General features: G+C 41.8%; 2 protein-coding genes, 1 long non-coding RNA gene and 5 pseudogenes across 3 annotated transcripts; 5 read left to right on the top strand and 3 right to left on the bottom strand.

Moving 5' to 3' along the window:
- Positions 1-5,420: 5,420 nt before the first annotated feature.
- Positions 5,421-6,296, top strand: LOC144365924 (vomeronasal type-1 receptor 4-like). The gene has a single exon (XM_078018629.1). It carries the CDS (start codon positions 5,421-5,423, stop codon positions 6,294-6,296), a length of 876 nt encoding a protein of 291 aa, XP_077874755.1.
- A 4,643-nt stretch (positions 6,297-10,939) lies between these two features.
- Positions 10,940-17,139, top strand: LOC144366401 (uncharacterized). Its single transcript, XR_013425507.1, has 2 exons — positions 10,940-11,350; positions 14,348-17,139. It is a non-coding gene; the product is annotated as an uncharacterized LOC144366401 (long non-coding RNA).
- Positions 17,140-29,532: 12,393 nt separating this feature from the next.
- Positions 29,533-30,429, bottom strand: LOC101965482 (vomeronasal type-1 receptor 4-like). Its single transcript, XM_078018567.1, has one exon. The coding sequence runs from the start codon at positions 30,427-30,429 to the stop codon at positions 29,533-29,535; it is 897 nt and encodes a 298-aa protein (XP_077874693.1).
- A 23,284-nt stretch (positions 30,430-53,713) lies between these two features.
- Positions 53,714-54,624, bottom strand: LOC144365829 (putative vomeronasal receptor-like protein 4; annotated as a pseudogene).
- Positions 54,625-74,129: 19,505 nt separating this feature from the next.
- Positions 74,130-75,086, bottom strand: LOC101964898 (putative vomeronasal receptor-like protein 4; annotated as a pseudogene).
- A 4,957-nt stretch (positions 75,087-80,043) lies between these two features.
- On the top strand, positions 80,044-84,426 carry LOC144365828 (putative vomeronasal receptor-like protein 4; annotated as a pseudogene).
- Positions 84,427-99,715: 15,289 nt separating this feature from the next.
- LOC101968980 (prostaglandin G/H synthase 2-like) lies at positions 99,716-113,574 on the top strand (annotated as a pseudogene).
- A 122-nt stretch (positions 113,575-113,696) lies between these two features.
- On the top strand, positions 113,697-114,285 carry LOC144365826 (vomeronasal type-1 receptor 3-like; annotated as a pseudogene).
- Positions 114,286-137,385: the final 23,100 nt, after the last annotated feature.

The raw sequence follows: 137,385 nt of genomic DNA, 5'->3' as shown, positions 1-137,385 counted from the left end.
TTAGAGTATCCCTTCGTTGCTGAGGCTGGCCTTGAACTTGTAACCTTCTGCCTCAGCCCCTGAGCCACTGGGATTAGAGGCTGCACCATCATGCCTGGCCGAGACTGGCACTTTGATCCCTGACCCTCAAGAGGCCAATGTCTGTTTCTACAGTGAGGACATCAGAGGAGGGAGCCAGACTAAGTAGCCGTTAGCCAGGGTTGATTGTTTTCAGAAGGAAATATGATGAGAATCCAACAGTAGGTGTGTTAATCTGTGAGAAATCTGGTGATAACTGCTGTGGTGAAGGCTGGGCTGCTCTAGGACATTTCCTTTATAACTTATCTATGAAGAATTCTGTGCTTAGACCTGGCAGAACAGAGTCTTCAATGTAGTTCATAGATGACCAGTTGAGCTCCACGTCATGTACAACTGCAAAAACAGGGTCCTAATTAGAATAAGTCAGACTCCACGAATGTATAATATGTCAAAATACACTCGACTGCCATGTACCCCTAAAAGAATAATTTTTAAAGACTGCCATAGAATGGAATACGACCTGTGTATTTGCTTGCAGTAATAATGACCTCTATAAAGAGAAGAATCCTTTTTAAGAACCAAGTATTGACCATGAAAGGATGCTGTATTTTGTTCAATGCTTTCTCTGCATCAATTGCCTTAATCATGATTCCTATCTTTAATTCTATTGATGTGATGAATCATGTTTATTGGATAGAGAAATGGTGGTATATATACACAATGGAATATTACTGAGCATTAAAAGAGAATAAAATCATGGCATTTTTCTGAGTTGGAGACTCTGATGCTAAGTGAAGTAAGCCAATCCCCAAAAACCAAAGGCCAAATGTTCTCTCTGATCAGTGGATGCTGATCCGTAACAGGGGGGAGGGAGACGGGAAAATGGAGGAAAAGGAGGGGAATGTGGGGGGGGTGCTGGGGGCAGAGAAGATGGTGGACTGAGATGGACATCACTATCCTAGGTACATGTGTGACTGCACGTATAGAGTGACCCTGCGTCGTGTACAACCACTGAAATGAAATGCTGTGCTGCAATTGTGTACGATGACAAAAATGCATTCTGCTGTCATGTATAGCTAACTAAAATAAAATAATTAATTGTAAATATCCAAATATTGAAATAAATGTCTATTAAAAATGTTTCCTTCTAAGAAAGCAGATATTTAGGTCTTTTACTTAAAAAAATAAAACCAACTCAGACAAACGTGTCTGTGAAAGAGTGTGTAGAGCATCGATTGACACATCACCAGTGAACCACAGAGGATGGAATTTTAAGACACGTCTCTTTAGACAAAACAAGTGCTTAAAACCCGAGGATGGCTGAAGCTTGCTGCTTGTGTTCACTGCGTGACCTGCAGGTCTACATGGAAGTCCTGAGCATGGTCACACAGCTGACTGATGGGAGCAAGGATGGAGACTGGGCACCTCTAGCTCATGCTGCAAATCACAACATCTCAAAACATAGGACACCTGCTCAGAAATAGTGTCACGTGGACATCCACAACAATTCTACCCTGTGTGTCTGTGTGAAAGTGTAAACAAGGAAGAAATGTTTAAAAAGCAAAGCTTACTCAAGTAAGTTTACCTACTTTCTGCCAATATTGCCTTTTTCATGACATAAATGATGAGAATATCGATTCTGTAATATTTCTGAACAGAGTTCTAATGAAATCGTGAGGAGTTTCTATTAAAATTGGGAGAGCAGCCATCACGTGCCCCGGGGAAAGCTGATGAGAGAGCTCAACACTCGCTGAGGAATTCTGTATGGAAACAGCCCCGAATTGTGAAGAGCTTCCGAGTTGTTAGTTAACAGAGATGAGCGTCGTCCTTACATGAACCAACACGAGAAGAGCTGTCAGGTGTCAAGATGAGCAGCACAGTCACAGGAAGACGCTGCAGAGCCAGGAGGTGGTCCAGACCTGCCCAGTCCAGGCTCCCACCTGAGCTGCCGTGGCCAGTTGTGCCCAGTCCTGGTGCCTTGGGTTTCTCATGTCTAAAGCCCAGTCCATGAGCCCCTGGCACACAGGGGACTTGGCTTCTCACAGTGGGGCCTCTCTCTCCACCCTGGGATGTCAGGAAGCACAGCAGATCAGGACCCAGAGTCACCTCTCCCTGACTCTGCCCCATCGCCCCCACCTACCCCCTGGGTTTCTCTCTGAGATGTGCAGACCTCTAAGTTTAGTTTCTCAAGAAAGACAGCAGCCCTTCCTCAAGACAGAGAACTTGACTCCACCATTTGTAACGTAGCTCATTCTAGATTCCCTGTGATCATGGGCATTCCTTTGGTTCAGTCACCACATCTGCTGACAGAGACGAATCCTAACCTGAATCAAGGCCATAGCACAGTTGAAGTCCCTCCTGCTGCACAAACTTGCAGACTGGCCCAGATCCTCATGGTCACACATCTAGGGGACACAGTTCTGCTCTTACAACTGGGAGAGAAGGAGACAGCTTTCACAACGACTTTCACAAAGTACATCTCCAGCTTGTGAAAGTATGATTTGTGTTTCTAAACACAATAAAGAAAGAAAAAAAAAGAAAAAAAAAGAAACACAATAAAGAAGTGATGATCAAGAATTCTGCTAACTGCACCAAGGAAAGGTGATTGTTCTTATGTTTCACTTTGTGTTAACCTTAAATGCATCACAAGAACCTGAAGGCCTGAAGCCCCGTATGCCTGGGTTTCCACTCAACCAGAGGAGGTGACTCAGAGGTTCCTTCCATTTGTGGCCTAAGGACTTTGGCCACTATCACGTGCCAGGGGTGCCTCTAGTTAATGAGGACACAGGCCCACAGGGCCCTGAGGAAGCCCAGTGACCAGGAGCATGCCTCCCTGGCCAGCCTCATGCTGTTCCTGCTTCTGAAGAGAAAATGCTGCCTACGTCTCACCCCAGCCCTGGGCCCAGGCTTATGGTCATTCCTTTGCACCAGGTCCAGAGCAACCTCCTGGAGAGGAGAAGGCATGTTGGTGATGAGGACTACCTTGGGCTCAGATAGACTTTACAGGAGGCCTTGAAGATTCATGAGGCAGGATGGGATTTGATCGGGGTAAGTGAGGTATTGTAGGTGCACATCTTGAGCAAGGTGACTGTACTGTTCATGTCCATGATTGGGACTCTCAGGAAGCAGAGTTCCAGTGCTGGTCATCGTTTACTCTATTCCTGAGAGTAAAGAAGGACTGAGGAAAAAGGGGAGTGACACATTTCGTTCCTCAGAATCTGGTCCCTCCTGGTTCACAGCATGGAACTTTGGGGAAAAGAGGAGAAGGTCAGGATGGAAACACCAGGTGTGAATGTGGGCTAGTTGTTCAATGTCCCACTGCACATCATTCTGTTAAAGTAATTAAGCCTTAATTAAGACAGAGTTAACTTCTGAGCAGTAATTGTGGTGGGTGAAGGAAAGTTGTGCTTCAGGGACTGAGGTTCTACAGAGATTTGCTTCTCCCTGACAGGTGTCACTGTGACAGCTGGAGTCCTGGAGGTGGTTCATGTGGTAAGAGCTCCACAGACCCAGAAGGGACAAATAGGACCTGGGAAGCTGCCCCTTGTCAGAAGGAACAATGCAGAGCTTGTCTGCAGCACAGCCACCAAGGTGAGTGCACCTGAGGGTCTGATTTGCTCACAGGCACCTGCGACATTTTTAGCAGCACAGTTCTTATTCTCTGTGATTGAGCAAGGGGTTGCTGAGAGGGTTGTGAGCCTTAGGGCCTTCATGCTTCTTGTAATATCTAAAAGGATGTACCTGGCCCAGGAGGATGAAGGGTCATGTGCAGCAGATGTCCCTAGAGATATGCTGCAGCCCCTTGGACCTGTGTCAGGATCTGGATTCATTGGAGAGCTCTGTGGTGGGTCCTGTACTTAGAAAGGTAGAAGGCTCTCCACACCCAGGGAACTAGACGGCCTCAGCTCCACGGTGCCCTGCTTCATGGCTCGTCAGCATCCCTCGTTTTCATAAGATTTGGACACTAAACTTTCTCCGAGACTCTCTATTAGCTTTCGCATTTCATTGCAGTGACCCAAAATGCACTGCATTTACTGCTTGAAAGTGCTCGTCCTGCTGTCATAACCAAAGTGTGTGGCAGGTCATGTTTATTACACGCCTAGTATGTGTTTGTTGAATAATAACTTATTTGAAACCAGTTTTGCTTGTGAGAATTGCTGCTATGTTTTTCTGTCATATAGTTTGACGTATCATACTTTGAACTTAGTCCAGTATTATGCAGCAGGGAGCAAGATACTGATGTTTTTCTTGAAAGAATTAGGCATGGGATGGATGTGGTCACTGGTCTGTACCATTGAATGTGGGACTGGAGGGAGCATTGCATGTGTATCCGACCTCTGACAAAGAACCTCCAAAAGGAGCATTTCTTGGTTCTTCTAGGGACCCTTTGCTGCATCCCCTGGTTATCTGATTTTCTCAGAGAAAACACTGTTTCCTTCATGACTTTGGCTGATTCAGCTCTAACTGTTGATATCATATCTTTCGGGGTTGTACAGTTTCATTTTCTACGAAGACTGCAGAAAACAACTGAGCATTTTTTTTTTAATTTTTTATTTTTTTATTGGTTGTTCACAACATTACAAAGCTCTTGACATATCATATTTCATACATTAGATTGAAGTGGGTTATGAACTCCCAATTTTACCCCAAATGCAGATTGCAGAATCACGTCGGTTACACATCCACAATTTTACATAATGCCCAAACAACTGAGCATTTTTAAGAAGTGAAATCACAAAGCCATTTTGGTATAAAGAATTTCAAAATTAAAGGTCTTATTATCAAAGATATAAAACTTGGAAACGTAAAATCAAAACTGAAGATTCTTAGATTCACAAAAAAAGAGAGAAAGGAATATGAACCAAAAAAACATGATGTAAATTTTCTACCTAGCTGAGTTTACAAGAAGTTGAAGACATTGGAGCAACATAATTTTTAAGATTCCTATGTACAGGGAGAGGGGAAGGCAGTCAGGTTAACATCCGATCCTGGCTCTTGAATTAAATGAATGAAAACAAATTAGAATAAAAAGAAAAGAGACATAAATTCTTGTTTGGAGAGCTGAGGATTTTGTGCATCTGTACACAGTTTGGACACAGGAAGGAAATTATGAATCTAACAAATAATATGGAGTTTTTTGAAAAACTCTGGGTTGAAAGTTTATAATTTTTAATATTAGTCTTCAAAACGGCATCTGAGACTGCATAGAATGACCTACAAAAAGTGCCACAAGGAAAGTGATATCTCATGAGTCATAGATATAAACCATTACATGTATCCTGACTATTCTTAAACTCTAGAAATGTGCTGGTGTGGAATACTTTTGTGGATGTGTATCACCATTACTATTGCTTTCTCCAGGTGTTTCCTGCATCCACGTTTTTCTGCCAATGAAGTAAGCAATGGTTTTCCATCTTGCCCAGGGAACAGTCTTCATGTTTCTGGCAGGACTTGGCATTGTGGGGAACATCTTTGTTCTTGTGAAATATATCTGCATACTTAGAAGCACTATGAAATCTATTCACCTCATTCTCATCCATTTGGCTTTTACAAATATGATGGCACTTCTTACAAAAGGAATAATGAGGACAATATCCAGACTTGTGTTAATAAACCTCCTAGGTGACGTAGGCTGCAAGATTGTGATTTACCTCAATAGGGTGGCCCGGGGCCTGTCCATCTGCACCACCAGTCTCCTCACAGTGGTCCAGGCCATCACCATCAGTCCCAGAGCCTCCAGGTGGAGGAGGCTGCAGCCCAGGTCTGCATGGCACCTGCTTCCCTTGTTGCTATTCTGTTGGATTCTCAATTCCTTTATAGGCATGAGCTTACCATTTTATATAAAAAATATCAGCAGTATGAACACATCAAAAATCAGTAAAAACAATGACTACTGTTATTTTGAATCAGAAAACAGGATAATCAGATGGATTTTTATTGTTCTCATGGTCCTTCGAGATGCTGGGTTCCAGGGTGTCATGGGCGGGGCCAGTGGCTACATGGTCTTCCTCCTCCACAAGCACCACCAGCACGTGCTCCACCTTCAGACCTCCAAGCTGCTCTACAGAACCCCCCCTGAGGTGAAGGCTGCGAAGAGTGTTCTCCTTCTGATGCTCTGCTTTCTCCTCTTCTATTGGGCAGACTGTGTTGCTTCTTTATATATAACCTTCTCATTAGGGAAAGATTCCATTGCACTAAGTCTTCATGAATTTCTCTCTGTTGGTTATGAAATTCTCAGCCCATTGGTGCTGATTCACAGAGACGGACATTTTTGCTGAATGTTGGCTTGCTTAGTGGGAGAGAGAGACATGCAGAAAACATCTATTTCATTGATCCTTTCTATAATTTTGAAATAACTCTTAGTTCTGTTATATCATTTTAAACCTAATTAAGGCAAAATAGCCTTGATATGCAAGGATTTATTTTCAGTAAGAGTTCCAGTGACTTGTAGCCCAGAGCGGACCCAGAAGTCACAGAGAGCTGTACTGAGTCCAAAATCTCTGCTGTAATGTGAGCCCTCGGATGGTGGCTGCGATCCTAGAGTTTGTGAGACTGGCCTTTCACTAGCACTGTCCCAGCAATACGGAGCAGGATAACCAGTAGGTGAGGTTTTTCTGAATTAATTGTGCTGGCTCTTTGGTCCAAGAATGCTATTTCTAAGACCCAATTCTACAGTATACTTGCTTTTTTCAGAATTACAGCAGAAAAAAAACATTATACATTACATTGTTGATAACTTCAGAAACACAACTTACATACTAGCCAAAGGAATTCTATTTTTGTTACTTGGAAATCTACATAAGTGTCTGTTCACAGAAAGGGATTATGGAATTTATGAAAGAATAGTCAGCTAAGAAAATGAGGTCTAATCCTGTCTCCATGGCATCTAAGATTTTTTTCTGTAAACTTATATAATAAGTAAAACCCTTCTACTATTTTCCAAAGTGGTCTCATCAGAAATGTGATTGCTATAGCCCATATATTCTATTCAATGCCTGTGTTGGTTGGTTCTGATCTCAGAATTTAAGAACCCCTGTCTACTTGAGTTCTGCAGAATCCAGACACCATGATCCAGTCATTATTGCCAGACATGCCTGTGAGTCAGGCTGTTCTGAGGACCAGGCATCAGCACAACACACCCACCTTCTCCACGGTGAGTCCCACGTTTGTCCCTGGCCTCTGGGGACAATGGTCCCACTGTGCTGAGGGATTCCATTCAATTTCATTGGGGGAGATGGGCCACAGCACCCCTCTTGAGGTTGGGCTCTCCTTGTGCAGTGTCACAGCTGTGCTGAAAGGCCTGTCCTGTGGACCCACTAATTGAAGGGACAAGAATTTACATGGTAAGTCATCTACCCATTCCAGTCCCCGAGGTCTGGGTAGCTCCCTCTAGGATCCACTAAAGGGCTCTGACATTCCAACTGCACTTATTATAGTGTGCTTCAGTGGGAAGCAGAAGAGGCACAGGAATGGCCTTTCTCCAAGGGAAAGTCTGCAGGTCCTGGGGGAGTCCTGGGGGCAGCCATCATCACTGGGCTCTGGGCTCAGAGAGGATCTCTGTGGGCCCCTCTTCCAGGGAATTCACTGTGGGCTCCAGGGACTCTTTCCTCCTCTCCCTCTTCAATAAATAGTCTTGGGGAAACTGGATTTTCCCAGCAGTTTCAGTTGGCCCACCTAGCAAACCCTGGATCAGTCCTGCCCTCTCAGGATAAAGTATGGATTCATGATCTCTGCTTGATGTGGCTCTGTCAGTCGGTTTGGTCTGGCCCACCTTCCCAGCCCAGCAGCTGAACTCTACACCTCTGAAGATCCACTCTGCACACACCTCTCCAGCTGGAACAGCAAGCCTTCTGTGAGCTCTGGGAATTATCTTCTGCAGCATACACAGCTTTGCTCTGAATTCTATCTTGCTGTGAAATCTATCCCAAGATTCTCATGTCTCCCTACAGCACCCTGACCTGCCGCAGTCCTGTTGATGATAATTTGATGACCCATTTCATGAAGCCTTAATGTCCTTTACATCTGTACCTGGCTGAAGGCAGAGCACACACTGAAACCGATAACTCTAGTGAAATTACAGGAAATACGATGAATAAGAGCAGGTTTAACACCCTCACAGAAATGGCTAACATTTAAATGTAGAAGGTTCAATTGTAGAAGTGTCCGATTTCTTAAGAATTTCAATGGCATGAGATATTTAAAAGGGGAATGAGAGTTTCATAGATAACAAGACACCTAAGAAATACAGTATTGTATCTTGTTGGGGTGTCATTTCAAGTAAATTATAAGCAATCAATTATGAGATAATCAGAAAATTTGAACAAGTAATGGAGACCTGCTGGGTACTAGATGTTAGTAGAGAACTGGTATCACTGTGGGTGTGGTATAGGCCTAGTGGTTGTTTTGTAGTATTATTTATTGGCAATGCATCTTGAAGTATTTACTAGTGGAATAAAATGATGAACCAAAGTGTTTAAAGTGTTCCATGTGGTGGGAGAGGAGAGGGGACAGATGAAGGGGCCGTCCACATGTCCCGGCTGAGGCTGAGGGCTGGATTCTGGTCCTCGTCGTGCACTAGGCTGCTGGCTCTGAATGCATGCTTCACATTTTCCATCATGAGCACCAAAAGGCTCAGAGCCACGTTCTGACCCTGGGAAATGAAGGGGATCGCAGCTCACTTGGGCCTGCTGGGACCTGGCAGAAGAGCTTGGAGCTAAACAGAAGCTCCCAGAGAGTGAGTGGTCAGAGGAGCCTGAGGACCAAAGTGATAGGAAGCCACCACACCACCACCTCCACCCTCTGAGTACACCCGCAACAGTCACCGATACTCGGGATTCCCTAATTTATAGTGTATTTTAAATTTTTTGATCAACACAAAACGTTTGTACACATTTATGAGTTGTGACTAATGTACACATTAAGTATTGATACAGAGTAATTAGCATTTGTGTCACATGAAGTTTTGGGGGTTTTTGTTTTTTGTTTTGGGGTTTTTTGTTTGTTTGTTTGTTTACTGTTCTTGTTTGTTGTGGTCCCAGAAATGCAACTCAGGGCCTCTCAGAGCCAGACCAGCAGGTCCAACACAGGACCTTCCCCAGCTCTAACTTACCATTTCTTCATGGTGAGTACACTGTTTGTGACATGGATGGTGTAAGGTCAGACAATGGCAGCATCCAAAACGGAGGCAGATTTAAAAGGTCACTGAACTAGGCTCTATTGAGCCTCCACTCCCAGGCGGAACTCTGCCAGACCCACAGAGCAGATAAGAAGAGGGTCTGAGTAGAAACCATGTGGGGGCTGCACCAGGCTGGAATTTTGTGGGGCTTAGGGCAGGAAGGGAGGACTTGCAGCAGGAAAAGGGGTTTTTAGAGTCCCTTGTCCCACTGGAGTTGGTCGGGAGAACTGGCTGAGACCCAGGATTGGCCAGGAGACCCTGCTGATTGACAGGGGGTTTCCTTGGTGCCTGATTGATGTTTCTTTCAGCTGCATGTGCGCTTGGTGCTTTGGTCCTAAGTTACCGCCATGGACCTGACAGATGGACCTGGAGGACATCATGTGAAGTAAAATTAGTCAGACACAGAACCACAAGCACTGCAGGATCTCACTCGCAAGGGAATCTGAAAAAACAAAACAAAACAAAAAAACAGAGGATTTAAAACAGGAAAACAGAGCCTGTGGGTCTAGGGAGCTGTTTCAACTTCCTCTGTGTGGGAGGGGTGGTTCCTGTCTCCCCCACAGAGTCAGGAAATGACTGGCCCAGAGAGCTCTCCAGGCTTCTCCTTCAAATTCCCCTCCCTCCTGTGCACAGAGCACACCTTGCCTCACACTCATCCAGGCTCTTTCTGAAGCCTCCCAGGCTCCAGGTGCAGACAGGCTGCTGGACCGGGTCCCAGCTGGGAGTCGCGCGGGTGAGAGGTACACTGTGGGCAGGCAGCTCCCCAGAGCACTGGCCAGCCCTGCAGAGCCCCTTGTGCTCCTTGGATGCCCTGTGGTCCACAGCAGGCCTGAGCAGCAGCTCACACAGCAGGAGGACCAGCAGGAGCACATGCAGGTTGAAGGAGCTGAGGGTTGATGGGACATAGGACCTGGATTTCAGGTCAGTGGGAAGCAGAGGAAGCACAGGAAATGGTCTTTCTCCAAGGGAAAGTCTGCAGGTCCTGGGGGAGTCCTGGGAGCAGCCATCATCACTGGGCTCTGGGCTCAGAGAGGATCTCTGTGGGCACCATTTTCAGGGAATTCACTGTGGGCCCCAGGGAATCTTACCTCCTCTCCCTCCCTCTTCAGTAAACAGAGTTGGGACAACTAGATTGCCACATGGCAAAGGACAGTTGAATGTTACCCAACACCACCATAAAGACAACGCTGAATGGATTGAAGTGTCAAATGTGAGGCATTCAGCTCTCTTAACAAACAAGGGGAAGCTCTTTGGCAATGATTGTAAAGCAATGACTCTAAAAGCACAGGCCACAAAATCCAAATGAATGTTAGGAGACCACATCACATGAAAAAGTTCCTTCTGTCAAAGAGAACAACCAAGATTCTGAAAAGACGCCACAGAGTGGGATAAAGTGTGTGCAGACCGTATAGTGGGCTAACACCAAAGCCGGGAAAGGAGCTGCACTCAACTGCACAGAAAGCAGATAACACCATTTAAAAATGGGCAAAGTTCCTGGTAGATAGCTTTTCAAAGAAGACATGCAGATGACCAAAATAATGTGGAAATGTTCGTTCTTTAAGAGACAGTTTGGAAAATATTTTAGCAAATAATCTTCATAGCATTATGATGGAAGATGATATAAATGAAAAAAGCATTTAAATTTTTGAGAAATGAAAAGAATCCAATTACCCCCTTAACTGTACAGAGGTTTCGATACCAGCACCTATGTGACCTGTACTCTACCGTCATATGTGTGGTGAGCCGTTCCTGCGGACTGTGGTCGCCATTACATGATGGCGCTGGCTCCGCTGTGGTCTGTGAAGGACAACTCCATATCAAAGAGAGTTGGCGTGTTCCCAGCTCCTTATCAGAGAAAGTTGGCGTGTCATTTTCTAGCACCCTGTGAGAAGGGTACACGTGGCAGCTTTGCATTGGGGTTCGAGGTGCTTTATTAAGGCTGGGAGGGGCATCCAATTATTATTCCGGGTAGTAAAAGAATCATTAGAAGAATATCAAGGGCCTGAATAAACTGCTGAAAGAAGATTCCTGAGTCGCGTCTTCCTTGCGGGCAAGGGGGTCGTGACAAGTGGTGCCGAGACCCGGGAGAAAAGAAACAAAGAAACACCCAGGAACCAGAACTTTCAGCAGTCAGGGAGGCGCGCCGGTAAGTCCCAGGTAAGGTGGGACCCGCTGTTAAAAAGCGGAGGCTCCTCTATACATAAAGAGGGAGCATTAAAAGGTACCTGCTCCTCTGTAAAAAGAGAGGGCGTTACATCTCATAGCAATTGCACTCTGTATTTTTGTTTTGTTTTCTGTGTATGTTCGTTTTGTTTTGTGTACTTTCACTTTCGATTTCTGTGTTTTCTTGTGTTGCGTTATGGGTGCTGTGACTTCAAGTCCACTCCTTCTAGCCCTCGATGGCCTTTTACGTTCCAAGGGACTGGAGGTGAAACGCAGTACCTTAGAGAAATTTTTACAGAGGGTAGATACAGCTGCACCGTGGTTTGCATTTTCAGGCAGCCTCACTACACCCAGCTGGGATAAATTAGGCAAAGACCTTGACTTTGCTCGTGAGCAGGGCATGCTAGAGGGCGGGGTGATACCCCTCTGGAAGATGGTCCGTAGTTGTCTTACGGATGGCCGATGCCAAGAAGCGCTTGTTAAAGGGCAAGAGGTTTTAGAACAATTACATGAGGAAAAATCAGAAACAACAGAGAGCGAAGTGTCTCAGGAAGAGGGGAGTGTGCGGGGCGCGGAGAACGGGAGGAGACTGTATCCAGATCTCAGTGTGCTGCGCACGCCCCCATGCGAAAGTGGGTCAGAGGCAGAAGACGCTGAGGAGGAGGAGATAAAAACGCTGTCCCGGCAGTTAGGGAGTTTAGGTAGAGGGAACAGAGATAAGCAAGGGCTCAAGAACGGGCGGCCTCCCGATCCGCCTCCGTATGGTGGGGGTGTTTCAGGCTGCCGCTGCTTTCCTCTGTTCCTCAGGGCTGGCATATCATTGCTATTGACATTAAAGACTGTTTCTTTTCTATTCCTTTGCATCCTAAAGACTCACAGCGTTTTGCCTTCACCCTTCCCTCGTGTAATCACGAGGAACCAGATCAAAGGTTTGAGTGGGTTGTTTTACCACAGGGAATGTCTAACAGTCCTACGATTTGCCAGATGTATGTAGGGAAGGCACTCGCACCTCTTAGACAACAATATCCTTCCATTAAGATTATTCATTATATGGATGATGTATTATTGGCAGCCAAATTAGAACAGTCAGTTTATGAGGCCTATAAAGACTTGGTGAAGTTGTTAGCTCAGTATGGATTACATATTGCACCTGAGAAGGTTCAAACAGGGGATTCTATTCAGTATTTGGGAGCGATGATTGGATATGACATATTAAAACCACAAAAGGTTACTATAAGAACTCAAGATCTCCAAACTTTAAATGATTTTCAAAAACTGTTGGGAGATATTAATTGGATAAGAGGTTATTTACATATTCCTAATATCGTGCTCCAGCCTTTGTATGCTATTCTTAAGGGTGATCCAGATCTTACTTCCCCTCGTACCCTCACTAAAGAGGCCAGAGCGGCCCTTATAAAAGTAGAAGAAGCTATACAACATGCTACTCTATGCAGGCTCCAGAGTGATAAACCTTTCCAGTTATGTGTGCTTGCCACTATGCGGCAGCCTACTGGAGTACTGTGGCAAGATGGGCCTTTACTATGGATCCACCCACATGTATCCCCAGGAAAATCTTTAGAATACTATCCTGATGCTGTTGCAGCGTTAGCACTTAGAGGGATTCAACAGAGCATTCAATTTTTTGGACAAGCACCTTCTTCTCTTATCATACCCTATTCTAAAGTTCAGATTAATGTTTTGTGTGCTACTCTAGACAACTGGGCCATTCTATGTTGCTCGTTTCAAGGGGATATTGATAATCATTACCCTTCTCATCCATTAGTCCATTTTGTTAAAGAGCATCCTATCATTTTCCCTAAAGTAACTTCACCCACTCCAATTCCGGGGGCTGTTAACATTTTTACTGATGGCTCTAAGTCTGGAATGGGAGCTTATGTGATTAATGACTCTCCCCCTGTCCAGCATCAATTTACTCCTGGGAATCCACAATGGGTAGAACTACAAATTGTCATTGAAGTTTTTAAACAGTGTTCTTTTACTTTCAATCTCATTTCGGACTCCATCTATGTGGTGCAGGCGCTCAAAATTCTGGAGGCTGTAGGAGCTATTAGTGACACCCATGCTGTGTCTGCTTACTTTAATCAGCTTCAACAGCTTATCCGTAGCCGTACTGCCCCCTTCTATCCAATGCACATTCGGGCTCACACCTCTCTTCCTGGCCCGTTATCACAGGGTAATGCCTGTGCTGACTCGGCAACTAGAAGCCAGTTGGTATGCTTGGCCTCCTCCTTAGAAGAAGCTAAATTGTTTCACCACAACTTTCATGTCAATGCTATGACACTGCGCAGACGTTTTTCCATCTCAAGAGCAGATGCTCGTCAGATAGTATTACAATGTCCCCATTGTGTCACATTTCTTCATCCTCCTACTTATGGTGTAAACCCACGAGGATTGAAGCCATTGGTCGTCTGACAAATGGACGTAACTCACGTGCCTGACTTTGGTAACCTCAAATATGTACATGTTTCTATTGACACATACTCTGGAATTATTCATGCTTCTGCTTTATCGGGAGAAAAGGCACGTAATGTTATTACTCATTGCTTAGAGGCATGGGCAACATGGGGTGCACCTACATCCCTTACGACTGATAATGGACCTGCTTATACTGACAGACAGTTTACATCTTTTTGTTCTACTATGGGAGTACAACTTGCTCATGGGTTGCCTTACAATCCTCAAGGGCAAGACATTGTTGAACGTGCCCACCGCACCTTAAAAGAAACCTTAGAAAAACAAAAAGGGGGAATAGGAGTTGACCACACTCCTAAAGAACGCCTGTCCTTAGCTCTTTTTACCATTAATTTTTTGAATTTGGATATTCATGGCCGCTCTGCGGCCGATAGACATGTGTCCCCTCAGCCCTCTGTGACTGGCTATGTTAAGTGGAAGGATGTTCTTACGGGCCAATGGAACGGCCCTGACCCCGTGCTGACATGGGCACGAGGATCTGTATGTGTTTTTCCCCAGGATCGCACGGAGCCGCTGTGGATCCCTGAACGCCTGACAAGAAGAGTCTCGAGATCTACTAACCAGCAGCAGGAGGTGCCACAACAGCCCCATGATGAGGAGCTTCATTCTGATGAGTGCTCTGGCTCTGATGCTGGTGCCAACGGTACAGATGGCACCAATGCAGTGGTGGGCAGTGGCACGGGCATGGCCAATGCCAATGCCAGTTCATAGTAATTCTAGTGTCCTCCCCACTCTTTTTTCTACCTCATGTGAGATGTCTGCTCCTTGTACCTCTCCTAGAGGGGACATGGAAAATATTTTTAATCAGTCTCAAGTTAATCTCACAGGAGTTTTTTGTTTCAGCCTTGGGAACACTAATTGTATTAGCCTTAAGACCAAAAATTTGACTAAATGGGAGGACCCATTGCGGTCCAGTCGAGTCTCAGGGAGTATTCTCAGTGCTGTATTGAGCCAAGTAGTTTCAGGGAAGCAATCAGGCTCAGGGACCCCCGCAACTAGCTCTGTTTTAAACATAACTACTTTAGCTATTATCTCCGAGGTATTGATCCCAATGCCTCCTTCTTCTAATAGTACTTGCTATGCCACTCATTTCAAGGCCTCTCCTTACTGTACCCCTAATTTTGGTTTTCCCCCAACATTTACACCTTGTCAGGATCATTCTTGGGAGAAACATCAAGTTGCTAAAGGTTTCTCCTTTTCCCCCCCTCTGAAGAGATATGTTTATAACTTTAACAACAATGCCAACTCCTCTGCAGGAACAGGTTGGTCCTGGTTTCAATGGCTCATTTCCAATGAGAAGGGGGCTTCAGCCGATATTTCCGCATTGGCTCAATTACTAGGAGCCAAAAGTTGGCTGGCTAATGTTTCTGGCACTACTAAGGAGAGTGAACGAGGTAATAGGCTTACATCTGTTTCGTTCAACTCTCTGTTACATTATGCCACATTGCCTCCTGCAATGGTCTGTATCCAATCCCCGTTCTTGTTCCTTTTAGCTAATCACACCTCGTCGGGGATGCTGGATTGTTCTAATACTACCTGTTTCTTATCTGAGTGTTGGAATGGTTCTTGGACTGTAGCAGTAATTATGAAAATTCCAACTTTTGTCCCAATACCAGTCACTGCGGATCCAGATAAATTTCCTATTGTAGAGCTACTTAGAGTCCGCAGAGATTTTGGAATCACGACAGCTATAGTGACAGCCGTGGCGGCATCTGCTGCTGCAGCAGTTACGGCCGGAGTAGCCATGGCCAGTCAAGTACAAACTGCTGCCACTATTAATCAAGTTGTTCAACAAACGTCCACTATACTTGAATCACAAAATGCGATTAATCAACATATTTTGTCAGGGATTTTAGCTACCAACCAGAGAATAGATTTTCTTCAAGCTCAGGTAGAAGAATTGGCTGACCTAGTACTTTTAGGCTGCATTGACCAACGTGCACATTTATGTATAACCTCTGTCAGATTTAATGATTCCAGAAATGCTTCCCACATCATTGGTGGATATCTGGCCGAAAATTGGTCCATGGAAGCGAAAGACATGATCCAGTCTCAACTAACCCAGATAGCTGTCTTGAATAGTACCCGTGTCGATCCCGTGACTCTGGGTCAATTCACCAATTGGATATCTTCTGCTTTTTCCTTTTTTAAGGAGTGGGTGGGAGTAGGCATTTTTGGTGCACTGTGTTGTTTTGGTATGTTCCTCTGTTTGTGGTTTCTCTGTCGCCTTAAGGCTCGTAGTGCTCAAGATAAGGCTATGATCATACAAGCTCTTGCTACTTTAGAAACTGGCAACTCGCCACAGGTCTGGCTTGCGCATCTTAAGCACTAAACTTTTGACATGGTCATTGCACCCCAAGTTATTATAACATTGCACTGGGATTGACATGTCTTTCCTCGTTATTCTCTTAGTGTCAGAAAGCCCTTGCACTCTGCCGGTCTTGCTACCATTGCACGCAGATGGGTTTCTACACTAGTGCCTTTGACATGGTCGTTGCACCCCAAGTTATTATAACATTGCACTGGGTACGACATGTCCTTCTTTTGTCTTTCTCTTAGTGCTGGAAAGCCTTTGCACTCTGCGGGTCTTGTTGCCATTGCACGCAGAAGGGTTTCCACACTGGTCTTTCTCTATCACTTTAAAGTCCGTGCCTTTCTTTCAGGGTGCTGCCAACTTGTTTGTAGTTGTACCTCTGCATGGCCACAGTTCAACCTCAGCTATTCCCTCTTACTCACCATCGTCACGATACAGGATGCGAGGCAAGGCACTGCACTTGAGTGATCCATTGAGAAGAGGGACCTCAAGGGGAGCATGTCCTATTGCATGCGGGTTTGACGTGTCTCCGCCCCGCCCCACGAAAAAAGGCGTCGGCTGATATGGTGTCAGATCTGGGGAAGGCGCCCCCTAGGGCTGGACCATACTATGCAGCCACTTCTGCACAGTGGGATAGGACCTCTACTCTCGCCTGTATTGTCTTAGTGAAACAAAAAGGGGGAGCTGTGGTGAGCCGTTCCTGCGGACTGTGGTCGCCATTACATGATGGCACTGGCTCCGCTGTGGTCTGTGAAGGACAACTCCATATCAAAGAGAGTTGGCGTGTTCCCAGCTCCTTATCAGAGAAAGTTGGCGTGTCATTTTCTAGCACCCTGTGAGAAGGGTACACGTGGCAGCTTTGCATTGGGGTTCGAGGTGCTTTATTAAGGCTGGGAGGGGCATCCAATTATTATTCCGGGTAGTAAAAGAATCATTAGAAGAATATCAAGGGCCTGAATAAACTGCTGAAAGAAGATTCCTGAGTCGCGTCTTCCTTGCGGGCAAGGGGGTCGTGACAATATGAATATGAAATACCCAACCAATTGGAAAACCAGGTGGTCCATGGGCACCAGAGAGTCTGCACCCCTCAAGAATTACTGATGGCTTCCTCCCTCTCCCCCTGCCCTCCTGCTCTCCTCCCCGCCCCTCCTCTTCCCCTTCTGCTCTGTGTATTTCCACCTCCCTCTCTTTGCATATTTACAACCTTATTAGATCCATGTTCTAAGTGATGACTTCCACTTAAATGCTAAGACCTGGCTGAAACCAGGAGCCTCCTAAGGAGTCTGTTAAATAGAAGGAGAAACGTAACTAGATGGGGTACAACGAGGAGTATCTGGGAAATTTGTGACATTTGAAAAAATCAACACTATAAATGCAAAAAAAAAAAAAAAACCTCACAGGAAAAAAGAGAAGCCCAACAAGCAAGGTCAATAAAGGCCCAGTGAGTGAGGGAAGAGGTCAGAGGTGGTGAGGGGCACTGAGGGACGTGGGACCCAGCGATCAGGAGAACCCCAGGGGGGACTTCTGGACTCCCCAGCTAGAGAGTGAGGAGGGTGGATTCTCACCAGGTGCTGCTGCCACGGCTTACCTGTGTCACAGGGTACTACACCTGCAGGCTTGAGTGGCTCAGGGGGGTCCTGGTAGGTTGCAGACCAGTCTCTGCAGGGATGAGGAAAGCCCAGCAGAAGGCTGTGCCCGGGTGCTCAGGCAGCCACCTGTGCAAGGGGCACTGCCAGGGTGTCCTGTGTGCCACAGGGGAGTCCTGCCAGGCCTCAGGCCTCCGAGCACCAGAGCCTCTGGTGAGTCCCGCAGCTGCCAGGGTCCCCCTAGGTGTCTGGGAGTCCAGGTCAGGAAGACCCTGGGGTCTGAGCAGAGCAGAGCTCAAGGTCCACCGGGTGCTGCTGGGTCCAGGATGCCCAGGTGGAACGTCAAAGGGAAAAACCCTGCCCCCTGCTCCCACCCTACACAGGCTGAGCGGCTGGATTCTGATTTCTCCCCAAACGCCTTGCTACCACCTCAAGAAACAGCTCCCTATCAAGAGGATGATGCAGGAGGAGGGAGGCAGAGAGCTTTCAGCTCCATTTGTTTCACCAGCAGAAGGACAGTGTGCAGAGGGAGGACTGTGCATGGGCCTGACTTGAGGATGAGAGGGAATCCTGCAGCCTGCGGAAAGAAGTGCTATTGATGCTGAAGAAGAGATGGGAAAGGAGGGGGTCCTAGGCGGAGCAAGGGCTGAGCAGGGGGGGGGGAGGCCAGCATCCTTGGAGGAGTAGCAAGGAGTCCAAGTGTCCATGCTGGCACGTAGTGTCCATGTATTGTCCATGTAGTGTCCGCTAAGTGGCTTAGGGATGGTTTTATTGATAAACATTGTCTAGAGTTTTCAAAACAAAGCAGCTGAAAGAACATTATAACACCAAGGACATGTTGTTAACATTTCACTGCACTTTATCATTTGATATATCTTGATTTATATATTTGTAAATATAAATATAAATAGGTGCATATATATATGTGCATATCTTTATCTCTATATGTGTGAATAATATTTATCGCTCTCATCCTTCCTGTCTTGCTTTCTCTGGAGCTTTGAAGATCCACTGCTAGCAGCTTATCCTAAATCTAATTGTCTTGGTGCTCAAATGTCTCAGGTCTTGTCATTGGCAGCACCTGCAAGCTGGATCTGTGTGTCCCAGAGACGTGTCCTGTTGCATCTGTGGTGTTTGCTTATGTTTTGTTTAGCACTTCCTTACCCTGCGGAAGGTACCTAGTGCTTTTCTTCCTCACTGTGGAATCAGCCCGTTTTCCTGAGGAGTGCGGGCCTCATGCTGAGGTCTGTTTTCAGACTGATCTGGGTGTTAGGTACACTCATTGTGCCCAGGCGCCTTTACTACCTGACCATTTAGGCAAACCAATCTCATAGATATGCCTTCTTTGTACATGTGTACTCAGATCCCTGTGTGCATACACATAGGTGCTCACCTTCACCTACTCTAGACCTTGGCCTCACCTCCCTGCCTCTGCTTACAACCTGCCCTGCGGTGTCCTCTCTTCTCTCCTCCATTGCATGTGTCTCATTTTTCCTTTCCTACTCAGTACCCCGGCTCCTCAAAGTTGAACTGCTTTATACATACCATTATTAAAAAAACTATTTACTGAATAAATTGTAGGTGATTCTCCCATCACTTGCCTTATTTTGACAATATACACCAAAAACTCCTGTTGATAAATTATTTTCTTTCTTATGGATCTTTAAACTTTTCTCTTTGAAAAAAAGTTATCAAGAATAAAAGTAATAATAAGTGTTGGTAATTATATGGTTAAAGGTGACCTCCTACATTGCTGGTGGGACTGCAAATTAATGCAACCACTCTGGAAAGCAGTGGGGAGATCCCTCAAAGAACTAGGAATGAGCCACCATATGTCCCATCTATCTCACTCCTGGGTATTTTGCAAAGAATCTAAAATCATCCTACTCTACCATACAGGCACAGCAATGTTTACAGCAGGCAGTTCACAGGAGCCAGGCTACAGGACAGGTTCGGAAACCTGCCCACAGACCAAGGGTGCACAGGCCCAATGGAGATTTACTCAGCCACGAAGAAGAGTGAGATCATGGCCCTGTTGACAAATGGACGGAACTAGAGAACGTCAGGCAGGCCAAGTGAGATAAGCCAGACCCAGAAAGTCAAGAGCCAAAGGTTTCCTTTCCTATATGGAAGCTAGAGCAGAATTAGGGGAAATAATGGGGGTAGGAAATCCCAGCAAAATAGGAAAGATCAGTGGAGCAGAGCAAGGGGCTGAGGGGGAGAGAGGACAGACAGGGAAGAAACAGAGGAGGAATCTGACCGGCCATTTTATGCACATGTGTGAATACACCACAGTAATCCTTGCCTTGATGACCATCTATAGTGACCAATCCAAGCCAGATCTATGAATAAACAGCAGAGTCCAGAAGAAGGGGAAATAGGGAGGGAGGAGAGAAGGAAAGGGGAACACGGGGGACAGAAGTGGAGAAAACATAGTCCACACTCCCCTGATTCTGGCAGAAGGACCCCAAGGTCCTATGCCACCCCAGCAGCCACAGCCCTCTGTAGCATTTCTCAGGGTTGTAACCAAAGGCCGCTGACTTCTCTGTACTAGTTTTTCGGTGCTGAGTTTGCAGATTTAAGGATTTGCATAGCAGTTGGGTCATTGTAATGGTCCAAACTTATGCTAATTAGAGTTTGAAAGAAGAACTAATGCTATTGGCTCAAGCATATGCTAATCAGGGTGGAAACATAGGAAGGCCATTGGTCTGCTCTCAAGTTCTGAATTCCACTCAGTCTGGCTCACTTCCATCTTCTCTCTGCAGGTCAGGTGCTGGGGGTTGAGAAGGGTGGATTTGGTTACAGTTTGTGCCACAACCTTCTACAGGAGGTTTTCACAATGGGCCCAGGCCTGGCCGAGAGGGGTGACATGTCCCTGCACCTTGGCTCCTAGAACCTCAGGCCCTCCACGATTGGTTGGCAGGATCCATACAGCACTGTTTGGCGTTGTGTGATCCTGGCCACCAGCAATACAAACCGCTCTGCTGCCAGAGCTCCACCTGCAGGTCCGTCCTTCCTCCACCTGCAGGTCCCTCCTTCCTCCACCTGCAGGTCCCTCCTTCCTCCACCTGCAGGTCTGTATTTCCTCCATCTGCAGGTCCATCCTTCCTCCACCTGCAGGTAGCTCCTTCCTCCACCTGAGAGCTGTCCTAACTCCTCCTGCAGGTCCATACTAGCTCCATGTACATGCCTGTCCTTTCTCTACCTGCAGGTCAAGCTTCCTCCACCTGCAGGTCTGTCCTTTCTCCACCTGAGGTCTATCCTCCCTCCAACTGCAGGTCCGTACTCCCTCCACTTGTGGGTCCTTTCTCCCTCTACCTGCTGTTCGTCCTTCCTCCATCTGCGGGTCTGTCCTCCCTCCACTTGCGGGTCCGTCCTCCCTCCACCTACAGGTCCGCGCTTCCTCCACCTGCAGGTCCGTCCTTCCTCCACCTGAGGTCCATCCTTCCTCCACCTGCAGGTCCGTCCTTCCTCCACCTGAGGTCCGACCTCCCTCCACCTGCAGGTCTGTCCTTCCTCAAGCTTCAGGTCTGTCCTTCCTCCACCTGAAAGTCTGTCCTTCTTCCACCTGCAGGTGTGGCCTCCCTCCACCTGCGGGTCCGTCCTCTCTCCACCTGCGGGTCCATCCTTCCTCCACTTGCAGGTTGGTCCTTCCTCCACCTGCAGGTCATTCCTCCCTCCACTTGTGGGCTCATCCTCCCTCCACCTAAGGGTCCGTCCTCCCTTCAACTGCGGTTCCATCCATCCTCCACCTGCAGGTCCATCCATCCTCAACCTGCAGGTCTGTCTTTCCTCCACCTGCAGGTCTGTCCTTCCTCCAACTGAGGTCTGTCCTTCCTCCACCTGCACGTGTGTCTTTCCTCCACCTACAGGTCTGTCCTTCCTCCATCTGAGGTCTGTCCTTTCTCTACCTGAAATTCCGTCCTTCCTCCATCTGCAGGTGTGTCCTTCCTCCACCTTCAGGTCTGTCCTTCCTCCACCTGCAGGTCTTTCTTTCCTCCACCTGCAGGTCTGTCCTTCCTCCAACAGAGGTCTGTCCTTTCTCTACCTGAAATTCCGTCCTTCCTCCACCTGCAGGTGTGTCCTTCCTCCACCTTCAGGTCTGTCTTTCCTCCACCTGAACGTTTGTCCTTCTGCCACCTGCAGGTCTGACCATCCCCCACCTGCAGGTTCATCCTCCCTGCACCTTCGGGTCCACCCTCCCTCCACTTACGGGTCTGTCCTTCCTCCACCTGCAAGTTTGTCCTTCCTTCACCTGCAGGTCTGCCCTCCCTCCACCTGCAGGTTCTTCCTCCCTCCACCTGGGGGTCCATCCTCCCTCCACCTGCAGGTCCTTCCTCTCTCCACCTGCAAGTTCATCCATCCTCCACCGGCAGGTCCATTCTTCCTCCATCTGCAGGTCTGTCCTTCCTCCAACTGAGGTCTCTCCTTTCTCCACCTGAAACTTCGTCCTTCCTCCACCTGCAGGTGTGTCCTTCTTCCACCTGCAGGTCTGTCTCTCCTCCACCTGAACGTTTGTCCTTCCACCACCTGCAGGTCCTACCTTCCTCCACCTGCAGGTCCTTCCTCCCTGCACCTGCAGGTCTGTCCTTCTTCCACCTGCGGGTCCATACTTCCTCCACCTGCAAGTCTGTCATTCCTCCACCTGCAGGTCCATGCTTCCTCCACCTGCAGGTCTGTCCTTCCTCCACCTGCGGGTCCATACTTCCTCCACCTGCAAGTCTGTCATTCTTCCACCTGCAGGTCCATGCTTCCTCCACCTGCAGGTCTGTGTTCCTCCACCTGCAGGTCTGTGTTCCTCCACCTGCAGGTCCCTCCTCCCTCCAACTGCAGGTCTGTCCTCCCTCCACCTGCAGGTCGATCCTCTCTCCACCTGCAAGTCCGTCATCCCTCCACCTGTGGGTCTGTCCTACCTCCACCTGCAGGTCTGTTTTTCCTTCACCTGAAAGTCTGTCCTCCCTCCACCTTCAGATCCATCCTTCCTCCACCTGCAGGTCCATCCTTCCTCCTCCCGCAGGTTCATCCATCCTCCTCCTGCAAGTCTGTCCTTCCTCCACCTGAAGGTCTGTCCTTACTCCACCTGCAGCTCTGTTTTTCCTCCAGGGATCTGGAGAGCCTGTCACCACACTTAACAGCTTTCAGTTCATTGATGATGGCATTAAACTCTGCAGTCCCTCCATGGCTGTTGTGTTGGTTTTTGTGCATGACTTTCCTAGATACAGGCAGTTTTTGTGTGATAATTTCAGCCATAGTCACAATGGGACAAAAGGGGAAGATATGCAATTATGGAAAATCATGTAGGTTTTTTGATCCATAGTTGCTGACATTCATAAGTTAATATTTATGTGGAGTCCTGTTATGTGCCTAATTGTGAAACTGTTTCCAAAACAGAGGAAATGAATATAGATAGGGAGACATATATAATCACCCAATAATTAAAAAAGGGATTTTTTGACAATTCTCTTAAATATCTGTAGTCAACATACTTTGCCCGGTATTTACTAAAAGTGATTCAGAAATTCCATGCAATCTCTATTAACTGGGAATAACCTTTTTCACTGGGGAAAAAACAAACAGGTCTGAGGTTGTGGCTCAGTGGTAGAGTGCTGAGGGCCATTGCCAAGTAGGAATGACGCATTGAAATTTCCTTGCCAGCGTACCCCATGTTGCTTAGAGGAAGGACTCGTGGAAATGGACTTTCCTTGGACATTCGCTGTGACGTTGCGTGTATGTTTGAGAAAGGTGACCCTGCTCAAGGACCAGGGTGGATCCGGATTTAGGGAGGATCCTACTGGATTTGGGCAGATCCAAGTTTAGGGTGTATCCTGCAGGTTTTAGGGAGTGTCCCGCTCCTTGGGTTTAGGGCGTTCCTGGTTTAGGACAATCTGGGTTTAGGGCGGTTCCAAATGACCCCGTCCAGAGAGTGGAGAGTCCATGGAACATGGAGATGAAGAATTTTCTGAATGAGATCCTGCACTGGACAAGTTGTGCACTTAGCCTCATCATCACTGGGATTATTGCCCTGGTGACCGCCATCACCAGAACAACCACTGCTGCTTCTTCACTTACTCAGGGCGTCCAGATGGCTCAGACTGTAAATGATTTGTCCACTGCCATGGCAGAAGACTTTGCCATCCAAAATGACTTAAATAATCTGTCCTGAGCTGATATTTTACTCATTTAGCAGGACCTAGACCTCCACCAGGAACAACTCGATATTCCGTATATGTTGCAGAGGCTCACTTTTGACCCTGAATTCCATAGTATTTGTGTCACCCAATATGCTGTATCTGAAAATGTAACCCTTCACTTCTCCAGTTTTTCTCAGTATATTAAGGGCACGTGGGATGCTAACTATGTTAAGACTGTGCATGACCTCACCAAGGCAATTGTCAAGATCAGTGAGATGAAGGTGTCGACCTTGACAACCTCTTCTTTCTTCCAGGGATTGACTGAACATTGGAAAACCTCATAGCCAAATTAACCAATCCTTATAATGCTATTACCCGACTCATATTGTTTATAATGGTGATAATATTTTCTAGTGTTGTGAGATGCTTATGTAACCATGTAAAGGCCACCAAACAAATACTGCAATGCTGGGTGAAGTCCTTGCAGCACAGTCGGAGGGGGGAGATGTGGGGACAGGTGCATGGAGTACTGCACACATGGCATACATGGCCACTCCCCTTGTGCTAGGCTAGGCGTGTGAGCACCTGTAGGCACACCCTGGGCATGAGGCCACTGTTGCAGTCCCTGTACTTGTTCCATGGCCCACTCCTCCATCTGTCACTGCAAGGATAATTAGCAGAAATTGCACTGGTGGGTGCCTGTAATCTTCTTAGCTATTGCCTGAGTATAAATACGTGGCAACTGCATGTAAAATCAGACCTGCTTCCTGCTTGGTTTCTGGAGGTCTTGATGAGTGACTCCGCAGCCACCCGTACCTCTACCTGTTCCATGGACATCCTCACTGGACCAGAAAAAGCCCCCGCAGACGTGCATCAAGTTGAGTGTATTCTCATGGCAGCCATTATACACTTTGAAAGCTTTTGATGGTTTCTCCCATTAATGAGCTTATTTTCCGTCCTTCTCCTATCAGTTGGATATGTGACCAGTGCTTTTGTGCTCTCTCTGTAGACCCACGGTTCCATCTGTGGAGAAGATCAAAGTAATCTTTGGTTATCTTCAACTTTCATCAGTTTCAGAGAAGATTGAGTGGGTTCAGGGGGTTGGCCATGGACCTTTTAAGCTGCTTTAAATAAGGAAGTACACCCTAGCATCTAATAATATAAGAGGTGGTGTAACTAGTGATATGAGTCACATTGATTAATTCTGACAGCTTTCTTTCACAGAGGTCTTTGTTAATTTGACACTAATTTACATATATTTATAGGAACCTTGAGATGTTCTGTGCATATAAACATTTAATAATATTCAAATCAGGAACACACACACACACACCTCAAATGTATATCGTTTTTATGCTGAAAACATGGAAACTTTCTTCCTCCAGATTGCTGAAATATACATTGCCTTGCCATTTTCTATGCTCATGCTGCTGAAGCATAGTCCACCAGACGAGCTTGCTCCTGTCCACCTCTAATCTAATATCATTTTTCCACATTCCCATTCTTTCCTTTCTCTATTCCTCAAATTCTATGAGATCCACAGTTTCTAGTCTCCACTCTACTCTCAAATTCTATGAGATCCACAGTTTCTAGTCTCCACTCTACTCTCAAATTCTATGAGATCCACAGTTTCTAGTCTCCACTCTACTCTCAAATTCTATGAGATGCACAGTTTTCTCGTCCACCTATGAGTGAGATCTTGTGGTACTTGTCTCTGTGCCTGAATTACTTCACTTAATGTGATACCTCCAGCTCAATCCATGGTCCCCCAGTGTCAGGATTTCATCTTACTCTATGGATGGCGCTTTTCCATCATGTATGTGTCACCATGTGTTTTTTATCCATACTTCATTTGGTAGTAACTAAAATTGGCTGTAGCTTTGGCTATTTTTGTTGCAATGTGCAAAGGATTGTGGGTGTCTCTTGGACATGCTGATTTAATGTCCTTTAGATTTAAACTCAAGGTGGGATTATGAGATCATGTGGTAGTTTTATTGTTAATATTTTAAAATCCCCCACAGTTTTCACAATGTCTGTATTTATTTACCTTCCCCACTACAGTGTGTGAGGGTTTCTTTCTCCCCACATCCCTACACTAACCTTTCACTTTTGACTTTTCAACAGTGGCTATTCTAGTGGCATTGATGCTTGGGTTTGCATTACCTTTATATTTACTGAGGTTGAACATTTGTAATTTGTCCTCTGGGAAACGTGTCCATAGGCTGATTTCCCCTATATAATCAGGGTGTCTTGTTGTTGTTGTTGACTTTGTTTGTGTGCTTTGTTATTGATTTTTCTTTTGCATGTTGACTGCATTTTGTGGTATGCAACCCAAGGCATTGTCTGTACTGACAAAGGTCTATCACTAAGCTACACCAACAGATCTTGCTATTGCGTGTTTAAGTTTCTTTGATATATTCTGAATATAAACTCCCTGTGAGACATAGACTTTCCAAATGCATCAACTACCAGGTAGTTAGTCTCTTCCCTCTGGTTTATTCTTTTCTTTTTTGGTGCAGAACTATTTTTAGTTCAACAGAATCTCATTTGATGCTTTTTCTTGTGTTTCCTGTCCTTTTGGTGACTTGTCCCAAAATTCTTTTTTATTATAACACCCTAAGGTTTTCCTCTTATTTTCTTCTACTTTTTTGTTGATTCAGGTCTTACATTTAAGTCTTTAATCCATTTTAATGTATTCTGTAGCTTGGACATCCTTCTTCACATGGATATGCAGTTTTTCCAAGACCACTTCATTGAGAAGACTGTTAGAACAAACAGTTAGAGAACACTCATGCACCTTCAGAGCACCTTTGTTGAAAATCAATTTGCTGTAGATGCATGAGCTACTTCTATGCTCTTGAGTCTTTACCATTGGTGCAAATGTATGTTTTTATGCCAATACCATTCTGTTGGGAGCAGTAATTTAATTAGGGCCCTTGAGCTGTCCTTCAACAGAGGCAATACCTTTACTGGGGACTTTCACTGTGAAGGTGAGGATTACAGATGCCCATGGCTATGATGTCACCCTGTTCAATAGGAGGTTCTGTGGCAGCCTCAGAGCTATTTAGTTCTTGACTTTGAGGTTTAGACACCAGCTGCCCAGGGGTAGAAAGTTATCGGTGCACGGTGAAAATCACACTTGGACTGCTCATACCTATGGCCTTGGTTCTGCTTGTTTTGAAGAATTTTCTCACAATAACCCTTTTGATGATTATCCTTATAATGCACAAATGCTGAACTTGTTCTGTGTCGCTATCTGCCTACCAGGGACTTCAGTGAACCATGAACACCAGCTTTCTCTCTATTTGTGGGTTTGTCTTTTCTCCATACCCTCCTCACCAGGTGCAGTTACCTTAAATAATGGCTCTGCGGGTCCCAACACCAGGCTTCTTTATTCCTGCAGCCTTGTAGTACATTTTGCGTTTTGAAGTAGTGTAATGCCTGCGATTTCATTCTTTTTGCTTAAGATTGATTGGGGAGGGCTTTTAATTCTCTGAGCAATATCCATATACTTCCCACAATTTAAAAGGAACAATGATCTCAACCATAGTACACACTGGTCTCCACGTCACTTTATTATAAGCAAAATTGTTTTTAGCCAGGTCCTTGCTAACACTTGTTATGTCTTCTCACCTAGCTAGGACCCAATCTTAATGGATGTAAAGTTGTGTCTTCTGAATTTGATTCACCGTTTCCTGATGGTTAGTAATGTTGAGCACCTGCTCATACACTTTGTGGACATTTGTGTATCTTCTTTGCAAACGTATTTTTCAAGTCCCTTGCCAATGATAACATGCCTAGTCTTGCGTTTTTGACTATCCACCAATATTAGAAGGAATTTACGTGGTTTCTGATCAATATAGTTTTCTAGGGGACCAAACTCCCTTGTGTGAAATCCACTATTGATTAGGAATCGATAATGACTCTTACTTGAGATATTCTTATGGTTGCTTTCAACAATTTTTTTGCTTTAGTTTACCAACTGCAGGTCTGCATGTAAACATTGCTGTGTAAATTCCAGATACCATGCTCTTCTGAGTTTCTGAAAATGGAGATTTGTTCACAAAATTCAGGGGTATATTTAGTCATCTCTATTATGTAAACTTTGTAAGGCACAACTGTTGTAGAGTTCATATCACTATTTATATTTTACTGCTTTAACACACCCACAGATATTTAGAAATAAAAGAAACTCGATGTGCTACCAGTCATGTCAGAGTGTTCCCGGGCTAGTGTTTCCCATTTCTCTCTCCTCCCTCCCACTCCACATGTTTGGGACAATGTCAGTCATGGGCTTCATTCTTTTCAGTTTTTTTTTCTAATTATGATTTCTGATTGATTTTGCTTTCTCAACTCAATTTCCACATTCTAGAGTGAAACAGAATCACACTTAATTAGGTAAAATAAAATCCAGGCAAACCTTGACAGATTGTTCCCGACAGTCATGAGCCATCTCCTTGTTCATCTAGATATTTGGATGTTGTTAGTGTCAGTCGTCTCTTCCTCATGGTCCCACTTTGACATGTCACTCATTCCTGACTGCACTTCCGGGATCTGAACTCCTGCCCTTTAGTCCTAGGGCAAGGACGTGTTCAGGGTGACTCACTCTGTCTTATTTCTCTATTTGAGGTTTTAGAAAACAGCTGTCACAGGAGAACTGAGGCACTAAGACACTTAGTACATGTTATGACTTCAGGGACACCTTCATTATGTCAAGCACATAAACACCTAATTTTGGAGTATGACATAATAACATTAATAAATTACTTTACATCTGTGTTAATATGATATGAACAAACCACAAACAGGGTCATAAGGAAGATACAGAGGACAACTTGGCTGTGTAGGAAGGGCCTCTAACTCAACACTGATGTCTTGGGGGAAATATGATCAATACATCAATAGCATCATTAATATTTCAAAGTGGTTTAATAAAATATCTATGGCAAGATCTGTGCATTCTATATGAATATATGTTTTGTTTCCAGTTTACAAACAAGGAAATTAAGTTCATTTCACTACAAATCAGAATACGATGTGTATTTCTGAAGACAGGGACAATATCACGCAGTATACAGGCTCTAACTAGTACGCTCTTGAAACAAGCCATGATTGTTACCCACACAACTTCTCATTTATTGGAGAAAAATACATTCAAATTGTAAGTTTGAAAATCAGAAAACATGAAAGGAAAAAAGTAAGTTATTTTTATTATGCCTCCACTTTTCTTCATAATAAATGACACAACTACGCTTTAAGTCTCTTTATTCTTGCAGATTTATTAATGCAGATGACATCCAATAAAGTGTATTATTCTATTCTATGTTTAAATGCTATTACTCTGGAAATATTTTATATTAATTGTAAATAAATATACCTTAGATATCAATAAAGTTTTTGAGGTTCACAAGGAAAAAAACCATCAAAATATATAGGGCCATTGACAGAGACAGAAGGAGCACCCTTAGCCACATTCCTATGAAGTTGGTCATAGGATTGTCTCCAGCTTTGTGGTATAGAAATGTCCCTCTATATGACTCAGCTACACTTACGTGACTTTCACGACTCATACAGAAACACAAGACTAAGGAGAGTTTTAAACTTACTTACTAGAAGATAAATGTTACACACATGGTCTCAATGTTTGTCTCTCTAGTGACCAGGCCAACACTCAGCCAGGTGTCCATCCCTGTGCATCAGCACAAATGGGCTGAGGATTGCATAGCCAAGGTTCACAAGTTGTAGAGCACTTACTTCTATGAAACGCTTCTCTAAGGAGAAAGTTACATATAAAGCCATGAAACAATCTGCCCAATAGAAGAAGAGAAAGCAGAGCATCAGAACGAGGACACTCTTTGCAGCCTTCACTTCAGGGGGGGTTCTGTGGAGGAGCTTGGAGGTCTGAAGGTGGAGCACGTGCTGGTGGTGCTTGTGGAGGAGGAAGACCATGTAGCCACTGGCCCCACCCATGACACCCTGGAACACAGCATCTCGAAGGACCATGAGAACAATAAAAATCCATCTGATTGTTGAGTTTTGCTGTAGAAAATAACAGCAGTTCTCATTTATTCTAATTTCTGAACTGTTCATGCTGCTGGCTTTTTTAATGTAAAGTGGTAAGTTCATGCTTATCAAGGAATTGAGTATCCACAGGAAGACTAACAAGGGAAGCAGGTGCCATGCAGACCTGGGCTGCAGCCTCCCCCACCTGGAGGCTCTGGGACTGATGGTGATGGCCTGGACCACTGTGAGGAGACTGGTGGTGCAGATGGACAGGCCCCGGGCCACCCTCTCCAGATAAATCGCAGTCTTACAGCCTATGTCACCTAGGAGGTCTCTGAACCCCAAACTGGATATTGTTCTTGGCATTCCTCCTGTAATAAGTGTTATGCTATTTGTAAAAGCCAAATGGATGAGAAGGAGGTGACTAGATTTCCTCTTGACTCCTCTAAACAAGCACATATAGTTCACAAACACATAGATATTCCCCATAATCCCAAGTCCTATTAGAAACATGAACGTTATTCCCTTGAAAAGAGGCAAAACCATTTCTTACTTCATAGGCAGAAAATCTCAGATATAGCAGACACTTTTTGAAGAAGGCAATTGTATGATGATATATATCTGCAAAGAAGTATTTCACAACAGCCTTTCCTGGGGTGTAGGAACAATCAGGATACATGTAACGATGCAGATTTTGTCCAAAGGACTATTTTTCTTAGGGGGTTAAGGATCATTCTACATGCTTTTAAAAGTCATCCTGATGCCATTATTCAAAAATCTAAGTTTTTAACCCTGATTTTTTTCTAAGCTCTATGCAATCAATACCAAGTTTCTTGATCAAATCCCTGATATCTCACCTATATTCAACCTCACCTTGGATACATTAAAGCTACACTCCCCCAGTCAGACTCTTCCCTGTCTTTTTGGTTTCATTCTCTATGTTTTTATCATTGGGATGTAAAAGTCGAGGATCACACTTGGCCTTTCTTCTTTCCAATACCCCATGCACAAGCATCTATAAAATCCAGTTCCCTGAATGTCTTTAACAAATATAAACTCAGCCATAGTTCAGTTTCTCAACATCTTTTGCTGCACCACGTTTGAGGCTGGATTTTGCTTTAGAGTTTTCCTCCTTTGACGACAACAGCTTCCCTTTTGTGTTCTCTGCACACCAGTAGGACTCGGTGGTTTCACGGCTTACTAACACCAGAGTCTCTGTAGTGCTCAGAGTGACATCCAGCTCCAACCTGCACAGAGGGGATCCAACAACTCAGTCAGAGGTATGCAGGAATGAGTTTCTAGCCTGAGAGAATGGGGTTACAGACAGCGTGGAGCCAGCGAGGCTGCCCTAGAAGAGCCAGGAAATGCTGCTGCAGGGTCATCAGCAGAGGGCTGACTTCCCACTGATGCCCTCAGGGGCTCTAAGGAGGCCTGGGCCAGTTCTGCATGTGGTGGTGTTTGTCAGAGTGTTAGGATGAGAGGAAAGACCCTGCTAGGAGCTGTCAGGAGACGAAGGCAGTGTGTGAACCAGGAATCCCCAACAAAACCTGCTTGTAGAAGAGTAGGCTGGGAGACATTTGGCATGAACCAATTCACCTGAGTGGGGCCTTGCAGACATTTTACACCTTACAGTGCCCTGGTGGGACAGTCACCTAGTCAGCTCTGCAGCCTGCTCTGTCTTTTCCCCACCTAGTCAGCAATTGGGCTGCTATGAGGTTTAAACTGCACGGCTCACTGCCACGCAGGCTTGAACAGGAGTTTACATTTTCCTGCTAGAATTCCAATTTCATGTCTCACCTGAGAACTTATGTAAAATATGGTCAATTTCTCCAGAAAAAATAAACCAGATTGTTAAAAAAATACTTATAATTTGAGTGAATCCTATATACATAGAATACAATTTTGCAATTCTTCCCCTCAGCTCCTGCTATTCATTAAAAATTGCTTGAGATTCCTCTGCTAAACATCCCCGGCATAATAAAATACAGAAAAACAGTTTGTACCCATCTTTGGCACCATGTAACCCTTGAAAACAGGAAGATTTATATTTCAATGCTGTTTCTTCCACTAACAAATGGGGAGAATAATAACTGCACCAAAGCCTTAAACAGCACAAAATCCTACATATCTACTGTGAAATGCCTAAGATACAAGATCTAATGACCCAGCACAGCAGTTTCCACTAGTAAGTCACGTGTGAGAAGGAGCACACTCAATGGACATCATGGCCCAGGGGACTTATCAAATGTTTGTTCATTTCTTCTTCATTTTCTAGTTTTTCTCTTATTTTCAGCCCACTCCCATCTTCCCAAATGACACAGCTCTGAATCAAATTTGGGAGGCACTTCTGAGACACATAATGCACTTCCCCTTCGCTCTGACAGAATAGAGTGCAGACATCATCACAGGTTGATTTTACAACTACAGTCTAAACAGTTCTGAAGGCCCTGCATTCACAGAAAGATATCACCCCCACCTGGAATTAACCCCAACAGCTGGGCAGGAACACGCATCGCTCCTGGGGAAAACATTCCAAGATAAATATGAGAGCATGCTCCTTGCTTCATGGAACTGAACTAAAGGCAAAGATATTTTTTGAAATTGTAATATCAAGTAAACAATTGAAAACATACTGGAATTCAACAAGAGACACTAGGATTTTAAACGGTCATTGTTTCAGTAGGCACTCTGACAGACATATAAAAGCGAATTTGACTCATATGTGGGGTCTAATGCTATGTGTCAGGACAAGCAACTTCAGGGTGGATGCAGAATGAATGCCTTCACATTAAACACAGTGCACTTAGGGACATAGAAACATAATGCAGGGGGGAAAAGTATCTTAGAAACCAAGTAATACAAAAAACTCTAGGTTCAAAAACCTAGTGTAAGCTACGATGCTGACAGAAGCACTGCAGGACAATGTGGAGGCTGAAGAAACTGAGCTTTTCTAAAGGCAGACAAAGCTTCTAGCCTTCTCTCCCAGGACCCTCCACAGAGCTCTTGGATGAATCCTGATCCTGAACACAGGTCAAGGTGGCTCTGCTGTAGCTGAGGGGCACCTGCTGTAAAGGCCCTCATCTTCCTGGCCCAGGTGCACACCTGCAGATCCCAGCAGAAGGGTGAAGGTCCTGAGGCTGAGACACACTCAGCAGCCCCCTTGCTCAGTCACAGACCGTAAGACTGTGACCGCTGAGGGATGTCCCCTGAGCCCGTGAGCAAATCTGATCCTAGGGCCCACTCACCTTGGTGCAGACTGCAGTCAGCCTCCCTGTTGGTCCTTTGAACAAGACACAGCTCTCCAGGTTGTATTTGTACCTTCTGGGTTTGTGGGGCTCTTGTCATTAACTACCACTGGGCTCCATGTCAGTGTTGTCACCTGTCAAAGAGAAGCGCCCTCTGCAGGAGCTCAGTCCCTGAGGTGTGCCTCTCCCTCTCCCTCTACAATTACTGCATTTGTTTCCTTCAGACCTTAGCTCAGTCTTAATTGGGCCTAATTGTTTGAAAAGAAGTTTGGAGATGAGCAAGTGATCAACCAGCCACATTCATGTGACTGTTTCCCATTTATTGGCTTCCCTTCAACCTCACAAAGTTCCACAGCTGAATCATAATGGGGCCACGTTGTGTCACACAGAGGGCCACTTCCCCTCATGTTCAAGGCCTTACCCATGCACAGGGATGTAGCACCTGAGGACCAGCACTGGGGACTCTGCTTTCAGAGCAGGCCCCAGCCAGGCTCCTGGGAAGGACAGGAGTCACCTTTCTCCACCTGTGCACTTGGGCAGTTCAAGGTCATAGCAACAAAAACATGGTGTTTCTAGAACCCCATGGCTAGATGCACCCACGTTCTCCTCTCAAAAGCCCAAATCTGCGATCAAGAAAATGCAAATCAAAATTACAGTGAGATGGCACCTCAGTTAGAATGGCATTCATCAAGAATAAAAATAGGAGTAGATTCTCTCAAAACTCTGAAAAAACAGGTAAATTCATGCATTTTTGTAGACTAGAAATTAGTACAACCATGTTGGTAATCAATACAGACATTCCTTAAAAATCTACAAATGAACTATCATATGATACAGCTATAACACTCTGTGATTTTTTTTCCAAAAACTACCCCTATAACTAGCATAGTATAGTGACCCAACTGCATCAATATCTATAGCAGCACAATTCGCAACTTCCAAGTTAGGAAACCAGCCCCGGTGATCACCAACAGATGAATGGATTAAGAAAAAGTGTTGTGACAGGCCAGAGCCTAGCCTCTGGTGCAGGACCACCCCTTCTGACTAATGGACTACCATGGAGCCAAGATCCAGCCCAGGGGCTCACACCAGCCCACACAGGATGGGGGATCTCAGTAGGCCTGGTTCACCCCTCCCCCAGCAGGGCAGACACTGCCAGAGCCTAGCCTCTGGTGCAGGACCTCCCCTTCCTACCAGCAGACTACTGTGGGAGGTCAAGACCAGTGGCCCTGATCCACCCACCCCAACTTACGCAGAACAGAGACCCAGGATGCAGTAGAATCCACTGAGGGACACCAGCAGGGTCTGGAGGCCCAACATCGAGGTGAGGTACAGACAATCTGCACAGGTCCTACAAGACTAGAGGGAGGAAACTGTACTATCCCAGATCCACACTGCAAGGAAGGAAGACACAGAGACAACATGAAAATACAAGGGAGGAGTGTGCCCCAAACACACCAGGAACCTATATAACAGAACCCATGGACAGAGAAGTTGATGAAATGTCAGAGGAGGAGGTCAGAAGGTTCATAATTAAGTGATCTGTGAATTAAAGAAAGACCTAAATGAGCAAATACAGGCAAAAATTGATCACTCCAACAATGAGATAAGAGAGTAAACCCAGGTAGAAAAAGATTACTTCAAGAGACAGAGACCCTGAAATAAAACAAGTCAGAAATCCTTGAAACAAAGGATACAATAAATAAAATAAAAAACTAAATAAAAAGAACAACCAACAGAGTAGATCACTTGGAAGAAAGAACGTCAGACACTGAAGACAAAGTACAACCTGGAAAATAAAGTTGATCACACAGTGAAGAAAGTCAGAAACCCTGAACAGAACATCCAAGAGCATCACTACCCTCTACTCTATGTGGACACAGTAAAACTCTTCCATGATTCAGGTCTCAGCATGAAGGTGTTGTTACTCCTGAGACCCCACCCTCACCACCTACCTTTGCCTCCAGAACTATAACTAGATGCAAATCTAAGCAGTCCCTAGAGGTGAGGTACTGAGTGTGACCCACAAGGAGGTACTCTACATTTAGAAGGAAGTTCTTGAGTTTTCTCATTTATACAAGCAGAAGCCTGGGAAACAGGTGGGAATGGATTTTAAGGGTGTGGGATAAGAGTGGAAGGAACATAAACTTATATCATGCAGGATTTATTGATACTGGCCCATAAGAAGAGATTCTAGATTTAATGTAATAGCTCACTGTGTTAAAAAAGTTTTAGCTGAAGTATGAGCCCAAAGATGGCCCACTATAAATGAGCTGAAATGCTGGACAACCCTTGATTTATTGTTGATGAGGCAATTCAGAGGCTCAGGAAAATTGGAATGCAGGAGTGGATCTGTCAGGTGTGACCTTCTCCTCCATACTGTGGGGGTCCAGAAGATGTGCACTTCACCAGAACTAGAGGAAACAAATTGTGAGAGGAGCACCAGCATCCTTGAAGAGCTCTGTGGTTGCTCTCTCTGCATGCCAGACCTTACTGTGGGAGCTGCCATCAATCAACTGGAAGACTTCACTGCAATGGGCATGATTGGATCTCAGGGAGGAAGAGGTCATGTGGCAGCCCTCAATCACCATAGACAGGGAGGTCATAGTTACAGTAATGGACAGCAAAGGGGAGGAAGTGGACACAGTGTTCTGACTCGTGTAGATCTCTGGCATTGGCTAATTAATCATGGTGTTTCTAGAAGCCAAATAGAGGGAAACCCACAAAACTCTTACGTGACTTATACAAAGTACAAAAATCTCAGGGCAAATGCACAAAAGTCTGCCTCAGATCATAACAGCAGAGAATCACAGCCCCTCAGCCACTTCCTGGATGTGAGTCAATTACAGATCCAGAATCCCTGAATCAAGGGGAGGCCAGGTCTCCTTGAGGAAGGACCTGGTACAGCACCAATATCTTTACTGTTAATCTTTCTCCCATCCTCCTCCAAAGGGAGCCAAGGCCATTTACAAGATAACTGTGCATTGGGGAAAAGGCAATAATCAATCTTTGGGGGACTGCTAGACACAGACTCTGAATTGACATTGATTCTGGAGACCCCAAACGTCATTGTGGCCCTCCAGTAAAAGTGGGAGCTTATGGAATCAGGTAATCAATGGAGCTTGGACTAAAGTCCAACTCAGTGCATCCAGTGGGTTCCCAAACTCATCCTGTGGTTGTTTCCCCAGCCTGGAATGTGTAACTGGGATAGATATACTTAGCACTTGGCAAAACTCCCACATTGGTTCTCTAACCTGTGGAACGAGGGCTGTTATGGGTGGGAAGTGTACATGAAAGCCTCTGGCATTGCCTGGACCTGGGAAAATGGTGAATCAAAGGCAATTCCACATCCCTGGAGGGATTGCAGTGATTAATGCCACCATCAAGAACACGAAGGATGCAGGGAGGGTGAATCCCACAGCACCACACCTGGATCTCCTATTTGTCCTGTGCTGAAGACAGCTGGAGAATGACAGTTGATTACCATAAGCTTAATCAGGTGGTGACTCCAATTGCACCTGCTGGACCAGGTGTGGTTTCTTCCCTTGAGCAGATCAATACATCTCCTGGTACCTAGTATGTGGCTATTGATTGGGAAAATGCTTCTGTTTCCATCCCAGTGAAAAAGAACCACCAGAAACAATTTGTCTTCAGCTGGCAAAGCCAGAAATGTACCTTCAGTGTCCTCCTCAGGGAATGTCAACTCTCCAGCACTGTGACACAGCTTAGTTCACAGGGACCTTGATCAACTTTCTCTCCCACATGATGTCACACTGGCCCTTTATATCAATGACATTATGTGGATTGGGCCAGCTGAGCAGGAATAGCAACCACTTTGAACTTGCTGTTGGAGCATTTGTGTATCATAGGGTGTGAAATATATCTCACTAAAATCCAAGGGCCTTCAACTTCAGTAAAGTTTCTGGGAGTCCAGTGGTGAGGGGCTGTGAGATAGCCATTCCTTGTAACCTGAAGGATAAGTTGTTTCATATGGCCCCTCCTACAGGTAGGAAAGAAGCACAGCACTGTGGGCCTATGTGGATTTGGAGAGAGCACATTTCTCACGTGGGTGTGTTCCTCCAGCCCACCGACCTAATGACTAGAAAAGCTTCCTGTTTTAGTGGTTTCCAGAACAGAAGAAGGCAATGCAGCAGGTCCAGGCTGCTGGGCAGGTAGCACTGTCATTCGGGCCATATGACCTGGCAGACCCATGGTCTTTGAAGTGTTAGTGTAGATGGGGACACTGTCCAGAGTCATGGGCAGGCCCCATAGGTAAATCACAGTGGAGGGCATTGGGATTTTGGAGCAAGGCCCTGCCAGCATCCGCACACAACTACTGTTTCTTTGAGAAGTAGCTCTTGCCTGCTACTGGGCCTTAGTGGGAACTGAATGCTTGACCATGGGCCACCAGGTTCCTATATGACCTGAGCTGCCCATCATGAATTGGGCATTATAAGACCCCCCCCATGCCATAAGTTTGGATATGTGCATTAGCACTGTGTCATTAAGTGGAAGTGGTGGTAACATGATCGGGCATGTGAGGGACACAAAGGCACAAGTTGGCTGCATGAAGAAGTGGCCATATTGCCCATCACTCATGGTCCTGCTGCAGTACCTTCTGTCCCTCAGTATGAACCTATGACTTCATGGGGTGGACCTTATGATCAATTGACAGAGGAAGAGAAGACTGATGCTGGTTCAAGGATGGCTCTGCACCATGGTACCACCCAGAAATGGAAAGCTGTGGACCTGTTCCCCCTTTCTGGAACACAGCTGAAGGTCAGTGGTGAAGGGCAATATTCACAATGGACAGAACTCTGGGCAGTGCATCTGATTGTGCATTTTGCCTGGAAGGAAATTGGCAGATGTGTGACTATTCAATCCATGCACCACAGCTAATGGGTTGGCTGGCTGGTGAGGGAACTTGAAAGAACATAATTGGAGAATTGGCAACAAGGACATTTGGGGAAAAGTTGTATAAAAAAATCTCTCTTAATGGGCAAAGAATATGAAGATATTTCTGTCTCATGTAAATGCCCACCAAAAGGTGACCTCAGCAGGAGAGGATTTAATAATCATATGGATAGGATGACCCAATCTATGGATAGCAGTTAACCTCTTTCCCCTGCCAAGCCTGTCACTGCCCAATGGGCTCATGGACAGAGTGGTCATGGTGGCAGAGATGGTGTTTATGCATGGACTCAGCAGCATGGACATCCACTCACCAAGGCTGGTTTAGCTACAGCCACTGCTGAGTGTCCAGTTTGCCCACAGCAGTGACCAACACTAAGCCCCTTATGGCATCATTCCCAAGGAGATCAGGCACAGCCTGGTGGAGGTTGATTACATTGGACCTCTTCCATCATGGAAGGGGCAGCAATTTGTCCCTAGTGGAATAAACACTTATTCTGGGTATGGATTTGCCTTCCCTGTCTGTAGTGCTTCAGCGAAAACCACCATCTGTGGACTTAGAGAATGCCGTTTCCATCATCATGGTATTCCACACTGCATTGCTTCAGACCACAATACTCACTTCATGGCCAAAGAAGTGAGGCACTGGGCTTGTGCTCATGGATTCATTGGTCCTACCTGTTCCCCACCACCCTGAAGCAGCTGGCTTGATGGAACAATGGAACAGCTCTTGAAGATGCAGCTGCAGCACCAGCTAGGGGCAGTACATTGCAGGGCTGGACAAGGTTCTTCAGAAGGTGTCTGTACTCTCTGAGTCAGCAGCCAATATAGGGCACTGTGCTTCCTATTTCTGGAATTCATGGTCCAGGAGTCGAGGTGGAGGAAGGAATGCTACCACTCACCATCACCCTAGTAACCCAGTAGGAAGGTTTTGCTTCCTGTCTCTGCAACCTTCTGCTCTGCAGGCCTGGAGTCTTAGTTCCAGGAGAAGGAATGCTTCTATTTGGAGATGCAACAATGATTTCATTCAAATGCAAGTGAAGACTTCCCCCTGGTTACTTTAGGCTCCTCATGCCTCTGAGTCAACAGGCTAGGAAGGGAGCTATGGTGCTGTCCTGTGATTGGTCCATATTACCAAGGGGACACTGACTCTTATTCCACATGGAGGTAAGGAGTCATACTCCTGGAGTGCAGGAGATCCCTTAGTATCACCCTGTCCCATTATTAAAGTCAACAGAATACTACAACAACCCAATCCTGGCAAAATGACAAATGTCCCAGACCCTTCGGGAATGAAGGTGTAGGTCGCACGTTCAGGTAAGGAGCCCAATCTGCTGAGGGCTTCCTGAAGGTAGAGGGAATCCAGAATGGTAATGGAAGAAGGTAGTCATAAATGCTAACTAGTCTCCTCGTTTCTGTGACCAGTTGCAGAAACGAGGAAACTGTAATTGTCATTGATAATTCTTCCCTATTCCATTCAGAATATCTTTGGGCACCTTACCCATGCTTGAAGAGGAAATGATTGTTACTCTCATGTTACTCATCATGTAACGAAATACTGATTGACTTAACATCAGTGATGTTTTTTGTTTTCTTTCTATTCTGGGGAACAAACTAGTGCATTCAATTGTAGGAATCATACTTCTGTTAGGGAGAGTTATGACCTTGTTATTGTGTTTATTTGGAATTTGATTATGATGTAAAGGGTCATATTTGGATATCAAGTGGACAAGGGTGGACTTGTAATGGTTACTTTGAATTGTCAGGCTAATTGGATCTAGAGATGCCATGGATTCAATGTATGATATGTAAAGATCATTGTAATGTTTTGAGCAATTAATAAATTTTTTTTTAAAAAAAGAAGATCATGGGTGTGTCAGTGAAGGTGTGCCTAGGAATGACTGACATGGAGACCCTCTCTAGCACCAAGCCATAGGGCAATGGCTTGGATGGAATAAAAATTGGAAGAACAAAGAAGCAGCAGCACATGCAAGCTCAGGTCTTGACAGAATCGTGATGGCTGCCACCTTCATCTGAGGATATTGGACTCTACACTCCTCCAGAGTGAACCCTGGCAGGGATTCTCGAGAACCCTTTGGTCTTGGACTAGGGTGGCAACATTGATCCCTCCTGTTCGGTGGCCTCAGCCTCTTGGACCACACAGCTACTGATTCTTCCAGCTGTCCAGCCTGCAGATGGCCACAGTGGAGTACCCAGCTTCCGGTCACATAAGCCAACCTCACAAGTCCTCCTTGTACAATTAAACTTTCTCCTGATTCTGTTCCTCTAGAGAACCATGACTAATTCACATGGTAGAAATCAAGCAAGTTACATGCATCCTACAGACAAAGGCATGAAGCGAATGTTTCCATTCCAAACGGGAAGAATTGAGGCAAGGAAAGAAGGGCCCGCCCAAACAAAAGACCAAAACTCAGAAGGACAAACACCAAATCCTGTAGCCCCAAGTCAGACATCCAGAGCACCTGGTGGTGAGAACAGTTATGCTGTCCAACAAGCAAAAGTGGCACAAAGTAAATGTGGGTCAGAAGGAACTTTCTCTCTTCACTGATCAAAGCAGAGCACAGTGCTTTGGCGTCATCAAGATGAGTGAATTTGTATGACAGAAATTATACACTTTGAGACCTGATGATGGTTTTCATATTAAGGTGCTGATTTTCCATCCCTCTTCCTCTCAGTAATATATGTGAGCACTGCTCATGAATCTATCTATAGACCCACACGTGACTCAGTGGACCAGATAAAGGGAACCTCTAGTCATCTTCAGCTTTAATCCTTTTCAGATGAGATTGGGCATGTGAAGGATGCTCTGGCCACAGACCTTTTAATTTGTTTGAAATAAGGAAGTACATACCAGCATCTCATAATACAACAGTTGGTATAACTAGTGATATGACTTACATCTATCAGTTCTGACTTCTTTCTTTCACAGGGGTCTTTGCTTATTTAATTGACACTAATTTACTCATATTTGTTGGGTACCATTAGATGTTTCTGTACATATATTCACTTAATAATATTCAAATCAGGGCAAACATACACACACATACAACCTGTAATGTATAATTTTTTTTGATGCTGAAAACAAGGAAACTGATTTTACTTCTTGCACTTTAGAAGTCTTGTTAAGGAAGTCAGATCCTAGGCCAACATGGTGAAGAACTGGGCCTATTTTTTCTTCTATTAGACACAGAGTCTCTGTTCTAGTGCCTAAGTATTGATCCACTTTGAGTTGATTTTTGTGCATGGTTAGAGATAGAGGTTTGATTTTATTTTACTACATATGAATTTCCAGTTTTTCCAGCACCACTTGTTGAATAGGCTATTTTTGTCTCCAGTGAATATTTTTGGCACCCTTGACTAGTATGAGATAATGGTATTTGTGTGGGTTTGTCTCTGTGTCCTCTATTCTGTGCCATAGGTCTACATGTCTCTTTTGGTGCCAATGTCATGACATTTTTGTTACTCTAGCTCTGTTGTATTGAAAGCTTTTTCTCAGCAAAGGAAACAATTAATAACATGAGGAGAGAGTCTACAGATTGGGAGAAAATCTTTACCACATGCATCTCCAATAAAGCATTTATCTTTAGGATATACAAAGAATTCAATAAACTTCAAACCAAAAACGACAATCAATAAATGGTCTAAGGAACTGAACAGATGCTTCACAGAAGAAGAAATACAATTGATCAACAAATATATGAAAAAGTGTTCAACATCTCTAGCAATTAGAGAAATAGAAATCAACACTACTCTCAGATTTCTTTTTTTATTGGTTGTTCAAACCATTGCAAAGCTCTTGCCATATCATATTTCATACATTTGATTCAAGTGGGTTATAACTCCCATTTTTATCCCATATACAGATTGCAGAATCACATCAGTTACACATCCACGTTTTTACATATTGCCATACTAGTGATTGTTGTATTCTGCTATCTTTCCTATCTGCTACTATCCCCCCTCCCCTTCCCTCCCCTCCCATCTTCTCTCTCTACCCCATCTACTATAATTTATTTCTCCCCCTTGATTTTTTCCCTTTCCCCTCACATCCTCTTATATGTAATTTTGTATAACAATGAGGGTCTCCTTCCATTTCCATGCAATTTCCCTTCTCTCTCCCTTTCCCTCCCACCTCTCGTCCCTGTTTAATGTTAATCTATTTCTCATGCTCTTCCTCCCTGCTCTGTTCTTAGTTTTTCTCCTTATATCAGGGAAGACATTTGGCATTTGTTTTTTAGGAATTGGCTAGATTCACTTAGCATAATATGCTCTAATTTCATCCAATTCCCTGCAAATTCCATGATTTTGTCATTTTTAGTGCTGAGCAATACTCCGTTGTGTACAAATGCCACTTTTTTAAATCCATTCATCTATTGGAGGGCATCTAAGTTGGTTCCACAGTCTAGCTATTGTGAATTGTGCTGCTATGAACATCGATGTACCAGTATCCCTATAGTACGCTCTTTTAAGGTCTTCAGGGAATAGTCCGAGAAGGGCAATAGCTGGGTCAAATGGTGGTTTCATTACTAGATTTCCCAGGAATCTCCATACTGCTTTCGAAATTGTCTGCACCAATTTTCAGTCCCACCAGCAATGTACAAGTGTACTCTTTTCCCCACATCCTCACCAGCACTTGTTGTTGTTTGACTTCATAATGGCTGCCAATCTTACTGGAGTGAGATGGTATCTTAGGGTGGTTTTGATTTGCATTTCTCTGACTGCTAGAGATGGTGAGCATTTTTTCGTGTACTTGTTGATTGATTGTATGTCCTCCTCTGAGAAGTGTCTGTTCAGGTCCTTGGCCCATTTGTTAATTGGGTTATTTGTTTTCTTATTGCTTAATTTTTTGAGTTCTTTGTATACTCTGGTTATTAGGGCTCTATCTGAAGTGTGAGGAGTAAAGATTTGTTCCCAGGATGTAGGCTCCCTATTTACCTCTCTTATTGTTTCTCTTGCTGAGAAAAAACTTTTTAGTTTGAGTAAGTCCCATTTGTTGATTCTTGTTTTTAACTCTTGTGCTATGGGTGTCCTATTAAGGAATTTGGAGCTCAACCCCACAATATGTAGATTGGAGCCAACTTTTTCTTCTATCAGACACAGAGTCTCTGTTTTGATATCAAGCTCCTTGATCCATTTTGAGATAACCTTTGTGCATGGTGAGAGGAAGGGATTCAGTTTCATTTTATTGCATATGGATTTCCAGTTTTCCCAGTACCATTTATTGAAGATGCTATTCTTCCTCCATTGCATGCTTTTAGGCCCTTTATCGAATATAAGATAGTTGTAATTTTGTGGATTGGTTTCTGTGTCCTCTATTCTGTACCATTGGTCCACCCGCTGTTTTTGTTACCATTGCTCTGTAATACAGTTTGAAATCTGGTATCGCTGTACCTCCTAATTCACACTTTTTGCTTAGAATTGCTTTTGCTATTCTGGGTCTTTTATTTTTCCATATGAATTTCATTATTGCTTTATCTATTTCTACAAGAAATGCCATTAGTATTTTGATTGGCATTGCATTGAACCTATAAAGAACTTTTGGTAAATATCACCATTTTGATGATGTTAGTTCTTCCTATCCATAAACAGGGTATCTTCTTCTATTTCTCCCTTTAGGGTTCTGTAGTTTTCATTGTATAAATCTTTCACCTCTTTTGTTAGGTTGATTCTCAAGTATTTTATTTTCTTTGAGGATATTGTGAATGGGGTGGTTTTCTCATTTCCAGTTTAGAAGATTTGTCGCTAATATACAAGAATGCCTTTGATTTATGCATGTTAATTTTATATGCTGCCACTTTGGTGAATTCATTTATTAGTTCTAGTAGTTTTTTGTAGACCCTTTTGGGTCTTCTAGGTATAGGAACATATCACATGCAAATAGTGATAATTTAAGTTCTTCTTTTCCTATCTTAATGCCTTTAATTTCTTTAGTCTGTCTATTATTTGCTCTGGCCAGTATTTCAAGAACTATATTGAATAGAAGTGGTGAGAGAGGGCATCCCTGTCTTGTTCCAGATTTTAGCGGGAATGCCTTCAGTTTTTCTCCATTTAGAATGATGCTAGCCTGAGGCTTATCGTAAATAGCTTTTACAATGTCGAGGTAAGTTCCTGTTATCCCTAGTGTTTCTAATGTTTTGAACATAAAGGAATTCTGTACTTTGTCAAATGGTTTTTCTGCGTCCATCGAGATGATCATATGGTTCTTATCTTTAAGTCTATTGATGTGGTGAATAACGTTTATTAATTTCCATATATTGAACCAGCCTTGCATCCAATGGATGAATTCTACTTGATCATGGTGCATGATCTTTTTGATGTGTTTTTGTATCTGATTTGCCAGAATTTTATTGAGGATTCTTGCATCTAAATTCATTAAGGATATTGGTCTGTAGTTTTCTTTCTTTGAGGTGTCTTTATCTGGTTTGGGAATCAGGGTGATATTGGCCTCATAGAATGAATTTGGAAGTTCTACCTCTTTTTCTGTCTCCTGAAATAGATTGTAGAGTATTGGTAATAGCTCTTCTTTAAAGTTCTTGTATAACTCTGCTGTATATCCATCCGGTCCTGGGCTTTTCTTGGTTGGTAGTCTTTTGATGGCTTCTTCTATTTCCTCACTTGATATTGGTCTATTTATGTTGTTTATATCCTCCTGACTCAATCTGGGTAGTTCATATGTCTTAAGGAATTTATTGATGCCTTCACTATCTTCTCTTTTATTAGAGTATAGGGTTTCAAAATAATTTCTAATTACCTTCTGTATTTCTGAATTATCTGTTGTGATGTTGCCTTTTTCATCCAGTAAGCTAGTAATTTGGGTTCTCTCTCTCTTCTTCTCTTTGTTAGCATGGCTAGTGGTCTATCAATCTTATTTATTTTTCAAAGAACCAACTTTTAGTTTTGTCAATTTCTTTATTGTTTCTTTTGTTTCGATTTCATTGATTTCAGCTCTAATTTTAATTATGTCTTGCCTTCTACTGTATTTGCTGCTGATTTGTTCTTCTTTTTCTAAGGTTTCAAGATGTAGTGTGAGGTCATTTATTTGTTGGCTTTTCCTTCTTTTAAGGAATGAACTCCATGAAATGAATTTTCCTCTTAGTACTGCTTTCATACTGTCCCAGAGATTTCGATATGTTGTGTCTGAGTTTTCATTTACCTCTAAGAATTTTTTAATTTCCTATTTGATGTCTTCTGTAACCCTTTGTTCATTCAGTAGCATATTTTTTAATCTCCATGTGATGTAGGATTTTTCCTTTCTCATTTAATTATTGATTTCCAATTTCATTCCATTATGATCAGATAAAAGGCATGGTAGTATCTCTTCTCCTTTGTAATTGCTAAGATTTGCCCTTTGACATAATATATATGATCTATTTTTGAGAAGGTTCCATGTGCTGCTGAGAAAAAAGTGTATCTGCTTGATGTTGGGTGGTATATTCTGTATATATCAATTATGTCTAAATTATTAATTATATTATTGAGCTCTATGGTTTCTTTATTCAACTTTGTTTGGAAGATCTGTCCAGTGGTGAGAGAGGTGTGTTAAAATCTCCCATGATTATTGTGTTGTGGTCTGTTTGACTCTTGAACTTGAGAAGTGTTTGTTTGATGAACGTAGCTGCACCATTGTTAGGGGCATATATATTAATGATCCTCAAGTCTTGTTGGTGTATGGTTCCCTTGAGCAGCATGTAGTATCCTTGTTTATCCCTTTTGATTAACTTTGGCTTGAAGTCTATTTTATTTGATACAAGTATGGACATCCCTGCTTGCTTCCGGGGTCCATATGAGTGATATGATTTTTCCCAACCTTTCATCTTCAGTCTGTGTATGTCTTTTTCTATCAGATGAGTCTCCTGTAGGCAGCATATTGTTGGATCTTTTTTTTAATACATTCTACCAGCCTATGTCTTTTGATTGGTGCATTTAAGCCATTAACATTTAGGGTTACTATTGAGATATGTATTTCCAGCCATATTTGGTTATATTTGTTACTAAACATGATTTGTTTTTCCTCTATGATTAGTTTTTCCTTTAATGCACTACCTCCCGCTGTTGGTTTTCATTGTTATTTTTTATTTCCTCTTCCTGTAATGTTTTGCCAAGGATGTTTTGAAGAGCTGGTTTTCTAGCTGCAAATTCTTTTAACTTTTGTTTATCATGGAAGATTTTTATTTCATCTTTAATCCCGAAGCTTAATTTCACTGGATACATGATTCTTGGTTGGAACCCTTTTTCTTTCAGCATTTGAAATATGTTGTTCCAGGATCTTCTAGCTTTCAGAGTCTGTTTTGAAAGATCAGCAGTTATCCTGATTGGTTTACCCCTAAATGTAAACTGCTTCCTCTCTCTTGTGGCTTTTAAGATTCTCTCCTTATTCTGTATGTTGGGCATCTTCATTATTATGTGTCTTGGTGTGGATCTCTTATGATTTTGTACATTCAGTGTCCTGTAGGCTTCTAGTATTTGGATTTATTTTTCATTCGTTACGTCTGGGAAGTTTTCTAGTATTATTTCATTGAATAGATTGCTCATTCCCTTGGTTTGGACCTCTACACCCTCTTGTATCCCAATAACTCTTAGGTTTGGTTTCTTTATGTTATCCCATAATTCTTGGATGTTCTGCTCATGATTTCTTAACATTCTCACTGAGCTGCCTAAGTCCTTTTCAAGTTGAAAAACTTTGTCTTCATTGTCTGAAGTTCTATCTTCTAAGTGTTCTCCTCTGCTGGTAATACTCTCATTTGAGTTTTTAATTTGGTTTATTGTTTCCTGCATTTCCAGGATTTCTGTTTGTTTGTTTTTTATATCCCCTATCTCCCTATAGCTACTTTCAGATTTCATCTCACTCCTGTCATAATGACAATCATCAAGAATACAGGCAACAATACATATAAGTGGGGATGTGGGGAAATGGTACACTCATACATTGCTAGTGGGACTGAAAATTGGTGCAACTGCTATGGAAAGCAGTGTGGAGGTTCCTTAGAAAATCAGGAATGGAACAACCATTTGACCCAGCTAGCACATTCCTTGGTTTATACCCAAAGGACTTAAAATCTGCATACTACAGTGATGCATCCACATCAATGTTTATAGCAGCTCAATTCGCAATTGCTAGACTATGGAACCAACCTAGGTGTCCCTCAATAGATGAATGGCAAAAGAACATGTGGTATATATACTCAATGGAATATTACTCACCTTTAAAGAAGAATAAATTTATGGCATTTTCCAGTAAATGGATGGAGTTGGAGAATATCATACTAAGCAAACTAAGCCAATGCCACAAAACCAAAGTCTAAATGTTTTCTCAAATATGTGGATGCTAATTCACAATAAGGTGGGGGCACTAGGGAAGAATAACATAACCTTAGATTAGGTAGAGGGAAGTGATGGGAGGAGAAGGGTGGAGGGGATGTGGGGATAGGAAGGACAGTAGAATGAAACAACATTATTACTGTATGTATATATGTGACTGCATGACCATTAGGATTCTGCAACATGCAACTCAGAAAATGAGAAATTATATCTCATCTATGTATGATATATCAAAGTCCACAAATGCATTCCACTGTCGTGTATAACTAAGTAAAACAAAAATAAAATAAAATAAAATAAAAAAACAAGGAAACTGTCTCCTCCAGCTTTCTGAAATATACACTGTTACCATTATAAGCTAATGCAGCTGAATCATAGCTCACCAGAACTCCTTGCTCCTATCAACCTGGAAACTTTGTTTATCCACTTTGGCTCCCCTGCCATGCACAGGTGCCTCTGCATGGGTGTCCTGCTGGCGTACAGCACAGCAGGTACCTTGACCACACTGACCCCACCTCCCTGATTCCCCACAACATCTGGTGGGTCTGCTGCTCATCTGTGGATCCTGGCCTGGTCCACCACTTGGCAAACCTATCAAACACCTGCCTAAGCCAGTGTGGCAGCAGCAGTGCTCTGAGACGAGGTGGCCGAGTGGTTAAGGCATGGACTGCTAATCCATTGTGCTCTGGACTGTGGGTTTGAGTCCCACCCTCTTCGTAAGAGACTCTTATTAACAAGGTGGAATTCAAACCAGTTCTACCCAAAGTTCAGCTGACTCCCTTAAGTTCTCCTGGACCCCCTCCTCCTGGTCAAAGAGGGGGGTTTTCACCTCACCACCGTGGCCACTGGAGCTGGAGAGAAGCCCATTCCAGGCTAATTTTAGAAATTCCTAATATGAGCAGTAAAATTCACCAGAAAGACACAGTCAGCAGACACCAAGGCAGAAATCCAATAAGATTCTCCAGACAAATTGGCATGAAAAAAGTGTGGCACAGAAGAGATGGCCAGGGTCTTCATGGACTGTGCATAAATTCAAAAAGTTTATCCTCACAGATGCTCAAGGGCCTTGGTAAAAACTGTGCAGAGATAAAAATTCACCTGATTTAGGGACTGACTTTCTTTTAATTTTAATAGTTGCATTGTAGCCAAAGGAACTGATGTGCTTTAATCAAGTTTACCACACTCCAGGTTTTTTTTCCTTTTAACAATACTTATTTAATTATGGTATTAAAATGTAATCTGATTTTTAAAATTATTTTATTTGTTTTAATTAGTTATTTATGACAACATAAATCATTTTGATTCATTGCATACAATTGCAGCACAACTTTACAATTCTATGTTTGCACACAATGTAGCATCACGCCATAGACCTACATGTACCCATGGTAATGATGTCCATCTCATTCCACCATCTCTCCTGCCCCCATGCACCTTCTCAACCCTTCCTCCCCTTTACCCAATCGAAGTTCCTCCATTTCCCCCATGCCTCCCCAATCCCTGTTATGGATCAGCATCCACTTATCAGAGAAAACATTTGGCCTTTGGTTTGGGGGATTGGCTTACTTCACTTAGCATGGTATTCTCCAACTCCATCCATTTACCTGAAAATGCCATGATTTTGTTCTCTTTTAATGCTGAGTAATAATCCACTGTATATACCACAGTTTCTGTATCTTATTGATGGGCGTTTTGGTTACTTCCACAGCTCATCTATTAAGAATTGAGCTGTTATAAACATTGATGTGGCTGCATCACTATATTATGCTCATTTTAAGTTCTTTGGGTAAAGACCAGGGCATAGGATTGCTGGGTCAAATGGTGGTTCCATTCCAAGCTTTTAAGAAATCTCCATATTCCTTTCCAGAATGGTTGCACCAATTTACAGTGCCACCAGCAATGTATGAGTGTACATATTCCCCACATCCTCAACAGCACATATTATTGCTCATATTCTTGATAATTGCCATTCTGACTGGAGTGTAGTTTTGATTTGCAATTCTCTAATTGCTAGAGAAGTTGAACATTTTTTCATGCATTTGTTGATCAATGGTATATCTTGTTCTGAGAAGTGTCTGTTCTATTCCTTAGCCTATTTATTGATTGAGATTTTTGTTTTGGTTTGGTTTTGGCATTAAGTTTTTTAAATTCTTTATAAATAATCAAATAAAAAATTCAGTAGAAAGCATCATTCACAGATAGATCACTTGGAAGACAGAACCTTACACAATGAAGAAAAATATACAATCTTGAAGATAATGTTGATCACACAGTGAAAATGGTAAGAACCATGAACAGAACCTCCAAGGATTAGGGATAACATCAATAGACTAAAGCTAAGATTTATCAGAATAGAGGATGGCACAGAGATTCAAACTAAAAGAATATTATTGCCTTTTTAAAATCAGAGCCTTTTGTTGTGGTGGTTATTGAATTTGTTCATGTGTTTGTTATCAATATTTTTTTGCCTGTACCAACAGTCTCCCTCTGAGCTACACCAACAGCCCTTACTATGAAGTATTTAAGTTTCTTTTATATTTCCTGAATGTAAATTCCCTGTGAGACAAATGTTTTCCAAATATGTTCACCTATTAGGAAGTTAGTTCCTTTTCTCCTGTTCATTCTGTTTTGTTTTTCCTCTGCAAAGCATTTTAAGATCATCTGTCAGTTTGTCTTAGGTTTGCTCTCATTTTGTTGACTTGTCTAAGTATCTTTGCCTACTGCAATGTCCTACATCTTTCCCCGTGTTTTTTCCTACTACTTTTGTTGATTCAGCTCTTACATTTAAGTCTGTGATTTATTTTTAATAGATTTTCTAGGTTGTAAGAGACAAGAGTCCAGTGACATTCTTCCCATGTGGACATGCAATTTTTCCAAGACCACTTCATTGAGAATCTGTTCTTTCTCTAATGAACCTTCAGAGCAGCTTTGTGGACACTCAATCAACTGTAGATATATGAGCTACTTCTAGGCTCCCAGATATTTTCATTAGTGAAAGTGTCTCTCTTTATGCCAACACAATGCTTTCTATACTCCTACAGATTGGTAGTGTATTTTGAGTTCTGAAGTAGTGTAATGCCTCCTACTTCATCCTTTTTGCTTAAGATGGAAAAGGCTGTGCTATTAATTCTCTGAAGATATCCAGTTTTTTCTCATAATAGAAAAGGAAAATAATTCTCAACAACAGTGCACACTTAATATCCAGAATCACATTGGCATACGCAAAATTGTTTTCTCTCCACGTCCTGGCTAACTTATTATTTCTTCTCTCATAGATAAAAAACAATCTACCAGGTGTGAGGTATGTTTTCTGAATTTGACTTGCAGTTTTCTGAGAGTTACTGATGTGGAGTGTCTCCTCACATGCTTTTAGGACATTTGCATGTCTTCTTCTGAAAAGTATTTTCTAGTCCCTTGTCCATGTATAACATGCCTAGTCTTGGGTTTCTGGCTATTGCACATATATGAGAGACTCACATAATTTGGACGGTAAAGTTTTACTAGTCATATAGTTTTCAAATGTGGGTCTCCTCCCATTGCTGACTTTTCAATGTGTTGAGTGTCTGCTTTATGTGCACAATGTATTTAGTGTGATATAATCCCACATGGTAATTTCTTCTATTTTTTTTCTGTTTTGAAAGTCATATCTAAAAACTCACTGAGGAGACAAAGTTGAGGAGTGCTTTTCTAGTTTGTATTTAAGGAGTTCTAAAATTTCACTTATATATTTAAATCTTTGCTCAACTTTGATTAGAGTTTTGTGTATGTTTTAACATTAAGGCCCAATATCATACTTTGCATGTGGGCATCTAGTTTTAGCAACGCCATTTGCTGAAGAAATTCATGAGAATAGCTCAGCATCTTAGATGGATTCTGTTGGTTGTTTGCCATGAATCTAACATCAAAATGGAATGTACTAGAATTGAACTAGAAGAGTTAAACACAAAGGGGACCATCAGTTCCCAAGATCACACATGCCATATGATGGCATTGAATCACTAAGGGACAATAGTCATGTTTATCACCATGGAAACAATCAGAATTGGGAGACCTAGAGATCTTTGGCATTGATCAACTGATCATGGGGTCTGTAGGAAGGAAACATGGGAGTTCTGCCCAGTTCCTTCTGGGTCTATAGAAGGAGTGAAACCCCAACTTCTGTGAGTGGACACCTGACTCAAATCTCTAGAACAGGTCTTGGCTCCTCCATTAACTCCCATCCTGGAGCCAGTCTGCAGACACAGGGCTCCTGTGTGGAGGGGGAGGGAGCTGCCCATGAGGGACCGTGCTGCACTGCCAGAGCACACTGACCCCTTCCTCCTACTCTTCCCCAGTGAGACGGACGTTCACCTAATAGAATGACGGTCATGGGAACAAGGGAATCCCCAGACATTTCAGTGATTAACTGACACTAGGTATGAACTGACGATAATCACTAAAGGCTCAAAATGTTCATGCATCCACCAATAAGAGGAGGATTTTGAAGTTTGTCATCAATGCAGTTTTCTGGGGCCCAAGATCCTGTGTATGAAATCCACTATCAATTAGGAATCTTTGATGGCATTTACCTGATGTTTTCATTGTTGCTTTCAAGATATTTCTTTGTTTTTATTTTTAGCAACTTCAGGTCTATGTATAAACATCGATGTTTCAATTCCATATAACAAGATCTTCAGGGTTTCTAAATGTGAAGGTCTGACTCACAAAATTGGGGCAACATTCTGTCATCTCTACTATAAACATCATTAAGGTTTCTAAGGCACAACTGATGCAGAGTTCATCTCACTGTTTGTATTTTACTGCTTTAAAAACCTACAGACATTTGAGAAATGAAAGAGATTGCTGTCCTGCCAGTCACGTCAGAGGGCTCCAGGCCAGTGTTTCCCATCCTCTCTCCTCTCTCCACTCCACATGTTGAAACACTCTTAATCACATGCACCATTCTTTTCAATTATTTACCAATTATGATTTCAGATGTACTTTTATTTTCTCAACTCAATCCCCACATTTTAGAGTAAAAAATAAGCATACTTATGTGGGGAAACTAAAATCCAGGCAACCCTTGACAACTTGTTTCCCACTGTCATGGGCCATCTTCCAGGTGTCTGTCTGTTGCAATGCTCAGCCGTCTAACCCCCTGACTCCACTTTACCTGTCACTCATTCCTAGCTGCACTTATGGGATTTGCACTCCTTGCCCTTGAGCCCATAAGTGACCACATGTTCAGGGGTGGCTCACTTTGTCTCGTTCTCTTGCTAGACGTCAGGACACAGCTGTCACAGGAGAAACATGTGGGCTAAGACACTATTACACACTTTAACTGCAAGGACACCACCACTTTATCAAGCAGATAAACTCCTAATTTTTGAGTATGACATGATAACAGTAAAAAAATTACTTTAAATATGTTAACATATTATCAATGGAAAGGCCTTCACCATTTCTTCCTAGAGAATTAAAACATACAAAAAAAAAACAGGGTCATAAGAAAAACGTAGAGGACATCTTGAAATGAAGGGAAGGACCTCTATGTCAAACCTGATGTCTTTAAGATATAATCAATAAGTTGACAGTATCAATAATATTTCAAAATGTTTAATCAAACACATTCATGCCAGATCTGTGCTTTCTACACAAATATATGTTTTGTCCATTTAAGAAAAAGGAAAACTAAGTTCATTTCACTATGAATCAGAATATGATGTGTATTTCTAAAAATAGGGAGAGAACATCAAGCAGTGTAAAGACTTTATCAAACACTCTAGAAAAAAGTCATGATTTGTGATCAAAACCAACTTATCATTTATTGGAGATAAAATGCATTCAAATAGGGATTTACCAATCAGAAAACATGAAAAGAAAAAATAAGTTATTTTCATTGTGCCTCCATTGACATTTCTATTAAACAAGACAACTACACTTTCAATCTCTTTAGTCTTGCAGATTTTATATTATACATGACATCCAATGAAGTATGTTATTCTAATTTATATGTAAATATTATAATTCTAAAGATATATTCTATTAATTATATATGCACCTTACATATCAATATATATATCAACAGAGTCTGAGATTTATAAAAGAAGTAAAACAAGCAAACATACAGGGTCCTAGGAGAGATAGAGGATCATCCATAACCAGATTCAGATGACATCTCTCACAGGACTCCACAGAGAGATAGAAGAAACACACTGCGTCACCTGCCTATGACAGATGTCATGGACTGTCACCAGATCTGGGTACGGAAATGAGCCTCTCTGTGGTTCAGCTACCCTTACTTGATTTTCCCATTACATACAGCAACACAAAACTAAGAATGGTTTCAAACTTACTTATTGAAAAATCATTGAAACAGACATGTGCTGACATTCAGCCAAGTGTCCATCCCTGTGCTTCAGCACAAGTGGACTGAGGACTGCATACCCCAGGTCCACAAGTTCTACAGCACTTCCTTCTATGAAATTACTCTCTACGGAGAAAGTGACATATAAAGACATAAAGCAATCTGCCCAATAGAAGAAGAGAAAGCAGAGCATCAGAAGGAGCACCCTCTTTGCAGCCTTCACCTCAGGGGGGGTCTGTGGAGGAGCTTGGAGGTCTGAAGGTGGAGCACGTGCTGGTGGTGCTTGTGGAGGAGGAAGACCATGTAGCCCCTGGCCCAGCCCATGACACCCTGGAACATGGCATCTCGAAGGACCATGAGAACAATAAAAATCCATCCAACTGTCCAGTTTTGTGATTGAAAATAACAGAAATTATCACTTCTAGTAACTTCTGATGTGTTCATGATCCTGATATGTTTGATATAAAACGGTAAGTTCATGCTTATCACGGAATTGAGAAACCAAAAGAAGAGCAACAAGGGAAGCAGGTGCCAGGCTGACCTAGGCTGCAGCCTCCCCCTCCTGGAGGCTCTGGGACTGATGGTGGTGGCCTGGACCACTGTGAGGAGACTGGTGGTGCAGATGGACAGGCCCCGGGCCACCCTGCTGAGGTAAACCACCACCTTACAGGCTACGTCACCTAGGAGGCTTCTCAACCCCAAACTGGACACTGTCCATGGCCTGCCTCTAGTAAGAAGTGTTACCATGTTTGTAAAAGCCAAGTGGATGAGAATGAGGTGGATAGATTTCATGGTGCTTCTAAACAAGCCCATATAGTTCACAAGAACAAGGACGTTCCCCACAACTCCAAGTCCTACTAGAAACACAAAGATGGTCCCCTTGACAACATTTAACACCATTTCTTAATTACAGGCAGATATGCTTGGACGTAGGAACACCTTTTGAAGAAAGAAACATTAATGATAATACGTATCTGCAAAGAAATATTTCACAGCTGAAATTCCCAGAGTGTAAAAACAATCAGTTTCAATGTCATGGTGCAGATTTTGTTCAAAATAATATTTTATTTTCTGTGATAGTTTGAGGAACATTCTTCATCATTTAAAACACCATCGTGAGGTCTATTATTCAAAACAATAAATTGTTAACCCTGAAGTTTTATAAGCTCCATATCATCAATAACAAGCTGCTTGGTCCAATCCTTGGATTCCCATCTATGTTCAACCTCAGCATGGATACATTAAACCTGTACTCTCCCAATCAGAGTACTCCCTGTTCTGTATTAATTTCATTCTATATATTCTTATATTGCAATGCAAAAGTTGTAGTTCATGCTTGGTCTTTCATCCCCCCAATATCCCATGCACAAGAATTTGTAAAATCCAGTTACTTCAACTTTAATGTCTTTAACAAATGTAAACATGGCCACATTTCAATTTCTGCACTGTCTGCTGCTTTGTTCAACATCCCCTTCTGTCTCTCATTTGGGTCAGCACCACAACTCTAGGATTGCTTTTGTATCACGGTTTTCCATCTTTGATGAGGAGAGCTTCCCTCTGTGCTCTCCTACACACAACAGGACTCTGTGGTTTCCCTGCTTACTCATACTCAGAGAATCTCTGTAGTTCTCTGTTGGAACCAAACTCCAAAACCTTTACAGAAGGAATCAACAGCTAAAGTCGAACCTGTCAAAGACATGAAGGAATGAAATCAGATTATGGACGGCATGCAGCTAGCAAGGGAGCTCAGCTGAGCCGTGGATTACTGCCCTGCCAGGCTCTGCAGCCAAGGGCTGAGTTCCTCTGATGACCTCAAGGACCTCTAAGACAGCCTGGGTCTGTTCTGCATGTGATGGTGTTTATCAGAGGGTCAGCTGTGGGACCACCTGCTGCACGCTGCCAGGAGATGAGTCAGTGTCTGAGTCAGGAATCCCCAGGAAAGCCTCCTGGTGGAGACACTGGGCACACATCACTAAAGCAGTGTCCTAAGGGCATTTTCCAGCCTCTGCAGAACCTTGCTGGGAGCAAGACTTCAGTCAGTTCTGCAGCCTGCTCTACCTGGGCTAGGTTTTGGTCTTGGTTTTGGTTTGGTTTGTTTTGTTTCTGTTTATTGGTTTTTTCCCACCTAGTCAACAATTGGGCTGCTGGATTTCCGAGTAATCCTGGACAGGATGTTACATTTTCCTGTTAGATTTCCAATCTCAAGTCTCACGTGAGAACTTATGTTAAATATGGTCAATTTCTCCATAAATAAAGAACCCAAGAAACTAAAAGATACCTAGAATCTGCATGTGTTGTGTGTGCATGGAATGCAGTTCTAAATCCTTTCCCCAGCTCCTGCTGTTCATTAAGATTGCTTTAGATTCCTCTGCTGATCCTCCCTGGCAGCTTGAAGGGCAGGAATACTGGTTATGCCCTTGAATTAGGAGAGATTCAAGATTCCCTTTCCAACTCTGTTTCCTCCACTAACAAATGGGGAGAATAAAGCCTGCACCAATGCCTTAGTGTAAACAGCACAGAATCCTGAATATGTGCTGTGCAACGCCTTATGACACAAGCTTTAATGATCCAGGAAAAGCAGCTTCAAGTAGTAAGCCAAGGATGAAAATAAGTGTGCTCAGTGCACATCATGGCCCAGAGGACATATTAAATGTTTTCATATTGCTTGTACATTTCTAATTTTTCTCATATTTACAGCCCACTACTATGTTTCCAAACCACACAGCCCTGCATCAAACTTGGGAGGCACTTTTGAGACATACAACTCCCTTCTCTTTCACTGTGACAAAATGAAATGAAAAATGTCAGAGGAGAGATTTGCATTATTCCAGATTGACTGCACAGGTGCAGACTAAATGATTCTAAAAGATAGGTCATGCATTCAGAGAAATATATCATCCCCACCTGGCAGTAACACCTGGTGAGCTAGGTAGGTACATCCATCCTCCCTAGGGGTAACTTGCCAAGATAAATATGTGATTGGTGGTTTTTGGTGCATGATATGAACTAAACTTGAAGAAATAGTTCTGGAATTTTAATATCAAGCAAACTAATGAAACACACTGAAATTCAATAAGAGACACTGTGATTTTAAGTACTAATTGTGTTTAGTAGACACTCTAACAGACATCTGAAGCATAAATATGACTCACATGTATGATCTAATGTTATGTTTGAGGACAGTTTCAGGTTGGATGCCCCCAAAATGCCTTCACATTAAACACAATGCACTTACAGACACAGAAACATGATACAAGAGAAACAACTGAATAATACGCTGTAATCTAGTTGCAGTAATCCCGTGTAAGTTAAGAATGTTTTCAGAATCTTCACAGGTCGACATCAAGGCTAAAGACACAGCTTTTCTAAAGGCAGACAGAGAGTCTAACTTCTGTCTTCAGGACCCACCACGGGGCTCTCTGATGAATCCAGATCTCCAACACAGGTCCAAGCTACTCCCGTGTAGCGGAGGGACATCTGATATAAAGGCCCTTGGTGTTTCTGCCCAGGTGTGGACCTTCAGATACCAGATGAAGAGGGAAGGCCCTAGGATCACGGGCTCTCAGCACCCCCTTGCTCAGTCTCAGAGAGTAAGGTCTGTGCTGCTGAGGAGACGTCACAGGTGCCTGGGAGCAAGTCAGACCCTGGGCCCACTCACCTTGGTGGCTGTGCTGCTGACCACTCTGTGTGGGCCCTTCTGACAGGGTGCAGCTTCCCAGGCTGTACTTGTGCCTCCGGGATCTGTGGGGCTCTTACATACCACAAGCCACCACCAGAACCCCAGCTGTCACAGTCGACAGCTCTCAGGGAGAGGCAAACCCTCTGCAGAACCTCAGTCCCCGAAGGACGGCTTTCCCTCCCCTCCACAATTACTCTGTATGTTGGGCTCAGAAGTTGTCTCAGTCTTAATTGGGGCTTAATTACCTTAATGAAAGTTTCTGCAGTTTGAAAGTCAACCACCAGCCAAATTTCCACCTCTGAAGTCCCATTTATCCTTCCCTTCCCCTTCCCAAAAGTCCATAGATGCATCCAATGGGTCCATCTCTCAGACCCAGAGGATCAAGGCTCCTCATTCTCAAGGCCTTGTCCATGCACAGGGAGGTGGTACCTGATGTCAGGTTTTAGGGACTCTGAAAACACAAGGTGAACCCAGTGGTTAGACACACCCACAGTCTCCCTCTCAAAAAAACAAACCTGCCATCACAGAAATGCAAATCAAAATCAGAGGGAGATTTCACCCCACCTCAGTTAAAATGGCATTTTTCAAGAATACAAATCATAGTATATTCTTTCAAATATGTGAAAAAACAGGCAAATTAATGTTTTTCATAGGAATAAAAATTAGTATGAGCATGCTGGTAAGCAGTATGAAGATTGTTTAAATATATAAAAATGAACCACCATATGATCCAGCTACAATGCTCATTGGTACTTATTCAAAAAACTAAAATTGAAATAGTATAGTTATACAAGTGCATCAATATTCACAGCAGCATGGTGCACATGACCATGTTAAGGAAACACCCTGTGATCACCAGCAGATAAATGCACCAAGACCATGAGGTGTGCAGACACAATGGAGTACTACTCAGCCATGAAGAGCAGTGAAACCAGGCATAGTCTAGGAGATGGACAGAACTACAGAATGCCAGGCTACGTGACATAAGCCAGACTCAGAAAGACAGGGGGTGAACACTGCACTTATATGTGGAAACTGGAGCAAAATCAGGGGGATGGGCTGGGCAGACCCATGAAAATAGAAAACATGTCCGTGGAGCAGAGGACGGGACTGGGGGAAGAGGGATGCGTGGGGAACTGCAGGTGCCAAGGGATGAGCTGGCGTGACCATGCCGTGTGCTCCTGTGGATGTGCAGAGAGTTTCATGTTGTGAGTCTCTGTGGGGTACAAGGTGGTAGGACATGAATAAGAAGGAGGAAGTGAGCAGAGGACAGAGAGGGAAAGAGGGGATGGGAGGAGGGAGCAGGAGGCCACGTGGGGAAAGGCACCCAGGCAGGTGGCTGGGTCAGGGGCCCTGTGATGGTGACCATGACGAACTAATAAAATGCTTTCAAACTCCACGTCTACACTGGTCCTGGGGGCATTTGTGTGATCCATCTACACCAGGAAGCTTCCCCATGTCACTGAGGCTCCTACTGCCTGGGGATTTTTCAGTCCCTGTAGCAAGGAATAATAATAAATTGGCCAAGGGCTGATGGGAGGTGAGAGCAGCTTTCTTTCTGCAGAGGAGAGAGCAGCCGGGGCTGGCCGGGGCGGCAGGCTCCTGGTCACTGGGCCTCCTCTGTGCCCTGAGGGACTCATGACCTGGGGATGCGCCCTGCACACATTAGGGATAGAAACCTGGGCCACACGTGGAAGCCACCTGAGTTACGGTCCCTAGTGTGGAAGGAAGCCCCAGGCCTGCGTGGTGGAGTGGCCACTCAGGGCACTTAGGATCTCAGTTCAGCCACAGAGTGAAACAGATCCATGAGCAGTGTTCCCTGGTACAATAGCAACACTGAACCCTGTGACATTTGATAGGGGATTTTGTGTGTGAACTTGCAATTTTGGCCTGATTTTAAGATGTACATAAATTATTGTAAAAGCCATGACGTGATCTCAGTAGTTTGGAATCCAGCCCTATTTCTATAAAGGTGGGTGTCAGAGGAACATTCACAGCACTGTGATCAACCTCAAAAAAAAATACAGAAAAATACCAAATAAATTAACATTACATTTCACACCAAAATCACTAGAAAATAGAAAATAATTAATATCAGAGCCAAAAATAGTGAGATTGGGAATAACAAACAATGCAACAGGGCCTGGGGCTGGGGCTTTGTCGTGGAGCACTTGCCTGGCATGTGTGAGACACTGGGTTGAATTCCCAGCACCACATATAAACAAATAAATAAATAAAGTTCCTTCAATAACTAACAAAAACATTTAAAGAAAAAAAATGCAACTGATAAATTAAACAGAGTAGGATTTCTGAAATTATAAATAAGATTGATAAAATCTTCAGCTAACTAACCAAAAAAGGGGGACTCAAATTAACAAAACCCAAGATGTAAAAGAAAATATCACCAAAGATAGTACTGAAATCCAGAGGATCATCAGAAACTATCTTGGAAATTTATACTCCAAAAAAGAAAATCTTGGGATATTGACAAATTTCTAGAAACGTCTGACCACCCCAAGCTGAACAATGAGGATACCAAACAATCAAACAGACCAACACCAAGTAAGGAAACTGAAGCAGCTATCAAAAGCCTCCAACAAAGGAAACCCCAGGACTGGATGGACTCTCAGCCAAATTGTGCCAGACCTTTAGTGAAGAACTAACCCCAACCCTCCTCAAATTATTCCATGAAACAGAAACAAAAGAAACATTGCTCAACTCATTCTGTGAAGCCCACATCACGATACCAAAACCAGACAAAGACACATCAATGAAACAAAAGTTCAGCCCATCACCCTTGATGAACTTAAATTCAACTATTCTTAATAAAATACTGGCAAATAACATACAAAAACACATTAAACAGCAGCAAACTATTATCAAGTGGGTTTCATCACACAGATGCAAGGCTGCTTCAACATATGCAAGTCTAGAGTGTAATGCAGCACAAACATGGACTTCCAGACAAGACTCACAGGATTATCTCAATGGATGCAGAAAAAGCCCTTGACAAAGTACAGCACCCATTCATGTTTAAAACACTATGGAAACTAGGGATGGAAACAACTTCCCTCACCATTGTCAAGGCTGTGTATAAAAAACCCAAGGCCAACCTTATACTGAATGAGAAAAACTGAAAATATTTCCTCTAAAAACAGGACAAGACAAGGATGGGCACTTTCCCCACTCCTGTGAAATTTAGACCTTGAAACTCAAGCAATCAATCAAGAGAAAGAAATTAAAGAGATACAATAGAAAAAGAAGAACTCAATTTATCTATTTTCTGATGACATGATCCTTCATTTGGAAGACCCAGGAAAACTGCCGCAGAAACTTCAGAACTCATGAACAAATTTCATAAATAGCAGGAGACAAGGTCAACAAACATAGATTAACAACTTTTCTAAACTCCAATATGAAATCTGCTGCCTCAGTCTGGCTGGGCACAAATCATGAGCCACTGAAGCAGGAAAAAACTTTATTTTTGAAACTGCAAGAAAAAACCTCACGCACGCTCCTGGGGAATTCTCCAGAATGCCACACAGCTCATCCAGGAACCCACAGCCAGAAATATCTCTCCTGGAAATCCCTCCTCCTGCACTTCCCCAATCAATGGGAACTCTTGGGGAATTCCCGGAAATCCCCACGAGAACTCCAAAATAGTGCGAGAACTCAAAAGTAGCGGCAGAGGCAGATAGTAATGCCTTGCTTGTCAATCAATACTGTTGGCAAAAGGCCAGGGGGCCATACAGACTTGGCCGTGGCTCTCAGCATCTCCCCCCTTCTGTTTAATTAAACAAAAAGCAATGTGGCTTAGGGACTGTGCCTGTTAGGTAGTCCAATTCAACATATGGTCCTTACCCGTCATCGAATGAACTGACCTCTAGGCATCAGCCTCCTGTCTTAGGTTGGTACCACTGCAATTGAATCATACTCATCACTGACTACCGGTCCAGCATACAGCCATACTTGTGGATAGGCCTTTGCACCAGTGTGTGGGGGGGGGTGAGGTTTTTTGAATCACCTCTGTTGGCCACCAAAATTGGCCTTGGAGCCAGTGGGGGGGTGAGGTTCTTTGCCTCACCTCTGTTGGCCCCCAAATTTCAGACCATCACTAGTAGAAGGGAGGAGGATGCAAAATGCCATGACACTAAGCCAATTGAGGGCTTCTCTGAAAAATTGTACCACCAGTGACACCATCAGCAAAAATACTCCAGCACTACCACAATTCACTGCACCAACAGATAGTTCACAATGCATACAAGTGATACATAGTCCAGGCAAGTTCTGCAAGCAGTTCAAAGCAGAGGAATCTGTCAATATGTCCATTTCCTCCCAAAGTAAATTGACTCCTTGATTGAGAATTACTTGTTGAGTTATTATTCATTGATGCATCAGTTTATACAGTTTGTTGTGATAACTATCGAAGAAGCTGTAGTTTGGTTTTATCTTTGTCTTCAATGGCACTGGAATGAATTCTGGCAATGATGCTAAGAAAAAAATATGTAACATTCCAACAGGCACTAGGAAAAAAATTTTTGAACAATTTACATTATCCTGAACAGAATTATTAAATATAATGAGAAGGAAAGGTGAAAGTAAACAAACAGAAATGTTAACCTCCTTATTTGTTCACATATTAAAACAATTTTCAACAGCTGTTTACCCAATCTAAATTAAACCATTAAAATCACGTGAATAAAAAAAATTTCGATCCATTTATACATGAGAGCTCCTCATATGATATATGGACATACACACATACAGACATACAACACAAAACAGAAGTGTGCACACATAACATACAACACATAAGACAATAGTAAAGGCCTTGTAGCTTTACCTAGGTGAAATCTCCATTGCCATGTTTAAAAGCTCCACAGTCAAAAAATAAAACTGATCATAAAAACATTAACCTAGGTTTGTATGAGCTCAAAAATAAAATAGAACTTTATGATGTGGAATAAGGCAATAATAAAATAAATATTGAAAAAAGCATCCTGGTTAATCACTATCACAGATGTAAGAATAGACAAACTGGAGCTCTGGATATCAGCTGTTATGGATTTGAGTCAAATCACCTTTTTTTTTTTTTTTTTTTTTGGTCTATAGAATTCGCTATGGTTAGTTTCTCTGGAATCCAGATTGGCTGTTGTTCTCCCTGTGGAAACACACAAACAGAACCCCAACTCCAGACAATCACTGGGTCAGGACCTTTGTTAATCTCTCTGAAATCCAAATAGGCTGCTGTTCTCCCTGTGGAAATACACAAATAGACCCCTAACTCCAGACAATAACTGGGTCAGGACCTTAGTTAATCTCTCTGGAATCCAAATCTGCTGCTGTTCTCCCTGTGGAAATACACAAACAGACCCCTGATTCCAGACAATCACTGGGTCAGAACCTTTCCATAGTCCTGTTAGAATATCCTTCCAAAGTACCTTAGGCTTATGTACATTTTTTGGACACATATGCCTTTCCGCAGCACTAAGCCCTGATGAATCCAAATTTTAAAAGTTTAGAGTAAAAATGGTTATTTTAAGTTTATATTTGGAGGATATACACCCCTTTCCAATTCCCTCCTTTTGCTTTAATAAGTACATTTTAATAGTTTGATGAGCTCTTTCAACTATGCCTTGTCCCTGAGGATTGTATGGGATTCCTGTTATATGAGTAATGCCAAATAATGAGCAAAATTGTTTAAAAGAGGTAGAAGTATAACCAGGACCATTATCTGCTTTTAACTGTTTTGGAATGCCCACAGTGGCAATATTTTGTAAGCAATGAGCTATAACATCTTTATTTTTTTCTCCAGCATGAAGGGAGCCCATCAAAAATCCATAAGAAGTATCAACTGTAACATATAAATATCTTAATTTTCCAAATTCTGGCAAGTGTGTGATGTTCATCTGCCAAACATGGTTAGGTATCAGTCCTGTAGGATTGACTCCAAGATTAACTTGTGGTAAAAAGGTCACACAATTTTGACATTGTTTTATTATTTGTCTAGCTTGTTCCTTAGTTATTTTAAAACGATTTTGTAAAGTATTAGCATTGACATGGAACATTTTATGAAAATGTGTAGCTTCTTCTAGTGTAGAGAAAATATGTATGTCATGTGTAGTTTTATCTGCTAAATCGTTGCCCAAACTAAGGGCTCCAGGCAATCCTGTATGTGCTCTGATATGTCCTATAAAGAATGGATCTTTTCTGTCCCAGATTAGACTTTGTATAGCAGAAAACACAGAGAAAAGAGTAGAGGAAGGGGAAATCCTACCAGCATCTTCAAGGAATTTTATAGCATTAACTTTATACTGACTATCAGAATATAAATTAAACACAGAATCGTTAAACATCACAAAAGCTTTCAATACTGCATTAAGCTCTACCTTTTGAGCTGATTGTTTGGGTACTGAAAATGCAAAAGTTTGATCAGGGGTAACTACTGCTGCTGTACCATTATTTGACCCATCAGTTAATGTATTTGGAGCATTCATGATAGGGGTTTTTCTTGTCATTTTTGGAAAAACTACAGGATATGAAGACCAAAAAGACTACAAAGAATTAGATGGTAAGTGATTATCAAATGAAACATTAGATTTACACATGATTATTGCCCAAGTATTTAACTCATTAGCTAACTCATCAATTTGATCCATAGTATATGGAGTAATAATTCTATTGGGAGAAATTCCAAATACTCCCTTTGCTGCTTTTATTCCTTTAAGTATTAATTGTCCTACAGCCTCAGGATACCTAGTAAGAATAGTGATAGGAGAATAAGATAAATGTATCCACAATAATGGACCTTCTTGCCAAAATACTCCTGTAGGAATATTTTTGTTGGTATTACAATAAATAATAAAGGTAAAGTTATATCAATTCTATCCAAATGCATATTTTCCATATATGTTTCAATAATTTTTAATGCTTTTCTTGCTTCAGGTGTTAACATGCGGGGTGAATTTGGATCTAATGGGCCTTTTAGGATATCAAATAAAGGTCTCAACTCTCCTGTTGGTATGCCTAGATAAGGCCTTATCCAATTGATGTCTCCTAATAACTTTTGTAAGTTGTTAAGTGATTTGAGTTGACCTACTCGTATTTGAATTTTTGGTGGACGGGCCATGGTTGAGGATAATAGAATTCCTAAATAATTAATTGGAAAATTTAATTCTACTTTATCTATTGCTATCTCTAGATTATAATTTTTTAATAAATTTGTAAGTGTGACATAACATTCTAGCAATGTGTTTTTATCTTTGTGTGCTAACAATACATTATCCATATAGTGAAATATTTGTAGCTCAGGATATTGATTTCTAAGTGGCTGGATTGCTTTGTTAACATAAATTTGACACATAGTTGGGCTGTTAGCCATCCCTTGAGGGAGTACTTTCCATTCATATCTCTGATCAGGACCTTCATGATTCAGTGCAGGGATAGTAAATGCAAAACGTGGACTATCCTGAGGATGAATTGGAATTGAAAAAATAATCTTTAATATCTATAGCTAAAACAGACCACACTTTTGGCAAAGCAGACAATTGAGGAATCTCCGATTGAGCAGGTCCCATGATAACCATCTCATTATTAATGGCTCTTAAATCTTGCAATAATCTCATTTACCTGATTTCTTTTTAATGAAAAAATGGGAGTATTATAGGGAGATATGTAAGGTTGTATTGTTCCTCCGCTAATTGTTTGACCAGGTCATGGGCTGCTTGTATCTTTTCTTTAGTCAGGGGCCACTGAGGAACCCATACTGGTCTATCTAATTTCCAAGTAATTTTTATTGCCTCATTGACCCCTTCTGAAAACCCAGTCCATGTCTATTTATTCCTTGATCTATTCGAATTGGTGCTGCTATACCTTGTTCTTCTAATCTTTTTTCTTTCCTGAAACCTTGTCTAGCCCTAATAGTGGGCGCATTTGGATTGATGTTATGTGTTAATATCAAACCTAATTGATGTAGGACATCTCGTCCTCATAAATTTATAGGAAGATGATCCAATACATATAGCTGTATAGTTCCTTCACATCCTTCAGAATCCTTCCAATCTAATACCATTGCACTTCTCTGGGGATTAGTTGCCACCCCTAGGCCTCGAAGCGTTTCAGTGGCTTGTTGTAATGACCAATGTTTTGGCCATTCTTGACGAGATATGATGCTAAGGTCTGCACCTGTCCAGGAGCCCATTAAATTTATGTCTTGAATATTTAGTTTTAGCATTGGGAGAGAATCTAAATTCAAAGACAGCATAGCCAAATCTACACCTGTGGAGCCTAATCACCTAGAACCTCTTTCCATAGTACTACTGGATAATTTATCATGTAGGCTGGGTATTACTAAAAACTATGCTATTATATCTCCTGGTGAAATTACTGATATACTTTGGAGAACTAGATTTAACTTTTATTTCACCTTCATAATCGGGATCAATTTCCCCAGACTTATCATAAGTCCTTTTAGTGTAGAAGAACTGTGTCCTAACAATAAGCCTACTGTTCCTTGGGTAAGAGATCCTTGTACTCCTTTGGGAATTATTTGAACTCCCATCTCTGGAGTTAATACTGCTCTGGCGGAGACGCATATGTCCAACCCTGCTCTCCCTCTGGTTCATGTGAAGAGAGATCTGATGGATAATGTGTCCTGGGCACTACCCTGATGGTGTTGCTGGGTTCCTCCATGGTGTTTCTCGGTTCCTCCAGTGCCCTGTACATTTGTGGTCGTGGGCCCTGGAGCATTGGGCCCCCCTTTCCGTTTTTTGGCAATGGAGCCCGATGCCTTTCTCTATGATATCATGAGTAAACACCTGGTCCTTGTCCATTTTTTGATAATGGAGTACCCTCTATGGTGGATTGAGAATGGCATTCATTAGCCCAATGTCTCCCTCTACGGCATCGTGGGCAAATACCCTACTATTCCTTTGATACTTAGCTTTGTTAAACCCTCCTCCTATGGGGCAAGTCCTTTTAAAATGTCCTGTTTGTTTACAATTGTAGCATGTTTTTGACCTGGCATCTAAAGCCTGTTGTACTTCTGCCAAGACTAGTCCTTGTTCATTAATGTCTCTACATAATTTAATATATGTGTTTAAATCTTCATGTCTCCATGGTCTAATGACCTCTCTGCAGCAACGATTTGCTTGGTCATAAGCCAGTTGTTTTATAAATGGCATTGCTTGTTCTGTATCCTCAAAAATTCTGGAAGCTGCTTGAATAAGCCTATCTACAAATTCAGTGTAAGGTTCATTAGTTCCTTGTATTGCCTTAAATAATTGACCTTGTAAATCTCCATGCCCCTGTAAAGTTTTCCATGCCCTAACTGCATCTACAGCAATTTGTGTGTATACTCCACGATCATATTCAATTTGTTGCTGTTGACCCTCATAAGGTACTTTTCCTTACAGGATATCTAGATTTCTTTGAGGGTAACCGGTTGCTGCATTTCACCTAGCTGTCTTCCTGCAAAATTCCTCATTGGCAACCTTCCATAACAAATATTGTCCTCCATTTAGCACAGATTTACACATACTAGCCCAATCTGCTGGAGTCATGTCCAAGTTGATAATGGATTTGACCATGCTTACAGTGAAGGGTGCTTGAGGACCATAGGTTGTTACAACCTCCTTTAACTGCTTCACTGTTTTGAAATCTAAAGCACGGTGAATTTGCTGCCCTCCTGCCTGCTCAAGTACAAGGCATGCTAATCTTTGAGGTCCTGTCTCAGGATCCTATCTATCCACTACGGGGCTTGAGGGCCACTCAGCTATCTCCATAGGTGGAGCTGTTGGTTGAATTACGTTCTCTGGAGACAGAATGGTGTTTGTAGCAGCCTCCTGTTGTAGCTTTTCCCCTAATAGCTGTTTCTCCTCTAAGTTTTCTTCCTTTAAATTTTCTTCCTCTGTCTTACTAGCTTGAGAGACCTTCTCTTTTGCTTGATCTAAAATGTCTTTCTCCATGGTGTGAACCTCTAACAATTTACTTAACACTTTTTCAGTTTGTTTTTTACTAATTTCTAATCTGTTATAAAGATAACGCAACCCAAAAAGATAACACAAAACAAAACCGAAACAGTATGAAACAAAAGCGGAACAAAAATTTGTTGTATCAATTTTCCTATTTTCTTCACATGTGCATTTGTGGTCTATTTCTATCTCTTCCTCAGGGGCGAAAAACTTCAAACCTTGAGCCAACCATTTTTCCCAGTCTGCCTGAGAAAATTCTAGAAATAGGCAGCTTGAAACAAACACAAAACAAATCAAAACAAGAACATATTGTTTTTAAAATGGTCACCCATTCTTTCACCTTCCCTTAGGGGCAAGCAATTTCACTTACCCCGAAGCTTCAGACGTTCCCTGCACGGGCCACCAATTGCCGCAGTCTGGCTGGGCAAAAATCACGAGCCACTGAAGCAGGAACAAACTTTATTTTTGAACTTCAAGAAAAAACCTCACACGCTCCTGGGGAATTCTGCCGAATGCCACGCGGCTCGTCCAGGAACCCCCAGCCGGAAATATCTCTCCCGGAAATCCCTCCTTCTGCATTTCCCCAACCAATGGGAACTCTCCAGGAATCCCTGGAAATCCCCACAAGAACTCCAAAATAATGGGAGAACTCGAACGTAGGGGCAGAGGTGGATAGTAATGCCTTGCCTGTCAATCAATACTGTTGGCACAATGCCAGGGGCCATACAGACTCGGCGGTGGCTCTCGGCAATCTGACAAGTAAGAAATGAGGAGATATACTCCATTCACAATATGTCCAAAAAATATTTGGGAATCAATCTAACGAAGGTTGTGAAGGACATCTACAATGGGGATTACAGAACAGTGAAAAAGCTGAGGAAGAACTCAGAAGATGGAGAGACCTCGTGTTGGACAGGCAGAGTTGATATCATCAGAATGGCCATGAGTCAACAGCATTACAGAGACTCGTGCATCTTCATAAAATACCAATGCCCTTCTGCACAGGATGAGGAAAAACACTTCTGAAGTTCATTTGGAAGAATGGGAGACCCAGAAGAGAGAAAGCAACTCTGAGCAACAGGAGCAACCTTGCAGGCCTCACAGTCCTGACCTCCACTTGTACCTGAGAGCCCCAGGGAGGCATCCTGGTGCCAGCCCAGAATCTGTCATGAAGACCAAAGGGTTAGAATGGAAGACACAGGGATAAGCCCTCATAGATACAGTTATCTGATCCTAGACAAAGGGGACAAACACATGAGCTGGAGATAAGTCAGCCTTCCTGACAGTGGTGCTGGGAAACCTAAGCCACAGGCAAAGAATGGACTCTTGACCCCTGGACCTCACCTTGACCCCTGGACCTCACCACACTGAAGCTCACCACCATATAAACCCTGAAGACACAAACTCTTGTTATTATCTTTCTTTTTATTATACTGCTATACAGAATAACTTTGACCCACATCTTTCTTTATTTTTGTAGTATGACAATGCTCACTAGAGGGATAATAATGCCATGTTCATAGTCAACTCAACATGATTTTATCAATTTTGTTCTCCCTTCCTTTCCTATTCTTTCTCTTTCTCCTCCTGCTAATCTGCTGGCTCTACCCTTTTGATCTCCCTTCTATTTTTATTATTTCAAAATCATAAATATATGCACATTGACATATGTATTCCCGTGATTTACTGTGGGATTCTCATAAGGGACATAGCCCAATTTGGTAGATCTTTGATCTCTTCTTCTCTCAAGCACATTCCTCTGTTCTATGTGTTACTCTCCTAGTTTCATGAGATCACTTTTATATTCCTTCTCATCTTCTCTCTCCACCCCCCACCCCACCCCTACATATGAGATAAAATGTTTGAACCTTGACTTTCTGAGTTGGGTTTATTTCACTTAGCCTGATATTTTTAATTCCATCCTTTTACTGCCAAATAACAAAATTATAGCAGAGTAATGCTCCATTGTGTATATAGACCAGTTTTTCTTGATGCATTCATCTATTGGTGGCCACCTAGGCTCATTCAATTATTTGGCTACTATGGATTGCAGTTCTAAAGATGTTAATTTGCCTGTATGCCTATATTAAGTTGATTTTAGTTCTTTCAATAATACTAATGAGTAGAGTAGTTACATCATGTGGTTATTTCATCCCTAGACTTTGAGGAATCTCCAAACTTCTTTCCAAAGTGGTTGTATTAATTTGCAGTCCCATCAACAATATATAAGTGTACTTTGTCCACATCTTTACCAACAATTAGTATGATCTGTGTCCCTAATGTTGTGTGCTCTTTAGTGAGATAAAAGTACAGTGTAGTTGATTATCATTTCCTCAATGGTTAAGAATGTTGAATTTTTTACATACATTTGTTAGATATTTGTATTTCTACTTTTGATAAATGCTTCTTCAAATATTTTGCCTATTTATTGACTGGGTTATTTTGTTTTGTGTTTGTTGAGGCTTTCAATTTGTTTGATTGTAGTTGTTTTGGGGGGATTTGGATTTTTTGTCCAGTTCTATACATTATGGCTATTAATTCTCCATAGCAAGTGTAGATGGCAAAGGTTTTCTCCCATACCACAAGCTCTCTTTCAAATCTCTTGTTTCCTGTGCTATGCAGAAATTTCTCATTTGATACCACAACACTTATTGGTTCTTGGTTTTCTTACTTTATTTAATTTATTTATTTATTTGTGATACCAGGAATTGCCCCAGGGGAACTCAACCACTGAGCCACATTGCCAGTCCTTTTCATTTTATATTTTGAGACACAATCTCACTAAGTTGCTTATGGCCTCACCAAATGGCTGATGTTGGCTTTGAACTTGAGATCCTCCTGCCTCATCCTCCCAGACCGCTGGGATTGCAGGTCTGGGCCACCATGCCTGGCTTGCTTTTTTATTGTTGTTGTTTTATTTTGGGCTTTTTTCTTGAGCTTTAGGAGACTTATTAAGGAGGTTGGTGCCTGGGTCAGTATGTTGAGTGTTTCTGCTGTATCTTTGACAGTGGCTGCAGTATTCAGGTGTATTCCTAGGTCTCTGATATCTTTTGAGTTGATGTTCATGGTGAGAAACAGGCACCTGGCTTCTTTCTTTTACATATGGATATCCAGTGTGCCCAGTATCCTTTATTAAAAAGCTGTCTTCCTCCAACATATATTTTTGACACCTTTATCCAAGGTCAGATGTCTGTTTACTCTCATTCTCTTTAGTGACTTCTTCCCTTCCCTTCTAATGCCTTTTCCTCCCAAGCATCACGATGCTGTTTATGTGTAATTTACTAAATATGTATAGGTCAAAGTTCTGAGGTGTTATATAGTGTTACCAAGTCCCTAGCTACCCCCCAAATACTCCAGACCATTCTCCTGTTAATATCCCTCATCAGTAGAGCAACCTTCCAAGGTTGCCAAGAGATACCAACCTCAATACCATCACATCATTGGACCTAAATATAAATCCCAAGACCAAACTGCAGACTGCTATATGCCATCAGAATCTATACACAGTTTAGGAAATGAATTGTTCTGCATTAAAGTGCAACAAAACTCATCATCTCTAGTCATAGTCTCCCATCACAAAAGAGAGACCCCAGACACACACAAAACCAAATAAATTTATAGGAGTAAACAGTAACTCAGCAGTCAAACAGAACAAGAAGTAATATGAGCAGCATGAAAAAGCCAGGAAGAAAAGGAGAACAAATAATGCAGGACAGCCTAAATATTCAGGAGGACCTAGAGGCATCAGAAAAGTGGTCAAATAAAGACCTCAAGGAATATGTTAGACAGATGGAATGGAATCTTAAAGAGGATATGAAACAGCAAATTCAAACAATGAAAGAACACATTGAAAATGAATTACATAAAAAGATAAAAAATCAAATAAGCATCTTTATCAGGAGATAGACATTATTAAAAAAATCAAACAATATTTATAGAATTACGTACAGGCATGCTAATCTTTGACGTCCTGTCTCAGGATCTCATGTATCAACTACGGGGGTAGGGGGCCCCCTAGCATATGTTGTTTCTATAGGTGGAGCTGTTGGTTTGACATTTATGCCCTCTGGTGATAGAAAGGTGTTAGTAGCAGCCTCCTGTTGTAACGTTTCCCCTGATAGTTCTTCCTCCTGTAAATTTTCTTCCTCTGTCTGACTACCTCAAGAGACCTTCTCTTTTACTTGATCTTCTACTATAGTCTGAACTGAAGGCTTTGAACTCGGCAAACAAAATCCTACCAACATCCATAACGGTAATGTGCCAACTGGCACATTTCCTTTTCCCTTAAATCTTCACCATGATGGTCCCATTGTAATATATTCAAAAACTACTCCTTAAAAAGCTATGGGCTACATTTTTGTATTGTATCAATGTATGGCCTGACTGTTTTGGGGTTTACTGGGGTGTCTCCTTCCTCGAACAATTTACCTAACATTCTTTCAGTTTGATTTTTGCTAATTTCTGACTCCATATTTCTGTTACAAGGATAACACAACTCAACAAGATAACTCAAAACAAAACCAAAGCAAAATGGAACAAAAAATCATTGTGTCAATTTTCCTATTTTCTTGAAATTTATATATTCGAGGTCTATCTCTATCTCTTCCTCAGGGCCGAACAACTTCAAACCTAGAGCCAACCATTTTTTCCACTTTGCATGAAAAGTTCTAAGGATAGACAGTTTGAAAGAAAAACAAAACAAATCAAAACAAGAACACATTGCTTTTTGAAATGGTCACCCATTCTCTCACCTTCCCTCAGGGGCGAGCAATTTCACTTACCTCCCAGCTTCAGGCGTTCCTTGTATGGGCCACCAAATGCCGCAGTCTGGCTGGGCACAAATCATGAGCCACTCAAACAGGAACAAACTTTATTTCCGAACTCCCATACCACTCTATGTACACTCCCTGGGAACTCTCCCAAATGTTACCCACGCAGCTCATCCAGGAACAACCACACACCAACCAGAATTCCTTCCACTGGGCTGCAAGTGAATTCACTCTTCTAACCCCTCGAGAACTCAAATGGAACACCAAAGTAATGGGCGTCCAAGGCAGCAAGAGCCATCCTATTACTGGTGTAAAGGACTAATATACAATTAAATCAATCCAGCATCATCTTTATGGCTTGCCTCTCAACCATTACTTCTGGCAAAATGCCAGGGACCATTCCAACTCAGCTGTGGCTCTCAACAATCCATATGATTTTTTTACTATTTTCGCTATTCTAGGTCTTGTCCTCATCCATATGAATTTTGGACTATTCTCCCTGGTACTGTGAAAAATGTCATTGTCATTTGATAGTAATGGTATTGAACCTATAGATGACTTTGGGTCCTATTGACCAAAGCACCTTCGTTATATGAGTTTAGGTGTATTGTCAAACTTATCATTTCATAAATATTGGTTGACTCTGTACCTCTCACATCTGTATTTCCCTCCTACCTTTGTGGAAAACAGACTCGCAACTAATCACAAGAGAGGGCTCCACATAAATATTAGCATGTGAATGTGGCTGCTCTGGAATGGGAAGTCTGCCTGACTCATTGTGGTGTTCTCACAAATGTCGATGGGAAGTGAGGTCACATTCACCCACTGTCTTTCCCTGTCCCATATCTCCCTCTACTTTCCTTCCCCTTTGTCTACTCCACTGATCAGCAGGGCCACCAAGAGACACAAAAGGCCTCCATCACCAGGAGCGCTTCTGTGTCTCCTCCCTCTGATCCTACTTCAGTGAACATGTGGAGTGAGCACAATGCATCCCAGGTAGTGCAGAGGGGCTTGGCAAGACCCTCATTGTCAGAAGTGTGCATTCCAAACTCATGGGCTCTGGGTTCCAATTTAAGACAAGGGCAAAGCAATTTTTCTCCTAAATAAAACCAGAACAGTTTGTATGTCATTAAAACTAGGGAAGATCAAAAGCAGGAGCAATGGAAAGGCCATCTCCATTTCTAAAGCAATGTCTTTAAAGAAGCCTCAGATTATTTTCAATTTTATTTATTAATTGGTTTAAAAATGCATTTAAAGGCTTAGAAAAATAGGAAAAGAGAAAAATGATTTCTTGGTGCACCTCCATAAGGCTTCTTTCTCCCAAATGAGGAACTACTCTTTCGGGTTCTTTTGTGTTTTGCAGCTGTTCATATGCAGACACAATCCAGTTAAATGCTTTGTATTCCTTTCTAAAGTACTATTAGTCTCCACTGCTTTTTAATTGTAATATTCCCTACATCCTAGTAGTTTGAACCCACTCTTGTTCTTAACAAGTTCAATAAAATTCCACTTTGTAGGATGAAAATTTATAAATACTTTAAATAACAACAATGGCCCAGTTATTGAATACTCAAGTTTGTTTATCAATTAAAACTGCAATATAAAATATTTTTACTCTGTGTATCTTATGTACAGAAGCACATCTGGAAGACCAGGCCCTAGAACTGGACTTCTTGGGTCTGGAGATGAATACATAAATAATGTTGTTGTGATTATCTAAATTGTTCTTCAGCTTCTCACTAGCAGAAGTGGTGGTATGAAAGAGCCACCTAACATGCAGGAGAACATCAGATTCTTCCTGAAGGGTGGCAGGAAGAACAAAGAGGAGATAGCTGGGTCCCTCCAGTTCCAGTGACCTCTGTGCATTCAAGACTGTCACTGACATTGAACTGTGAGAATGCAACTCTGTGTGACTTCCCTCCTCTTAATGTCTTGCATCACATACAGCAACACAAAGTTAACAGGATTTCAAACATACTAAAAGAATCACTGAAATGGATAATTTCTCAAAATTTTTCTTTCTTAGTGAGCATGACAACTTTCAACCAGATATCCATCTCTGTGAATCAGCAGAAATGGGCAAACAATCGCATAACCAACAGTCAGAAATTCATGAGCACTTACAGACACACAATTCTTCAGTAAGGAGAAAAATGAACATAACGAAACAAAACAATCTGCCCAATAGAAGAAGAGAAAGCAGAGCATCAGAAGGAAAACACTCTTTGCAGCCTTCACCTCGGCGGGGGTTCTGTGGAGGAGCTTGGAGGTCTGAAGGTAGAGCACGTGCTGGTGGTGCTTGTGGAGGAGGAAGACCATGTGGCCACTGGCCAAGCCCATGACACCCTGGAACACAGCATCTCGAAGAACCATGAGAGCAATAAAAATCCATCTGATTATCCAGTTTTCTGGTAGAAAATAGCAGTACCTGTCACTTTCACTAAATTCTGATGTGTTCAAGCTGTTAGTATTTTTGATGTAAAATGGTAAGTTCATGCTTAATGAGGAATTGAGAATCCAACAGAAGAGCAACAAGGGAAGGACGTGCCATGCAGATCTGGGCTGCAGCCTCCCCCACCTGGAGGCTCTGGGACTAATGATGATGGCCTGGACCACTGTGAGGAGACTGGTGGTGCAGATGGACAGGCCCCGGGCCACCCTCTCCAGATAAACCACAATCTTACAGCCTATGTCACCTAGGAGGTTTCTCAAACCAAAGCTGGCTATTGTCCTTGGTGTACCTTTGGTAAAAAGCATTAGGATATTTGTTAAAGCCAACTGGATGAGAATGAGGTGGATAGGTTTCTTCTCACTGCCTCTGAAAACGTAAATGAAGCTCACAAGAACAAAGGTGTTCCCAGCAATGCCCATTCCTGTTAGGAACATGAAGGTTGTTCCCTTCGCAAGGTCCAGAGCCATTTCTTACTTCTTAGGCAGAAGCATTTGGATGCTGCAGACATGTTTTAGGGAAAAATATCATAAATTATTATATTTATCTTTAGAAAGCCTTTCATACATCAGTTCTCTAAAGTGTAATCACAGTCAGTACACATATCACAGTGCTAATTTTATCAAAAGAACTATTCTACTCATTTTTTGTTCCTATTTTCCTAAGCTGTAACCAAAAGACTTCACAAGAACAATTTTAGAGGAGGAAAGCCTCATTTGTGGGCTCATGATTTTAGGGACCGAAGCCCACAGGAGGCCAACTCCATCCTCAAGGGCCAGAGGTGTGAGAGAGCATCATGGCAGATGAATGTGGTGCAGAAAAATAGCTGAGAACACTGCACTAACAAGCAAGAGAGAGACCCCCCCACACAAGGACAAAATGCCCACCCAAGGGCCACCCCCAGTTGCCCACTGCCTACAGTCACCCCTGGTTAACCCCAGCAGGGACTAAGGCACTGACTAGGCCAAGGCTCTAATGACCCAACACTTCCTCTCTGACTCCCTACATTACTCTACTCATGAGCTTTGTGTGACCCTCATTTCTAAACCACAAGGGCATTCTTTGTGTGTCTCTTTAATAAAAATCTGGGGGAAAATACTATCCTGGGGGCTAGTACTCAAAATTCTAAGTTTTAAATCCAGCTTTTGTTTAAGGTCTACACAAGCAAAACCAGTTCTGCTTCCAAATCCCTAATCCCACACTGTGCTCAAACTCAGCGAGGCTGCCTTCAACCCACCGTTGGCCAAACGTGAATTTCTGCCATGTTTCTGTTATCATTCTGTCTGTCCTCATCATCAGTTCTAAAATCCTGGGCTCAGAAGTGTCTTTCCAGCCTTCCCCACCCCCCACATACACACCTTTGAAAACCCCATTGCTCAGCTCTTTCCCTTCTCTGACCCATTGCACCACCCACACTGCCTCTCCTTCTGCCAAGTATTCCTTTCTGGGTCACATTTTTGGGAGTATAATGGTTTCTGGGTTTGCCTTTTGCTTACAAATGTCTCATTTTTGAGAACTGAATTTAGTGATTCTAAACTGTAAGCCCCAACCGACTCTGGGAACTCCTGCTTACAAGTCTGCAGTGGTCCTGGTGATCATCAAGGTCAAGTCAGTCTGCACGACCTTTCCAGACAGGATTCTGATGTTAACTGAATCAGACAAAGACATCAGCATCGAGTGTCCTGTCTGACAAGATCAGATCCTCAGCATGTGCAGCCATGGCTGGTGCCCAGAGGAGCCAGGGTGACCCTCTAGGAGGGTCTTGGCAGAGGTCTGAGCTCCCCCTGAGTGACCTCAAGGACCACTGGGGGAGCCAGCATCCCTTCTGGATGTGTGGATGCTTATGGAGCTGGGTGAGGAGGAGGGGTTCATTAGGGTTGGTGCAGTGGTGAGGTGAGGCAGTTCATGGACTAGGCTCCATTAAGGGCCACACTTGGCACAGCAGGCGGGGATCATTACATTAGGAAGAACTCACTCACACAGGGTCACGGTGGCACAGTGCAGCTGCTGCAGATCGGCAGGGGAATGGTTTCTGTGAGATTTGCAGCCTGCTCTGTGTGGCTCCCTGCAAGCCTGGTTAACAACGGGCTGCTTTGCTCTTCACCAGGCCAAGCCGATTTTCAGACTCAGGCATGGATAAAAGGTTGCTCCTTACACCTCTGTTCTCAATCCCTTTTCTCACCAAGGGATTTCTTTCAAACCGTGGGCAGCTTTTGTAGAATGAAGGAAACAAGGATGTTTGGTCCAATGCATGGGAATTGCATGTTGTTTATACTGAGGAAAACTTTCTGCAAGCCTTCTTCGTCTTCTCCCTACAAAATGCTAGAGGGTTGCTTTAGATCCCTTTTCCTAATGGTCTCTGAGGCCACAAAGTGCATGAACAAGCCAGGCCTGATGGTGCATGCCTGTAACCCAAGTGGTTTGGGAGACAGAAGAATCACAACTTGAAGGCCAGCCTCAGCATCTAAGCAAGGCCCTAAGCAACTGGTGAGACCTTGTCTCAAAATTTAAAAAAATTGAAAGGGATGGAGATGAGGCTCAGTGGTTAAGTGCTCCTGGATTCAGTATCTGGCACCAAAAAAAGAATCATAAACATAGGCTTGTGCCCTAGTGTGTACCAGGGAGCCTCTTGATGGGTGAAAAATTACTACTGTGGTCGGTATGTCCCAATGTCCTCACAGATTTATCAGAACTTCTCCTGTGTATTTTTCATTTGTTTGTCTAGGAGTTCACATGTTTTCTAGCTCTCTGCCTTTTCCCAATTTCAAAGCTCTGACTCATGTTTGGGGGCAGATTCAGAGACTTATAATATATGACTTCTCTTTCTTACTGTCCAAAGTGAAGATATCAGACACCTGCCTTCTCTCCCAGGTTGCCTTGGGGAGTGGTGAACTATTTTACAAGGCAGGCCTCACATTCAGACTGACATAAGCCCCACCAGGACCAACAGTCAACCGTTCATGCAGATGAGTGCATGCATCAGACAGGGTTTTCAAAATGAATAAAAAAAATGACTGATTATTGCTGGAAAATAACAGGATAAAAGTAAAGTGAGATATTTCATGTTATAATAACCCCCGGCCTGGCAGAGTTGTAGTGGGTACTCTTTAAAAAGCAAGCATAGTGTTTAATATTAATAGTTTTTGTTTTTGTTTTAAATAATTATTTTTTAGTTATAGTTGAACACAATACCTTTGTTTCATTTATTTATTTTATGTGGTGCTGAGGATAGAACCCAGGACGACACACATGTAGGCAAGTGCTCTACCACTGGGCCATAACCCAGCACATAATCTTAATAGTTTCTAATAATTTGTCCATCAAACGTGTGTAAGTAGTGGAATTGACTTCCAAGTATGTCATGATATATATTGTAATAGGGATGATTCAAGGATGAACACAGAAACAACTCTTCAAAATTACTCAGAAACTTGCTTAAAGAATTGTTAACATAAAGAAAAAGACCACAGGGCTCCATCCTGGAAAAAGAGAAATGCATCTAAAAGGAAATTTCAAATTTTAAGAAGGCTAATGCAGTCACAATTCAGGTGAAATTGCAGGCTGAAGGTACAAAACTTTTCGTAGATGCTTGAAAAGATCTGTACCATTCTGATTTCTTAAATAAAGAAAGAGGGTAACCTTCTGAAAATATGCACCCAGAGCTCTCTCGTGGTACCAGATCCTGAACATAAGAACAGAGATGCCTAAGAGTCTCTGCGGGGACATCTGTGTCCTCTGTCATCAGGTCCTTCCTACAAACAGGCAGAGTGAGGCCCTAAGGCTCATGACCCACTCAGCAACCCCCTTGCTCAGCCACAGAGAGTCAGCTCCGTGCTGCTGCGGAAAGGTCACTTGTGCCTGTGAGGAAGCCAGAACCCTCAGGCCACTCACCTGGTGGCTGTGCTGCAGAGAAGCTCTGCTTTGGTCCTTCTGACAAGGGGCACCTTCCCAGGTCCTGTTGTACCTCTGGGTCTGTGGGGCTCTTGCTACATAAACCACCTCCAGGACTTCAGTTGTCACAGGTGACACCTGTCAGAGAGCATCAACCACTCTGAGACCTCAGTCCCTGGAGTATGGCTTTCTCTCCCTCCACAATTACTGCTTTTGTTTGGCTCAGAAGTAATCGCAGGATTAATTGGGACATAATTATTTTATTAAAAGTTTGTGCAGTGAGAAAGTGAACAACCAGCCAAGTTTCTATGTCTGAGGTTCCATTTCTTGGCCTTCCCTTCCACTTCCCAAAGGACCATGACTGAATCAGAATGGGGCCAGGGTCTGAGACACAGAGCGTCAGCTCCACTCATATTTAAGGCCTTCTTCACCCACAGGGATGTGGCACCTGATGACCAGCACTGGGGACTCTGCTCTCAGAGAAAGCCCCAACCAGGACCTGGGCAGGACCAAAGTCACTGTCCTACATCTGTGTACGGAGCTCACACTGCTGCCCTGACGGGCTGCTTTATTCCTCATACGTGAAACAGGAAGTGAGCCTGGACACTCAGAAGGATCCTCCCATCCCTCCTTTAGAAATCAGTCCTGGTGCGAAGCTCAAGGACACCTCCACGGTCATCTACAGACAAGAACGACCCTTGCACATGTTCACTCTGCTGCCATCCTGGTCCCTGGTGAAAAGGACACCAACATGTTAATCTCAGGGCAAAGCTGAGGTGAGAAGAGCGTGGCTTCTTGAACAGGGAGCCCGGCACAGGGCTAGGTGGGAGCCAGGGCTCTGGTCACTGTCCCCTCACTCCTGTGTGATCCTGTTCCCATATCCAGGGTGAACTTGGCACAGAGCAGACCCCAAACACTTGTGCATTTTGTGGAAGATTAGCCCTTTGAGGAGAGCACTATTTGCATTCATTTGGATGAGAAGATGTCTCGGGTATGAAAGCAGGAAAATAAATGGTTTACTCCATTCACCTCTGTCCAGGTTTGGGTTCTGAATACCATTTTCTGATACAAAGGAAACAGAGCGTTTAACACAGAGGTTGTTTCAGGGCTAATTCAGAGAAAGGTAAGATGAGACTGAGCTTCTATTATGTCACAAGGTAAAGAAGGGATCCAAGAGGGACAGGCATGTCAACTAGGAGGCCACCTTGCAAGGCTCTGCTGGCCAAAGTGAGAAAATCTGAGTCAAACTGAGTAATGACATAAGATGATATCACCTTCCCATGAACCAAGATCACAAAGGTGCACAATAAACGTAAGTAAACCAGGGAGAAGGGAAAGCTTTAACTTGCATGGAAAACACAAATGATAAATGCAAAAGGAGAGCAGTGAAATTAGAAAATCGCCCTTTGCAACATCCTAACAACAATTTCTCCGGGAAGAGACCATCAGTGCATGCTCAGACCAGTGGGTGAGAGTTTAAGTGTCATGGGAATCAACATGGCCTATGGCCTGGAAGTGTCTCCCCCATGAATTACTCATGCAAAAGAATGAAAGAATCACATGGTGCTGGACACCAGACAGACACCTGTGGACACAGAGGATAGCAGTGTAGTGCAGAGAGGACCCTCAAGCAGCATGCAGCCCAAAAACTTTCGGTCAGCACTCAGCGCATTTCTCTACTGCACCTTCCCAGGGCTCTCCCTAGTCTAAGCTCCAGGAAAAGTGGAAGAAGTCCATTGAAAGGAGACTCTAAAAATGTCATCTCTGTGCATTTTCAAGATGTTCTTCAAACACAGGACACGATCCCTGATGGCCAGCACTGGGGCCTCTGCCTTCAGAGCACTTTCTGAACATAGAAAGAAAGAAAGGTGGGCAGTAAAATGAAGGAAAGGAGGGAGGGAAGACAGCAATCCACATGGACTGATGTAGAGCAGCCCTTTTGTTCAGAAGCTGAAGACAACAGACCTGGGTGACTTGGCACTAGGCTAGCTGAGGACAGGGTTATGCACAAGCTCAAATGCCACCACTGCCCTGTGGGAGTGAAGACATGACCCCTCCCTGGGGCCCCAGCCTCTTGCTATCCCAGACTTAACTGGGGATTCCTACTCCAAGAGCCACTCTCACCTGCACAGTGCACAACTCAAGTGGCCCCCCTTTCTCCACAGAAAAGTCTTAACTGGGCTCCTCCAGAAATCTTCACCATGGCTCCTTTTAGGACTGTCAGCAAAAGAGTCTCTGCAAAAGAGTTCAATGAGGTTAAACTTTCTATTTTCATGTCGCCCTCTTTATTTGGCCACTGGCCGGGAAGATTCCAGCACTCCAGATGCTGAAAACCCCCTTACTAGTTTTTCACAATCATATCCACTATCGTAGTTGGTAGAAATGTACAAACTGTGGTGAGCCGTTTCTGTGAACTGTGGCCGCCATTACAAGATGGCGCTGATAAGCGCCGTGGCCTGTGATAAACAACTCCTTGTTTTGGGAGAGTTGGCAAGTAGCTGTAAAACACCCTATGAGAAAGATCCACGTGGCAGTTGTGCATTGGGGCTTGATGTGCTTTATCAAGGCTGGGGCGCTCAGGTGAAGGAGTAGTGGTAGAAGTAGAAGTAGCAGTAGTAGTAGTAATAAAAGAAGCTTCCAGAGACACATAATTAAAGGCCTGAATAAACTGCTGAGAGAAGAATCCTGTGTCGTGTCCTCCTTGCTGGCGAGGGGTCGCGGCAACAAACAATGCCTCTGATCTTGAGCTGGGCTTCACAGACATGTCTACATTTTTAAGATGAGTTACAAACTGGGTTCCATGGTAACAGCTGGAAGGGGGAGGAAAGAAAGGGGAGAAGAAGCTCTCCCCTTCTCAGGAGTTTTCCTTGAAGAGTTAACTTGCCTAGAACAGTGAAATAAAAAGCTGCTTTTATGTGACCTTCTGCAGACTGTGAGCTTCTGAGCCCCTTCCTTTAAATGCTGAGTATAAAACTCTAAAACTCCCTGAACTTGGGTTTCAGGGATTGATTAATTACAGCAAGAGCTGTGCCCTCTGAGCCTGGCTGCTGTCTTTGGTGCCTCTTCTGTCCCTAGAACACAGCACCACATACCTAGTGAGTGCTCCTCCCTGAGCCCTCTTGATAAGCCAGACCGGGCCCAGGCTTTACTGAAAGGTCCCTGTGTTCACTCATTGGGGACTCAGACCTGTCCTGGGGTCACTCCTAGGTAGCCTCCCCTGGTTCCTGGTCACCTGGAGTCTGTCCATATTCTAATTCTTCCTGGAGGTGTTTTCTGATGGACCTTTGACAGCTGAGGTGCTATAGCAATCATTTTGCACTTTGATTTGATGTTCAGTTCTGGTTAAATCCACTAAAAATTCATAAGGAGTGAAATCTCACAGTAAGTCTGGGTTTTAAAGACAATCCTGAGACATAAAGTTACATCAATTAAAGTTGAAAACTGGACATCAGACATGAACCAGGAGTGGTTTTATTAATCAGAATGAAGGATATGTAGTGAACAAAAGGAGAGGTATTGCAGAAGAAACTTATAGCCAAATGTGAGAGGTGTTAAGGTAGCACAAGATCTTGAGCTTATGTTAAATCTGCAGAGGAAGAGAAGTTAAGGATAAGAGACTTTTGGAATGAATTTACGGGATTAGGTAGAATTGAGCAGAAAACACAGGGAGCCATTAGTTGAATTCGGCACATGATGGGATGTATGCTGTTGGCGATATTTCAGGGTGTGAACCAGCTGTTCAGTTCCTGGGTTAGACTTGAGATCAGAGAACTTACATGTGAAAAGGTAGCATCCTGTCCATTTTTTCATGAGATCAGTGGGAATAGATAAAGATTCTTTAGCCCTAAAAGGTTGGGAACAGAGGCACAGATAGCGCAGGCTACAGAGTTGAGTGAAGTCACTTCCCCCAGGATTCCCTGCATGTATAAAATGCCCTCAGGTCACCTACTTGAGTGAATTCTTTTCATACCAAACGTCTCCCAACCTACTTTGTTTTGAGTAGGTTGTACAAGGGGTTCCTTATCCATAAGTGCACTCCTGTCAAGACAGCACATAATCCATAGTTAATCCTCCTGGCTAATCTCATTGTCATCAGCACACCCAGAGTTGAACTAGGCTTCCATTAGAGCCCCTGAGGTCATAGGTGGGAATGGACATCTCCTGAGACTGTCACAGGCAGCCTCCATGGTCCTCTAGGGCACCCTCCCTGGCTGCAGGATGTGGATTATGGGACCTTCTCAGGCTGGAGCCTGGTCCCTGGAGGCCTTTGCTGATCAGCTTTGACCATTGGATCCTACATAAAAGGGTCATGCAGTCTGCCTACTTGAGGACTCTAAAAAGTGCTGAAAATCTATAGGCACTAAGATCACAAAGTCATTTTGGTGTGTAGAACTACAGAAATATTAAGGAACTGTCATCAAAGACAAAAAACTTTAAATCTTAAAAGTTGAACTGGAATTTTTTACATTCACAAAAGTGAGAGACAGAAAGGGGAATTCAACAAAATAAAAGATATTACGGATTTTGAAACAGGTTGAATTTAAAATATGTTAAAGAATTTTGTAAGTTCCTGGTGGGTTATGGTGTGGGGAAGATAGTCAGGTCAAAATTTAGTCCCTGGGTTTGGAGAGAGAATAATTGAGAATATGCTAGATTAAGATTTAAAAAATGGGGATATTCTGGCTGATGACATTTGGGTTTAGTTCAACCTATGGGTTGAACATAGGAGAAATATTAAGGATTTGAAAGAGTAGATTAATTTTGCCAATGTGGGCTTATAAAAAAAACTGAATTGATGGTTTAGAATTTTAGATATTCATTGTCAAAATGGCATCTGACACCGTATAGAATGACCCTTGAAGAATGATACAAAAAGTAAACACTTGTGGGACTAGGATTTGCAACAGTTTTCAATGCCCCAACAGCCTTTTCACTTTAAAAATTGTTGACTTGATTGCTTTTACAGATAACATTGAAATATTGCTGTTGCTTTCTTTGAACAGGTGTTTGCAGCATCCATGTTATTGTGCCTATGAGGATGACATGGTTGTGAACCTCGTCAAGGACATAATCATTGTCTTCCCAACAGGGCTTGGCCTTTGGGGAACATCTTTGTTCTTGTGCATTACATATTCATTTTTCAAGGCAGCGAGAAGAAACCTATACACCTTATTCTCATCCATTTGGCCTTCACCAGTATTATAACCCTTTTCTACAGGGGAATGCCAAGGACAGTAGCAGCTTTTGCTTTGATGAATTTTTTGTATGATGTCGGCTGTAAGATACTGGGTTACCTGGAAAGAGTGGATTGGGACCTGTCCATCAGCACCACTAGTCTTCTCACAGTGGTCCAGGACATCACCATCAGTCCCAGAGCCCCCAGGGAGGAGACTAAAACCCAGGTCTGCATGGTACATCCTTCCCTTGCTCCTCTTCTTTTGGATGCTCAATTCCTTTATAAGCATGAAGTTACTATTTCACATTAAAATAATCAACAACTTGAACACATCACAAATTATTAGAAATGACAACTACTGTTACTTTCAACCACACAACTAAATAATCAGATAGATTTTTATTGTTTTCATGATCCTTCAAGATGCTGTGTTCCAGGGTGTCATGGGTGGGGCCAGTGGCCACATGGTCTTCCTCCTCCGCAAGCACCACCAGCATGTGCTCCACATTTAGATCACAAGCTCTTCCACAGAACCCCCCCCCCCGCTTTAAGTGAAAGCCTCTCAACATGTTCTTCTCTTAATGCTCTGCTTTCTCTTCTTTTATTGGACAGATTGCTTTATGACTTTACATCTAAATTTCTCCTTACACAACATTTCCATAACAGAAATTACTCAAGAAACTCTGATTCTTGGTTATGCAATTGTCAGTCCATTTTTGCTAATTTACCGAGATGGACATCTGGTTGAATGCAGGCGTCCTTCCTAAGGAAGACTTTGAGAAAATGTCAAATTTATAAATCCTTTCAAGTAAGTCTGCTTGAATTATACTCAGTCTTGTTTTTGCTATATGTGATGCAAAATCAAGCAAAGGCACCTAGGTCATACAGTGGTGAATTCTCATGCCACAAAGCTGGTGACAGTCTCCATCAGTCACAGATATCACTGGAAGCTGGAGGACCCATCTGTCTTTTCATTCTCCTTGTGCCATCCTTTAGGTCACGGCTGATGTGAGATAGCTCTGTTACTACCACCACTTCTTCTTGTAAGATGAAAGCAAATTTGGAAACTTATATGAAAGTAACAAATATTACTTACATATTCACCTTTTTCCCAAGAATTTCACTTCTAGGATGCAGTCTTACAGCTATACTTGCTCACATAAAACATAAACCATGGAAATATTGTATTGCACTGTATTATTTTTAAAACCAGTGGCATATTCAGTAAAACAGTCATATCTGTATTACTAAAAGGGATTTTTCAAAAGTGATTAAAAAGACATTTTATACTGTTCAAGGGAACAGTGCGCTTGCCTGGCAATGCGTGCAGCCTGGGTTTGATCCTCAGCACCACGTACAACACAAAGATGTTGTGTCCACCGATAACTAAAAATAAATATTAAAAAAAATTCTCTCTCTCTCTCTCTCTCTCTCTCTCTCTCTCTCTCTTTCCCTCTCTCACTCTCTCTTTAGAAAAAACCTTAAATAAGAGTATCACTAACAGAGTGGAGCAAGTAGAAGCCAGAACATCAGACAATGAAGACAAAATATATCATTTTGAAAAGAATCTAGCCAACTCAGAAAGGCTGGTAAGAAACCACAAGCAAAACATCCAAGAGATATGGGATAACATAAAAAAAAAACTTAGAAGTCATTGGGATAGAGGAAGGTATACAGGTCCAAAACAAGGTAATGAGCAATCTATTGAATGAAATAATTTTAGAAAACTTCCAGATATAAAAAAAGAAATGGATGTACAAATTTTAGATGTATACAGGACACCAAGCATACAAAATCACAGTAGACCAATTCCAAGACACATTGTTATGAAGATATCCAATATACAGAAGAAAGAAAAAAATGTTAAAAGCTACAAGAGAAAGAAGGTAGATTACATTCAGGGGTAAAACAAAAAGGTTAATGTAAGATTTTTTAACACAGACGCTGAAAGCGAGAAGATCCTGGAACAACATATTTAAAACATTGAAAGACAATGGATGTCAACCAAGAATTTTGTATCCAGCAAAATTAAGCTTCAGGTATAACAATGAAATAAAAATCTTTCATGGTAAACAAAAGTTAAAATAATTTGCAGCCAGAAAACCAGCATTGCAAAGCATCTTCAGCAAAACATTACATGAGAAAGAAATGAAAAACAATAACCAAAACCAACAGTGGGAAGAACCTCATTAAACCTAGGTGGGGGACGGAAGCTAATAATGCAGAAACAAACCAAATTTTTTAAAAAGATAAATAATCAAACATAGCTGGAAGTACAAACCATATATCAATAGAAACCCTAAACATTAATGGCTTAAACTCACCAATAAAGCAACATAGGCTGGTAACATGGATTAAAAAAACAAATCCAACAATATGCTGCCTCCAGGAGACACATCTGATTGAAAAAGACATACACAGGCTAAATGTGAAAGGTTGGGAAAAATCATACCATGCACATGGTCCTCAGAAGCAAGCAGGGGTGGCCATCTTCATATCAAATAAAATCGACTTCAAGACTAAGTTAATCAAAAGGGATAAGGAAGGACATTATATACTGTTAAAAGAAACCATTCAGCAACAAGACATAACAATTATCAATATTTATGCATCAAATAATGGTGCTGCAACGTTCATAAAACAAACTCTCCTCAAATTCAAGAATCAAATAGATCACAACGCAATAATTATGGGTGACTTCAACACACCTCTCTCACCATTGGACAGATCTTCCAAACAAAAGTTGAATATAGAAACTAAAAAACTCAATAACACAATCAATAACCTAGACTTGACTGATATAAATAGCATATATCAACCATCATCAAATAGATACACTTTTTTCTCAGAAGCACATGGATCCTTCTCAAAAATAGACCATATATTATGCCATAGGGCAACCCTCAATAAATATTAAGGGGTGGAGATTATACCATGCATTTTATCTTATAATAATGGATTGAAACTATCGGAATCTTTGGGACATACTGAAAGCAGTTTTAAGAGGGAAATTCATTGCCTGGAGGTCAATCATCAAAAAAAGAAAAACCCAACAAATAAATGAGCTCACACTTCATCTCAAAGCCCTAGAAAAGGAAGAGCAAAACAACAACAAATGAAGCAGAAGGCAAGAAATAATTAAAATCAGAGCGGAAATCAATGAATTGAAAGAAAAGAAACTAATGAAAAAATTGACAAAAGTAAAAATTGTTTTTTTGAAATAATAAATAAAATTGACAGACCCTTAGCCATGCTAACGAAGAGAAGAAGAGAGAGAACTCAAATCACTAACATATGGGATGAAAAAGGCAATATCACAACAGATGCTACAGAAATCCAGAAGATAATTAGAAATTATTTTGAAACCCTATATTCCAATAAAATAGAAGATAGTGAAGACATCCATAAATTTCTTAAGTCATATGATTTGCCTAGATTGAGTCAGGAGGATACACACAATTTGAACAGACCAATATCAATGGATGAAATAGAAGAATAAATCAAAAGACTACCAACCAAGAAAAGCCCAGGACCAGATGGGTATAGAGCGGAGTTTTATAAAAACTTAAAAAAAGAATTAATACCAATACTTTTCAAGTTATTCCAGGAAATAGAAAAAGAGGAAGCTCTGCCAAATTCATTCTATGAGGCCAACATCACCCTGATTCCAAAACCAGACAAAGACACATCAAAGAAAGAAAACTATAGACCAATATCTCTAGTGAACCTAGATAAAAAAATCCTCAATAAAATTCTGGCAAATCGGATACAAAAACATATCCAAAAAATTGTGCACCATGATCAAGTAGGATTCATCCCTAGGATGCAAGGCTGGTTCAATATACAGAAATCAATAAATGTTATCCACCACATTAATAGACTTAAAGATAAGAACCATATGATCATCTCTATAGATGCAGAAAAAGCATTCGACAAAGTACAGCATCCCTTTATGTTCAAAACAATAGAAAAACTAGGGATAACAGGAACTTACCTCAACATTGTAAAAGCTATCTATGTTAAGCCTTAGGCTAGCATCACTCTGAATGGAGAAAAATTGAAGACATCCCCTCTAAAATCTGGAACAAGACAGGGATGCCCTCTCTCACCACTTCTATCTAATATAATTCTCGAAATACTGGCCAGAGCAGTTAGACAAAAGAAATTAAAGGCATAAAGATAGGAAAAGAAGAACTTAAATTATCACTATTTGCAGTTGACATGACCTTATACCTAGCAGACCCAAAAGTGTCTACAAAGAAACTACTAGAGCTAATAAATGAATTCAGCAAAGTGTCAGGATATAAAATCAACACGCATAAATCAAAGGCATTCCTGTATATCGGTGACAAATCTTCTTAAATGGAAATGAGGAAAACCACCCCATTCACAATATCCTCAAAAAATAAAATAAAATACTTGAGAATCAACCTAACAGAAGAGGTGAAATATTTATACAATGAAAACTACAGAACCCTAAAGAGAGAAATAGAAGATCTTAGAAGATGGAAAAATATACCCTGTTCATGGATAGGCAGAACTAATATCATCAAAATGGCGATTTTACCAAAATTTCTCTATAGTTTAATGCAATACCAATAAAAATTCCAATGGTATTTCTTGTAGAAATAGATAAAGCAATCATGAAATTCATATGGAAAAATAAAAGAAACAGAATATCAAAAGCAATTCTAAGCAGGAGGAGTGAATCAGGTGGTATATCGATATCAGGCTTCAAAGTATACTATAGAGCAATAGTAACAAAAGAGGCATGGTACTGGTACCAAAACAGGGAGGTGGACCAATGGTACAGAATAGAGGACACAGAGACCAAGCCACAAAATTACAATTATCTTATATTTGACAAAGGTGCTAAAAGCATGCAATGGAGAAAGGATAGCATCTTCAACAAATGGTTCTGGGAAAACTGAAAATCCATATGCAACAAAATGAATCTGAATCATAGATGAGTACATGACCCGTTGAGCTCCACATCATGTAGAACTGCAAGAACTGGGTCCTAATTAGAATATGTCAGACTCCGTGTCTGTACAAATAAAAGAATAATTTTTAAAGACTGTCATAGAATGGAATAAGACTGTGTATTTGCTTGCAGTAATAATGACCTGTATAAAGAGAAGAATCCTTTTTAAGAACCAAGAACTGAACATGAAAGGATGCTGTATTTTGTCCAATGCTTTCTCTGCATCAATTGCCTTAATCATGATTCCTATCTTTAATTCTATTGATGTGATGAATCATGTTTATTGGATAAAAAAATGGTGGTATATATACACAATGGAATATTACTGAGCATTAAAAGAGAATAAAATCATGGCATTTTTCTGAGTTGGAGACTCTGATGCTAAGTGAAGTAAGCCAATCCTCCAAAACCAAAGGCCAAATGTTCTCTCTGATCAGTGGATGCTGATCCGTAACAGGGGGGAGGGAGACGGGAAAATGGAGGAAAAGGAGGGAAATGTGGGGGGGGTGCTGGGGGCAGAGAAGATGGTGGACTGAGATGGACATCACTATCCTAGGCACATGTGGGACTGCACGTATAGAGTGACCCTGCATCATGTACAACCACTGAAATGAAATGTTGTGCTGCAATGGTGTACGATGACAAAAATGCATTCAGCTGTCATGTATACCTAACTAAAATAAAATAATTAATTTTAAATATCCAAATATTGAAATAAATGTCTATGAGAAATGTTTTCTTATAAGAAAGCAGATATTTAGGTTTTTTACTTAAAAAAAATACCAACTCAGACAAACGTGTCTGTGAAAGAATGTGTAGAGCATCGATTCACACATCACCAGTGAACCACAGAGGATGGAATTTTAAGACACGTCTCTTTAGACAAAACAAATGGTTAAAACACGAGGATGGCTGAAGCTGCTGCTTGTGTTCACTGCGTGACCTGCGGGTCTACATGGAAGTCCTGAGCATGGTCACGCAGCTGACTGATGGGAGCAAGGATGGAGAGTTGGCAACTTTAGCTCATACTACAAATCACAACATCTCAAAACATAGGACACCTGCTCAGAAATAGTGTCACGTGGACATCCACAACAATTCTACACTGTTTAGTGTTTCTGTGTGAAAGTGTAAACAAGGAAGAAATGTTTTTCAAGCAAAGTTTACTCAAGTAAGTTTACCTACTTTCTGCCAATATTGCCTTTTTCATGACATAAATGATGAGAATATCGATTCTGTAATATTTCTGAACAGTGTTCTAATGAAATCGTGAGGAGTTTCTTTTAAAATTGGGAGAGCAGCCATCACGTGCCCCGGGGAAAGCAGATGAGAGTGCTCAACACTCGCTGAGGAATTCTGTATGGAAACAGCCCCGAATTGTGAAGAGCCTCCGAGTTGTTAGTTAACAGAGATGAGCGTCGTCCTTACATGAACCAACACGAGAAGAGCTGGCAGGTGTCAAGATGTGCAGCACAGTCACAAGAAGACGCTGCAGAGCCAGGAGGTGGTCCAGACCTGCCCAGTCCAGGCTCCCACCTGAGCTGCCGTGGCCAGTTGTGCCCAGTCTTTGTGCCTTAGGTTTCTCATGTCTAAAGCCCAGTCCATGAGCCCCTGGCACACAGGGGACTTGGATTCTCACAGTGGGGCATCTCTCTCCACCCTGGGATGTCAGGAAGCACAGCAGATCAGGACCCAGAGTCACCTCTCCCTGACTCTGCTCCATCGTTCCTGACTACTGGCTGGGTTTCTCTCTGAGATGTGCAGACCTCTAAGTTTAGTTTCTCAAGACAAAAAGCAGCCCTTCCTCAAGACAGAGGATTTGACTCCACCATTTGTAACGTAGCTCATTCTAGATTCCCTGTGATCATGGGCATTCCTTTGGTTCAGTCACCACATCTGCTGACAGAGACGAATCCTAACCTGAATCAAGGCCACAGCACAGTTGAAGTCCCTCCTGCTGCACAAACTTGCAGGCTGGCCCAGATCCTCATGGTCACACATCTAGGGGACACAGTTCTGGTCTTACAACTGGGAGAGCAGGAGACAGCTTTCACAACGACTTTCACAAAGTACATCTCCAGCTTGTGAAAGTACGATTTGTGTTTCTAAACAGAATAAAGAAGTGATGAACAAGAATTCTGCTAACTACACCAAGGAAAGGTGATTGTTCTTATGTTTCACTTTGTGTTTAACCTTAAATGCATCACAAGAACCTGAAGGCCTGAGGCCCCGTATGCCTGGGTTTCCACTCAACCAGAGAAGGTGACTCAGGGGGTCCTTCCATTTGTGGCCTAAGGACTTTGACCACTATCACGTGTCAGGGGTGCTTCTAGTTAATGGGGACACAGGCCCATAGGACTCTGAGGAAGCCCAGTGACCAGGAGCCTGCCTTCTTGGCCAGCCTCATGCTGTTCCTGCTTCTGGAGAGAAAATGCTGCCTACATCTCACCCCAGCCCTGAGCCCAGGCTTATGGTCATTCCTTTGCTCCAGGTCCAGAGCAACCTCCTGGAGAGGAGAAGGCATGTTGGTGATGAGGACTGTCCTTGGGCTCAGATGGACTTTACAGGAGGCCTTGAAGATTCATGAGGCAGGATGGGATTTGTTCAGGGTAAGTGAGCCTTTGTAGGTGCACATCTTGAGCAAGGTGACTGTCCTGTTCATGTCCATGATTGGGACTCTCAGGAAGCAGAGTACCAGTGCTGGTCATTGTTTACTCTATTTCTGAGAGTAAAGAAGGACTGAGGAAGAAGGGGTGTGATTCATTTTATTTTTAGTTTTTTTTTTATTGGTTGTACAAAACCTTACAAAGCTCTTGACATATCATATTTCAAACATTAGTTTCAAGTGAGTTATGAACTCCCATTTTTACCCCAAATACAGATTGCAGAATCACATCGGTTATACATTCACATTTTTACATAATGCCATACTAATGACTGTTGTATTCTGCTACCTTTCCTATCCTCTACTATCCCCTCCCCCATCTTCTCTTTCTATCCCATCCACTGTAATTCATTTCTCTCCTTATTTTTTCTTCCAATTTCCCTCACAACCTCTTTTATGTAGTTTTTTATAACAATGAGGGTCTCTTTCCATTTCCATGCAGTTCCCCTTTTCTCTCTCTTTCCCTCCCATCTTGTGCCTCTGTTTAATGTCAATCTTTTCTTCCTGCTCTTCCTCCCTGCTCTATTCTTAGTTGCTCTCATTATATCAAAGAAGACATTTGGTATTTGTTTTTTAGGGATTGGCTAGCTTCACTAAGCATAATCTGCTCTAATGCCATCCATTTCCCTGCAAATTCCATGATTTTGTTATTTTTTAGTGCTGTGTAATACTCCATAGTGTATAAATGCCACATTTTTTAATCCATTCACCCATTGAAGGGCATCTGGGTTGGTTCCACAGTCTAGCTATTGTGAATTGTGCTGCTGTGAACATCGATGTGGCAGTATCCCTGTAGTACGCTCTTTTAAGGTCTTCAGGGAATAGACCAAGAAGGGCAATAACTGGGTCAAATGGTGGTTCCATTCCTAGCTTTCCCAGGAATCTCCATTCTGCTTTCCAAATTGGCTGCACCAATTTATAGTCCCACCAGCAATGTACAAGTGTACCCTTTTCCCCACATCCTCTCCAGCACTTGTTATTGTTTGACTTCATAATGGCTGCCAATCTTACTGGAGTGGGATGGTATCTTAGGGTAGTTTTGATTTGCATTTCCTGACTGCTAGAGATGGTGAGCATTTTTTCATGTATTTGTTGATTGATTGTATGTCCTCCTCTGAGAAGTGTCTGTTCAGGTCCTTGGCCCATTTGTTGATTGGGTTATTTGTTGTCTTATTGTCTAATTTTTTGAGTTCTTTGTAAACTCTGGATATTAAGGCTCTATCTGAAGTGTGAGGGGTAAAAATTTGTTCCCATGATGTAGGCTCCCGATTTACTTCTCTTATTGTTTCTCTTGCTGAGAAAAAACTTTTTAGTTTAAGTAAGCCCCATTTGTTGATTCTTGCTATTAACTCTTGTGCTATGATTGTCCTCTTAAGGAATTTGGAGCCTGATCCCAAAATATGTAGATCATAGCCAACTTTTTCTTCTATCATACGCAGAGTCTCTGATTTGATATCAAGGTCCTTGATCCATTTTGAGCTAATTTTTGTGCATGGTGAGAGGAGGGGATTCAGTTTCATTTTGTTGCATATGGATTTCCAGTTTTCCCAACACCATTTGTTGAAGATGCTATCCTTCCTCCATTGCATGCTTTTAGCCCCTTTATCGAATATAAGATAGTTGTAACTTTGTGGATTAGTCTCTGTATCCTCTATTCTGTACCATTGGTCCACCCGCCTGTTTTGGTACCAGTACCATGCTGTTTTTGTTACTATTGCTCTGTAGTATAGTTTGAAATCTGGTATTGCTATACCACCTGATTCACACTTCCTGCTTAGAATTGCTTTTGCTATTCTGGGTCTTTTATTTTTCCAATGAATTTCATGATTGCTTTATCTATTTCTACAAACAATGCCATTGGAATTTTGATTGGCATTGCATTAAACCTATAGAGGACTTTTGATAATATCGCCATTTTGATGATGTTAGTTCTGCCTATCCATGAACAGGGTATATCTTTCCATCTTCTAAGATCTTCTTCTACTTCTCTTTTTAGGGATCTGTAGTTTTCATTGTATAAATCTTTCACCTCTTTTGTTAGGTTGATTCCCAAGTATTTTATTTTTTTTTTGAGGATATTGTGAATGGAGTGGTTTCCCTTATTTCCATTTCAGAGGTTTTGTTGCTGATATACAGAAATGCCTTTGATTTGTGCGTGTTGATTTTATATCCTGCCACTTTGCTGAATTCATTTATTAGTTCTAGTAGTTTTTTTGTAGACCCTTTTGGGTCTTGTAGGTATAGAATCATGTCATCTGCAAATAGTGATAATTTAAGTTCTTCCTTTCCAATTTTTATGCTTTTAATTTCTTTTGTTTGTCTAATTGCTCCGGCCAGTGTTTCGAGAACTATATTGAATAGAAGTGGTGATAGAGGGCATCCCTGTCTTGTTCCTGATTTTAAGGGGAATGCCTTCAATTTTTCTCCATTCAGAATGATGTTAGCCTGGGGCTTAGCGTAGATAGCTTTTACAATATCAAGGTAAGTTCCTGTTATCCCTAGTTTTTCTAATGTTTTGAACATAAAGGGATGCTGTACTTTGTCGAATGCTTTTTCTGCGTCTATTGAGATGATCATATGGTTCTTATCTTTAAGTCTATTGATATGGTGAATAACATTTATTGATTTCCGTATATTGAACCATCCCTGCATCCCAGGGATGAATCCTACTTGATCATGGTGCACAATTTTTTTGATGTGTCTTTGTATCCGATTCGCCAGAATTTTATTGAGGATTTTTGTATCTAGGTTCATCAGAGATATTGGTCTGTAGTTTTTTTTCTTTGAGGTGTCTTTGTCTGGTTTCGGAATCAATGTGATGTTGGCCTCATAGAATGAATTTGGAAGGACTCCTTCTTTTTCTATTTCCTGGAATAAGTTGAAAAGTATTGGTATTAATTCTTCTTTAAAGGTTTTGTAAAACTCCGCTGTATACCCATCTGGTCCTGGGCTTTTCTTGGTTGGTAGTCTTTTGATTACCTCTTCAATTTCATCCATTGATATTGGTCTGTTCAAACTGTGTGTGTCCATCTGACTCAGTCTGGGCAAATCATATGACTTAAGAAATTTATTGATGTCTTTACTATCTTCTATTTTATTGGAATATAGGTTTTCAAAATAATTTCTAATTGTCTTCTGTATTTCTGTGGCGTCTGTTGTGATATTGCCTTTTTCATCCCTCATGTTAGTAGTTTGAGTTCTCTCTCTTCTTCTCTTCATTAGCATGGCTAAAGGTTTGTCAATCTTGTTTATTTTTTCAAAGAACCAACTTTTAGTTTTGTTAATTTTTTCAATAGTTTCTTTTGTTTCAATTTCATTGATTTCCGCTGTGATTTTAATTATTTCTTGCTTTCTGCTGCATTTGCTATTGTTTTGCTCTTCCTTTTCTAGGGCTTTGAAATGAAGTGTGAGCTCATTTGTTTGTTGGTTTTTTCTTTTTTTGAGGAATGACCTCCAGGTGATGAATTTCCCTCTTAAAACTGCTTTCATTGTGTCCCTTAGATTCCGATAGGTTGTGTCTGCATTTTCATTTATCTCTAAGAATTTTTTGATTTCCTCCTTTATGTCTTCTGTAACCCTTTGATCATTCAGTAACATATTGTTAATCCATGTTACCAGCCTTATGTCACTTTAATGGAGTGTTTAAACCATTAATGTTTAGAGTTACTATTGATATATGGTTTGTACTTCCAGCCATGTTTGATTATTTATCTCATTTTTTTTTAATTGCGTTTGTTTCACCATGATTAGTTTTCCCCCCTCCGTCTGTCTTTACTGAGGTACTTCCCACTGTTGGCTTTGGTTATTGTTTTCCATTTCTTCCTCGTGAAGTGTTTTGCTCAAGATGCTTTGCAACGTTGGTTTTCTGGCTGCAAATTCTTTTAGTTTTTGTTTATCATGAAAGATTTTTATTTCGTTGTCATATCTGAAGCTTAATTTTGCTGGGTACAGAATTCTTGGTTGGCATCCATTGTCTTTCAGTGTTTGAAATACGTTGTTCCAGGATCTTCTCGCTTTCAGCGTCTGAGTTAAGAAGTCCGTTGTTAACCTTATTGGTTTACCCCTGAATGTAATCTTTCTCTTTTCTCTTGTAGCTTTTAATATTTTCTCTTTGTTCTGTATATTGGATATCTTCATAACAATGTGTCTTGGCACTGGTCTACTGTGATTTTGTATGCTCGGTGTCCTGTATGCATCTACAATTTGTATATCTGTTTCCTTTTTTATTTCTGGAAAGTTTTCTGTAATTATTTCATCTAGTAGATTACTCATTCCCCTTGTTTGAATCTCTATCCCTTCCTCTATCCCAATGACTCTTAAATTTGTTTTTTTTATATTATCACATATCTCTTGTATGTTTCTCTCATGATTTTTAACCAGCCTATCTGAATTGGCTAGACTCTTTTCCAGATGATATATTTTGTCTTCATTATCTGACGTTCTGGCTTCTACTTGCTCCACTCTATTAATGATACTCTCATTTGAGTTTTTAATTTGGTTTATAATTTCCTTCATTTCTAAGATTATGGTTTGATTCTTTTACATAATCTGTATCTCCTGATAAAGGTGCTTAACTTCTTTTATCTGTTTGTGTAATTCATTCTCAATGTGTTCTTTCGCTGCTTGTATTTGCTGTCTTGTATCCTCTTTAAGGTTCCGTTCCATCTGTCTCAGGTGTTCCATGAGTTCTTTATATGACCATTTTTCTGGTGACTCTATATCCTCCTGAATATTTAGGCTGCCCTGCATTGTTTGCACTCCTTTTCTTCCTTGCCTTTTCATGCTGTTCATATTTTTTCTTGTTCTGTTTGACTGCTGAGTTACTGTTTACTCCTATAAATATATTTGATGCTTGGGAGGAAAGGTATTAGAAAGTATGGGAAGAAGTCACTAAAGAGAATGAGAGTAAGCAGGTAGAATTCAAGGAAGGGGAAATAAAAAAATTGAAAAGAAATGTAAAGACAGGAGAAAAGAAGGATAGAAAAAAATAGAAGATTAAAAGGAATTTAAAGAAAAATAATAATAGTAGAAATGGAAAATGAAATTAAAAATAGAATAAAATAAAATAAAATGGATTTAAAAAACATTTAAAAAGACAGCAAAAAAAAAATTTATAAATGCAGTCCTAGAATTTGATTAACTGCTCTTCCAGTAGATGGAGCTATGCCCACCGGGCCAAGTTTCTCCTCTCAGTAGGCGGGAGTCAATCACTGTGCAGCGGTTCTTCCTCCCGGATTGGGCAGGTCTCCTTTCCTGCTGTTCGCCGTGTGGGCGGGGCCTTTTGCAGAGCTGGTCAGGGGTCGTTTGCAGCACTGGGTTGGCAGATGGAGGGTGGTCATCTGCAGCTCCAAACCGCCAGAGGAGGTTCACAGACTCGGGCCAGCGGGGCCGGGCAGGCAGCGCCTGCTCCCCCACTCACTGCAAGGGTGTAGGCAGCGGCCGCTTGGCGGTAGCCAGCGGCGGTTCACAGAGCCGGGCTGTGGGGGCCCAGGCCGGCAGCGCCGGCTCCCAAGTTCACTGCACTGTGTGAGCGGTGGCCGGCTGCGGTTCACATAGCCAGCCCGGCGGGGGGGCCCAGGCAAGCAGCAACCACTCCCAAGTTCGATGCTACGTGTGGGCGGTAGCCAGTGGCGGTTCACAGAGCCGGGCTGCGAGGGCCCAGGCAGACAGCGCCTGCTCCTTAGCTCGCTGCAAAGTGTGGGCAGTGGCTGGTGGCGGATCACGGAGCTGGGCGGTGTGGGCCCAGGCAGGCAGCACCCGCTCCTAAACTCGCTGCAACGAGTGGGCGGTAGCCAGAGGCGGTTCACAGAGCCGGGCAGTGTGGGCCCAGGGGTGTGATTCATTTTGTTCCTAATAATCTGGTCCCTCCTGGTCCACAGCATGGAACTTTGGGGAAAAGAGGAGAAGGTCATGATGGAAACACCAGGTGTGAATGTGGGCTAGTTGTTCACTGTCCCACTGCACACCATTGTGTTAAAGTAATTAAGCCTTAATTAAGACAGAGTTAACTTCTGAGCAGTAATTGTCTTGGGTGAAGAAATGTTGCGCTTCAGGGACTGAGGTTCTACAGAGAGTTTGCTTCTCCCTGACAGGTGTCACTGTGACAGCTGGAGTTCTGGAGGTGGTTTATGTGGTAAGAGCTCCACAGACCCAGGAGGGACAAATAGGACCAGGGAATCTGCCCCTTGTCAGAAGGAACAATGCAGAGCTTGTGTGCAGCATAGCCACTAAGGTGAGTGAACCTGAGGGTCTGGTTTGCTCACAGGCACGTGTGACATTTCTAGCAGCACAGTTCTTACTCTCTGTGATTGAGCAAGAGGGTTGCTGAGAGGGTTGTAACCTTTTGGGCCTTCATGCTTCTTGTAATATCTAAAAGAATGTACCTGGGCCAGGAGGATGAGTGGACATGTGCAGCAGATGTCCCTAGAGATATGCTGCAGCCCTTTGGACCTGTGTCAGGATCTGGATTCATCGGAGAGCTCTAGGGTGGGTCCTGTACTTAGAAAGGTAGAAGGCTCTCCACACCCAGGGAACCAGACGGCCTCAACTCCATGGTGTCCTGCTTCATGGCTCGTCAGTATCCCTAGTTTTCATAAGATTTCTTCATGTAAGTTTTGGACACTAAACTTTCTCCAAGACACCATGTTAGCTTTTACATTACATTGGAGTGACCCAAAATGCACTGCATGAAAGTGCTCGTTCTTCTGTCATAACTAAACTGTTTGCAAGTCAGGTTTATTACATGCCTAGTATATATGTTCAATGAATAATAACTTATTTGAAACCAGTTTTGCTTTTGAGAATTGCTGCTATGTTTCTGTCATATAGTTTGATGTATCACACTTTAAACTTAGTCCAGTATTATGCAGCAGGGAGAAAGAAACTGATGTTTTTCTTGAAGAATTGGGCATGGGATGGATGTGGTCACTCGTCTATACATTGAATGTGGGACCAGAGGGAGCATTGCATGTCTATCCAACCTCTGTCAAAGAACCCCCAAGAGGAGCATTTCTTGGTTCTTTTAGGGACTCTTTGCTGCATCCCCTGGTTATCTGATTTTCTCAGAGAAAACACTGTTTCCTTCATGATTTTGGCTGATTCAGCTCTAACTGTTGATATCATATCTTTTGGGGTTGTAAAGTTTGATTTTCTATGAAGACTGCATAAAACAACTGAGCATTTGTTAAGCAGTGAAATCACAGAGCCATTTTGGTATAAAGAAGCTCAAAATGTAAAGGTCTTATCATCAAAGAATAAAATTTGGAAATGTAAAATCAAAACTGGAGATTCTTAGATTCACAAAAAAGAGAGAAAGGAATGTGAACCAAAAAAACATAATGTATATTTTGTACCTAGCTGAGTTTAAAAGAAGTTGAAGACATTGGAGCAACATGATTTTTAAGATTCCTATGTACAGGGAGGGGGAAGGCACTCAGGTTAACATCCACTCTTGGCTCTTGAATTAAATAATTGACAACATATTCGAATAAAAAGAAAAAAGACAGAAATTCTTGTTTGGGGAGCTGGGGATTTTGTGCATCTGCACACAGATTGAACACAGGAAGGATATTATGAATCTAACAAATAATATGGAGTTTTTTTAAAAAACTCTGGGTTGAAAGTTTATATTTTTTAATATTAGTCTTCAAGATAGCATCTGAGATTACATAGAATGACCTACAAAAAGTGCCACAAGAAAAGTGATATCTCATGGGACAATAATCTGCACCATTACATATATCCTGACTATTCTTACACTCTAGAAAAGTGCTGGTGTGGAATACTTTTGCAGATGTTTATCACCATTGCTATTGCTTTCTCCAGGTGTTTGCTGCATCCATGTTTTTCTGCCTATGAAGTAAGGAATGGTTTTTCATCTTGCACATGAACAGTCTTCATGTTTCTGGCAGGACTTGGCATTGTGGGGAACATCTTTGTTCTTGTGAAATATATCTGCATACTTAGAAGCACTATGAAATCTATACACCTCATTCTCATCCATTTGGCTTTTACAAATACGATGACACTTCTTACAAAAGGGATGATGAGGACAATATTCAGATTTGTGTTAAGAAACCTCCTATATGACGTAGGCTGTAAGATTGTGATTTACCTCAATAGGGTGGCCCGGGGCCTGTCCATCTGCACCACCAGTCTCCTCACGGTGGCCCAGGCCATCACAAGCCATCCCAGAACCTCCAGGTAGGGGAGGCTGCAGCCCAGGTCTGCATGGCACCTGCTTCCCTTGTTGCTCTTCTGTTGGTTACTCAATTCCTTGATAAGCATGAACTTGCCATTTTATATAAAAAATCAGCAGTATAAACACATCAAAAATCCATAAAAACAATGACTACTGTTATTTTGAATCAGAAAAAAAAGGATAATCAGATGGATTTTTGTTCTTCTCATGGTTCTTCGAGATGCTGTGTTCCAGGGTGTCATGGGCTGGGCCAGTGGCTACATGGTCTTCCTCCTCCACAAGCACCACCAGTACATGCTCCACCTTCAGACCTCCAAGCTCCTCTACAGAACCCCCCCTGAGGTGAAGGCTACAAAGAGTGTTCTCCTTCTGATGCTCTGCTTTCTCTTCTTCTATTGGGCAGATTGTGTTGCTTCCTTATGTATAACCTTCTCATTAGGGAAAGATTCCATTGCACTAAGTCTTCATGAATTTCTCACTATTGATTATGAAATTCTCAGCCCATTTGTGCTGATTCACAGAGATGGACATTTTTGCTGGATGTTGGCTTGCTTTTTGGGAGAGAAAGACATGGAGCAAACATCTATTTGATCTTTTCTATAATTTTGAAATAACTCTTAGTTCTGTTATACTATTTTAAACCTAATTAAGGCAAAATAGCCTTGATATGCAAGAATTTATTTTCAGTAAATGTTCTGGTGACTTGCAGCCCAGAGTTTACCCAGAAATCACAGAGTACCGAAGTTTGGCTGCAGCAAAATAACCTGGGGGTGACGAACAACCTGTGTACATTGATACAGCAGGAGTGGGAGCCATTTATTGTAGGACAGGAGGGGTATTCATACATTCCACACAGCTTATCTAATTAACATAAACTAGATACAGCAGTCAACAAATAAGGAATCTCCACACTAAATAGCTTGCTGGTGTTACTTCACAAACCACTCCCTCTGTAAAATGCCAGGCGCCATCTTGACTTCTTTACAGACTCTAACATTTCCCCCTTTTGTTTAATTTAAATAAGGACCATAGTGGTTTTTACATAAACACCATAAATAATCTGCTACAAGCAGAAGGGGAGGATACAAAATGCCACAATACCAAGCCAATTGATGGCTCCAAGTAAGAAGCCCTTGGAAAAATTATACCAGCAATGACACCATTAGCAAAGATACTAAGTTACAATTTGTTGTAGATTACAGTTTGTTGTCTCAGTCCAGATAAAGCAGTGTCTCAATAGATTAACTCACAGTCCAGCTAAATCACAGTCCAGGTAAGTTCTGCAGGCAGCTAGGTTGATCTGAAGTCTCATCCAATTCTCAGCAACACTGGAAATTTTTCCACCCTCGTCTCAGCAACACTGGAAAATTTTCCACCTTTGTCCTCACCGGCACTGGGACGAAGGCAGGAACTTCGACAATGCTGGCTAAAGAAAATCCTGTAGCATTCCACTAAGAAAACAACCTTCTGAACAATTTAGTACATTATCTCAAGGTTTTTTACATTTGAAATAAGCCCTAATAGTGCTCATTACTCATCAGCCTCCAGGTGTGGAAGAACCATTGTAGCTTAGTTATTGGCATTGAAAATGACCAAACATCAGGAACACTGGTAGTGTCTTCTGCCAGCTGTAGCACCCCAGGCAGCCCCAGATGGCCCTGGGGAGAGTCTGGGGAGTGTTCCGGACTCAAACTGCCACTGGGCATAGGGAGCAAGAGCCTGTGAGACTGTGCCTCCGGGTCAGGTTTGGATTTGAGCTCTCATAGTGGTATCCCGCTCCCCGGGTGAGGGGCTGGGAAGAGCCGGCTGCTGCCACTTGGAAAGTCCTTGCTGCATCATGACATGCTCACACACCCTCTGGTAACTAAAAGTATTTAGTAATAGCCTTTTGCTGCAACTTTTTTCTTGATAATCCTTCTTCTTCTGAACTTTCTTTTTCTTTCTGACTAGAGTTCCTGGGCTCTTATCAATATATGCCCTAACTGCTCTTGGTTTCATTGGGGTGCCTTCTTCTCTTAGTAATTTACTTAACATCACTTCCATATTTTCATCACAAAGACTACACAACATTTCAAGACAAAACAAGACACAAACATACTGTATCAATCTTCTCCATTTTCTCAAAATGGCTATTTTTCTTCTCGCCCTATCTAGGGATGAGCAGATTTGCTCTATTTATGGATGGGCAGCTTTATTCGTCACTTATCCCTGAGTGTCCTGGGCTCCCTGTACAGGCCACCATCCATCGCAGTTCGGCTGCAGCGAAATAACTGGGGGGTGACGAACAACTTGTGTACATTGATACAGCAGGAGTGGGAGCCATTTATTGTATGACAGGAGGGGTATTTATACATTCCACACAGCTTATCTAATTAACATAAAGTAGTTACAGCAGTCAACCAATAAGGAATTTCCACACTAAATGGCTCGCTGGTGTTACTTCACAAACCACTCCCTCTGTAAAATACCAGGCGCCATCTTGACTTGTTTACAGACTCTAACAACAGAGAGCTGTACTGAGTCCTAAATCTCTGCTGTAATATGAGCCCTTGGATGGTGGCTGTGGTCCTACAGTTTGGGAGACTGGCCTTTCACTAGCACTGTTTCAGCAATACGGAGCAGGATAACCAGTAGGTAAGGTTTTTCTGAATTAATTGTGCTGACTCTTTGGTCCAAGAATTCCATTTCTAGGACCCAATTCTACAGTATATTGCTTTTTTCAGAATTACAGCAGAAAAAAACCTTATACATTACATTGTTGATAACTTCAGAAACACAACTTACATATTAGCCAAAGGAATTCATTTTTGTTACTTGGAAATATACATAAATGTCCATTCACAGAAAGGTATTATAGATTTTATAAAATAATAGTGAGCTAAGAAAATGAGGTCTAATCCTGTCTCCATGGTGTCTAAGATTTTTTTTTCTGTAAACTTATACAATAAGTAAAACCCTTCTACTATTTTGAAAAGTGGTCTCATCAAAAATGTGATTGCTATAGCCCATATATTCTATTCAATGTCTGTGTTGGTTGGTTCTGATCTCAGAATTTAAGAACTCCTGTCTACTTGAGTTCTGCAGAATCCAGACAGCATGATCCAACCATTAATGCCAGACATGCCTGTGAGTCAGGCTGTTCTGAGGACCAGGCATCAACACAATACACCCACCTTCTCCACAGTGAGTCCCACGTTTGTCCCTGGCCTCTGAGGACAATTGTCCCACTATGCTGAGTGGTCAAGGAGCCTGAGGACCAAAGTGATAGGAAGCCACCACACTACCACCTCCACGCTCTGAGTACATCCGCAACAATCACAGCTACTTGTGGTTTCCTAATTTATTTCATATTTTAACTTTTTATTAACACAAAACATTTGTACACATTTATGAGTTATGACTAATGTACACATTGAATATTGATAGAGAGTAATTAGCATTTTTGTCACATTAAGTTTTGGGTTTTTTTGTTTTCCAGGTTTTTTTGTTTGTTTGTTTGCTGTTCTTGTTTGTTGTGGTCCCAGAAATGCAACTCAGGGCCTCTCACAGCCAGACCAGCAGGTCCAACACAGAGCTGCACCCCAGCTCTAACTTACCATTTCTTCAGGGTGAGTTCATTGTTTGTGACATGGATGGTGTAAGGTCAGGCAATGGCAGCAACCAAAAAGAAGGCAGATTTAAAAGGTCACTTGTTAGAGTCTGTAAGCAAGTCAGAATGGCACCTGGCATTTTGCTAGGGGAATGTTAGAGTCTGGATGGCGCCTGGCAAAATGCCAGAGGGAGTGGTTTGTAAAGTAAGGCCATCGAGCCATTAAGTGTGGAGATTTGTTATTGGTTGACTGCTTTATTATCTAGTACATGTTAATTTAGATAAGCTGTGTGGAATGTATAAATACCCTTCCTGACCTACAATTAATGGTTTCCACCCCTGCTGTATCAATCTACACAAGTTGTTCATTACCCCCTGGTTAGTTTGCTGTAGCTGGACTGCGGCAGTCACTGAACTAGGCTTTATTGGGCCTCCACTCCCAGGCAGAACTCTGTCAGACCCACAGAGCAGATAGAAAGAGGGTCTGAGTAGAAACCATGAGAGGGCTGCACCAGGCTAAAATTTTATAGGGCTTAGGGCAGCAAGGGGGGCTTGGTACATGAAAAGGGGTTTTTAGAGTCCCTTGTCGCACTGGAGTTGGTCGGGAGGAACTGGCTGAGATCTAGGATTGGCCAGGAGACCCTGCTGACTGACAGGGGGGTTTCCTTTGTGCCTGATTTGTCTTTTTTTCACCTGCATAGAAAACAAACAAAAAAAACAGAGGCTTTAAAACAGGAAAACAGAGCCTGTGAGTCTAAGGAGCTGTTTCAACTTCCTCTGGGTGGGAGGGGTGGTTCCTGTCTCCCCCACAGAGTCAGGAACATGACTGGCCAAGAGAGCTCTCCAGGCTTCACCTTCAAATTCCCCTCCCTCCTGTGCACAGAGCACACCTTGCCTCACACTCATCCAGGCTCTTTCTGAAGCCTCCCAGCCTCCAGGTGCAGACAGGCTGCTGGACCGGGTCCCAGCTGGCAGTTGCACAGGGTGAGAGGTACACTGTGGGCAGGTAGCTCCCCAGAGCACTGGCCAGCCCTGCAGAGCCCCTTGTGCTCCTTGGATGCCCTGTGGTCCACAGCAGACCTGAGCAGCAGCTCACACAGCAGGAGGACCAGCAGGAGGACATGCAGGTTGAAGGAGCTGAGGGTTGATGGATAGGACCTGGATTTTAGGTCAGTGGGAAGCAGGAGAAGCATAGGAAATGGTCTTTCTCCAAGGGAAAGTCTGCAGGTCCTGGGGGAGTCCTGGGAGCAGCCATCATCACTGGGCTCTGGGCTCAGAGACAATCTCTGTGGGCACCTCTTCCAGGGAATTCACTGTGGGCCCCAGGGAATCTTACCACCTCTCCCTCCCACTTCAGTAAACAGAGTTGGGACAACTAGATTTCCACATGATAAAGGACAGAGTTGAATGTTACCCAACACCACCATAAAGAGCAACACTGAATGGATTGAAGTGTCAAATGTAAGGCATTCAGCTCTCTTAACAAACAAGAGGAAACTCTTTGGCAATGATTGTATAGCAATGACTCTAAAAGCACAGGCCACAAAAACCAAATGAAAGTTAGGAGACTATATAACATGAAAATAATTCTTCACATCAAAGAAAACAACCAAGATTCTGAAAAGACAGCCACAGAGTGGGAGAAAGTGTTTGCAAAATATATAGTGGGCTAACACCAAAGCTGGATAAGGAGATCCACTTAATTGCAAAGAAAGCATATAAAGTCATTTAAAAATGGGCAATGTTCCTGAGTAGATAGCTTTTCAAAGAAGACATGCAGATGACCAAAATATTATGGAAATGCTCATTCTTTGGAAGAAAAGTTTGAAAAATATTTTAGCAAATAATCTTCATAGCATTATGATGGAAGATGATATAAATGAAAAAAGCATTTAAATTTTTGAGAAATGAAATGAATCCAATTACCTTTTTAACTGTACAGAAGTATCTATATCAGTATCGCTATCAGCACCTATGTGACTCTATAGTCATATGAATATGAAATACCCAACCAATTGGGAAAGCAGGTGGTCCATGGGCACCAGAGAGTCTGCACCTCTCAAGAATTACTGATGGCTTCCTCCCTCTCCCCCTGCCCTCCTGCTCTCCTCCCCGCCCCTCCTCTTCCCCTTCTGCTCTGTGTATTTCCACCTCCCTCTCTTTGCATATTTACAACCTTATTAGATGGATGTTCTAAGTGATGACTTCCACTTAAATGCTAAGACCTGGCTGAAACCAGGAGCCTCCTAAAGAGTCTGTTAAATAGAAGGAGAAAAGTAACTAGATGGGGTACAACGGAGGAGTATCTGGGAAATTTGTGACATTTGAAAAATCAATACCATAAAAGCAAGAAAAACTCACTTAAAGGAAAAAAGAGAAGCCCAACAAGCAAGGTCAATAAAGGCCCATGAGTGAGGGAAGAGGTCAGAGGTGGTGAGGGGCACTGAGGGACGTGGGACGCAGAGATCGGGAGAACCCCAGGGGGGACTTCTGGACTCCCCAGCTAGAGAGTGAGGAGGGTGGATTCTCACCAGGTGCTGCTGCCACGGCTTACCTGTGTCACAGGGTACTACACCTGCAGGCCTGAGTGGCTCAGGGGGGTCCTGGTAGGTTGCAGACCAGTCTCTGCAGGGATGAGGAAAGCCCAGCAGAAGGCTGTGCCCAGGTGCTCAGGCTGCCATCCACCTGTGCAAGGGGCACTGCCAGGGTGTCCTGTGTGCCACAGGGGAGTCCTGCCAGGCCTCACATCTTCGAGCACCAGAGCCTCTGGTGAATCCCGCAGCCTGCCAGGGTCCCCCTAGATGTTTAGAGCCACAACCAAGTCAAGATGGTTCCTGGCATTTTGCCAGAAGGAATGGTTGAGAAGTAACGCCAGAAAGCCATTAAGATGATAATAATTAAGTTAAGCTGTGTATAATTATTAAGATAATGACTGATTGCTGTAACTGGATGATGCTAAATTGAAACAAGCTGTGTATTCAGTTGTGTATATAAACCTCTGCTGTACGGCAATAAGGTGGCTCCTGCTACCTCAGGTGTCCGCTACTTTTGAGTTCTCGCTGAGTTCCCGTTGGTTCTTGTGGAGTTTCTGTGGAGTTCTAGAGAGTTCCCATTGGGTTCTGGCAACAAAGTAGTTCCTGTTTGAACCTACAAGTGGCTCGTAACCTCCCAGTTTTTTGTGCGGCACCTAGGCATCTGGGAGTCCAGGTCAGGAAGACCCCAGGGTCTGAGCAGAGCAGAGCTCAAGGTCCACCTGTTGCTGCTGGGTCCAGGATGCCCAGGTGGAACGTCACAGGTAACAACCCTGCCTCCTGCTCCCACCCTACACAGGCTGAGCATCTGGATTCTGATTTCTCCCCAAACGCCTTGCTACCACCTCAAGAAACAGCTCCCTATCAAAAGTATGATGAAGTTGTCAAAGCACTTGAGCAGTGAGCGTCAGCACTCCCGGGAACTCCGCAGCGGCTGCCTCATGCAGGGCCACCTCCAGACCACAGCCTACCAAGGAGCCAAGCTCCACCCGCCGCATCCCATCCCACCCCGCCCTCGGCCACCATGCTCCCGCCGCTCTGCTGCTCAGCGCCACCTTGGCTATCAGCCACGCAGCAAATCCTTGCTGTTCAAACCCATGTCAAAACCAAGGTGTATGTATGAGCACAGGATTTGACCAGTATAAGTGTGACTATACCAGGACAGGATTCTATGGTGAAAAATGTTCAACACCTGAACTTTTGATCAGAATAAAACTACTTCTGAAGCCCACTTTAACACAGTCCACTACAGAATTACCCACTTCAAGGGGGTCTAGAATATTGTCAATAATATTTCCTTCCTGTGAAATTCAATCATGAGATATGTACTGACTTCCAGATCACATTTGATTGACAGTCCACCAACTTACAATGTGCACTGTGGCTACAAAAACTGGGAAGCCTTCTCTAACCTCTCTTGCTATACCAGAGCCCTTCCTCCTGTGGCAGACGACTGCCCAAGGCCCATGGTGTGAAAGGGAAGAAGGAGCTTCCTGATTCTAAAGAGGAGTTTGAAAAAGTTCTTCTAAGAAGAAAGTTCATTACTGACCCCCAAGGCACCAATGCGATGTTTGCATTCTTGGCTCAGCACTTCACCCATCAATTTTTTAAGTCAGATCGGAATTGAGGGCCAGCTTTCCCCACAGGACTGGGCCACGGGGTGGACCTAAGTCATGTTTATGGTGAAACTCTGGATAGACAACATAAGCTGCGCGTCTTCAAGGCTGGAAAACTGAAATATCAGGTGATTGGTGGAGAGGTGTATCCTCCCATAGTCAAAGACACTCAGGTGGAGATGATCTACCCCCCTCACATCCCTGAACACCTTCCGTTTGCTGTGGGGCAGGAGGTCTTTGGTCTAGAGCCTGGTCTAATGTATGCCACAATCTGGCTACGGGAACATAACCGAGTGTGTGATGTGCTTAAACAGGAACCTCCAGAGTGGGATGATGAGCAGTTTTTCCAGACGAGCAGACTAATATTAATAGGGGAGACCATTCAAATTGTGATTGAAGACTACGTCCAGCACTTGAGTGGCTATCACTTGAAACTGAAGTTTGACCCAGAGCTGCTTTTCAACCAACAATTCCGGTACCAAAACCATATTGCTTCTGAGCTTAACACTGGAATCCCCTTCTGCCTGACACCTTTCAAATTCATGACCAGGAGTAAAACTATCAACAGTTTCTCTACAACAACTCCATATTCCTGGAACATGGACTTACCCAGTTGTTGAGTCATTCACCAGACAAATTGCTGGCAGGGTTTCTGGTGGCAGGAATGTGCCATCTGCAGTACAAACAGTGGCCAAGGCCTCAGTTGACCACAGCATAAATATGAAATACCCATCTTTCAATGAGTACCGCAAACGCTTCAACCTGAAGCCCTACAAATATCATTTGAAGAACTTACAGGAGAGAAGAAAATGGCCGCAGAGTTGGAAGCCCTCTAAGGTAACATTGATGCCATGGAGTTCTATCCTGCCCTCCTGGTGGAAAAGCCTCGTCCTGACCCATCTTTGGTGAGACCATGGTGGAAATGGGATCACCATTCTCCCTGAAAGGACTTTTGGGTGATCCTATATGATCTCCTCACTATTGGAAGCCAAGCACTTTTGGAGGAGAACCACTTCTCCTTTAAGAACATCAACACTGCCTCGATTCAGTCCCTCATCTGCCGTAACGTGAAGGGCTGTCCCTTCGTCTCATTCAGTGTTCAGGATCCACTGCTCACCAAGACAGTCACCATCAATGCAAGTGCTTCTCACTCCAGACTAGAAGACCTCAATCCCACAGTACTACTGAAATGGCGTGCAACAGAACTGTCGAAGTCTATTGATCATATTTATTTATTTATGGACCATTCCTTATAATTTAATTATTTAATATCTGTATTAAACGCCTTATGTTACTTTCCATCTTCTGTAACAGAAGGCCACAGTACTCTTATTAGAGAGGAAAGGGTCACACTTGTGGAAATTACTGTGTCACTACTTTTAAAGATTATTTTCTTCCACTTAAAGGGGGAAAACAGTTCATTCTTTAGAAAACAATGGGAAGTGACTTGACATGTCTTTACTTGAATTTCAGTGTATAGTATGTTTTAATAAGAACAAATGCCAAGGTATTTGAACATTCAAATACTTACAAGATGGAAATGCTGCAGTTTCTACACTGCCATTATTTTTAATCTGCCTTTTATGCTGCAGTAGAGCAACTAGGGCTGGAATTTTAAAGGACTTTTGGGTATTTATCTGTCATCAAACAAGGTACAAGACATTTAAATGAATGTCTAAAGCAGACACTACCAGTAATTTCATGTCTTTTTAAAGCAGCCTTGAAATAAAAATTTGAATCTAAATCCATGGGTAGAATCACTTTTAACAGCTCATTTGCTAAAGTTGTCAAACTTGTACTCATATCAGTAAAAGAAGCAATCAGATTTAAATCTCCAAAACCAGTAGAAATTATAGTTACTGGTTAAAATATTAGAGATTTTTGCTTTTCACCAGGAGAAAAAAATCCAACATGACTGTTACAACCTCCTTTTAAATCAAAATATCAAATTTGGGGGTTTTCACTGAGTGCAAATTTATTTATAATGTGACTGTTACAACTTCATTTAAAATCAAAATACTATTTATTAAGTTGGTTTCCATAGACCCTTGATTCTTTTAAGAGTCCAGTTCCATCTTAAAGATTTTAAAATTTGAAATTTGTTTTAGGAACAATAACATGCTGAATTTATAGCAGGAAAATCATCTGGACATGGTGGTACACACCTGTAATCTTAGGACTTTGGAGGGTGAGGGAGAAGGATCTAGGTGAAACAGCAATTTAGTGAGACTTGTGTCACAAAAGATAAAAAGGGCTGGGGGTGTCACTCAGTGGTTGAGTATCCCTGGGTTCAATCACCAGTACCACAACAAATAAATTGATTAAATTTAATAACCAATAAAAAGGAAGAAAATTAAATTCAAATTTGGATTTAAACTTTTGAAGCAGAATTTATTCTATCCTTATACTGCAGGATGGTACTCAACAGATTTTCTTTGAGTTAAATGAAGTACTGAGCTAGACTTGAACAATGATCTATTTTCTTAGATTTTCTTTTGTACAGTGTGATTTAGCAGTCACTATCACAGTGCAAAATGTATTAGCCCCATCAAAATCCTCTTCAAACATTTAAATCCATTTCACACATCTCAATAAGCCTTGGGCATTTTAATCAAAACCAGCCCTCCATGCTGCTCCTTAGATTTTTTTTCCTGGTAGCTACTTTGTTACAAGTAACTTTTCTGATTCAGTTTTTCTTTTTTTTGTTTTCTTCCTTTTAAGATCAGAGCTCTTCTGTCTTTGAACTCTAATATAGTCTTACTTGAACTTTTGCACATTTCAGGAAAACCTCAGCTCAGGACTACTACTTAGCTCCTCTTAGTAGGAATAAAAGAAAAGAGCCTTGTTTTTAAAAATATATTTACTTTTAAGTGAACAGCAGAAAATTTTATAACTTTAACCATCTATAACCAAGAACCAAGAACCTACAAAGAGGCTAGAACCTTAGGATTATAAGGCATTCTCCACAGGAAGAAAGTTACTTTTCTGTACTAATGAATGTCCAAAAAACTAGTAAGTAGTTGAGCATTAATAGTAAAAATAATAATGATGGCAATCTCGTTGTCAGCTGACATTTTATGGTACTGTATATTTATTGAGGATTATTATTTATGTTTAATTAGGATGTTATTGTTATAGACTGTTTAAGCCTGCAACCATTTAATTTTTTTATTATGTCAGAATCAATATATTTTGTGATTACCTCTCTGAAATAGGTGAAAGATTGGGATTAAGTAAGATTTGTGATGAGTTTTCAGGAACCTAAATCTGAGATATTAAGATATTTAAGATTAGAATTTCGACTTTAGGATTTCCATATGCACCAGAGCACTGACAACATTGCCTCATTGACTGGGATATGCCATAGAGATGGGTCTTCTATATATTTTTTGAAGGACCTGTGAATGCTTCATTCAATCATTAAACAATTATTTATTGAAAATGTTCTGTGCAAAGAGCAATGGTTTTAGTATTTTGAAATCAAGCACCAATTACAGACAGCATCAATATCTGGTTAATAACTGAAAAAAAAGTGTCTCTTAGGAAAGAAAAAGAAATGTTATTAAAGGAATAACTCAGGAAAATTTTTCTCTGAGATTTTTTTGGGGGGATTTTTTTGTGGGTTTTGTGGGGGGGGGGGGACAAACAAACTTGATTGTTACAAACATCAACCTGCTGACTATACCTGAAAATTAGGGTTGTGTGTGAATGTTTCATTGCCTTAGACAAATGTGTATTTAAATTAACTTATGTAAAACATGTCTTGAGACAAACGAGTTTATTTTTGTACTATTTAAAAAATAGAAAATCTCTTTTGAAAATAAATGTTGACTGTTAATGTAAAAAAAAGAGGATGATGCAGGAGGAGGGAGGTAGAGAGGTTTCAGCTCCATTTGTTTCACCAAGAGGAAGACAGTGTGCAGAGGGAGGACTGTGCAGAGGCCTAACTCTGAGAATTAGAGGGAATCTTACAGCCTGCAGAAAGAAGTGCTATTGACGCTGAAGAAGAGCCAGTCTTCTAGAGATGGGAAAGGAGGGGGTCCTAGGCGGAGCACAGCGCTGAGCAGGAGTGGGGAGGCCAGCACCCTTGGAGGAGCTGCAAGGAGTCCAAGTGTCCATGCTGGCATGTAGTGTCCACATAGTGTCCATGTAGTGTCCAATACGTGGCTCAGGGATGGTTTTATTGACAAACATTGTCTAGAGTTTTCAAAACAGAACAGCTGAAAGAACATTATAACACCAAGAACATGCGTTAACATTTCATTGCCCTTTATCATTTGATATATCTTGATTTATATATTTATAAATATGAATAGGTGTATGTATATGCATATCTTTATATGTGTGAATAGTATTTATCTCTCTCATCATTTGGGACCCGGCTGGTGGAAGAAGATGGGAGGCAGAGTTGGGATAGTAGGAATGGCTTACTCAGGGGTGGCAGCAACCCCCTGAGTCTTTCCATAAACATTTTTTATGTGCAGGACAGACAAAGAAGGCAGAATTCCAACAGGTTGCCTTAGTGAGTGCAGGCTGAGAGGCAAATGTCCATGACCTAGTGCTAGGAGCCACTGCAAAAGTATTACATTCATATGGAAATTGGGCTCCTACTGTTCACCTAGGCCCATTTGGGGACTCAAGTTACAAGACTCCCTGGAGAGTTCCCATTGGTTGGGGAAGGATGGTAGGAGGGTATTCCGGGGGAAGTGGAGTCCCCCGTGTCCGGTAGGGACACACGTGTGTGTGGACCGGCTTGTTAGGGGGACGCACACGGCCTCTCACAAAATAAAACTTTGTTTCAGTTCCATCTGGCTTGTGTTTTTGTGCTCAGCCGGGTTGCAGGATCGCAAGCCTGCGTGCACTGACAGCGACCCGCGAAAGCGCCCAGCAGGAAGGCGGCAGGTGAAAACAGCAGCGGGCAGGAGCGGAGCCAAGGCTCACGCGGCCCCCGCCGTCCAGCCTGCAGCAACCTAGGGCCTCAGCGAGGGAACTACCTAGAGCCAGCCTGCCTGCCCCACAGTGACCACGGTGGACACAGTTTTGAGGGGAGAATGGGATTGGAGCTCTTACTCTCTCCTAGACTGCATGAAATCAGGAGGGATAGATAAATTTCAAACTGCCCTATTGTTGCACATGTTGGGGAATAACCGGGCAGAGAAGGCTGTGGAGTTACCTGCAGGTGGTTTTCTCCAAGGTTCTGCAGCAGCTGCCTTCAGACTCCCTGTGAACGGGTGTCAGGTCATGCCAAGGTCTACCAGCCTTCCTTTTATATCAAGGTTTTACTGAAGATTCCTAATTCACAAACCTCCCTCATCTGAGGAGAGTATATTACAGGTAGTTACTCCCCTGACCCTAAATCTCTTTGATAAACATCACCAGAATTGACCCAGGATTTTCTTAGAGGGCTCTGGGGTCACTCAGTGGGACTAAGACCTCTGCTAAAGACCCTGAGAGAGGAGCTTTCCTAGGCACCCTGCTGGGCACCATCCCACTGATGATCTGACTATTGTCAGACAAGAAACTGGATTCTAGACATCTGAGGCTGACTAAGCCTCAACTGATGGATCCATCTAGAAAGCAGGCTTTTGAGGACTATGAAAGAGACAGCAAATATTTGTAAGCAGTGAAATTACAGAAATATTTTGGGGTTATTTTGATTTTAAGATACAAGGTACTATGATCAACTGAACTTTGAAGTAAAAAATAAAACTAGAAATAGTTATGTTTACCAAAATGAGACTCAGAAAGGATTGTTCAACAGAATCAGAGACAAGAAGAATACTTTACATATCCAAGTTTAAAAGACGTTGAGGAACGAGCAGTAAGAGACTGTTGTAAATGTCTGTGTGGGGCTTTGGGAAGGCACACAGATAAAGCCTGAACACATGGCTTTTGAAATTTAATACTGAGGTTATGAGACAGGGAAATAGACGTGAAGAGACATTCTGGTTGGGAAAGCTGTGGGTTGATAAAAGCCATACTGAGGTTGAACATAGTTGGGATGTTAAGGATTTGACCATGAAGTTGGTTTTGCTTGTATAATGTTCAAAAAAATCTGGGTAGAACATTTAGAATTTGGAATACGCATCCTCAGGATAGCATTGGAGAGTGCATGGAGAAAGAGCATCTCCACGCAGAAAGAGCATCTCAGACAGAAAAAACTAGTCCACCACAGAGATAAAAACTAGTGTATGTACATGTACACTGTCTGGCCCTTAAACTCCACTAGTTTGTAATGATATGAAATGATTTTTGCAGATGTATATCGTCATCGCTGTGGCCTTCTTCAAAAGTGTTTGCCTCATTCAAGCTTTTCTGCATACAAAATAACCAATGATCTTGAAACTTGTGCAGGGAACAGTCTTTGTCTCTCTAACCAGAACTTGATTGTGGGGAGCATCTTAGCCTCTGTTAATTACATTTGCCTGTAAGAGGCAGTGAGAAGAAATCCCATGACTCATACAAATATCCTTATGCTTTTTTTTCCCAAGGGAATGCAAAAGACAATAGCAGTTTATGTTTTGGGCAATTTACCACATGATATAGGCTCTAAGATACTCTGAGGGTGGCCCGGGGCCTGTCCATCTGCACTGCCAGTCTCCTCACAGTGGTCCAGGCCATCACCATCAGTCCCAGAGCCTCCAGGTGGGGGAGGCTGCAGCCCAGGTCTGCATGGCACGTCCTTTCCTTGTTGCTCTTCTGTTGGATTCTCAATTCTGTGATAAGCATGAATTTATTATTTTATACCAAAAATATCAGCAATATGAACAATCAGAAATCAGTAAAAAACAACTACTGCCGTTTTCAATCAGAGAACTCAAAAATCAGATGGCTTTTTTATCACTTTCATAGTATTAAGAGATGCTGTGTTCCAGGGTGTCATGGGCGGGGCCAGTGGCCGCATGGTGTCCCTCCTCCACAAGCACCACCAGCACGTGCTCCACCTTCAGACCTCCAAGCTCCTCCACAGAACCCCCCCCTGAGGTGAAGGCAGCTCAAGGAATTCTCCTTCTTCTGTTTTGTTTTCTGTTCATTTTCTGAGCAGATTGTTTTATTTCTTATTCATTTTTCTCCTCACACAAGGGTTCCATTGCAGTAAGTCTGGAAGAGTTTCTGACCCTTGTGCTGATTCAGAGATGGACACCTGGCTAAATGTTGTCATGCTCAGTAGGAGAGAAAGACTTGAAAAATTGTCTTTTATTGATTCTTTCTGTGAGTACACTAAAAATGGCTTATACTTTTATGTTGCTGTATGTGATGATAATCAAGTAAGAGTATATGAATCACACAAAGGTATGTTCTCATATAAGGAGGATGGTGCCTGTCCTGAGCTGACACAGCACTTAGAAAGCTGGAGAGACTCAGTGTATTCATATTCTTTTTCCTGTCACCCTGCAGAAGGTGGCTGATGTCCACATGCATGTGAGACCACTCTTTCACTACTGCCCTCCACTAGTGAGATGCAGAAAGACCACTTGGAAACTTGTATAAAAATTACTCATACATTCACCTCTTGACCCAAGAGTTACTTCTGGAACCTGATCTTGCAGATATAATCACTCAAATAAGACAAACAAAATAAAAAATATTTTAGATTGCAATGTTATTTTTAAAACAAACCCAAATATCCACTGACAGGACTTCTTTTTTGTCACTTAAAGTTTTCACAAATATCAATTCACCAAGGAGATTTAATAAAACATTTGAAAGGAGCAAGTTCAAACTGTATAGACATGCAACGTTTTCTAAAATGTATATATAGTTAACATAAAATCCTTGCAGTGTAGCTGTACTTACAATGCATTATAATAGTGTTCAACTGGATGCTATCTACATTATGAACCTCTGCAAGGGCACAAAATGACTTGAAATAATAGTAGCCTCTTGGAGAAAAACTACATTAATGGAGACATATGAGAAGCACTCACTTTTCTTTCTTTGTTTTCCAATTTGTTAATTGTCTAAATGAATTTTAAAAATAAATTTAAAAAATCAATGTTGAACACAATTTGCATATTGTTTCAAAACATCATTTACCTTTACAGTGCCCAGTGCTAACAGTCTCTCTGTTCTGAGAACCAAAAAATGTTATGGTTATTAAGTAAATGAAGAACCTACTTCTTCTTGAAATTTTTCCTAAATTTCAACCTAAAGTGCATATTTGTGTAAAATGCATAGTTCTGTTAATAAGATATGTGATCAAGTATATTTGAAAATTTGTGATGCTATTTGACTTAATGCAAATATTCAAGCAGAAAATATTAGAATGGATTACAGAGTGCTGTACCCCATGGCTAAGGAGACCCTCTCTACTTCTCTGGTGGTTCTGCATGCATTTGGGTGTGTTACTTCTCTAGTGATCTTTTGTGAAAACCTGTTCTTTTTATTTGGTTGTACCAGACACATAGCTAATTTTCAGCAATTTATTAATGGATCTACATTTTAAAGTAACTCAGAATTTATCTTCTTCTTCATTCTGGCTTTCTGGAAGACTAGTCTTTCCTAGTTCTACAGTTCCTCTCTGACAGCCTCCTCCTAACATCCATCCTAGAGAATCAAACAAAGTGAGTCATCCTTGAGTAGGTCACTGGTTATGGAATCAGAGGAACAGAGTATAAATTCTTGAAGTGCAGATGGGAATATCAAGTACACATTAAATCATGAAAAATACATTACTGAGTAAAATCATGGCATTTGCTGGTAAATGGGTGGCATTGGAGGAGATAATGCTAGTGAAGTTAGCCAATCAAAAAAAATGCTGAATGTTTTCTCTGATATAAGGAGGCTGACTCACAGTGGGGTAGAGAGGGGGAGCATGGGAGGAATAGATGAATTCTAGATAGGGCAGAGGGGTAGGAGGGTAAGGGAGGGGCCAGGGGATTAGCAAGGATGGTGGAATGTGATGGACATCATTATCCAAAGTACATGTATGCAGACACAAATTGATGTCAACATACTTTATTTACAACCAGAGATATGAAAAATTGTGCTGTATACATGTAATAAGAATTGTAGTGCATTCTGCTGTCATTTATTTTTTTAAAAAAATCAATAAAAAATTTTAGAAAACAAAACAAAAGAATAGATTACTTAGTGTTTGAGATGGAGAAAGTATTTAGATATATGAAGGGAAGTTTTCTGACTGTTGGCAAGATTAGTTAGGTTTTGCCTGGAGCTTAGATTCCCTTACATAGGTGTACTTTGATTTCTTTCTTTCTTTCTTTCTTTCTTTTTTTCTTAATACCAGGGATTGAACCCAGGGGCAGTTAACATGTGAGACATATCCCCTATCCCTCCCACTTTAATTTATTTATTTTTTTGAGGCAGGGTCTAAGTTGCTGAGGCTGGCTTTGAACTTGCAATCCTCATGCCTCAGCCTCCCAGGTAGCTGAGAAGAGAGCAGTGCACCACTCTGAAAGCTTGTGGGATGTACTTTGTAGGTTGTATCAGTTTTTGCTTTGCAAGCTTACAAAATATTTAAGGTAAAGATGGCTGAATATTCCTCAAATTTGGTATGTTGAACCTCCAAATTTTAAAAAAGCTGAAGAACCTATATTAAATCATGCCATCAATATTAATGCACAGACTATCATAACAACATTGCTACAAATTAAAATAAAGAAAACTCTTATAAGCAACCAGAAAGAATATATTACTTACAAGTCAACAGTAATTTTTGAATTATACTAAATTTGATATAAAAGGTCCCAGTCCTGTAAAAAACTCCTTTGATCATGAGAACCTGCTAAAACCTGCACTGACAGGTGTCGTGGTAACAATCTGCATCTCTGTGTTATTGTCAGATACCATCCAGTGTCTTCTAGTCTGGGCTGTCTGGTGGGTCCCTGTTCCCTCCAACCAGTCACACAAGTTAGGGATGAAGGTCTCTCTGGGGAGAGTGGGCAGAAGAGACCAGTGCACATTGTGGCAATGTATTGAGGTTCCCCCTGAGGATCCTTCTCCTTCATTATTCAGAGAGATCTAGGTCTGCAAATTGGCTCAAGATTGGGAGCAGCTGAGGAGCCATGACTATTTTTTCTAGTGATTCAGAAGTCAGGCTTCTGTTGACGAAATCAGGAGCTTCATTCCTTTCTATAAACCAAGTACGACATGGGGGAACCTCACATGCTTTGGTAAGTGATAAACATCCTTCTAAGTCACACCATTCTGATTAATCTCCATTACTCTTGCTCTTGGTGAGTAAGTGCCACCACATGGCACAATGAGCTTGGGATCAAATGCTCCCCACGGTGTTTACATATTCCAGTTAAGCCAAGGCAGGTGCTCATTGGATGTTGAATTTATGGGGAAACTGGCAGAGGTTGCCCAGGTTGCTGACCTATCCTTATGAATGTCTTCAGGGATCTGTGTTGGGGAACCTGAATATGCACATGCAAATGAAATCCGACCCTTTCTTACTCCACACACAAAACTCCCACTCCATCCTCCCACACCAGACTCTGCAGGGCCCAGGTGCACAGTGGGCCAGGTCCACCCCTTTGCTGGCTGGGAAGACTCCCACCAGAGCCTAGCCTCTGGTGCAGGACAGTCCCTTCTGACCAGTGGACTATCATGGGAGCCGAGACCCAGCCCAGATGGCTCACAACAGCCCACACAGGATGGAGGATCTCAGTAGGCCCAGTTCACCTCTCCCCCAGCAAGGCAGCCACTACCAGAGCTTAGCCTCTGGCACAAGACCACCCCTTCCTACCAACAGATTACTGTGGGAGATCAAGCCCAGAGGCCCAGATCCACCCACTTATGAAGGAACCAGATCTAGGATACAGTAGCATCCATTGAAGGATACTAGCAGGGTCTGGAAGCCCAACATCAAGGTGAGGTATAGACAATCTGCACAGGTACTACAAGAATAGAGGGAGGAAACTGTAATATCTCAGATCAAGGAATGCAGGAAGAAAGGAAGAAAGACACAGAGAGAACATGAAAACACAAGGCAGGAAAGTGCCCCAAACAAACCAGGACCCTATAATAACAGAACCCATGGACAGTGGAGTTGATGAAATGTCAGAGGAGGAGTTCAGAAGGTTCATAATTAAAATGATCTGTGAATTAACGAAAAACCTAAATGAGCAAATACAGGCAAAAATTGATCATTCCAACAATGAGATAAGAGAGCAAATACAGGTAGCAAATATTACTCCAAGAGAGAGATAGAGACCCTGAAAAAAAAAACAAGTCAGAAATCCTTGAAACGAAGGATACAATAAATCAAATAGAAAACTAAATAGAAAGAACAACCAACAGACTAGAACACTTAGAAGAAAGAACGTCAGACAATGAAGACAAAGTACAACCTGGAAAATAAATTTGGTCACACAGTGAAGAAAGGCAGAAACCATGAGAAGAACATCCAAGAATTTTGGGACAGCATCAGAAGTCCAAATATAAGAGTTATTGGGATAGAGGAAGGCACAGAGTTTCAAACCAAAGGAATTCACTGTCTCTTCAATGAGACAATATCAGACAATTTCCCAAGCATGAAGAACAAATTGAAAAACCAAACACAAGAGACTTATAGAACACAAAATGTACAAAATTACAATAGATCCACACCAAGGCACATTATAATGAAAATGCCTGGCATACAGAATAAGGATAAAACCTTAAAAGCTGAAAGAGAGAGGAATTAGATCACATATAGGAGGATACCAATTCTTACCCCAGCAGATTATTACACCCAGACCCTCAGAGCCAGGAAATAATGGAACAACATATACCAAGCTCTGAAAGAAAATAATGCCAACCAAGACTCTTACATCCAGCAAAACTAAGCTTTAGATTTGATGATAAAATGAAAACGTTCCATGATAAACAGAAGTTAAAAGAATTTACAACTAGAAAGCCTGCACTACAGAACATCCTCAGCAAAGTATTCCAAGAAGAGGAAATGAAAAACAATGATGAAAATCAGCAGGGGAGGGATTACACTAAAGGAAAGTCTAATCAGAGGAGAAACTAAGTCACCAAAAATACCAAAATTAAACAAAAATGGCTGAGGATAAAAATCATGTCTCAATAATAACTGCTGAGAGCCACAGCCAAGTCGGAATGGCCCCTGGCATTTTGCCAATAATATTGGTTGAGAGGCAAGCCATTAAGATGATGCTGGATTGATTCAGTTGTATGTTAGACCTTTACTGTCTGCCTTGGCCTGCTACTTTGGAGTTCTTGTACTACGTTGGAGTTCTTGTGGGGATTTCTGGAGAGTTTCCATTGGTTGGGGAAGTGAGGGAGGAGGGATTTTCCAGAAGGGGGATTTCCGGTTGTTGGTTCCTGGAGGAGCTGCATGGCGTTCGGGAGAATTCCCTGGGAGCATGTGCAGAATATGCTTGTGGAATTCAGAAATAAAGTTTGTTCCTGCTTCAGTGGCTCATGATTTGTGCCCAGCCAGACTGCAGCATTTGGCGGCCCATGCAGGGAATGCCTGAAGCTCGGAGGTAAGTGAGAATGTTTGCCCCTAAGGGAAGGCGAGACAATGGGTGACCATTTCAAAAAAAAAATGTGTTCTTGTTTTGATTTGTTTTGTTTTTGTTTCAAGCTGCCTATCCTTAGAAATTTCTCAGGAAAATTGGAAAAAATGGTTGGCTCAATGTTTGAAATTGTTTGCCCCTGAGGAAGAGATAGAAATAGACCAAAAATGTACATGTCAAGAAAATAGAAAAATTGATACAATGATTTTTTGTTCTGTTTTTGTTTTATTTTGTTTCAGTTTTGTTTTGTGTTATCTTGTTGGATTCCATTATCATTATAATAGATTAGAAATTAGTAAAAAACAAAATGAAAGAGTGTTAAGTAAATTGTTAGAGGTCCAGACTATGGTAGAAAACATGTTAGATCAAGCAGAAGAGAAGGTCTCTCAAGCTAGTCAGATAGAGGAAGAAAATTTAAAGGAAGTAAGATTAGAGGAGAAACAGCTATCATGAGGGAAGCAACAACAGGAGGCTGCTACTAACTCTGTTCTATCACCAGAGGGCATAATTCAACCAACAGCTCCACCTATGGAGATAGCTGAGTGGCCCTCAAGCCCCATAGTGGATAGATGGGATCCTGAGACAGGACCTCAAAGATTAGCATGCCCTGTACTTGAGCACGCAGGGGAGAAGAGAATTCACCATGCTTTAAATTTCAAAACAGTGAAGCAGTTAAAGGAGGCTGTAACAACCTATGGTCCTCAAGCACCCTTCACTGTAAGCATGGTTGGATCCATTACTAACTTGGACATGACACCAGCAGATTGGGCTAGTATGTGTAAGTCTGTGCTAAATGGAGGACAACATTTGCTATGGAAGGTAGCTAATGAGGAATTATGCACAGAGACAGCTAGGAGAAATGCAGCAGCCAGTTACCCTCAAAAAAATCTAGATATGTTCTTAGGAAAAGGACCTTATGAGGGTCAACAGCAACAAAATGAATATGATCCTGCTATATATTCACAAATTGCTGCAGATGCAGTTAGGGCATGGAAGACTTTACAAGGACATGGAGATTCACAAGGTCAATTATCTAAGATAATACAAGGAGCTAATGAACCTTACACTGAATTTGTAGATAGGCTTATTCAAACAGCTACCAGAGTTTTTGGGGATAGAGAACAAGCAATGCCATTAATAAAACAATTGGCTTATGAGCAAGCAAATTGTTGGTGCAGAGAGGTCATTAGACCATGGAAACATGGAGATTTAAAAACATATATTAAATTATGTAGAGACATTAATGAACAAGGGTAAGTCTTGGCAGCTGCAGTACAACAGGCTTTAGATTCCAGGCCAAAAACATACTACAATTGTGAACAAACAGGACATTTAAAAGGAATTGCCCCAGAGGAAGAGGGTTTAACAAAGCTAGGTATCAAAGGAGTAGAATACTGGGTATTTGCCCATGATGCCATAGAGGGAGACATTGGGCTAATGAATGCCATTCTCAAACCACCATAGAAGGTACTCCATTATCAAAAAATGGACAAGGACCAGGTGTTTACCCATGATATTGTGGACAAAGGCATCAGGCTCCATTGCCAAAAAACGGACAGAGGGGCTCAATACTCTAGGGCCCACGACCACAAATATATGGGGCACTTGAGGAGTCCAGAAACACCATGGAGGAACACAGCAACACCATCAGGGTAGTGCCCAGGACACATTATCTATCAGATCTCTCATTAGACGAACCAGAGGGAGCATAGGGTTGGACATCTGCGCCTCTGCCAGAGCAGTATTAACTCCAGAGATGGGAGTTCAAATCATTCCCACAGGAGTAAAAGGACCTCTTCCCCAAGGAACAGTAGGCTTATGGTTAGGACGCAGTTCTTCTACTCTAAAAGGACTTATGATAAGTCCCAGGGTAATTGATCCCGATTATGAAGGTGAAATAAAAATTATAGCTAGTTCTCCAAAGGATATATCAGTAATTTCACCAGGAGATAGAATAGCACAGTAATTAATAATATCCAGCCTACATGAAGAGGTTCCAGGGGATTAGGCTCCACAGGTATAGACTGGGCTATGCTGTCTTTAAATTTAGATTCTTGCCCAATGCTAAAACTAAATATTCAGGGAAATAAATTTAATGGGCTACTGGATACAGGTGCAGACCTTAGCATCATATCTTGTCAAGAATGGCCAAAACATTGGCCATTACAACAAGCCCCTAAAACACTTTGAGGCCTAAGAGTAGTGACTAATCCTCATAGAAGTGGAATGGTATTAGATTGGAAGGATCCTGAAGGATGTGAAGGAACTATACATCCATATGTATTGGATCATCTTCCTATTAATTTATGGGGATGAGATGTCTTAATTCAATTAGGTTTGACATTAACAAATAACATCAATCCAAATGTACCCACTATTAGGGCTAGACAAGGTGTTGGAAGAGAAAAAAGACTAGGAGAACAAGAATAAGGTATAGCAGCACCAATTCAAATAGACCAAGGAATAAATAGATAGGGATTGGGTTTTCAGAAGGGGTCACTGAGACAATAAAAATTACTTGGAAATCAGAAAGACCAGTATGGGTTCCTCAGTGGCCCCTGACTAAAGAAAAGATACAAGCAGCCCATGTCCTGGTCAAACAACAATTAGCAGAGAAACATGTACAATCTTCTATATCTCTCTATAATACTCCCATTTTTATCATTAAAAAGAAATCTGGTAAATGGAGATTATTTCAAGATTTAAGAGCCATTAATAATGACATGGTTATTATGGGACCTGCTCAATCAGGAATTCCTCAGTTGTCTTCTTTGTCAAAAACCTGGTACATTTTAGCTATAGATATTAAAGATTGTTTTTCTTAATTCCAATTCATCCTAGTCCAGGTTTTGCATTTACTATCCCTGCACTGAACCATGAAGGTCCTGATCAGAGATATGAATGGAAAGTACTCCCTCAATGGATGGCTAACAGCCCAACTATGTGTCAAATTATGTTAACAAAGCAATACAGCCACTTAGAAATCAATATCCTGAACTACAAATATTTCATTATATGGATGATGTATTATTAGCACATAGAGATAAAAACACATTACTAGAATGTTATGCCACACTTACAAATTTATTTAAAAAATTATAATCTAGAGATAGCAATAGATGAAGTACAATTAAATTTTCCAATTAATTATTTAGGAGTTCTATTATCCCCAACCATGGTCCATCCACCAAAAATTCCAATATGAGTAGATCCATTCAAATCACTTAAAGACTTTCAAAAGTTATTAGAAGACATCAATTGGATAAGGCCTTATCTAGGCATACCAACAGGAGAGTTAGGACATTTATTTGATATCCTAAAAGGCCCATTAGAACAAAATTCACCCTGCATGTTGACACCTGAAGCAAGAAAGGCATTAAAAATTGTTGAAAAATATATGGAAAATATGCATTTGGATAGAATTGATATAAGTTTGCCTTTATTATTTATTGTAATACCAACAAAAAATATTCCTACAGGAGTATTTTGGCAAGAAGGTCCATTATTGTGGATACATTTATCTTATTCTCCTAACACTATTCTTACTAGGTATCCTGAGGCTGTAGGACAATTAATACTCAAAGGAATAAAAGGAGCAAAGGGAGTATTTGGAATTTCTCCCAATAAAATTATTACTCCATATACTATGGATCAAATTGATGAGTTAGCTAATGAGTTAAATACTTAGGCAATAATCATGTGTAAATCTAATGTTTCATTTGATAATCAATTACCATCTAATCCTTTATTGTCTTTTTGGTCTTCGCATCCTGTAGTTTTTCAAAAAATGACAAGAAAAACACCTATCATGAATGCTCCAGATATATTCACTGATGGGTCAAATAATGGTACAGCAGCAGTAGTTACCCCTGATCAAACTTTTACATTTTTAGTCCCCAAACAATCAGCTCAAAATGTAGAGCTTAATGCAGTATTACAAGTTTTTGTGATGTTTAAAGATTCTGTATTTAATTTATTTTCTGATAGTCAATATATAGTTAATGCTATAGTGTCCCTTGAAGATGCTGGTAGGATTTCACCTTCCTCTACTGTTTTCTCTTTGTTTTCCACTATACAAAGTCTAATCTGGGACAGAAAAATCCATTCTTTGAGGACATATCAGGTCACATACAGGATTGCCTGGAGCCCTTAGTTTGGGCAATGATTTAGCAGATAAAACTACACATGACATACATATTTTCTCTACACTAGAAGAAGATATAAATTTTCATAAAAGGTTCCATGTCAATGCTAATACTTTACAAAAGCATTTTAAAATAACTAAGGAACAAGCTAGACAAATAGTAAAACAATGTCAAAATTGTGTGACCTTTTTACCACAAGTTAATCTTGGAGTCAATCCTAGAGGACCAATACCTAACCATATTTGGCAGATGGATGTCACCCACTCGCCAGAATTTGGAAAATTAAAATATTTGCATGTTACAGTTGATACTTCTTCCAGATTTTTGATGGACTCCCTTCATGCTGGAGAAAAAAATAAAGATATTATAGCTCATTGCTTACAAAATAGTGCCACTGTGGGCGTTCCAAAACAGTTAAAAACAGATAATGTTCCTGGTTATACTTTTACCTCTTTTAAACAATTTTGCTTATAATTTGGTATTACTCATATAACAGGAATCCCATACAATCCACAGGGACAAGGCATAGTTGAAAAAGCTCATCAAACTATTAAAATGTACATATTAAAGCAAAAATAGGGAATTGGGAAGGGGTATATATCCCCCAAAGATAAACTTAAAATAACCCTTTTTACTCTAAACTTTTTAAATTTGGATTCATCAGGGCTTAGTGCTGCAGAAATGCATATGTGTCCAAAAAATGTACATAAGCCTAAGGTACTTTGGAAGGATATTCTAACAGGACAATGGAAAGGTCCTGACCCAGTGATTGTCTGGAGTCAGGGGTCTGTTTGTGGGTTTCCACAGGGAGAACAGCAGCCAATTTAGATTCCAGAGAGATTAACCAAAGCGATTTCTACAGACCAAAAAGAAGATGATTTGAGTCAAGTATATAACAGCTGATATCCAGAGCTCCAGCTTGGCTATTCTTACATCTGTGACAGTGATTAACCAGGATACTTTTTTCAATATCTATTGTATTATTGCCTTTTCCAACGTCATGAATTTCTATTTTATTTTTTGAGCTTATACAGACCTAGGTTAATGTTTTTCTGATCAGTTTTATTTTTTTACTGTGAAGTTTTTAAACATTGCAATGGAGATTCCATCTGTGTAAAGCTACAAGGCCTTTACTATTGTCTTATGTGTTGTATGTTATGTGTGCACACTTGTGTTTTGTGTTGTATGTCTATATATGCATATGTCCATATATCATATATGAGGAGTGCTCTTAAAAAAATGGCTCCAAATATTTTTTTATTCTCATGATTTAAATTGTTTAATTTAAATTGGGTAAACAACTATTGAGGATTGTTTTAATATGTGTACAAATAAGCAGGTTAACAGATCTGTGTGTTTACTTTCACCTTTCCTTTTCATTATATTTAATAATTCTGTTCAGGATAATGTAAATTATTCAGAAAATTATTTTCTTAGTGCCTGTTTGAATGATACATATTTTTTTTTAGCCATCATTGCCAGAATTCCTATCTTCATCCTAGCACTGGTGAAGACAAAGATAAAACCAAACTACAGCTTCTTCTATAGCTTTCACTGTAAACTGTTTAAACTGATGCATCAATGAATAATAACTCAACAAGTAATGCTCAATCAAGGAGTCAATTTACTTTGGGAGAAAATGGACATATTGATAGATCCCTCTGCTTTGAACTGCTTGCAGAACTTTCCTGGACTATGTATCACTTGTATGCATTGTGAACTATCTGTTGGTGTAGTGAATTGTGGTAGTGTTGGAGTATCTTTTCTGATGGTGTCATCGGTGGTACAATTTTTCCTAAGGAGCCATCAATTGGCTTGGTGTCATGGCATTTCTGTATCTTCCTCTTTTCTGCTAGTGATGGTCTAAAATTTGGGGGCCAACAGAGGTGTGGCAAAGAACCTCACCCCCCCACTGGCACCAAGGCCAAATTTGGGGGCCAACAGAGGTGAGGCAAAAAACCTCACCCCTCCACACTGGTGAAAAGGCTTATTCATACATATGGCTGTATGCTGGACTGGTAGTCAGTGACAGGTAAGATCCAATTGCAATGGTACCATACTAAGACAGGAGGCTGATGCCTAGAGGTCAGTTCATCCGATGACAGGTAAGGACCATATGTGTATTGGACAACCTAACAAGCACGGTCCCTAAGCCACATCCTTTTTGTTTAATTAAACAGAAGGGGGGGATGCTGAGAGCCACAGCAGCGTCAGAATGGCCCCTGGTATTTTGCCAATAGCATTGGTTGAGAGGCAAGCCATTAAGATGATGCTGGATTGATTCGGTTGTATATTAGACCTTTACTGTCCACCTCGGCCTGCTACTTTGGAGTTCTCGTGCTACTTTGGAGTTCTCGTGGGGATTTCCAGAGAGTTTCTATTGGTTGGGGAAGGGCAGGAGGAGGGATTCTCCAGAAGGGGGATTTCCGGTTGTTGGTTCCTGGAGGAGCCACGTGGCATTCGGGAGAATTCCTGGGGAGTGTGTGTGGAGTGTGCTGGGGGAGTTCAGAAATAAAGTTTGTTCCTGCTTCAGTGGCTCGTGATTTGTGCCCAGCCAGACTGCGGCAATAACCCTGAATGTAAATGGTATAAACTCACCAATCAAAAGACATAGACTAGCAGATTGAATAATAAAAAAAAGACTCCACAATATGCTGACTCCAAGAGACTCATCTCATAGGAAAATCACCCACGGACTGAAGATGAAGGGTTGGAAAAATCATACCACTCACATGGACTGTGGAAGGAAGCAGGAGTTTCCATCCTTATGTTAAATACAGTAGACTTCAAACCAAAGTCAATCAAAAAGGATAAAGAAGGACACTACATACTGCTCAAGGGAACCATACACCAACAAGACTTCACAGTTATAAATATACATGCCCCAAACAATGGAGCAGCCATGTTCATCAGACGAACCCTTCTCAAGTTCAAGAGTCAAATTGACCACAACACAATAATTTTGGGTGACTTTAACTCACCTCCCTCATCACTAGGTAGATCTTCCAAACAAAAACTGAACAAAGAAACTATGGAACTTGATAATACAATCAATAACTGAGACTTAACTGACATATACAGAATGTTCCAACCTTCAAAAAATATACTTTCTTCTCAGCAGCACATGGATCCTTTTCTAAAATAGACTATGTACTGTACCACAAAGCAACTCTTAGCACATATAAAAAACGTGAAGATACTACCCTGCATTCTATCAGATCATAATGGAAGAAAATTAGAAATAAATTATAAAATAAGAAATAAAATGCACTCCAATGACTGGAGACTAAATAATATTCCACTGAATGAACAATGGGTTTCAGAAGACATCAAAGAGGATATTTTAAAAATTTTTAGAGGTGAATGAGAACACAGATACAACATATTGCAATCTCTGGGACACTATGAAAGCAGTTCTAAGAGGAAAGTTCATTGCACAGAGTTCATTCCCTAAAAGAAGAAAAACTCAACAAATAAATGACTTAACACTACATCTCAAAGCCCTATAAAAAGAAGAGAAAATCAACACCAAAAGCAGCAGAGGACAGGAAATAATTAAAATCAGAGCTGAAATCAATGAAATTGAAACAAAACAAACAATTGAAAAAATGGACAGAACAAAGAGTTGGTTCTTTGGAAAAATAAATAAAATCAACAGACCATTAGCCATACTGATGCAGGGAAGGAGACAGAGAATTCAAATCACTAACATATATCATAAAAAAGGAAATATCACAACAGACACTACAGAAACACAGAATATAATTAGAAATTATTTTGAAAATCTGTACTCCAATAAAATAGAAAATATCTAGAGTCATATAATTTGCCCAAATTGAATCAGGATGATATACACAATTTAAACAGATCAATTTCAAGTGACAAAATAGCAGACTTTATCAAAAAGTCTACCAACCAAGAAAAGCCCAAGAGTGGATGGATACACAGCCAAGTTCTGCAAGACCTTTAAAGAAGAACTGATACCAATACTCTCCAATTTATTTCAGAAAATATAAAAAGAGGCAGCACTTCCAAACTCATTCTATGAGGCTAATATCCCCCTGATCCCAAAACCAGGCAAAGATACATCAAAAAAAGAAAACTTCAGACCAATATCTCTAATGAACATGGATACAAAAATTCTCAATAAAATTCTGGCAAATCAAAAGCAAAACATATCAAAAAGATCATGCATCCTGATCAAGTGGGATTTATCCCAGGGAAGCAAGTTTGGTCCTACACATGGAAATCAATAAATGGAATTCATCACATCAATAGACTTTAAAGATAAGAATCATATGATCATCTCAAAAGATGTAGAAAAAGCATTTGACAAAATACAGCACCCATGTTCAAAACACTAGAAAAATTGAGAATAACAGGAACATTTCTCAATGTCATAATGGCTATCTATACTAAGCCCCAACATAATTCTAGATGGAGAAAAATTGTAGGCATTCCTGCTAAAAACTGGAACAAGACAGGATGCCCTCTTTCACCATGTCTATTTAACACAGATCTTGAAACACTGGCCAGAGCAATTAGACAGATGAAAGAAATTAAAACAATACACAAAGGAAAAGAAGAACTCAAATTGGCACTATTTGCTGATGATATAATTCTATATCTGCAAGACCCTAAATTTCCACCAGAAAGCTCCTAAAACTAGTAAATAAGTTCAGCAAAGTAGTATGTATAAAATCAACACCCTTAAATCAAATGAGCCTCTGTATGTCAATGACAAATCCTCTTCTCATGAGTGTCTGTTTTTATGCCCTATTGTGCTATTGGGATTACTACAGTGTGTAGTGTACTTTGAATTGTGTGTGGCTGTAATGCCTCCTACTTTGTTCTTTCTGCTCTAGATTGATTTGGCTACCTTTTTATTTCTTTGGGTAATCCCCATACTGTTTCCATAACATCCGTAGAAAATGATGTTCCTAATAGCAGTTCACAAAAATTATCCAGTAAATCATTTACCTTATCCATAAATCAGTTTTGTCTCCACACCCTCCCTAACATTTATTATCTCTTTTCTCTTTTATAATAGCCAATCTAACAAGCATGAGATGGTGTCTATCTGTGTTTTGATTTGCAATCCCTATGCTTAATGATGTTGAGCTCCTGTTCACATATCTTCTGGACATTTTAGATCCTTCTTGGGAAAATATATTTTCAGCTCCCTTGCCCATTTTTTAAATAGTCTGTTTATTTTTTAAGTTATACAGTTGTATGTGTTCCTTATACATTTTGGGTATTAAACAAGAGGTATAGGACTTGCAAATATTTCTATTATTACAGAGGCTGTTTTATCATTGTGTGGGTTATTTCCTTTGTTTGCAGAAATATTTAGTCTGATATAGTCCCACTTGGTAATTAGTTCTATGATTTCTCTGATTTTGGTCCTAAAACAAAGATTCACTGAAAAGACCAAAGTAAATTTGCCCTATATTGGGTCTGATGACTTCTATGATTTCACATGTGTATGTCTCCATTACATTTGGACTTGAGTTTTTAATATGGTATGAGAGAGGATCTCAGCTTCATTTTATGCACACACATACCCAGATATCCCAACAACATTTACTAAAGATGATTAGGAATAGCTCCACACCCCAGACAAGCCCTGTTGGAACCTTCCTATAAATTAAACATTAAATGAGCATCTGCTATCACTGAACTGAGATACCTGAACACAATGGAGATCATTTGATCCCAAGAAAACTTGTGCAATGTGGTGTCACTTATGCACCAAGGACCTGATGGCCATAGTCACCACAATGGAAAATAATCAGATTGTGTGCCTCAGAGGTCGTTGACATTGGCCAGTTATCAGGCTGTGTATAGAAATGAAACTTTTAAGAGGTCTGCCCAAGACTTATTTGATCTACAGAGTGAGGCTCAAGGTCTTGGGACTGCAAGTCTGGCAGGAGTCACTAGAGCAGGCAATCAGGGCTCCTCACCTGCTCACGTCTTTGAACCAACTTGCTGACCCAGAGCACCGTGAATGTGTGGCACTTAGATCCTCATCAGGAATTCTGCTACATTGTCAGTGTGCTCTTACCTCTTTCTCCTGCTGTTCCCAGAGACCTGCAGTCACTTATCAGGATGAACATAGAGGACATAAGGGAACCTCCCCACACTTCAAAAAATACTGGCACTGCATACAAATGGACAGTAATTGCTGGAGAGTTCAAGGGTTAGTGTGACCACCAGTCACAGGAGGGACTTACTAGGGTCTGATGACCCATGGAGTTTTGTCTCAGGTCCAGGATTCCTGTGAGAAATCCACTATAATTCAGGAATCATTGATAATCTGTAGGTAATTTGTTCCTTTTGGTTGCTTTCAAGATTTTTCTTAAATTTTAATCTGTAACAGTTGGATTATAATCTGTCTGGGTAATAACCTGTTATTTCAAGTAGGGTCTTCTGTTTTCTTTTTTTAAATTTGAAGGGTTAACAATCTCATCAGATTTGACCATCTTTACGTTAAATTTTACATAAGCTTTCAAAGTAAGATGGCTGCAAAATGCACCTACTAGGTCTCCACAGTGGTCAGCTAACACTATACATATTTGAAAGATGAAAGCCACGGTGTTCCACCAGCCCTCTGAGTGTGTGCTAATGGTGGTGAGGCCACTTTCCTATGTCCCACTCCATCACTCCATTAAATATCCTATTGTCATTAAATATTTCAGTCCCCTGGTTCTCTCTTTTTGATGGTTTTCTGCTTATAATTCTAGATGCATTTATATTTTCTCAACTCAAAAGCCAAATTTCAGAAGAAAACAGCATCCTGTGTTTTCAGGGAAGCTCACTTCAGGCAAACCTTGACTAACTTTTGCTAACAGTCACAAAACTTCTTTGTACTCATGCAAACACTTTCTGGGTTTGTCAATGTTCAGTGACCCGTTCTTTGTGACTTAACTGCTTTAATGTCATTCCCACTTGCACTTCCTGGATTCGCATTCTTCCCTTTGGGTCCATCCCCAGTGACCTGTTCAGTGGCGGTTCACTTCACCTTGTTCTCCAGGCCAGACAGCAGGACATGGCTGTCACAGCAGGACCTGGAACTAAAACAGGACATTCCCTGTCTTGAGGTACACCAGAGCTTTATGAAGAAAACAGATTTAATCAATTGATAGCGTGACATAAATATTTTAAGTAGGCTATCAAAATTTAGTATGAACACCATGTGACCAAATAAGAGGAATAGGACCGGCGACCCACGGGCAGGTCAGGCCCAGCAACCTGCGGAGAGACAGAGCTGACACATGCGCCTGCAGGGAACGCGGTCCTGCGACCCACCAGCAAGACAGGTCCAGCGGCCTTCTGTGGGACAGGCCCGTCCCCTCCCCCAGTGCCTGCAAGGTAGGCGGGACTGTGACCACCAGCAGATCAGGCCCAGTGGCTTGTTGCAGGCCGGAGCCGGCCCCACCCCCAGTGCCTGCAAGGTAGGAGAATGGGCGACCCACGGGCAGGTCAGGCCCAGCAACCTGCAGAGAGACAGAGCTGACACACGTGCCTGCAGGGAACGCGGTCCTGCAACCCACCAGTGGCCTTCTGTGGGGCAGGCCCGTCCCCTCCCCCAGTGCCTGCAAGGTAGGCGGGACTGTGACCAACGGCAGATCAGGCCCAGCGGCTTGTTGTGGGCCGGAGCCGGCCCCACCCTCAGTGCCTGCAAGGTAGGAGAACCGGCGACACACGAGCAGGTCAGGCCCAACAACCTGCGGAGAGACAGAGCTGACACACGTGCCTGCAGGGAACGCGGTCCTGCGTCCCACCAGCAAGACAGGTCCAGCGGCCTGGCGAGGGGCAGGCCCATCCCCTCCCCCAGTGCCTGCAAGGTAGGCGGGACTGTGACCAACGGCAGATCAGGCCCAGCGGCTTGTTGCGGGCCGGAGCCGGCCCCACCCCCAGTGCCTGCAAGGTAGGCGTACCGGGGACCCATGGGGAGGTTAGGCCCAGCAACCTGCGGAGAGACAGAGGTGCCCCTCGCGCCTGCTGGGCAGGCGGACCTTCGACCGGCCAGCAGAGCAGACCTAGGGCCCGCCAGCGTGGTAGACGGATCGCACCAATTGGTGGAGGATCACAGCCACCACTTGTCCTGCAAGGGAGACTTTTCAACTATACAAGAGCAATATAAATAAATAGAGGGGAAATTTCAAAAACACAACAGTTTCACCAAGCAGAAAGAAATGCCAGCAGTATGAAAAGACAAGGAAAGAAAGTACCACAGGCAATGCAGGTCAACTCAACTCTAGAAGAGGTAATAGCTGCAACAGATGGAATGTTAGACAGAGAGGTCAGGATATACATGCTTCAGATGATCTGGAGTCTCAAGGAAGATATGAGACAGCAAAATCAGACAATGAAAGATCACATTGACAAGGAACTACATAAACAAATCCAGGAAGTAAAAGATCAATTTCACAGGGAGATAGAGGAAATAAAAAACAAACAAATAGAAATCCTAGAAATGCAGGAAGCAATAAACCAACTTAAAAACTCAATTGAGAATACTACCAGCAGAGTGGATCACTTAGAAGATAGAACATCAGACAATGAAGACAGAATATTTCAACTTGAAAAGAACATAGACAGCTCAGCAAGTCTGCTAAGAAACCATGAGCAGAACATCCAAGAAATATGGGATAATATCAAAAGACCAAACTTAAGAGTCATTGGGATACAGGAAGGCACAGAGCTCCAAACCAAAGGAATAAACAATTTATTCAGTGAAATAATACGAGAGAACTTCCCAGACTTGAAGAATGAGACAGAACCTCAAATCCTAGAAGCCTACAGGACGCCGAATGTGCAAAATCATAAGAGATCCACACCTAGACACATTATAATGAAGATGTCCAACATACAGAATAAGGAGAGAATTTTAAAAGCTACAAGAGAAAGGAAGCAGATTACATTTAGGGGTAAACCAATCAGGATAACAGCTGATCTCTCAACACAGACTCTAAAAGCTAGAAGATCCTGGAATAACATATTTCAAATGCTAAAAGAAAATGGGTTCCAACCAAGAATCGTGTATCTGGCGAAATTAAGCTTCAGGATGGAAGATGAAATTAAAACATTCCATGATAAACAATAGTTAAAAGAATTTTCAGCTAGAAAACCATCTCTTCAAAAAATCCTTGGCAAAACACTACAGGAAGAGGAAATGTAAAACAACAATGAAAACCAACAGTGGGAGGTAGGACAGTAAAGGGGGGAAAACAATCAAAGAGGAAAACAAATCAGGTTTAGCAGCATTAATAAACAAATATGGCTGGAAGAACAAACCATATCTCAATAATAACCCTAAATGTTAATGGCTTAAACTCACCAATTAAGAGACACAGGCTAGTTGAATGGATCACAAAACAAGACCCAACAATATGCTGCCTACAGAAGACACATTTGATAGGAAAGGATATACATAGACTGAAGGTGAAAGGTTGGGAAAAATCATATCACTCATATGGACTGCGGAAACAAGCAGGAGTGTCCATACTCATATCAAATAAAATAGATTTCAAACCAAAGTTAATCAAAAGGGATAAAGAAGGACACTACATACTGCTCAAGGGAACCATACACCAACAAGACATAACAATCATAAATATATATGCCCCAAACAACGGTGCTGCTGTGTTCATCAGGCAAACTCTTCTCAAGTTCAAGAGTCTAATAGACCACCATACAATAATCATGGGAGACTTCAACACACCTCTCTCACCACTGGACAGATATTCCAAACAAAAGTTGAATAAGGAAACTATAGAACTCAATAACACAATTAACAACCTAGACTTAATTGACATATATAGAATATACCACCTAACATCAAGCAGCTACACTTTTTCTCAGCAGCACATGGATCCTTCTCAAAAATAGATCATATATTATGTCACAGGGCAACTCTTAGACAATATAAAGGAGCGGAGATAATACCATGCATCTTATCTGATCATAATGGAATGAAACTAAAAATCAACGATAAAAGAAGCAAGGAAAAATCATGCATCACTTGGAGAATGAACAATAGGTTACTGAATGATCAATGGGTTTTAGAAGACATCAAGGAGGAAATTAAAAAATTCTTAGAGTTTAATGAAAACACAGACACAACATATCGGAATCTATGGAACACATTGAAAGCAGTTCTAAGAGGAAAATTCATTGCTTGGAGTTCATTCCGTAAAAAAAGAAAAAACCAACAAATAAATGATCTCATACTTCATCTCAAAATCCTAGAAAAAGAAGAGCAAAACAACAGCAAAAGAAGTAGAAGGCAAGAAATGATTAAAATCAGAGCTGAAATTAATGAAATCGAAACAAAAGAAACAATTGAAAAAATTGACAAAATGAAAAGTTGGTTCTTTGAAAAGATAAATAAAATTGACAGACCCTTAGCCATGCTAGCGAAGAGAAGAAGAGAGAGAACTCAAATTACTAGCATAAGGGATGAAAAAGGCAAGATCACGACAGACACTTCAGAAATACAGAAGATAATCAGAAATTATTTTGAATCCTTATACTCCAATAAAATAGAAGATAGTGAAGGCATCGATAAATTTCTTAAGTCATAGAATCTGCCCAGATTGAGTCAGGAGGATATAGACAACCTAAACAGACCAATATCAATTGAGGAAATAGAAGAAACCATCAAAAGATTACCATCTAAGAAAAGCCCAGGACTGGATGGGTATACAGCAGAGTTTTACAAAACCTTTAAAGAGGAACTAATACCAATACTTTTCAAGCTATTTCAGGAAATAGAAAAAGAGGGAGAACTTCCAAATTCATTCTACGAGGCCAACATCACCCTGATTCCGAAACCAGACAAAGACACTTCAAAGAAAGAAAACTACAGACCAATATCTCTAATAAACCTAGATGCAAAAATCCTCAATAAAATTCTGGCAAATCGGATACAAAAACATATCAAAAAAATTGTGCACCATGATCAAGTAGGATTCATCCCTGGTATGCAAGGCTGGTTCAATATACGGAAATCAATAAATGTTATTCACCACATCAATAGACTTAAAAATAAGAACCATATGATCATCTCGATAAATGCGGAAAAAGCATTCGACAAAGTACAGCATCCGTTTATGTTCAAAACTCTCGAAAAACTAGGGATAACAGGAACATACCTCAACATTGTAAAAGCAATTTATGCTAAGCCTCAGGCTAGCATCATTCTGAATGGAGAAAAATTGAAGGCATTCCCTCTAAAATCTGGAACAAGACAGGGATGCCCTCTCTCACCACTTCTGTTCAACATAGTTCTCGAAACACTGGCCAGAGCAATTAGACAGACGAAAGAAATTAAAGGCATAAAAATAGAAAAAGAAGAACTTAAATTATCACTATTTGCAGATGACATGATTCTATACCTAGCAGACCCAATAGGGTCTACAAAGAAACTGTTAGAGCTAATAAATGAATTCAGCAGGTTATAAAATCAACACGCATAAATCAAAGGCATTCCTGTATATCAGCGACAAATCCTCTGAAATGGAAACGAGGACAACCACTCCATTCACAATATCCTCAAAAAGAATAAAATACTTGGGAATCAACCTAACAAAAGAGGTGAAAGACTTATACAATGAAAACTACAGAACCCTAAAGAGAGAAATTGAAGAAGACCTTAGAAGATGGAAAAATATACCCTGTTCATGGATAGGCAGAACTAACATCATCAAAATGGCGATATTACCAAAAGTTCTCTATAGGTTTAATGCAATGCCAATCAAAATCCCAACGGCATTTTTTGTAGAAATAGAGAAAGCAATCATGAAATTCATATGGAAGAATAAAAGACCCAGAATAGCAAAAACAATACTAAGCAGGAAGTATGAATCAGGTGGTATAGCGATTCCAGATTTCAAACTATACTGCAGAGCAATAGTAACAAAAACAGCATGGTACTGGTACCAAAACAGGCAGGTGGACCAATGGTACAGAATAGAGGACACAGAAACCAACCCACAAAACTACAACTTTCTTATATTTGATAAAGGGGCTAAAAGCATGCAATGGAGGAAGGATAGCATCTTCAACAAATGGTGCTGGGAAAGCTGGAAATCCATATGCAACAAAATGAAATTGAATCCCTTTCTCTCACCATGCACAAAAGTTAACTCAAAATGGATCAAGGAGCTGGATATCAAATCAGAGACATGGCATCTGATAGAAGAGAAAGTTGGCTACGACCTACATGCTGTGGGGTCGGGCTCCAAATTCCTCAATAGGACACCCATAGCACAAGAGTTAACATCTAGAATCAACAAATGGGACTTACTCAAACTAAAAATTTTTTCTCAGCAAAAGAAACAATAAGAGAGGTAAATAGGGAGCCTACATCATGGGAACAAATCTTTACTCCTCACACTTCAGATAGAGCCCTAATATCCAGAGTATATAAAGAACTCAGAAAATTAGACAATAAGATAACAAATAATCCCATCAACAAATGGGCCAAGGACTTGAACAGACACTTCTCAGAGGAGGACATACAATCAATCAACAAGTACATGAAAAAATGCTCACCATCTCTAGCAGTCAGAGAAATGCAAATCAAAACTACCCTAAGATACCATCTTACTCCAGTAAGATTGGCAGCCATTATGAAGTCAAACAACAACAAGTGCTGGTGAGGATGTGGGGAAAAGGGTACACTTGTACATTGTTGGTGGGACTGCAAATTGGTGCAGCCAATTTGGAAAGCAGTATGGAGATTTCTTTGAAAGCTGGGAATGGAACCATCATTTGACCCAGCTATCCCTCTTCTCTGTCTATTCCCTAAAGACCTAAAAAGAGCATGCTACAGGGACACTGCTACATCGATGTTCATAGCAGCACAATTCACAATAGCAAGACTGTGGAACCAACCTAGATGCCCTTCAATAGACGAATGGATAAAAAAAAATGTGGCATTTATACACAATGGAGTATTACTCTGCATTAAGAAATGACAAAATCATAGAATTTGGAGGGAAATGGATGGCATTAGAGCAGATTATGCTAAGCGAAGCTAGCCAAGCCCTAAAAAACAAATGCCAAATGTCTTCTTTGATATAAGGAGAGTAATTAAGAACAGACTAGGGAAGAAGAGCACGAGAAGAAGACCATCATTAAACAGGGTTGAGAGGTGGGAGGGAAAGGGAGAGAGAAGGGAAATTGCATGGAAATGGAATGAGACCCTCAGGGTTATACAAAATTACATACAAGAGGAAGTGAGGGGAAAGGGAAAAATAATACAAGGGGGAGGAATGAATTACAGTAGGGGGGGTAGAGAGAGAAGAGGGGAGGGGAGGGGAGGGGAGGGGGGATAGTAGAGGATAGGAAAGGCAGCAGAATACAACACACACTAGGATGGCAATATGTAAAGCATGTGATTCTGCAAGCTGTATACGGGGTAAAATGGGAGTGTATAACCCACTTGAATCAAAATGTGAAATATGATATATCAAGAACTATGTAATGGAGGGGTA

Source organism: Ictidomys tridecemlineatus, chromosome 8 (assembly GCF_052094955.1).
Source record: "Ictidomys tridecemlineatus isolate mIctTri1 chromosome 8, mIctTri1.hap1, whole genome shotgun sequence".
NCBI classification, from domain to species: domain Eukaryota; kingdom Metazoa; phylum Chordata; class Mammalia; order Rodentia; family Sciuridae; genus Ictidomys; species Ictidomys tridecemlineatus.
This window is presented reverse-complemented; position numbering and strand designations above follow the sequence as displayed.

What these genes read in the sequence shown, in the direction of transcription:
- LOC101965482 (XM_078018567.1), bottom strand. Translation starts at nt 30,429, where the DNA reads ATGGTTTTGCCTCTTTTCAAGGGAATAACGTTCATGTTTCTAATAGGA.
- LOC144365924 (XM_078018629.1), top strand. Translation starts at nt 5,421, where the DNA reads ATGGTTTTCCATCTTGCCCAGGGAACAGTCTTCATGTTTCTGGCAGGA.